The 144,179-nt window shown below is 37.7% G+C and overlaps 1 protein-coding gene across 1 annotated transcript; it reads right to left on the bottom strand.

The window, feature by feature from the left end:
* Positions 1 to 47,732: 47,732 nt before the first annotated feature.
* On the bottom strand, positions 47,733 to 138,022 carry AP4E1 (adaptor related protein complex 4 subunit epsilon 1). The gene is made up of 21 exons (XM_053595046.1): positions 137,785 to 138,022; positions 135,680 to 135,751; positions 127,892 to 128,015; positions 122,741 to 122,814; positions 121,364 to 121,485; positions 112,597 to 112,756; positions 110,551 to 110,717; positions 108,552 to 108,625; positions 98,065 to 98,187; positions 97,853 to 97,962; positions 94,212 to 94,351; positions 92,977 to 93,089; positions 92,753 to 92,871; positions 86,715 to 87,017; positions 74,768 to 74,882; positions 63,738 to 63,861; positions 58,250 to 58,508; positions 53,728 to 54,285; positions 51,924 to 52,111; positions 49,216 to 49,373; positions 47,733 to 47,977 (listed from the first exon to the last, which is right to left on the bottom strand). Exons 1-21 carry the CDS (start codon positions 137,932 to 137,934, stop codon positions 47,817 to 47,819), a joined length of 3,414 nt encoding a protein of 1,137 aa, XP_053451021.1. The 5' UTR covers positions 137,935 to 138,022; the 3' UTR covers positions 47,733 to 47,816.
* Positions 138,023 to 144,179: the final 6,157 nt, after the last annotated feature.

Genomic DNA, 144,179 nt, shown 5'->3' with positions numbered 1-144,179 from the left:
GGCTGAGTATTGCCTACAAAAATCAGGGATTGCCCGGCCCTCATGCCTCTAATCTGACAACAGGCATCTCATTTCTGGAGAGACCAACCAGCTGCTAGTTCAAGTTATCAGTCCACATCCAGTCATTCCCCCAAATTCAAGTGCCCAGGATTCAGCAGGGCACTTCTCTCCATTCTGTATGAGTGGAGGCCCTGTCCTTCATTTAGTTGGGAGGGGTAGGGAATTGAAAGTGTTACTCTCCTGCTGCTCAATACAAGAACAGGCACCTTCACTCTTGGGTCTCCTTGCCCTATGAGGGCTTTCCTGCTCCAACCCCTTGTGGATGTTCAGATCACTGAAGGGGTCCCGAAATCTTCAGCTAAGGGCATCAGTCACATGCCAGGACTCATCAGTCTAGGAAAAGCAGGGACCCACTTCTTTTAATCTCTTTAACTCTTCCTCTTTTTGCAATCACATACCCTTTCACACTTTGGCCTAATTTTCTGCCACTGTGATCAAAATCCCAAGAAAAGGAGAGAAACCTTCACGCTGTTTGTGTGTGCACACACGTGTACCTCCCAAAACCATAGCAAAACATATTTTTTCCTCTTTAAAGGTTATATCCAGTTGACAAATTTCCCTAAACTTCCTCTGAATTAACTGTGAAGAACAGGATTATTTGAAAGATTCTTGGCTAAACTTAACATGTCCAAGAACTTGAATGTGGAGAACCTGCCCATTAGCACAGATGCTTGATATCTCAGAGCGTGGAGCAGTTCCTCCAACCATCACTGGGAAGAAGGGGTAATATTTCACCTCCCATCTCTTTCCCGGCTGCCTCTTACTTACCCCCTGAGTCACAGTGGTCTCAATTGTGGACTAATCAATGCCAGGGTGGTGTATTTGGAGAGATACTCCTTCACCCAAGAGAGAATTGCAGCTTAGCCAGGCTGCTGAACTTGGCCTTTGCCGGAACCGACTTCTCTCCCATCCTCCACCCCTGGCTCTCTGCCCCCACCTTGTAACAGCTCAGGGAGAAAAGGCCCACAGGGGTGTGGGTGACCCTTACAGTTGTGGCTGGCCAACTCCTCACTTGCCTGTGAGTTCCCAGAGGAAATGCAAACAAATCAGGTCCCACCTGGCTGCTGGCCAATGAAATCTTTGAACTTCTTCAATAAAAAGTCTTTAAAACTTTGGTTCTGACCCAAATCCTTTGCTCCAACATAAAAACCGCAGTGCCTCAAGACTCTCTGTTTAGAGAAACAGTGTGTCTGTGGCATTTGAATAAGGGCGTTTATGTCAGAAGTGGTTCTTTGAGTTCTACCATGTCCTATAAGCTCACACTGTTCTTCACCTTCAGCCCTCAAACCTTCCTGACTACCTGGCAGGTGTGCCTACAGCACTTACAGTGGTTGTTTGGTGTACTTAAGTGTGTTTCTAACTCCATCTTCTTTCTTTATAAGCTCCTAATTGTGCCTTGTAAAAGGGCTCAGAGGTTGCTGAGTTTCCACTGAAATCAGGACAAGAGAGAAAAAAATCCCTCCAGCATGAGTGATGTAAAAAGGAATTGGTCACTGGTATTCACTATCCCTTGTGGTCCCATAGCTGCTATTGGAGAAAGGAACACTTATACCCTGTTGGTGGGACTGCAAATTAGTGCAACCTCTGTGGAAAACAGTATGGAGATTCCTCAAAGAAATAAATGTAGGCTTACCATTCAATCCAGAAATCCCATTGCTGGCTATCAACCCAAAGAAGAATATATCAAAAAATGCCTATATTTACTAGGTTGAAACTGACTTATCAATACCTAAGTGCAAATGTAGAAATAAATCTCAATAAAAATCAAGCTGGGAGAGTGAGGAGGAGGGGGTGGGTACCTTCAACCTATTGGGTACAGTGCACTCTGGGGGGCATACTTATAACCTCGACTCAATTTGTGCAAAAAGTATAGTATGTACCCAAAACATTTGTACCCCTTAATAGTCTGAAATAAAAAAAAAAAAACAAAAAAAAAAACCCTGGGCAGCGCCTGTGACTCAAGGAGTAGGGCGCCGGTCCCATATGCCAGAGGTGGCGGGTTCAAACCCAGCCCCAGCCGAGAACCCCCCCCCCAAAAAAAAACCCTATACCTATTTACCACCACATAATTCACAATTACAAAGATGTGGAATCAACCATGTGTGGATATAGAAAATGTGGTGTGTATACACACGCACACACCAGGAAAATAATGTCTTTTGCAGCAACTTGATGGAACTGGAGACCGTCATCCTAAGTGAATTATCTCAGGAGTAGAAAAACAACCACCACATGTCCTCTCTAATAACTGGGAGCTAAACAATGAGCACATACGGGCACCAAGAGATGTAAAGGAAACCAAGAAGGGCGTGGGTGGAAGGACACGAGGGATAAAAACTTACCTCTCTGGTACAACAAACAGTATTCCGGTGAGGGGCACACTGAAAGCCCTGACACAAGCATTATACAAGACACCCACATAACAAAAACATTTGTACCCAGTTAATATTTTGAAATTAAAGACAATTCATAAGGTCTGGTGTGATGGCTCATGCTTGTAATCCGAGCACTATGGGACACCTAGGTGGATGGATTGCCTAAGCTCAGGAGTTTGAGACCAGCCTGAGCAAAAGCAAGACCCCATCTCTAAAAATAGTTGGGCGTTGGGGTGAGCACCTGTAGTCCCAGCTACTTGAGAGGCTGAGGCAGGAGGATCACTTTAGCCCAAGAGTTTGAGGTTGCTGTGAGCTCTGACGCTACAGCACTCTACCAAGGGCAACAAAGTGAGACCATCTCAAAAAATAATAATAATAAAATAAAAAATAAAGACAATTCATAGAAAAGAATAATGAAACGTTTAAGAAACTGGTGAACTATAAGGTGTAGTTGTTTCTTTTAGACTAAATGGTATGCTTTTTTTTTTTCACTCCCTCTTCATTGCTGCTCTAAAGCAGATAACAAGGCAGGCACCTTCTCTCCAAAGCCACAGCACTTATCTTTAGAAAAGCCTCAGGAGGAAGGAGAACCTAGTTTTCCAGATCTAGGCTTTTCCCTTCATCCCATGTATTCTCCAAATCAATATTCTCACCACCTTCATTTCTGCACCTTCTAGGATATAATCTTATTGAATCTACTTAGCCTTTGAGAGGAATTCTGGAGGAAATCAGAGCAGTGGCCAGCAAACTATTAAACAAGCCCCCTTTCTAATCCGCCCTATAATACCAATTTACCTAAACAATATGGACATTCAGACAGTGGCTGACCCCTCCCTAGTGTGCCTCTTGAAGATACAGCCTTGAACCTGAAGTCTTCAACCAGAAATCTGCCTGCTCCCAACTTGTGCAGCACACCTGGAAATCAAAAACATTGAGAAAGTTCTCTTGAGAGTCTCAAGTTAACTAGAAAAGTAACCTGGGAGCAGGGGAGGGCTCCAGATTCAAGGTAAAAAGAGACAACCACAGGTCATACACGGCATATTTTTTAGAAAACTCAAGTGAGCAATAATTGTTAACCCATTTCCATAATTGCTCCCTGAATTAACACCTTTGTAAAACCCAAACTATTCATTTTTACCTGAACAACTGTTAGTGACAGTAGATGGGAACTCTGTTTCAGAATTAATTTTGTTTCATGGCACACTTCCAGAAATGTCACAGGGCATTGAGTGTTGTAAAATAATGAGGGGTTGGTTATAAATAAGTGCCAGGATACATTTATATGTACATAAATGTGCTGGGTCTAGTATCTTAGGACACCGCCAAATCTTTTATAAGGATGGCCATCATTAACTACAGATAAGAGGATCTAAAGATGGCTGCTCCTGGCTGGGCGTGGTGGCTCACGCCTGTAATCCTAACACTCTGGGGTGGTTGAAGCAGGAGAATCCCTTAAGCTCAGGAGTTTGAGACCAGCCTGAGCAACAGTGAGACCCCCATCTCTACTAAAAATACAAAAAGAAAATTAGCCAGATGTTATGGGAGGCTCCTGTAGTTCAAGCTACTCAGGAGGTAGAGGCAGGAGGACTACTCGAGCCCAGGAGTCTGAGGTTGCTGTGAGCTGGGCTGATGGTGACTCCAGGACGCTCTTGCCTGGTAGTCTGAGCAATCTCTCAGTGAGACTCTGCCTCCAAATTAAAAAAAAAAAAAAAAAAAAACAAGAATAAAGAGACAAGCTCCATTCCCTATTTAGGCATCCTTTCTTTCTAGACTGGTGACATAACATCATCTTCCCCACCACGCTAAGCCTTAGCCACCTATTAAACAATTCCATATTCTATCATAATATTTGTAGATTAAACATGATACTTGACCTCATTTTGTTCTGGTTTCATTTTTTCCTACTATTACTTTCATATATTTACATGGAAACTTCTAAAATTGGCCAGAACCATGGTGGAAAGGAAAAATTATGAGAGCTAGTGAAATAACATGTTCACAGATATTTATGATGTTGTAACTTTCTAAGGCGCTACGAAGTCAACTCCTCATGTGAAGATAATATTGCTAGTGCTGTATTTATGGCGAGTCATAAATAAATATGTTGGATGCCTATTTTGGATAACTGCTTTAGGACTTTGGAAGAATTTCTCACTGTGGGTCACCCTACTTGACATTACTCTTTCTTCTGGGGTAATTTTAAGAGGGGTCTGATCCTAGAGGCGGGTATAAGGGAGTATGGTCACTGCTGCATCCCAGGGGCAATGGTTTCCACTGTTCTCAGGTTGCAGCCTTGAGGCAGCTGGAGGTTCATAAAGTGCGGCATTTGCTTCTGCTTCTTTTCTGCCCCTCTCCTTTCTCTGCCTCCATCCTTGTTCTAGTTCACCCTACACCTGATTGCTTTGGAGCTCAAACACAACTCTCTGCCACATTTCTCCACCTGACCATCCCTGACCTCTCCCCAGCCACGAAACCCAAATTCCTCCTCTAACCTACATTTATACCCCTAGGGAATAGGACTTAGTCATTCTGTTGATCGGCAGGTCTCCTGTGGAAGTCTACTGCAGAAAAACATGTGCCAATAACTCTTCTGCTATTTTCAATCTGTGGCTTCTCTGAGCCCAGCTTGTTTCATTTTCAGCTTCCTAAATGGAAATTACTCAGAGGAAAAGCCCAACTTTATGAAAGTACAGTGCATGCTTGGTGAAGTTTTTAGAATTTCCCAGGAAAAGTTTGAAATTTTAATTGGGACTCTTTGAGGGAAGCATCATGTGGCCATACATTTCTGTGCAAAATCTGAGGACTACTGAGGAGGACACGCAGTAATCCATTAACATGCTCTAATACCTTGACACAACTGGACATTGAATAGCTAGCTGTTTTCTCGGAAAACAATGTAATGGGACTTTGATGTGCAAATTTTGATATGAAGTGGAAGATGAAGTATATAAAATATAGAAAACCCAGGTAGGCATGGCTCAATCCCATTGCTATGGGCAACATTAAGCACTTATAAATTATAACAAAAAGGAAATAGGGGAAGAGATCTGAATCAATCCAGGTTCAATGAGGAAAACAGAAAGGATTTCAAAAATTTCAAACACAGAATTTAATATAGGGAATTGATTACCAAGTTGATGAAAGAGCTAAGAAGTCTAACAGGGTACAATGATGCACCCCAGAGATTAGCAATAGCAGGAAGCTGCTATCATTCCCTTAAGGCCAGAAGGTCAGAGAGGAGAAAATGTTACTAAATATTTGCTCTCAGCAAAATGGACCTCAGCCGTTGGGAGGTCCAATTTCAATCAAAATTTGAAGTAGATTTTAGATGTTCTCACCTCCATTTCTGTGTAACCCCTTTTTCAGGACTCTCAAATTACAAAGTAAAGATTTCTCTATAGATTACCTGAAAGATTAAAGAAAGCCACTGTATCCCATGGAACCCAGTCTAGATCCCATTAGGCATCAAAGAAACATTTGAGTCCTTTTCAGGTCTTTGAATAAATGAGAAGGTGAAGAAGAATGATTATTACCAACCTTTGCCCTAGCCCTCCCTACTCCCGTGGGCTCTCTCCCCCAGGCCATTGGCAGTAGGTAGACCATATATCTTGATTTGCTAAGGACAAGCCCAACATATACGTGTTTTCCTGGAATCTCATCTTGTTTAGGACATGTTCTGGAATTTCCATTTTCTAATGAAGTCTTACTAATAACAATTGTGTTAAAATGAACTGGGCTAGGTTAGGTAGACTTCCGCTTTCTGCCACAGTTTCAGGTAGCAGTGTGTAAGACTCGTGTAGAGTGAACTGATTCTCACTTCAACACATTTGAAAGATGATTGACTATATAACTCATAATTCTTTCCACCCCTTTTATAATATAACTGACATATCTCTGTCAAAATTGGTTTGTAGGGCGTTCCCTGAAAAACTAAGTACACTCCTACACTAGAGACTGGGTTGGGTGGTTGTAGAAGGATTTGTTACCCTGGCCCACCTGTGGCACCACAGCCTTTTCAACATGCAAAGCATCTGGAACACTGATTGGAAAGGTCAGTGAGAAGTTATTTGGGTTGATGTACATAAAATATGAGGGTAGTGGAGGCAGAACACATGGAGCAAGCTTTTGGAATGCTCTTGATATTGTGGCTTAGTTATTTATTATATAATGCTAACCAATAACTATTTATTTTCTTGTTTGGCAATACTTTTATATTTTGAAGTAAATCCTTTCAAAGCAATGAGTTCAAAAATATAAACATGTTTAGGGGAAGTTAAGTACCAAATTTCTATTTCACAAGAAAGTTGATGATGGATATGCAACTTGCACAAAATGTTCTTCAGTATTTATTGTCTACCACTGTGATATTCTTGACCACATAAGCATTAGAAGCAGCAACAGCATTTTCTTCAGAAATTATTATTATTATTATTATTATTATTATTATTTTGCAGTTTTTGGCCGGGGCTGGGTTTGAATCCACCACCTCCGACATATGGCCAGCACGCTACTCCTTTGAGCCACAGGCACCGCCCAAGATTAGCAATTATTTTAAGAAGACCGCACCCAAAGGCATTGATTTATCACGTGCAGTTATAGAAGGTGTGTCGCTATATCGCTTTGCAAAGCACAACTTTTCGTTTGGATCAAATGATTCTCCTCTTAAGTGGATTTTGCTAATTTTTCTTTTGAGACAGATTCTCAAGCTGTTGCCCTGGGTAGAATGCCATGGCTTCACAACTCACAGCAACCTCAAACTCTTGGGCTTAAGCGATTCTCTTGCCTCAGCCTTCCCAAGTAGCTGGACTACAGGCACCCCCCACAACGCTGGCTATTTTTTGGCTGCAGTTGTCACTGTTGTTTGGCAGGCCCAGGCTGGATTAGAACCCACCAACTCTGGTGCATGTGGCTGGCGCCCTAGCCATAAGCTACAGGTGCTGAGCCAGATTTTGCTAATTTTTGATTCCAAAGTTCTTTCATGAATAGACAAAAAGTAAATTAATATCAGAAAAAACTGCTAGCAAGGGTTAAATGCTGCTAGTTTAATACCAGTGTTATCAGATAGTTCAAATAAAAAAATCAGTTAATTCCAATAATGCCTCAATTTTTTCATCTAATTAAAAGCTTTACAATATCCTGTCAAAAGTAAAGCATTTACAGTATTCTGAATGTTATTGTAAATTCAATTAAAAATTCCAAATTGAGGCTCAGTGCCTGTAGCTCAGCAGCTGGGACGCCATCAACATATACCAGAGCTGGCGGTTCAAACCCAGTCCGGGCCCACCAAACAACAATGACAACTACAACCAAAAAACAGCCAGGCGTTGTGGCAGGTGCCTGTAGTCTCAGCTACTTGGGAGGCTGAGGCAAGAGAATCACTTAAGCCCAAGAGTTTGAGGTTGCTGTGAGCTATGATGTCACGGCACTCTACCCAGGGTGACATAGTGAGACTCTGTCTCAAAAAAAATTCCAAATTGAAGATAGAATTAGTTATTTTTGCAATGGTAATATAAATACAAATTTATATAAATTTACAAATTTATATAAATACAAATTTGGTTGAATATAGCATTGTGTTAACACTAATGTGCTTATTAATCAAGACTTTTTTTTTTTTTTTTAAGACAGAATCTCATTTTGTCACCCTTGGTAGAGTGTCGTGGCATCACAACTCACAGCAATCTCAAACTCTTGGGCTCAAGCAATCCTCTTGACTCAGTTTTCCATTTTTAGTAGAGATGGGTGTCTCACTCTTGCTCCAGCTGGTCTCAAACTCCTGAGCTCAAGCAATACACTCACCTTGGCCTCCCTGAGTGCTAGATTTACTGGTGACCCACCTCGCCTAGCTAATCAAGACTCTTTTTTTTTTTTTAACTTTTTTTTTTATTGTTGGGGATTCATTGAGGGTACAATAAGCCAGGTTACACTGATTGCAATTGTTAGGTAAAGTCCCTCTTGCAATCATGTCTAATCAAGACTCTTTTGAGAAAAACCATGTACTTGGAATAAATTGTGGTACACACGTAACTTATAATTCAATATAATAAATTGTGATATTCTATGAATTGAAACAGCAACTGTACTTATCAACATTTACATATGCTTTATAGATATAGACTACAAAATTCTTTAATAAAGATGATGTTGAATTTTTTAAATGCTTCACTATGACAGTTCACACTTTTTCTCTTTACTATCTACCAGCAATTACATTTCAGAAATGTCTAAGCCTTTGAAGAATTACTTTTGAAATCAACTTAAGCATCCTAAGTGGCACTGAACTTTTAAAGAGCTCTAAAATTTTGGCTGCACTTTGTTCAACATCAGTTGGAAATCTTAAAACAGTCACTTACCAGTGGAGGGGAGGGTCAGGGACAGTTTGTTTCTGAATGTTCCTGACCACCACCCTGCCTTTGGTTTGTAACTGTGCAGGTCATCCTCAAAGGTAGTGCCAAAACCTTCAGCTTTTGAAGCTTTTATCAACGTGTGGTTATCAATAGACACAGAAAAAATATTTCACAAAACCCAACATTATTTCACGGTAAACATACTCAAAAAGCTCAGAATAGAAGGAAACATTCTCAATCTATGATAAAGGAACTCTATGAAAAATCCACAATTTATGGCTGAGTGTGGTGGCTCATGCCTGTAATCCCAACTCTTTGGAAGGCGAGGGCAGGAGAATTGCTTTAGGCCAGGAGTTCTAAACCACCCTGGGCAATACAGTAAGACAAAAAAAAATTTTTTTAGATATTTAACCAAAGAAGTACAAGATAATAAATCAAAGAAGACCTAAATAAATACAAAGACAACCTGTGTTGATAGATTGAGAGACTTACTACTATTAAAATGGCAATATTCCCCAAATTGACCTACAGATTCAATGGAATTTTCATCAAAATTTCAAATACCCTCCCGCCCCCCAGAAATGGAGAAGTCTATTCTAAAATTCATATGAAATTGCAAGGGACAAGAATAGCCACAGCAGTCTTGAAAAAGGAGAACAAAAGTCAGAGTACTCACACTTCCCAGTTTCAAAACTTGCTACAAAGCTATAATAGTCAAGATCATGTGATATTTGGACAGATATTAAGACTAATGGGACAGACTCAACCATAAGACTCCTAGAAGTCATCAAAAAATACAGTAATGTTTCAGGATATAAAATCAATGTCCACAAGTCAGTAGCCTTTGTATACACCAATAACAGTCAAGATGAGAAAGCTAATTAAGGACACAACTCCCTTCACCATAGTTTCAAAGAAAATGAAATACCTAGGAATATACCTAACAAAGGAGGTGAAGGACCTCTATAAAGAAAATTATGAAATCCTCAGAAAGGAAATAGCAGAGGATATTAACAAATGGAAGAACATACCATGCTCATGGATGGGAAGAATCAACATTGTTAAAATGTCTATACTTCCCAAAGCAATCTCCCTATTCAATGCCATTCCTATCAAAATACCAACATCGTACTTTCAAGATTTGGAGAAAATGATTCTGTGTTTTGTATGGAACCGGAAAAAAACCCGCATAGCTAAGGCAGTTCTTAGTAATAAAAATAAAGCTGGGGGCATCAGCATACCAGATTTTAGTCTGTACTACAAAGCCATAGTGGTCAAGACAGCATGGTACTGGCACAAAAACAGAGACATAGACACTTGGAATTGAATTGAAAATCAAGAAATGAAACTAACATCTTATAACCACCTAATCTTCGATAAACTAAAAAAGAACATACCTTGGGGGAAAGACTCCCTATTCAATAAATGGTGTTGGGAGAACTGGATGTCTACATGTAAAAGACTGAAACTGGACCCACACCTTTCACCACTCACAAAAATTGATTCAAGATGGATAAAGGACTTAAATTTAAGGCATGAAACAATAAAAATCCTCAAAGAAAGCATAGGAAAAACACTGGAGGATATTGGCCTGGGGAAAGACTTCATGAAGAAGACTGCCATGGCAATTGCAACAACAACAAAAATAAACAAATGGGAGTTCATTAAACTGAAAAGCTTCTGTACAGCTAAGGAGACAACCAAAGCAAAGAGACAACCTACACAATGGGAAAGGATATTTGCATATTTTCAATCAGACAAAAGCTTGATAACTAGGATCTATAGAGAACTCAAATTCATCCACATGAAAAAAGCCAACAATCCCATATATCAATGAGCAAGAGACAAGAATAGAACCTTCTCTAAAGATAACAGACGAATGGCTAACACATGAAAAGATGTTCAACATCTCTATATATTAGAGAAATGCAAATCAAAACAACCCTGAGATATCATCTAACCCCAGTGAGAATGGCCCACATCACAAAATCTCAAAACTGCAGATGCTGGCGTGGATGTGGAGAGAAGGGAACACTTTTACACTGCTGGTGGGACTGCAAACTAGTACAACCTTTCTGGAAGGAAGTATGGAGAAACCTCAAAGCACTCAAGCTAGACCTCCCATTTGACCCTGCAATCCCATTACTGGGCATCTACCCAGAAGGAAAAAAATCCTTTTATCATAAGGACACTTGTACTAGACTGTTTATTGCAGCTCAATTTACAATCGCCAAAATGTGGAAACAGCCTAAATGCCCACCAACCCAGGAATGGATTAACAAGCTGTGGTGTATGTATACCATGGAATACTATTCAGCTATTAAAAAAAATGGAGACTCTGCATCCTTCGTATTAACCTGGATGGAAGTGGAAGACATTATTCTTAGTAAAGCATCACAAGAATGGAGAAGCATGAATCCTATGTACTCAATTTTGATATGAGGAAAATTAATTGATGACAATTATGGTTATGGGCGGGGAGGAAAAGCAGAAAGAGAGACAGAGGGAGTAGGGTGGGGCCTTGGTGTGTGTCACACTTTATGGGGGCAAGACATGATTGCAAGGGGGACTTTACCTAACAATTGCAATCAGTGTAACCTGGCTTATTGTACCCTCAATGAATCCCCAACAATAAAAAAAATTAATTAATTAATTAAAAAAAAAAAGACTAATGGGACAGAACTGGGAGTCCATATATTTATGGTCAATTGAATTTTGGTGATGGTACCAAGACCATTCAATGGGGGAAAGAATAGTCTTTTCAAGAAATGGTGCTGGGACAACTAGACATCCACATGAATGCATCTGGCCTCTATTTCACACTATATTCAGGCATCAACACAAAATGGATCAAATACTAAATGTAAGATCTAAAACTATAAAACTCTTACAAGAAAATATAGGTGAAAATTTGCATGACCTTGGATTAGGCAACAATTTCTTACAAGCATATCAGCAAGCAAAAAAAAAAAAAATAGATTGGACTTCAACAAAATTTTAAAAGCTTTTATGCTTCAAAGGATACCATTAAGAAAGTGAAAAGAGGGATTAGAGCTGCACCAAGAGAGAAGGTTGAAGAACGCACATCAACCCTGCTGAGGCGAGCTGCATCCCCAAGGATACAAAGAAAAGGTACAAAATCCATCACCAAGCGGACGGGATTCCCCTCCCCCATGAGAATGGCTCGGAGTACCCCATAAACAAACAAGCAGAGTTCAAAAGTCCTCCCATTATATGCCACAGGAGAGACCCTCTAAAAATTGGACCTACTTCCCGTACTAGGGTGCCATGGAGCTCTCCTGCCAGGCATAAAACTGTGTCAAACTGTACATATCCTCTACCTGCAATTCTGAGCTCCCAGCACTCCCCTCCACTCTCACTCTGAGGTCTGGAGGCCTGTCCTCCAGGAGTCCAGATTCTTGGGTGATTTCTCGAGGGTTGTGGACAGGGCCTGCACAGCTGCTGGTCAGTGCTGATTCTGCAGCATGGGAGTGAGGAGAGGACGGTCGGCTTAGAGGGAACCACACTGGAGCGGTGGTGCCCTGAGATGCAGAGCAGAAGCCATTTCTGGAAACAATAGGGCTCACCCCTGGACATTTTGGAGTCACACCCCCTGTCTCTCTGGGCAACCAGAGGAGGCTGGGCATCTTCTCAGGTGGCAATCACAGGCGGAACAGATCTGGGACGGAAACACAGGCCCCGTGAGTAAAGGGTTTGCCTGAGGCATACCGGCCTGGGTTGGAGCGTGGGGACTAGAAAACGCATGCGAAGTGCTGCAGACTCCCAGGACGGGGCTGACCCAGAGGACTGCTTTACTGAGCCTAAGATGCACCTAGCCCTCAGAGGATCATCAGCCTAGACAAAGGAGGGCAGGAAGCTAGAACTGACAGCTAACCGTGCTGTGAATACTACAGCAGCAAAGACAGGGCCTGAGGGTCAGGTTCTGTGAACTCAACACAGCTTCTCTTCTGCAGGGGAATTTAGTTGGGACAGAAACAAATTCCGCAAAGTTGTTCTGTTCAGTCAGTAACATCAATCAGAGGCGGGGCTGGAACTGAGTGAACACCCCCAGCCTCCATCAAGTGCCTGAAGTTGTCAGGCCTCACCTCCCCCTGCCAGATAGAGGAAGAGAGGAGCGGCCTGACTGAGGAGACATAGATTTCCTTGTGATTCAGGCAGGTTCAAACCCCTGGAGTATCTGCTCATTGGAGGCAACTGGGTCACAGCCCTGTGGGGTTATCAGTGACAGGGTGTGACAGAGGTGCATGTGGGGAAGGAGGCATCAACCTTCCCAGACTAATCTATTTGCTGGGTGGGTCCTCCTGACCTCATGGAGCACCAGAGCAAGTCATATTCGAGTTGTCAGCAGACCCTTGCGATCTAGTTGCCAGAGACCTTTTAAACTCTTTCACCTTAGACAGGTGCTGACTGAGACAATTGATTTGGACCTTTTGAAATGAGCCAATCGCCCAAGTACTATCCAAGTGGTGCCCTGGGTGAAACAGTTACTACTCATGGTTGTCCATATTTCAGGCAAATGGTAATCAGAAAAAAGCAGGTGTTGCAATTCCATTTGCAGATACAATAGGCTTTAAACTAACAAAAGTAAGGAAGGATAAGAACGGTCACTTCATATTTGTTAAGGGTAATACTCAATATGATGAGATTTCAATTATTAATGTTTATGGACCCAATCAGAGTGTGCCTCAATTTATAAAAGAAACTCTAACAGACAGGAGCCACTTGATTTTCTCCAGCTCCATAATAGTCAGAGATTTTAACACTCCTTTGGCAGTGTTGGATAGATCCTCCAAGAAGAAGCTGAGCAAAGAAATTTTAGATTTAAATCTAACCATCCAACATTTGGAGTTGGCAGACATCTACAGAACATTTCATCCCAACAAAACTGAATACACATACTTCTCATCAGCCCACGGAACATACTCCAAAATTGATCACATCTTAGGTCACAAGTTTAACCTCAGTAAATTTAAAGGAATAGAAATTATTCCTTGCATCTCCTCAGACCACCATGGAATAAAAGTTGAACTCAGTAACAACAGGAATCTGCATATTCATACGAAAACATGGAAGTTAAATAACCTTATGCTGAATGATAGCTAGGTTATAGATGAGACTAAGAAGGAAACTGCCAAATTTTGGAACAAAATGACAATGAAGACATGAATTATCAGAACCTCTGGGATACCACAAAGGCAGTCCTTAGAGGGAAATTTATAGCACTGTAAGCCTTCCTCAAGAGAACGGAAAGAGAGGAAGTTAACAACTTAATGAGACATCTCAAGCAACTGGAAAAGGAAGAACATTCCAACCCCAAACCCAGTAGAAGAAAAGAAATAACCAAAATTAGAGCAGAATTAAATGAAAGTGAAAACAAAAGAATTATACAACAGATCAATAAATCAAAAAGTTGGTTTTTTGAAAAGGTTAATAAAATAGATAAACCTTTGGCTAATCTAACCAGGAAAAAAAGAGTAAAATCTCTAATTTCATCAATCAGAAATGACAAAGATGAAGTAACAACAGACTTCTCACAAATACAAAAAGTCCTTAATGAATATTACAAGAAACTTTATTCTCAGAAATATGAAAATCTGAAAGAAATTGACCAATACTTGGAAGCACGTCACCTTCCAAGACTTAGCCAGAATCAAGTGGAAATGTTGAACAGGCCTATATCAAGTTCTGAAATAGCATCAACCATACAAAAATCTCCCTAAAAAGAAAAGCCCAGGACCAGATGGCTTCACGTCAGAACTCTACCAAACTTTTAAAGAGGAATTAGTACCTGTATTACTCAATCTGTTCCAAAATATAGAAAAAGAAGGAAGACTACCCACCACGTTCTACGAAGCAAAAATCACCCTGATCCACAAACCAGGAAAAGACCCGACAAGAAAAGAAAATTATAGACCAATATCACTAATGAATATTGATGCAAAAATATTCAACAAGATCCTAATGAACAGAATCCAGCAACACATCAAACAAATTATACATCATGACCAAGTCGGTTTTATCCCAGGGTCTCAAGGCTGGTTCAATATACGTAAATCTATAAATATAATTCATCACATAAACAAAATAAAAAACAAAGACCATATGATTCTCTCAACTGATGCAGAAAAAGCTTTTGATAATATCCAGCATCTCTTCATGATCAGAACACTTAAGAAAATGGGTATAGAAGGGACATTTCTTACTGATAGAGGCCATCTACAGCAAACCCACAGCCAATATCGGATTGAATAGAGTTAAATTGAAATCATTTCCACTCAGATCAGGAACCAGACAAGGTTGCCCATTCTCTCCACTGCTTTTTAACATTGTAAAGGAAGTTTTAGCCACTGCAATTAGGGAAGAAAAGGAGATCAAGGGTATCCACATAGGGTCAGAAGAGATCAAACTTTCGCTCTTCACAGATGATATGATGTATATCTGGAAAACACCAGGGCTTCTACTGCAAAACTCTTAGAAGTGATCAAGGAATACAGCAGCGTCTCAGGTTACAAAATCAACACTCATAAATCAGTAGCCTTTATATATACCAACAACAGTCAAGCTGAAAAAACAGTTAAGGACTCTATTCCATTCACAGTAGTGCCAAAGATGATGAAATATTTGGGAGTTTATCTAACAAAGGACGTGAAAGATCTCTATAAAGAGAACTATGAGACTCTTAAGAAAAGAAATAGCTGAAAATGTTAACAAATGGAAAAACATACCATGCTCATGGCTGGGAAGAATCAACATTGTTAAAATGTCCATATTACCCAAAGCAATATACAATTTTAATGCAATCCCTATTAAAGCTCCACTGTCATACTTTAAAGATCTTGAAAAAACAATACTTCGTTTTATATGGAATCAGAAAAAAACTCAAATAGCCAAGACATTACTCAGAAATAAAAACAAAGCAGGAGGAATCACCCTACCGGACCTCAGACTATACTATCAATCAATAGTGATCAAAACAGCATGGTATTGGCACAAAAACAGAGAGGTAGATGTATGGAACAGATTAGAGAACCATGAGATGAACCCAGCTACTTACCATTATTTGATCTTTGACAAGCGAATTAAAAACAATCAGTGGGGGAAAGATTTCCTATTTAACAAATGGTGCTGGGTGAACTAGCTGGCAACCTGTAAGACTGAAACTCGACCCATATCTTTCACATTAACTAAGATAGACTCTCACGGGATTAAAGATTTAAACTTAAGACATGAAACTATAAAAATACTAGAAGAGAGTGTAGGGAAAACTCTTGAAGAAATCAGCCTGGGTGAATATTTTATGAGGAGGACCCCCCTGGAAATTGAAGCAGCTTCAAAAATACACTACTGGGACCTGATCAAACTAAAAAGCTTCTGCACAGCCAAGAACACACTAAGTAAAGCAAGCGAACAGCCCTCAGAATGGGAGAAGATATTTGCAGGTTATGTCTCCGACAAAGGTTTAATAGCCAGAATCCACAGAAAATTCAAATGTATAAGCAAGAAAAGAACAAGGGATCCCACTGCAGGCTGGGCAAGGGACGTGAAGAGAAACTTCTCTGAATAGGACAGGCACATGACCTACAGACATATGAAAAAATGCTCATCATCCTTAATCATCAGAGAAATGCAAATCAAAACTACTTTGAGATATCATCTAACTCCAGTAAGATTAGCCCATATCACAAAATCCCAGGACCAGAGATGTTGGTGTGGATGTGGAGAAAAGGGAACACGTCTACACTGTTGGTGGGAATGCAAATTAATATATTCCTTTTGGAAAGATGTTTGGAGAACACTTAGAGATCTAAACATAGACCTGCCATTCGATCCTATAGGTATATACCCAGAAGACCAAAAATCACATTCTAAGAAAGATATTTGTACCAGAATGTTTATTGCAGCCCAATTCATAATTGCTAAGCCATGGAAAAAGCCCAAGTGCCCATCGATCCACGAATGGGTTAATAAATTGTGTTATATGTACACCATGGAATATTATGCAGCCTTAAAGAAAGATGGAGACTTTACCTCATTCATGTTTACATGGATGGAGCTGGAACATATTCTTCTTAGTAAAGTATCTCAAGAATGGAAGATAAAGTATCCAATGTACTCAGCCCTACTATGAAACTAATGTATGGCTTTCATATGAAAGCTATAACCCAGTTATAACCTAAGAATATGGAGAAGGTGGGATGGAGGTGGGAGGATGGGAGGAGGGAAGGTGATTGGTGGGATTACACCTATGGTGCATCTTACAAGGGTACATGTGAAACTTAGTAAATGTAGAACAAAAATGTCTTAACATAATAACTAAGAAAATGCCAGGAAGGCTATGTTAACCAGTGTGATGAAAATATGTCAGATGGTCTATAAAACCAGTGTATGGTGCCCCATGATCGCATTAATGTACACAGCTGATTTAATAATAAAATAAAATGAAAAAAAAAAAGAAAATGAAAAGATAGCCCACAAAAGGAGGAAAATTTTTTTCAAATCATGTATCTAAAAAAGGTCTAGTATCTGGAATATACAAAGAACTCTTGTAACCAAACAATTTCTTTAAAACCAAATAACCCAATTAAAAAACAGGCAAAGGATGTGGTGGCACCTGTGGCTCAAAGGACTAGGGCACAAGCTCCATATGCCGATAGTGGTGGGTTCAAACCCAGCCCCTGCCAAAAACTACAAAAAAAAAAAACAGGCAAAGGATTGTATATACATTTCTTCAAAGAAGATGTGATGGGCAGCTCAGTGGGTAGGGCACCAGCCCCATATACCAAGGGTGGTGGGTTCAATCCTGGCCCCGGCCAGCTAAAACAGCAGTGGCAACTGCAACAAAAAAAATAAGCAGGTGTTGTGGCAGGCGCCTATAGTCCCAGCTACTTGGGAGGCTGAGGAAGAGAATTGCTTAAGCCCAAGAGTTGGAGGTTGCTGTGAGCTGTGATGCTACATCACTCTACCAAGGGCGACAGAGTAAGACTGTCAAAAAATAAATAAATAAATAAATAAGATGTGATATTTAACACATTAAAAATGCTCAACATCATTAAAATTAGAGAAATGCAAATCAAATTCACAATGAATGTAATAAAAATAATGCACAAGTGTTGATAAGGATGCAGAGAAATTTGGACCTTCATACATTGTTGCTGGGAATGTCAAATGGTGCAGCTGCTATGAAAAACAGCATGACAGTTCCTTAAAAATTTAAACATAAAGTTATCACTTGAACCAGTGAGTCCGCCCCTGATAAATACCGAGGAGAACTGAGTATTTACCAGGGGTGGACGCACTGTTCATGTGATAACTTTATACTCACATAAAAACTTGTACACAAACGTTTGGAGTAGCATTATTCATAAAAGCCAAAAAGTGGGGAAAACTCAAATGTCTATCCACAGAAGAATGGATAAACAAAATGTGATATATCCACACAATGGACACTATTCGGGCATAAAAGATTGTTACATGCTACAATACAGATGAACCTTGAACACATTATACTGAGTGAAAGAAGCGAGACACAAAAAGGCCATTTGATAATATTTTGTTTTCCTGAAATGTCCAAAATAGGCAAATTCTTAGAGATGGACAGAAGACTGTTGGGTACCAGTGGTTAGAGAGAGGCAAAAAATTGAGACTAACTGCCAATGGTACAGGATTTCTTTGGGGATTGATGTAAATTAGATAGTGCTCATAACTGTCCAAAATACACTATGGTCTTCAGAGAATAATATAATGAGTTCAAAGGTATTAACTATAAGCTGCAACTTCAAAGAAGACTGCAAGAAATTTTAAGAAAAAATTAGTAAGATATACATTTAAAACATATACCTTTATGTTTAACACATTCTTTAGAAAAATCATTTCTCACATGGTTTGAGGACAGAAATGGCTAAGAAATGTGGATATGTTCGAAGAAAAAAACTCTGCTTATGTTATTTTTATTTTATTTATTTTTTTTTTGTAGAGACAGAGTTTCACTTTATGGCCCTCGGTAGAGTGCCGTGGCCTCACACAGCTCACAGCAATCTCCAACTCCTGGGCTTAAGCGATTCTCTTGCCTCAGCCTCCCAAGTAACTGGGACTACGGGCGCCCGCCACAACACCCGGCTATTTTTTTTTTGGTTGCAGTTTGGCCGGGGCCTGGTTTGAACCCGCCACCCTCGGTATATGGGGCCGGCGCCCTACTCACTGAGCCACAGGCACCACCCTGCTTATGTTATTATTATTATTATTATTATTATTTATTATTTTTTTTGTAGAGAAAGAGTCTCACTTTATGGCCCTCGGTAGAGTGCCGTGGCCTCACACAGCTCACAGCAACCTCCAACTCCTGGGCTTAAGCGATTCTCTTGCCTCAGCCTCCCGAGTAGCTGGGACTACAGGCGCCTGCCACAACACCCGGCTATTTTTTTTTTTGGTTGCAGTTTGGCCGGGGCCGGGTTTGAACCCGCCACCCTTGGTATATGGGGCCGGCGCCCTACTCACTGAGCCACAGGCGCCACCCTGCTTATGTTATTTTTTAAATGATCAGATTATCATTATAAAGATGTTAAATTTTCCTTTGATATATGTGGATCTAGGGGGAGGGGTTCCCAAAACTGTGTTGAAGATAGCTTTTTATTTTATTTACATATGTTGTTGATCCACCAATATAATAAAACCAATTTGTTGATCAAAATAATAGTTCAAAAATTATATAATTGTAATTATATTTAAAGTCCTCATTCACTCCCCAAAGTGTCTTAGTTTCCACCATAAATTATATGATCGCCCCATTTAGAAATAGCCCAGACTGATCGGTAATAACTCCTTTGTACCTTGCACCCAAATATGGAAGATCCAGGCTACTGCATACCTTTACTAAGGACATAGTCTCCTTTGAACACCTTGTGAGCTTCCTGCAGTTACCTTTATTCCCCATTCCAAAGGTTTTCTACTATCCAGGAACACGTCAGGAGTAATTGCCCCAAAGCAGGACTCTCCAAGGGCAAGTCTCATTCCCCAGGACATTGCACTGTAACTGACTTATAAAAGGTGCTTAAATGATGAAAGGAAGGACACAGGGAAAGGTAGAGGGAGGAGGGAATTACCTGCACTTGACAGCACCATGCTCTTCCCTGTAGCCCCAGTCCTTGGAGGCTGTGCCTCCTTTGTTCTCCAGGATGCTCCCAGGAGAACCATGAGAAGCCCAGCATGATGACTAGTACTTGCCTCCCTCCTCTCTGACTTTCTGAGATTGGCAGCTGTATCCCTCTGAACCAGACAGTAAAGCTCCATTTCAACCCCCAAACTGGCCTCAGATCCAGTCTCAGATAGCCAGCTCTGAATGATAGGGCTCTTATCACCTGGGCCTTTACCTTAGCCCTGTGGGCAGCAGTTAGTGGTCGTCTTATTCTACATTTTGCCCTACTAGGAGCCAATCATGGCATTTTGGATAAGAAATATTATATTCAGAGGGTCTCAAGTTGTGGCTGAAATAGTTTTATTTAAAAAGATATTTCACAAATAAAATTGTGAATTTCAAACATGCTTATTTCATTAAATAGTTATACATGTACAACTGTGTGCATGTGTGTGCACGTGTGTGTGTGTGTGTCTCTATATGCTGGATTTATCTTCTTCTCAATTTATTTTTGAATTTGATGATGACTATTCTGCTAATATAACACTATTAAAAAATACCAGTGAATCATCAATGATTAACTTGTTGAAAATGGTTTCCCTCTGGCTTCACCATTACCAGCTTCAACAAAATAAAATAATCACAGCATTATTTAATTTCCTGACCCAACTACCAAATTAATCTAAAATAAAACAAGTTACTTCAATCTCTCAATTTTCTATAGACTAGCTGGACTTTTGGCAGTTAGAATGGCTTCAAATCTTACAGAAACCAAGAAAAGAAAAAGAAAACTGTAGTGCTCTCCAGTAAAAAAAGAACCCTCCCGTGACAGGCTGTGACTTGTCAATCTGCTCACAGACATTATGACACCCTTTTCTTGGCAGAGCTCCCAAAGGACCAGCTGCTTCTCAACAAAGCCAAGAGGTATGGAAGAAAGAAAGGAAAAATGAAATAAGAAAAAAGGATATTCAAGGAAGGCAATATAATCACAGTGCCAAGTCCTGATTATATATGGATGTCTATGTGGTATCACTGAAACTCTCTGAGCCTCAGTTTCCTCATCGATAAAATAGGAAAATGAGATTAAGAATAACATGCAGTAATAGTATTTAGAACAGCTTCTTATCCAGTTTCACTCAATAAATGTTTCCTTGTTGTGATGACAAACTATTTTTCCTTAGAGGCTTCTTAGACTTAATTAGAAGTAGAATGTCATAGTAGATGGTAGAAAAATTATATGAAAAGATAAGTGTGAAATATACTTGTAATCAACTATAAGCGAGAGAGATAGATGTTCTAAGCCGATTATGTACTACTTAAGAAAACTAGTAGTGGATGCCTGAAGTTCTGTGGTAGGGAGGATTCTGAAGCTGAGTTCTGAATTCAGAGGCAAGAGAGATGGCAATGTCTACCAAGATTACAGAAGAGGAAGTGATAGTGCCTGCCATTCCTGATAATCTATGAACAAAATACAAATTATAAAGTTTTATAGCTAGCTTCACAACAGAAACTCAGATAAGTAACAACGCTTCTTAATTTGAGAATCACTTCATTAAAAGCAAATTTCTTGGTGCTGCTGCCAGCACTCATGCATGCTACCCAGGATCCTGAAGACAGACTGGTGCCCTCCCTTGCTGCTGGTGCCACCTACACCTGCCACCCAGGGGCCCGAGGCCAGCCTACCCCTACTCCTTTTATCACTGGTGCCATATGTACCATCCAAGGACGCAAGGACCCACCTGCCCATTCCACTGCTGCCGCTGCCATTTCCTAAGCATGCTAACTACAGGTCCAAGGACCAGCTCTAATGGGGCCCCCACCACTTGCACTGGCACCCATCACCCAGGGGCCGAAAGACTGGCATGCTTAGCCCTCTGACACTAGCACTGGTGCTTGAAGACTAACTAACCTGGCATCCCCATCCCCAGCAAAGCATCACCACTGCCTCCACTTACAACTGCAGCCTAAGCAACTAAGGAATTCACAGACACCACAATGATTACAGCCAAAGAAATCATACAAAGACTAAACTACTGTGTTCACCAAGAATCAAAACCAAAGCATCCTATGCAGCCATCACTATAGATAGAACTACAGGAAAAGGTCTTTCCCTATAAAAGCTAATCTATAAACCTGGAAGAAGCACTGTTACACCAGATGTGCAAGTATCAATTTAAGGACATAAAAAACATGAAAAATCAAGGAAAAATGATACTTTCAAAGGAACATAATAATTCTCCAGTGACAGATTCCAATGAAATCTATGAAATGCCTTAAAAAGAATTCAAAATGATGACCTTACAGAAACCTAGGGGAGACAAAGAAAACAGATGAACAATACAAAAAAAATCACACACACACAAAATCATGATTTTAATGAGAAATTCAACAAAGAATAGAATGATTTATTCAAAGTGCCGAAAGAACAAAAACACCTGTCAGCCAAGAATACTATGTACAGCAAAGCTATTCTTCAGAAATGAAGGAGAATAAAAGTCTTTCCTAGACACAACCAAACACTGAGGGAATTCATTACCACCAGACAAGGAATGCTTAAGAAAGTCCTACATCTGGAAGTAAAAGGATGATATCTGACATCATAAAAACACACAAAAGCATAAAATTCACTGCCAGAGCAGGTGCACAAATAAGAAAGAGAAAGAAATAAAAAATTATCACTATGAAAAACAAACATAGGGCGGCACCTGTGGCTCAAGGAGTAGGGCGCCAGTCCCATATGCCGGAGGTGGCGGGTTCAAACCTAGCCCCGGCCAAAAAAAAAAGAAAGAAAAACAAACATAAAGGTAAATAATGGAAGAGGAAGAAGGAACAAAGAATATGCAAAACAACTTGAACACAATTAACAAAATGACAGGAGTAAGTCCTCAACTATCAATAACCTTGAATGTAAGTGGTTTAAAGTCCCCAATTAAAAGATACAGACTGACTGAATGGATAAAAAACAAGACCCAACTACACACTGCCTACAAGAAACTCACTTCACTTGAAAAGAAACACATAGCATGAAAGTAAAGAGATAGATAAAAATATTCCAGGCAAACCAAAACCAAAATCATTCAGGAATAGCTATACTCATATCAGACAAAATAGACCTTAAGGGGAAAAAAAAAAAAAAACATAAAAAGAGACAAAGCAGGTCATTATATTAACATATGATAAAGGGATCAATTCAGCAAAATAATATATTAATTTTAAATATATATACACCCAACACCAGAGCACCCAGATATATAAAGCAAATACTATACGTGGATACATGGGGGGGAAAAGAAAGAGAAAGAGAGAGAGAGAGAGAGAGAGATATTAATAGTTAGAAACTTCTTTTTTTGGCCGGGGCTGGGTTTGAACCCCACCACCTCCAGTATATGGGGCTGGCGCCCTACTCCTTGAGCCACAGGCACTGCCCAAATAGTTAGAAACTTCATCACCCCACTTTTAGCATTGGATGGGACATCTAGAAAGAAAACCCACAAAGTAATAAATTTAATCTATACTACAGACCACACAGACTTAACAGACATTTACAAAACTTTTCACCTTTTCGACTTTCATCAATAGATACAGAATTCACATTCTTTTCATCAGCACAAGAAACATTCTCCAGGGCAGACCATGTGTTAGGCCACAAAACAAATCTCAACACATTTTTAAAAACTGAAATCATATTAAGTATCTTCTCAGACCACAACACAATATAACTGGAAATCAAAAACAAAAGTTACTTTGAAAACTATACAAATGTTCCTGAATGGCCATGGAGGCAATGAAGAAATTCAGAAGAAAATCAAAAGTTCTAGAAACTAATGAAAATGAAAATACAAAATATAAAATCCTATGGGACATAATAAAGCTAGTCATAAGAGAGACGTTTATAGCAATTAATGCCTACATCAAAAAATAGAAAGATTTTAAATAAGCAATCTATTGATGTACCTCAAGGGACTCTAAAAGCAAGAAAAAGCCCCAAAATTAGTGGAAGGAAAGAAATGATAAACATCAGACCAAAAATAAGTAAAATTGAGACAAAAAATATAAAGGATCAATAAAACAAAAAGTTGGGGTTTTCTGCTTTTTTTTTGAGACAGAGTCCCACTTTGTCACCCTCCGTAGAGTGCAATGGCATCATAGCTCACAGCAACCTCAAACTCTTGGGCTCAAGGGATTCTCTTGCCTCAGCCTCCCAATTAGCTGGGACTACAGGCGCCCGCCACAACACCCAACTATTTTTAGAGATGGAGTTTCAGTCTTGCTCAGGGTGGTCTCAAACCCGTGAGCTCAGGCCATTCACCCGCCTCAGCCTCTCAGAGTGCTAGGATTACAGGCATGAGCCACCATACCCAGCCTTAAAAAGCTGGGCTTTTGATAAGATAAATAAAATTGATAAACCACTAGCAAGAAGACAGAAGACTCAAATAAGTAACATCAAAAATGAAAAAGGAGGCATTATAACTGATATCACAGAAATATCAATTCTTCTCAAACTATATCAAAAAATAAAGAAGGGGGAGAGGTCGACATTACCTTGATACCAAAAATAGACAAGGACATAACGACAACAAACCCCCCTACAGGACAATATCTCTAATGAACATAGATGCAAAAATCCTTAACAAAATATTAGCAAAAATCAAATTCAACAATACATCAAAAAGATAACACACCATGATCAAGTGGGATTTTCCTGCAATGCAAGAATGGTTCAACATATTCAAATCAATATATGTGATATATCAAATCAACAGAATGAAGGGCAAAAGCCAATAGATGCATCTCATCTCAATAGATACAGAAAAAGCATTTGATAAAATTCAACATCTCTTCATGTTAAAAACTCTTACCAAATTAGCCATGGAAGGAACATACCTCACCATCATGAAGGCTACAAACCCACAGCGAACGTTACCAGAGTGCATAGTCTGACCATTCTTCAACAAAATAATACAAGTCCTAGTCAGAGCACATAGGCAAGAAAAAAAGTAAAAAATTGGAAAAAAGGAAGTTACATTGTTCCTCTTTGCAGATAAGATTTTATATATAGAAAAACCTGAAGACTCCATGGACAAGCTCTTGGAATTGATAAGCAAATTCAGTAAAGTTGCAGGATACAAAAATTAACAAACAAAATCAAGTAGCATTTCTACATACTAATAATGAACCAGCCAAAAAAGAAATCAAGAAGGCAGTTCCATTTACAAACAATAAAATAAAGCCAGGTGCAGTGGCTTGCTTTTGTAATTCTTGCACTTTGGGATGCCATGACAAGAGGATTGCTTAAGGCCAGGAGTTCCAGACCAGCCTGAGTGAGAGAGAGACCCATCTCCCCAAATAAAACAGAAAAGTTAACTAGGCATAATGGTGCCCACCTGCAGTCCCAGCTACTTGGGAGGCTGATTACTTGAGCCCAGGAGTTTCAGATTACAGTGAACTATGATGACACTACACTCTAGCCTGGGCAACAGAGTGAGATCCCATCTCAAAAAGTTAAAAAATAAATTAATTACATAAATAAATATAATAAAATACCTAGGAGTAAATTAATTTTTTGTTTGTTTTTCTAGACAGAGTCTCACTATGTCACCCTCAATAGATTGCCATGATGTCATAGCAACTTCAAATTCTTGGGCTTAAGCAATTCTCTTGCCTCAGCCTCCCAAGTAGCTAAGACTGCAGGTGCCCACCACAAAACCTGGCTATTTTGTTACTGTTGTTGTCATTGTTGTTTAGCAGGCCAGGTCTGGGTTCAAACCCACCAGCCCCAGTGCATGTGGCTGGTGCCCTAACCACTGAGCTATGGGCGCCAAGCCTAGGAATAAATTTAACCAAGGAAGTGAAAAACTTCTATAACAAAAAGTACAAAAGGCTGATAAAATTAAAGAGGACACAGAAAAATAGACATCCCATGCTCATTGTCAAAAGAATTAATATCATTAAAATGACTATACAACTAAAAACAATCTAAAAATTCAAGGCAATTCGCATTAAAATACTGATTACATTGTTCACAGAAATAAAATCCTGAAGTTCGGATTGTACCCAAAGAGCCAGAGTAGTCGAAGCAATACTAAGCAAAAAAGAACAAAACTGGAGGCATCACCCAACCTGACTTCAAAATCTAACTGTATAGTAACCAAAACAGCCTGACATTGATATAGAAACAGGCCCACAGACCAAGGGAACAGAATAGAGAACCCCAAAATAAATCTACGTATTTACTGTCAACTGATCCTCAACAAAGGCACTGGGGAAAGGACGTTCTCTTCAAAAATAGTTCTGAGAAAACTGGATGTCTATATGCAGAAGAATGACACTAGACTTCTATTTCTCACTATATATAAAAAACAACTCAAAATGGATTAAAGCTTTAAATTCCAAACTCTAAAACTACTAGAAAAAACACAGGGGAAATGCTTTAGGATATTGATGTAGATAAAGATTTTATGGCCAAGACTTCAAAAGCACAGGCAACAGCAACAACAACAAAAAAACCCCAGACAAATGCAACTATATTAAACTGAAAAGCATCTAGGCAACAATGAATCATCAGCAGAATGAAGAAATAACCTATACAATCAAAGAAAATATTTGCAAACTCGTCATCTGACAATGAGAATACACAAGGAACTCAACAGCAAAATAAACAAAAACAAAGTGATTAAAAAGTAGGCACAGTAACTGAGTAGACATACATATGGCCAGTAAACACATGAAAAATGCCCAACATCACTAATAATCAGAAAAATGCAAATCAAAACTCTAATGAGATATTATCTCACCCCAGTTGGAATGGCTATTACCAAAAACACAAAATATAACAAATGCTAACAAAGATGCAGACAAAGGGAACTTCTAGACACTGTTGGTGTGAATATAAATTAATACAGACACTATGGAATACACCATGGACGTATCTTGAAAAAACTCAAAACTATCCTATCTCCAGCAATCCCCCTACTGGGCATCTACCCAAAGGAAAGGAAATCGGTATATCAAAGGTCCAATGTTTACTACAGCACCATTCTCTATAGCTAAGATACGGAATAAACCTAAGTGTCCATCAAAAGATACATGGATAAAGAAAACGTGATAAACATACACAATGAAATACTATTCGGCCATAAAAAAGAATTAAATTTTATCATTCGTATCAAAAGGAATGAACCTGTTAATATGTCATGTTAAGTGAAGTAAGTCAGGCACAGAAGGATAAATACCACATTTTCACTCATGTGTGGGAGCTGAATTTTCAGCTCAGAGAAGTAGAGTAGAATTGTGGGTACTAGAGACTGGGAAGGGTAAGGAAGACTGCAGAGTGGAAAGAGGTTGGTGAAGGGACACGAAATTATAGCTAGCTAAGAGGAATGAGTTTGGGTGTTTTGCAGCACTATAGGGTAAATGTGATTAACTCTCATTTACTATATATTTTTGAAAAGCTAAGAGGAAAGATTTTGACTTATTTTATTTAATTATTACACACTGTATACATTTAAAAATCACTATTTAGGGTGGCGCCTATGGCTCAGTGAGTAGGGCGCCAGCCCCATATGCCGAGGGTGGCGGGTTCAAACCCAGCCCCGGCCAAACTGCAACAAAAAAATAGCCAGGCGTTGTGGCGCGCGCCTGTAGTCCCAGCTACTTGGGAGGCTGAGTCAAGAGAATCACGTAAGCCCAGGAGTTGGAGGCTGCTGTGAGCTGTGTGATGCCACGGCACTCTACCAAGGGCCATAAAGTGAGACTCTGTCTCTACAAAAAAATAAATAAATAAATAAAAATCACTATTTAGACTTATTTTATTTAATTATTACACATTGTGTACATTTAAAAATCACTATTTAGCTCATGAATACATATAATTATGTGTTAACTAAAATTAAAATTAAAAAAATAAGTTGAAAAAATTATCTTCTAGAATCACAAAAGCCAATGAAAAATGTTAAACTAAAATAAACAAAAAATTATCTAACAAAGAAAAATGCCAGCTCTGATAATGTTCACGGATCATAGGGATGAATCTTTAGGGATATTCCACTTTACTGATTTACACTCTTGAAATCCAAAGAATAGGTAGGGAACTATTCTTTGGAACTAGAATACTAAACAGCAGAAGCTGACAAAAGCTTTTAACACTTCGAAGATTGATGTCCATGTCAGGAAAACATCAAGAAATAGTACCACCCCCACCCCACAAAAACCACCACCATTATGCAAACAGACAAATCAATAGTCCGAAGTCCACAGTATTCTCCCACAAAGAACATTCTCAAATACCACTCATAATTTGGGGGAAAGTTCATTTCAGACTGGTCTACCACAGCGTTCTTAGCCTTGGGCTGTTCCAGCAAAGGCCTTTGGCTCTGTGTACTCCTGGCCTGTCCAACAGTATCTATTGACACCTGTCTTCAGGAACCTCACTCTGAAGGGAAAATTTAAGAATTCTTCCTCTTCTCTATTCAGCTTTCTTAACCTAACACTTAGCTGTAACAAGGGGCTCTTCTTTTTGATGATAAAGGTACCCCCTAATTGCAGCTTTGTTACCTTTACTAACCTGGCAAAACCCAAAACATATGTATAGAAGGGTTTTCTATACATGCTTCTTCCTTCCAAATTCTGTACTGAACTTGAGCAAAGATTTTCTAGAATAGGGTAGGAATGTCTCCTCATTAGGGCACTACCTCTTATGACCAATATTAACAAGGAGTAGATTTTCCCTCCTGCTGTAAACCACCAGGAAACTGGGGAGATTATATAATTATTTTCACACATTGAAAAACATCCAGCGGAGGACTCTGATTTTCCTTAGAGAAGGTAAACAAAAACAAGGCAAGGCCTATGATGGTCCCAGTAACCTCCTAGAGGCAATTTCCAGTTCATAACACAGGGAGGAAAAAGGCTAAAACTTCGGGGAGGTCAGGGTAACTGGAATTTGGGACAGCAGTCATCCACGTTTCCACCAGCCAGAGCGCCCTCATGTACAGAGGGCATCTGGTAGAATCCTCAGGAGGGTGTTGCCTTATAGCGGATAAATTAACCCTAGACTACAGACTGCCCTGGACCTACTCTAATAAAGCTTAACCGAGGGCCTTGAAAGGATCCCACTGATTCCAAGTAACTCAATTATGTATCAGAACAAAAGCCAACACTGCATTCCAAAAAAAGCACACACACAATAAAATTCAGCACCCAACAACATGAAATTCACAATCTCTGGCACCTAGTAAAGAAAATTACCAGACATGCAAAAAAGCAAGAAAATATGACAATCACCAAGAGAAAATGTAATCAGTGGAAATAGACACAGAATGAGATGATGGAATTATCAAAGAAAGACATTAAAATAGCTATTAAAAATGCACTCCTATACTCCATATGGTTAAAGTAGTAGAAAACAAGAAAATGATGAAAAAAGAAACTGAAGATTAAAAACAAAACAAAACAAAAACACGGAATCTGTAGGGATGAAAATCGTATCTGAAATGAACACCTCATCAGATGAGCTTAATAGCAGATTAGAAAAAGGTAAATTAAATACAGAAGGAGGCAAAAAGGAACAATAGGTATCAAATTCTTCTAGAACTGGAGTGAACTTCCTTTTATAAGAAACAATTCTCTCTGACTTGCCATTAAAGTTTAAGTAAAATATAAATTAGGATTAGTAGTAAAGAATGACTAGAACAATCACTGTATATTTTTTCTAGATTTAATCTTTGTAAGATTAATCTTTGAGATCTTGGTTAAAAGTCAGACCCAAGACAGCACTTTCCAACAGAAATATAAAGCGAGTCCCATACGTAACTTTAAATTTCCTAGTGGTCATTGCAAATAAAAAGAAGTGAATGTATGGTGCCCCATGATTGCATTAATGTACACAGCTATGATTTAATTTAAAAATAATAGTAATAAAAAAATAAAATAAAGGCATGCAAAAATTTTTAATAACATTTTATTTTAATATATCCAAACTTTCAATATTATATAAAATTAATATTTTACCTTTTTGTTATTATTTGCATTTTGTCTTTGAAATGCAACACAAATGTATTTATTTTATGCTCAGACACATCTTAATTCTGACTAGCCACATTACAAGCACTCAATTACCCCACTGGGGCTAGTGGTTAATATACTGAACAGCCTGGGTCTAAGCAAGTGCATTAGTCAAAGTAGCACTAGGTAGTGTAACAAACCCAGTGGCTTGATACATCAAGACTTGGTTTTTCGGGGCAGTACCTGTGGCTCAAAGGGGTGGGGCGCTGGCCCCATATGCCGGAGGTGGCGGGTTCGAGGCCAGCCTTGGCCAAAACTGCAAAAAAAAAAAAAAGACTTGTTTTTAATTCAGTTTACCGTCCAGGGAGGTCAACAGGGAAAGGAACTCTGCTCTTTTCAGAGATTCAGGCTTCTTCCAACCAGGAGCTCCATTTTCAGGAGACTTTCACTGAATTCTCTCCATCCTGCCACCTGATGAGCAAAAGTGAGGGTATGCAAAATGTCTTAGGGGCCATGCCTAGTTTTGTGTACCACTTCCATGAATATTCCATTGAAGTATAACTGTCTGTAACTCAGTGCACAGAAAATCCAACTGCAATGGAGCTGGGAAATGTAGAAAAACATGTAGAAATAATTATCTGTTCTAACAACTGTAATGTTTAATTAAAGAAAAATAGGGAAGCTCTCCTGCAGATCAGAAATGCCAACACAGCCAATTTTTTCTTATCTTTTTACAGTATGAACAAATAGAAAGCTACTTGCCCTATACAGAAAGAATTGGCTGTGACGAATGATTCTGAGACCCAATGGATTATGCTGAAACATTTTAAATTTAAATCAGTTCTACTGACTGATGTTCTTCCATATTGCTCTAGAGAAATATAAGAATCTGTTCCCTGGCGGCGCCTGTGGCTCAGTCGGTAAGGCGCCAGCCCCATATACCGAGGGTGACGGGTTCAAACCCGGCCCCGGCCAAACTGCAACCAAAAAATAGCCGGGCGTTGTGGCGGGCGCCTGTAGTCCCAGCTACTCGGGAGGCTGAGGCAAGAGAATCGCTTAAGCCCAGGAGTTGGAGGTTGCTGTGAGCCGTGTGAGGCCACGGCACTCTACCGAGGGCCATAAAGTGAGACTCTGTCTCTACAAAAAAAAAAAAAAAAAAAAATTAAAAAAAAAAAGAATCTGTTCCCTACTTTACAACAGTGAAAAGGGTGACTTCCTTCAGCTACCAAATTTTAGAAGAAAAAGGCAAGAATATAATTTGCAACAATAAAATCAGATAAGCTCAGAGCAATTCTGAGACTCTAAATTTTAGAACTAAGGAGGATTTGAGAGATCTATTCCAGTCCTATCTCTGTCTTCACTTTACAGGGCAAAAAACTATATAGTCCAGAGAGAAAAAGATACTATATTTGCTATATATAATGCGTGCTTTTTTTGGCCAAATTTTTGATGCAAAAATAAGAATGAGCATTATACAGATAGTACTATTCCCATATCTATATGCATGTTTTTAATTCTTTTATTTATGCTTATGTATTAAAAGCCTAACTCTAGAAAGCAATAATGATATCCATATATGGCAAAATAATACCTCAGCATACAGTAATTAGTTTTGTTAAACTTACAATCACTTGCAATGAAAACAATTTTGGCAAATGAAAACTGACATGCTCCTCTTCATATACTTTAGGTAGCAATCTAGCTGATATTTTACAAAAATTATTGGAAAAAATCTCAAAACAGTTTTCATTTACTGCAAGCTATAAACTAAAAGTTATTAAATATGCTAAAGAGCATATTTAATATACTCTTTGAACTTCCACAGAGAGCATCATCACATTGTGGAGGCAATAGAAAGAAAAGCTCGTTCAGATGCCAAGTCAGAAGAAGTCAATGTGAGGGAACCTCCAGGGAGGCCAGAGGTGGAGCAGGAGGGGAATATCATTATGTTATCAATCTTTGAAATACACAACTTTGAGCTGTCTCAAATCACCAACAGAGATAAGTCCCACTCACATGTGATGTGCCATCCAACAGAACTGTAGACATCAAAGGAGCAAAGACCATGACCGTTAAAACTAGGGGAAATGAGAAAACACATTTCACTGTTGCTCTGGCCTACTGTGCAGATGGAACAAAGCCTATGATCATCTTTAAAAGAAAAACATTTCCGAAAGAAGAGACTCTCAGTGGAGTTATTGTCCACAGATGTGAAAAAGGATGGATGAATGAAGAAGGCAGGAAAATCTGGTTTAACCAAGTCTGGTCATGAAACCCTGGAGAATTATTTTTAAAAAAATAGCTTTGCTTGTTTTTATTCACTTTGTTACATAAAGTGCAAAAGCCATTGCAGCAGACCTGAAAACTCAATTTGCTGTGAAACCTGTTGGATGAACCAGCCACCTGCAACCTCTTGATGTGTCCGTAAACAAGCCCTTTAAGGCCCTAATGGAGTTAAGAATGGGTGCTGTGGATGGAGTCAGCTGCTAATGATCTAACACAGGCAGAATCAAGAAAGCATCCATTGCCCAGGTTTGTGATTGGATATTAAGATTATAGAATGGCTGTCAAGAAGGAAGTGGCTGTAAAATTGTTTAAAAAATGAGGTATCCGCAACGCTACGGTCCTAAAGGAAGACAATGAAATTTACTGGAATGAGGTAAGTGACTCTTCAGAAGACATCAGTAATATACAAATTGAAGGTGCTGATACTTCCCAATATTGACAGTGACAGAGAGCTCTTGGTCTTCTATGACATAAAATTTCTTGTACCTTATATCTGTTCTTCTGTTTTGTAATTATTTGTTGCATAACATTTCTTGTACCATAATATGTTAAAAAATGCTAAAATTCCTTTATAATACAAAAGACAAGGACCTAAAAATAAAGAAGTACAAATTTAAATTCAAACAAAAGATTGCTTTCCTAAAAGACTGGGCCAAAAATATGGGTGGGTACACATTGTATCTGGGAATGCCATTATACATGGCAAAATATGGTAACCCATCCAAAATCAGAACTAATTAGATCAGAATTGTAAGTTATAGCTACTGATTTCTAGCCCAGTGTACATCTTACTACAGCAGGTAAATGTCAACTTTTTGAGTTTATATGGAGTAATGATATCAGATAAAAGGGCAATCAGATGTACATCTCAGCTAATGCTGCAATAATGCTATGTAACGAAGAGCATGAAACATTCAGTGGCTAACAGCAGCAAGCATTTGTTCTCACATGCATGCATCTGCGGCTCAACTATAGTTTAGCTGATCTAAACTAGGCTTGGTGGGCAACTCAGCTTCAGACTTTGGGACAGCAGGTTCTGGGTCAGGCCTGATTAGTACTTGGATGGGAATATTACTAGAAGGTCCTGGAGTTCATCAGTGATATTCTCAGGTACAAAGTGGACTCCTTCTAGTTTCAATTCTTTGTTTTTATGTGTGTATGGTTTTTCTGTTTTTTGTTCTTTCTGGGATATTTCCTTGAAGTATTGTTTTTAGTATTTATTTTGGTCCCGCGCTTTGATTTTCTTTAGGAGCTTCTATAATCCATTTGTTGGACTTCTTTGCCTATCTTCAATATTTGTCACTTTCTGTTGAATCTTTATCACCTTTTTCTTCTTTTATCCCCCCCCAAAATTTTCATTTTCACCTTTCATTTCTCTTAAGGCATCATTTTTTTTTAATTTATGTTTGTTTCTTCTAGTTTATTCTTCAGTTCTGAATTCATTTAAAATTTATATTTCTTGCCCAAGTTCTGTCACTTATCATTTCTGAGTTTATACAGCTCTAGTTATGTTTTTCTTTCACATTGTGAATAACTTGCTAATTTTTTTCTTTTTTTGCAGTTTTTGGCCAGGGCTGGGTTTGAACCCGCCACCTCCGGCATATGGGGCCGGCCCCCTACTCCTTTGAGCCACAGGCACCACCCACAACTTGCTAATTTTTATTTTGCTTATTTTGAAACAGAAGGTTAAGAGTTTCAGTCTATTCTGTAGACATATCACATGAGTGTGCTCTTCTGTTGGATTACTATTCTGCTTTCCTCTCTTTATCCTTATTGTCCCTATTTTTTCTCTTTTTACCTCATAGTGATATTAATACACTGATACGAGAAACTGATAGATCATGATCACATGAAGCACTGGCATTCCAAGGTATAAATAAAGAGTTATATGTTTTCTCAAATTATAAAACAGTAATTGTCCATCTCACATTAATAAGTAACCCCATAAATATTCCTGTGTCCATTCTGTTTGGAGAAGTGCTAGCTGTAACAGTTAAGATGTAGAATTTGGATTGTTCTGGGAGAAAACAGTGAAAGCTGTATTTCTGAACTAGGCTCACTTAAGAGAATTAAAGCCCAAGTCAGTGCTTTTCAAACTGCAAATCACAGCCCATTTCTGGGTCATGAAATCAATCCAATGGGTTGAAACCGTTCTTTTTAGTTTTTAAATGGAATAGATCAGAATAGAAGGAATCAAAGTGCATAGCTCTGAGTATTGATTAAGTGTTGTTTTGTGAAATTTTCGTTTCAGTTATATTTATAATTTGTGAACTTTTTCATGATGTACAATGTATTTCTTACTGTGGATTATAGTCAAAACAGTCTGAAAATCTTTACCATTCCAAACTCTTTGACATTGATCAGGCTGAATATAATCCTGCAATGGGCCCCCACTTAACAAATTTCAAAGACCCTTAATCCTCTCCCTTACCTATGTGCCCTTTGAGTTATTTCCCATAAATGGCAGGTTTTCTGCAAGACAAAGGAGCTGAGATTCTGAAGGCCCCTGCGCAGACTTCCTATCAAGATTCACCATCCCCACAGCCTACCCCCAATGCATAGTAGCCCCTTGTTAGTTATACCAAGACATGTCCCAGGGCACTGGCCCTTCCTTTAAAAGCCCATCTTGTCCCTTAGTCAGAGAGATAAATTTTAGGCAATTTCTCCTGTTCTCCCCAGGAGACAAGACATCTGTCATATTAAAAACTCTTTTCTTCCTTGGAAATTCTCATTATCTCAATAGTTGGATCTTTGTGCAATAAGCAACTGGTCCTAGACCAAAACTCCCTTGCAATTTCAACAACAATCCCAGATGAATATGATAAAATTATCAAGTATTGAGATGGCTGAGTTGCTAAAATCATTTCAAAGGAGCCTTTAATTCAAATGAACCACTATTCTTTCTGACCACAAATTTCCAATCTTTCATCTTCCTCTCAATTCTGTTCCCAAATTATGTTATCTTCTGAACCTCAACCCTTCTGTTTTTTGTTCACATCATTTCAATCTGTGAACAAATTTAAATGTTCTAGATGCTGGAGATATATTAGTAGGTAGAGAAAACACGTGACCTCATCAACAAGATACATCTCAAGCTAAGTAATATCTCACCAACACACCTCACAGTCCCATCAACATCACACTACCTAATTTTATTCCCTCTTCTGCTCTAGTAAGTGCAACAAGGACAAATCTCAGAGACATAATGCTGATCAAAAAGAGTATATCTTAAATAATTCCATTTGTATGAAGTTCTAGCACAAACAAAACTAATCTAAGTGAAAAAAATCAAAGTAGCTGCCTAGGGGCAGGATGATAATGGAGCAAAAGGATTAACTGGGAAGGGACAAGAGGAAGTTCTTGGGGTGAAGGAAGTGTTTCACAGCTTGATAGGGGTGTGGGTTCTATGAGTGTATCCATCTGATGAAGTTAAGATTTATGTATTTCAATGTATGCAAATAAAAGAACTATAAAAAACAATCTAGTGGGGCTCAGAGCCCGCAGCTCAGTGGTTAGGGAGTCAGCCACATACACTGAGGATGGTGGGTTCAAGCCTGGCCCCGGCCTGCTAAATGACAATTCCAACCAAAAAAATAAAATAAAATAAATAGCTGGGCATGTGGCGGGTGCCTATAGTCCCAGCTACTTGGGAGGCTGAGGCAAGTCAATTGCTTAAGCCCAAGAGTTTAAGGTTGCTGTGAGCTATGACACCATAGGACTCTACTGAGGGTGACATAATGAGACTCTGCCTCAAAAAAAAAAAAAAAAAAAAAAAAAAATCTAGTGGGAGGCAGGGAGTGGGGAGGTATAGGCAAGAATGGCAGAATGCTGGTGGCTGTTGAAGTACATGGGTTTATTATTTTCAAGTTTATTTTGTATATATTTGAAACTTTTTGTGCCAAAAAACTTTACAGAATTATTTCAATTAGATTATTTCCAATTAGGCCACTTTCATTCATGGTAGCAGCTGTCATAGGACATACAACTGATGTTCAACATCCTAATCATCTTCAACAAAATTCTAAATTCATAAAAAAGCAGTATCTGAGATACTCACCATAAATGATATTTTACCTATAAAAACCTGGGTATTCCCGGATCTCAAGATACACATATTCCATGTCTACAGAGGAATACTAGTCCAATATTCTATGTCTAGAGAGGAATACTAGTTCAAATCATCTCATCTTTCCCACAATTCACAATTAACTTTCTATTTAACCCCATAAACCATTAATCAGTCAACTAACATCTGAAAAAAAATTCTAATATCTTGATATTTATCACAAGTAGAGACCAGCTTGTTTTAGTCACTGGTGTTGAGATGTGCAATTAAACAGATTTCTAAGCACTTTTCTCACACTGAAACACAATTAATCTCTGGGCTATAGTCTCTTCATTTGGCACATGTCCGGGCAGACCCCATCAGGGAAAAACTTCTGAGGTCAGCCATTTAGTGGTATTGGCAGTTTAATGTTCTGGGGAAGAAAAAGTACTCATCCACTTAGGAGACAGTTTAAAATAACTAAAGGAAATTGCTTCCCTCCTTTGGAAAAAAGCCCACAGTCTTGCTACAACTGCTTACAAAAGGAGTCATTATTTTTTCAGTATTGAAGATGCTACAAGTACAAGGTGCTTTGTCTGTACTTTCCCCACACTCAGGCCATCTTCTCTGTGTCTAGGCCACTATCTTTAAGTTCTCATGGTTCCTTGGAATTCAGCTTTTGGGTACCATCTGGTACCTTAGATCCGTGTATCTATCATAAAAAGGTTTCTTTTTTTGTTTTGGTAGTAAGAGAATGCTGACTTCACAGAATGAGTTAAGAAGTATTATTCCCTCTGCATTTATCTTCTGGAAGAGATTATAGGGAGGGGTCCAATTTCTTCTTTTGGTAGAATTCAGTTGTGAACCCATCTGGACCTAATGCTTTCTGTTTGGATATTTGACATACATGCAACAAATTTCCTTTCAAGTAAATCCTTTTTGTTGTTTTAGGCCAGAAGGTCCGCTCTTTCCCAGCTCTCCTGATGTTATTGACTTTATTAATGTACAGTTGCCCTTCCCATTACCACAGTGATCACTTGTCTAAAGAAACAGGTGATGCTGACTTAGCTGGTAAGCCTGACTTCTCATATTCATTAGTTCCCTATCTTTAACTGTCCTGATAAAAACGCCCTCTATTTACTATCCTAGAAGAAATTCTTTTAGATCATAAAACTTTAAGGACATCTACCATAATACAGAGAAGTCCTCCTCCTCCTCCAAGTAATAGTTTCTACCTGCAGAGAAACATCTCAAGTGGTGTGACATGTTCTTATGAGACGCACTCAGGCTGGTGAGGGTTTCTCCCACCTGGAAAACAGGAATAAGCTATTTTCACTGGAACCTCTTTCCACTGACAAATAGCTATAAACCAGATCAGATCACATTTCTTTACTTTTTAGACGCCACAGATTACTAATATCAATCCCTGAATATTATCTGGTCCCAGATTTTCTATTTTGAGTAGACAGGTCTCTTTAGTCATTCATTCCATAAACTGAGTGCCAATTACTGAGCATCTATTGTGTACCAGGCAAAGGCACATAAAAATATACACATGACTATGAAAAAGAGGGACCACAAGTTACCAATACCAGAAATATAAAAGAGGGATTACCACTACTGATCCAACCCATGGACACTGAAAGGATAATAGAAGAATACTCTGAGTAACTCCATGCCCACAAATTTGATAATCTAAATGAAATGAACCAATTCCTTAAAAAACACAATCTGCCACAAGAATGGAGAAGCATGAATCCTATGTACTCAATTTTAGTATGAGGACAATTAAGGACATGGTAGGGGTGGGGGGAAGGGGAGAGCAGAGAGAGAAAGAAGGAGGGAGGTGGGTGGGGCCTTGGTGTGCGCCACACCTTTTGGGGGCAAGACACAATTGCAAGAAGGACTTTGCCTAACAAATGCAATCAGTGTAACCTGGTTTATTGTACCCTCAATGAATCCCCAACAATAAAAAAATTGAAAAAAAAAAAAAAAACAATCTGCCAAAACTCCCACAAAAAGAAACTATCTGAATAGGCTTCTACTTATTAAAGAGATGAATCCAATATTACTAATTAAGCATCCAAAACAGAAAGCACAAGGCCAGATGGGTTCATAAATAAATTCTACCAAAAGAAATTATACCACCTTTCTATAATCTCCTTCAAAAGATAAACACAGAGGGAATCTTCTTAACTCATCCTATAAAGTCACCATTATCTTATTACGAAAACAAAGAAAAAACAAAACTGTTGGCTGAGTGCAATTTATGTTTATGCTTGTAATCCTAGCAATTTAGGAGGCCAAGGTGGGAGGGTTGTTTGAGGCCAGGATTATGAGACCAGCCTGGGCAAAACAGCAAGACCCCCATCTCTAAACAAAAAAAATCAGCCAGTGGTGGTGACATACACCTGTAGTCCCAGCTCCTTGGGAAACTGAAGTAGGATTGCTTGAGTCTGGGAGGTTGAGGTGACAGTGAGCTATGACTGGACCACTGTACTTCAGCCTAGGCAACACAGCGAGACACAGTCTCTAAAACAAAAACAAAAATCTATAGACCAATATTTCATGAACATCGATGTAAAAATCCTCAACAAAATATTAACAAATCATATCCAGCAATGTATAAAAAGAATTGCATATTATAACTAAGTAAAATTTATCTCAGGTATACAAGGCTGGCTCAACATTTGAAAATCAATGAATGCAATCCATCACATCAACATGCTCAAACCAGGAAAATTGCATGATCATATTGATAGATGCAGAAAAGGCTTTGATAAAATCTAATAACCATTCATGATTAAAAACTCCCAGTAAATAGCTTGGCACCTGTGGCTCAAACGGCTAAGGCGCCAGCCACATACACCTGAGCTGGCAGGTTCGAATCCAGCCCGGGCCCACCAAACAACAATGATGGCAGCAACCAAAAAATAGCCAGGCATTGTGGTGGGCGCCTATACTCCCAGCTACTTGGGAGGCGGAGGCAGGAGAATCGCTTGATCCCAGGAGTTGGAGGTTGCTGTCAGCTGTGATGGTAAGGCACTCTACCCAGGGCAACAGCTTGAGGCTCTGTCTCAAAAAAACCTCCCATTAAAGTAGGATAGAGAAGAACTTCCTCAACTTGGTAAAGAACATCTACAAAAAACCCACAGCTAGCATCATACTTAATGGTGGAAAACTAGACGCTTTCCCATTAAGATCAGGAATAAGGCAAGAATGTCTTCTCTCACCACTGCTTTTCAGCATTGTACTGGAAATCCCAACTAAGGCAGAAAAAGGAAATAAAAGGTATACCGGGAAGGAAAAAACAAAAGTGTCTTTGTTTGTAGAAAACATGATCATCTATGTAGAAAATCCAACAGAACAAAAAAAAAAAAAGAAAGAAAGAAACTCCTAGAACTAGTAAGTGAGTAGAGCAAGGCTGTAGGATACAAGGTTAATATGTACTTTCCTACGTACCAGCAATGAGTAAGAGGAATTTGAAATTAAAAGCATAATACCATTAGCACTTGAAAAATTGAAACACAGGTATAAATGTAACAAAACATGCATAAAATTTGTATGAGGAAAACTACAAAACTCTGATGAAAGAAATCAAAGAACCAAATAAATGGAGAGATAGTCCATGTTGCTATATAGGAAGATTCAATATTGTCAAGATGTCTCCTCTTTCGAAATTGATCTTTATATTTAATGCAATCAAAATCAAAATCCCAGCAATTTGTGGATATCCACAAATTGATTCTAAAGTTTATATGGAGAGGCAAAAGACCCAACATAATACTGAAGGAAAAAAAGTTAGGGAACTGACACTACCCAACCAAGACTTAACTATAAAGCTATAGTAATCAAGGTAGCATGGTCACGGTGAAATAACACAAGAAAACAGATCAGTGGAGGGGAATAAAGAGCCCAGAAATAGATCCATGTAGCGGCACCTGTATCCCCAGCTACTTGGGAGGCTGAGGCAAGAGAATCACTTAAGCCCAAGAGTTGGAGGTTGCTGACCAAGGGCGAAACAGTGAGACTCTGTCTCAAAAAAAAAAAAAAAAAAGATCCAAATAAATATAGTCAACTGATTTTGACAAAGAAAATACAATGGAGAAAATATAGTCTTTTCAACAAAGGGTACAAGAATAACTGGACATCCACATGCAAAAAACTGACTCTAGGCCAGCACAGTGGCTCCTGCCTATAATCCTAGCACTTTGGTAAGCTGAGGTGGGAGAAATGCTTTGAGACCAGGAATTCAAGACCAGCCTAGGCAACATAATGAGACCCCATCTTTAAAAAACAAAACAAAATTTTTGTAATTAGCCAGGCATAGTGGTACATACTTAAAATCCCAGCTACCTAGAAGGATCACTTGAGCCCAGGAGTTTGAGGTTGCAGTGAGTTATGATGATCCCACTGCACTCTAACCTGGGCCACACAGCAAGACTCTACCTCAAAAAAGAAAACAATCTAGACACAGACTTTATACCCTTCACAAAAATTGACTCAAAGTATCACATCTATAAAAGTAAAATGCAAAAACTCCTCATACAAGAAAATCTGTATAACCCGGGATTTGGCAATGACTTTTTAGATATTAACTCTAACTTCACAAGAAAATTCAATAAAAAATTGTGCCAAAGACCCTAACAGACACTTCACCAAAGAAGATACACTCACCTACAGATGATAAATAAGCACATGAAAAGATGCTCAACATTATGTCATTAAGGAAATGCAAAGTAAAACAGTGTACCACTATACACCTATTTATTAGAATGCCCAAAATTCAGAACACTGACACCACCAAATGCTGGCAAGGAATTAGAGTTAACAGGAACTCTCTGTCATTGCTAGTAGGAATGCGAAATGGTACAGCCACTTTGGAAGATAGTTTGGTAGTTTCTTATAAAAGTAAACATTCTTTCACTAGGGTCTAGCAATCATGTCTGTTGGTATTTGCTTGAAGGAGCTAAAGACCTATATCACACAAAAATCTGTACTTGATATTTATTTATTTTTTGTTTAGAGTTAGAGTCTCACTTTATTGAACTCTGCAGAGTACTGTGGCATCACAGCTCACAGCAACCTCCAACTCCTGGGCTTAGGTGATTCTCTTGCCTCAGCCTCCGAGTAGCTGGGACTACAGGTGCCTGCCAGAATGCCCAGCTATTTTTTTGTTGCAGTTCGGCTGGGGCCAGGTTTGAATCCACCACCTGCAGTATATAGGGCTGGCGCCCTATCCACCACCACAGGCGCCGTCCCTGTACTTGATACTTATAGGAGGTTTATTCATAATTGACAAAACTTGGAAGCAACCAAGCAGTCTTCTAGGCATGCAAAGGAATAAAAAAAAATTGTGGTACATCCAGACAATGAATTTTTCTTTTCAGTGTTAAAAAAAAATAAGCTATTAAGCCATGAAAAGGGATGGAGGAACAACCTCACAGAACTTTTTGCCAATGAGAGGTAGCTGTCTTGCTTCACATCAGTGAGGTGGTAGGGCTCTCAGATTCACAACCACTAAATTTTCTTGGGATAAAGCTTTATGATCTCATCCAAAGTATGCTGTTGGACATGATTATTATTCCATTCAAATGGACAGCAGCCTTCCTGAGAACAAGAAACTTATCCCTTGTTTTTGTTTTTTTAAGAATGCTTTTATTGCCTACATCAAGTTCTGAAATAGCATCAACCATACAAAATCTCCCTAAAAAGAAAAGCCCGGGACCAGATGGCTTCACATCAGAATTCTACCAAATCGTTAAAGAGGAACTAATACCTGTATTACTCAACCTTTTTCAAAATACAAAAAAAGAAGGAATACTACCCAACACACTCTATGAAGCACACATCACTTTGATCCCCAAACCAGGAAAAGACCCAATAGGAAAAGAAAATTATAGACCAATATCACTAATGAATATTGATGCAAAAAAATTCAGCAAGATCCTAACAAACAGAATCCAGCAACACATCAACAAATTACACACCATGACTAAGTAGGTTTTATCCCAGGGTCTCAAGGCTGGTTCAATATACGTAAATCTATAAATATAATTGAGCACATAAACAAATTAAAAAACAAAGACCATATGATTCTCTCAATTGATGCAGAAAAAGCTTTTGATAATATCCAGCATCCCTTCATGATCAGAACACTTAAGAATATTGGTATAGAAGGGACCTTTCTTAAACTGATAGATGCCATCTACAGCAAACCCACAGCCAATATCATATTGAATGGAGTTAAATTGAAATCATTTCCACTCACATCAGGAACCAGACAAGGTTGCCCATTGTCTCCACTGCTTTTTAACATTGTAATGAAAGTTTTAGCCATCGCAATTAGGGAAGAAAAGGCAATCAAGGGTATCCACATAGGGTCAGAAGAGATCAAACTTTCACTCTTTGCACATGATGATTGTATATCTTGAAAACACCAGGGATTCTTCTACAAAACTCTTAAAAGTGATCAAGGAATACAGCAGCGTCTCAGGTTACAAAATCAACATTCATAAATCAGTAGCCTCTATATATACCAACAATAGTCAAGCTGAAAAAACAGTTAAGGACTCTATTCCATTCACAGTAGTGCCAAAGATGATGAAATATTTGGGAGTTTATCTAACAAAGGATGTGAAAGATCTCTATAAAGAGAACTATGAAACTCTAAGAAAAGAAATAGCTGAAAATTTTGACAAATGGAAAAACATACCATGCTCATGGCTGGGAAGAATCAACATTGTTAAAATGTCCATACTACCCAAAGCAATATGCAATTTTAATGCAATCCCTATTAAAGCTCCATTGTCATACTTTAAAGATCTCAAAAAAATAATACATCGTTTTATATGGAATCAGAAAAAATCTCAAATAGTTAAGACATTACTCAGAAATAAAAACAAAGCAGGAGGAATCACACTACCAGACCTGAGACTGTACTATAACTCGACAGTGATCAAAACAGCACGGTACTGGCACAAAAACAGAGAAGTACATGTATGGAACAGAATAGAGAACCAAGAGATGAACCCAGCTACTTACCGTTATGTAATCTTTGACAAGCCAATTAAAAACGTTCAGTGGGGAAAAGATTCCCTATTTAACAAATGGTGCTGGGTGAACTGACTGGCAACCTGTAGAAGACTGAAACTGGACCTACACCTTTCACCATTAACAAAGATAGACTCTCACTGGATTAAAGATTTAAACTTAAGACATGAAACTATAAAAAAACTAGAAGAAAGTGCAGGGAAAACTCTTGAAGAAATCAGCCTGGGCGAATATTTTATGAGGAGGACCCCCCAGGCAATTGAAGCAGCATCAAAAACACACTACTGGGACCTGATCAAACTAAAAAGCTTCTGCACAGCCAAGAACACACTAAGTAAAGCAAGCAAACAGCCCTCAGAATGGGAGAAGATATTTGCAGGTTATGTCTCTGACAAAGGTTTAATAACCAGAATCCACAGAGAACTCAAATGTATTAGCAAGAAAAGAACAAGTGATCCCATCTCAGGGTGGGCAAGAGAAACTTCCCTGAAGAGAAACTTCCCTAAAGAAGATAGGCGCACGGGCCTACAGACATATGAAAAAATGCTCATCATCCTTAATCATCAGAGAAATGCAAATCAAAACTACTTTGAGATATCACCTAACTCCAATAAGATTAGCCCACATCACAAAATCCCAAGACCAGGGATGGTGGCGTGGATGTGGAGAAAAGGGAACACTTCTACACTGTTGGTGGGAATGCACACTAATACGTTCCTTTTGGAAAGAGGTTTGGAGAACACGTAGAGATCTAAAAATAGACCTGCCATTCAATCCTACAATTCCTCTACTAGGTATATATCCAGAAGACCAAAAATCACATGATAACAAAGATATGTGTACCAGAATGTTTATTACAGCCCAATTCATAATTGCTAAGTCATGGAAGAAGCCCAAGTGCCCAATGACCCACGAATGGATTAATAAATTGTGGTACATGTACACCATGGACTATTATGCAGCCTTCTCTTCTGTTGCTACAGGAGGTGTGGTTTAAATGTATTAAACTCCCTTTTCAACTTCACTGTTCCAAAGATGGGGCTTTAAGTCTTTAAGAACTCTTTCCACCATACATTGTAGCCAACAAGAGGCATACATCAGTGGGATTTAAATTCCATTTCTGATCTAGCTTTGTGTTTTCAGAGACAAAAATGCAGAAAGGGCCGGGACACTCAGTTTCCAACTGATAATGTGTTTCTTGCATCCTGAAGCATCTATGAAGGACACTATAGAAACAGAGCACTCCTCCAGCCTAGGATGAAAGAAGGAGATGCAGACAGGCATCCTAAGAATTAATCTACACTCTAATTTACTGTCTGGAACCCACAAAGTTCTCTGTGACCATCATACAGAAATAGCAGTATCTTTCTTTTTAACCAATTAAACCAGATTATTTGGGGGTTGTAATGAGTAAATTATTCTTTTTATCCCATTCCAATTGCTTCTGCTCTTTTTAGCTAAGGTCTACCAAATTACTGATTAAATGCATTATTTATTATTTAGCTATTTAGATAATAATGAACATATAGACCAAAAAACAATATGATCACTTGTATTTATTACATGTTTAACTGAACTTTTTCAAATTACAGAATTCAATTCCAAAATAAAGTAATAAATGCCTATTAAACTGTTATTCACTTTCATTTTTCTCTTGTAAAATTTTAACACAGCAAAAACATCTTAAAGACGCATGAATAGGTTCAGTGCACTTTCAGTGGCTCACAAACATGAGACGAAACATTTATCCATAAAAAATATAAGGCAAATAGATCAATATTTTAAAGTATCAATGACATGAAATAAAATAAAGGAAAAAATAAAATACTTCACTTTTACCACAGTAATTTTGGTAAATGATAGTAAAATATTGTTTAAAATAACGCTCCTCAGCAGAGCACATGCAGTGCTTGGTATGCTTGGCACATTAGCACTTGGTAACTGCCCAGCTTCCAGCTGCAGTTTCTCTACCAGAACTCTTACTTGGGGCCCACTTTTCAAACCCTGAGCCTGTACCTGCCTGCCTCCACTTAAGACTATTCTGGCAGGAGCCTGACCCTTACTCCTCCACCTGCTAGTAAGAATTGGCTTGCTTCCCTTATCTTTACCCAGATTCTCACTTGCTGCCATCTCCATTCTCAGTAAAGATGCCTGGCACAAAACTCAAACAGCTCAGCATCTCCCCATAGCTCTTAACCCCAGAAGTTGCCCCTTTACTGACTAAATCATGACTATAAGGTAAAGAGAATGAGTCTATCCACAGAAATCATTCTCCTCACTTTATATATAGTCACATCTCCAGCAAGTCAATAAAAGGTTGGTGATGCCTGATTTAGAACTTAAAGCATTCAATGGGTTTAGACAGAATATATACTGCTCTCGAGTTAAAATCTACTCTTTTCTATTATTATCGTTTTTAAAATCATAAAAATATAAAAATTGTAAACATTCTACTAAACATTTCAGTAGAAACCCTGTTACCCTACTTTTTATTTAGTGGGTTCAGAAAGAACAAAAGTAATGCCATGTTCCCTTTGGCAGACTCAAAATCATGCTCCCAGCCCATCTACCATTACATGTCTCCTACTATTAGATACTTCTGTATGCCAAGCATGTCTCTCATGACAACTCCTCCTGCCACTCATGAATACACCCTGTAACAAAGCAACAGAAAGCTCACTGTAATCTCCCTGCTCCACACTCAACCTGGCCTCAGTGGCCAGGCAAACACATGGAAGTAAAGACATGAAAAATTGGAGCACCTCCTGTGTTCCTGAACGTAACAGGGCAATTCCTCCCTCTTTGCCACAATCACACAGAATCAGGTAAGGGGCAACCAGTGCTGCTGACAGAGGTAGGAATAATGAGGGAGCTGATGAGGCTAGCTACTAGGGTCTACCCCACCCCCAGAGTCAGCACACGCCCTACCTCCTGACACTGGTGGGAGGCTGAGGATGAGTCTGATCTGGATTTCAAAAGGAGGACCCTTATATAGGAAATTTCAGTCACTTATTGCTCTTGTAGCAAGGTTTTACTGCATGTTTAAAATAATGAAATTAATAAGATGTTATTTCTTTAATGAATAATATAAAAATAATCAGGAAAATAATCAAGAAAAAAATACTGCTTTTGTTTTTAGGGAGGAATAATCTAGACACAAATGACTGATGACATCTATCCACTCTGGGAAACCCCCTTAGTATCTTTATCAGCTATGATTAATGAGATAACCTAAAATCAGAATTCCTGATAAACAGTGCCAATTAACCAGAGCATTAACGACAATGACTTAAAACAATATTACCTGAATAGTCTCCATAGCGAAGTATCAGAAAAAGTGAAAGAATAATTATTTTCCACAGCACCATATGGTTTTATAAAATACTATTCCAGTTAATGTACAATCTCAAGATTTTGGTCCATCAATCATCTTAGGCTTAATCTCTTCTCCTATGGGTGACAGTTCTGACAGAGGCCATCCAGGCATAATTATAACATGAAAATGATGCATCTTACTGAAGAACTTACATGATATACTTAGTCAGTCAGTGCTTCAGCCATATTCACTGAGTACTAGTGGATTCAAAGACCAGGAAAGACACTGTTTCCATTTATACTCTAATCACAAATTTTAATTTGCCAAAAGGACCTAAATGGTAACTAAGATATTTGCCATAATGAAAACAAGTCCTTTTATACCTGTTTGCATTGGGGCTATGTGCTTTTATAGGTTTTGTTTCTATATGGGTTTAATTTCTGTATGATAATGTTTTATAAGTGGCTCTGAGATTTTCAAATATGAATGCATATAGTGATTCACTTTGAATTTTAAAATAAATGCAAGTGGAAAACAGACAATTTTTTTAGCCAAATTATCTGGAATTATGCATAAAGTTATCTAGAATAAAAAAATATACCACATATTGCATCCACTTAATATCCAGCATGCTCATGGATCTCCTACAACTGTTAGTGTGTGCTATGCCAACTTAGTTCAACACTGATCTAAGCGAAACATAACTGAAAGTACTGACTTGCCTACCAAAAAACACACACTGCATTCCAAAACCAAATATGAATTAGATTTGGGATTATCAGTTTCATGTTTCCCCGCCTTTAATTCAGAAAACTGAGATGTGGCTTTACTACAAATGAGCTAGCATTTTTAGAGTAAATTTGCTATAAAATTATTTATAACAAAATAAATATTTTCAGTCCCTCTACACTAAGTGATATAGAAATCATTAGCAGTTTATAACATTAGCTTAGGTCACTTTTTTGGACACAAACATACTGTACAATCCTGAGTTAAAAGGTTAGGGGTACAGTTTCTTGGGGATCATACTTAACCAGTAATCAAAAAGAAAACACGTAAACCACAACTTATGATAATCCCCATTTTCATTAGAAGTACCATGAGTTCTTTTTACTTTGGTAAATAAGTTTATCTATGTAAACCATTGATCTTAATGGAGTAAAATTAGGCAGAGCTGCTGCTAGGATCCCTCTATCACCTTTTGACACTGATATAATAAATAGTCAGGAAGAGTAGGGCAGGAGGATCTGAACCACAAGGCCAATACATCAGCATGAACTCGGCAATGCAGTAAGCAGGGGATGGATGGGAGCAGCTGACAGGCCAACAGCCCTTCATTGCCTACAACAAAACAAAAATGAAAATGTATTTAATACAAAAAGACATTGAATGACATTTCTCCAAGATTAGACATTTCTCCAAGAAGATGTACAAATAGTCAATAAGCACATGAAAAGATACTCAACATCACCGATCAGTAAGGAAACGCAAATCAAAACCACAATAAGATAGTACTTCATACACATTAAGATGGCTAATTTCAAAAACAGTTAATGAAGATGTGAAGACATTATACCCTTATACACTGCTGGTGGAAATATAAAATGGTGCAGTTCCTATGAAAATGACTTGGCAATTCCTCAAAAAATTAAATACAGAATTACCATATAATTCAGCAATTCCACTTTTGAGTATGAACAAATGAAAGCAGGGACATACAGATATTTGCATACCCATGCTCACAGCAGCATTATCTCCCACAGCCAAAAAAGTGGAAATAACCCAAGTGTATGTTAACAGATGAATCAATAAACAAAATGTGGTATAGTCCAGTGAAATAGTATGCAGGCTTAAAAGGGAAGGAGATTCTGACACACGCTACAACATAGATCAACCCTGAAGACATTATGCTAAGAGAAATAAGGTAGACACAAAGGACAAATATTGTATGGCCCCACTTATATAGGATATATAAAGCAGTCAAATTCACAGAGACAAGAAAATGATGGTTTCTAGGGGCTGGGAAGGAAGAGGAAATGGGGAGTTAGTGTTTAATGGGTATAGAGTTTCAGGTGAGGAAGAAGAAAAAGTTCTGGAGATAGATGGTGATGATGGTTACACAATGTGAATATACTTAATGCTACTGACTATACATTTAAAAATGGGTAAAACTATGAATTTTATGTTATGTGTATTTTCCAACAAAGCATTCTTTAATATAATCCCCAAAACACATATACCGAGAGTGGCGAGCTTGAACCCGGCCCCGGCCAAACTGCAACAAAAAAATAGCTGGGCGTTGTAGCGGGCACCTGTAGTCCCATCTACTCGGGAGGATGAGGCAAGAAAATCGCCTAAGCCCGGGAGTTGAAGGTTGCTGTGAGCTGTATGACGCCACAGCACTCTACCGAGGGCGACAAAGTAAAAAGACTCTGTCTCTCAAAAAAAAAAAAAAGAAAGAAAGATAGCCACCATAGAAAATACAGCTCTAATAAATCTGACACTTGGAAGAGTTGATTTTTACTGATTATGAGAAAGCTACTATAAACACAGAATTGCCTTTTTATAACTCTACGAACCTATAATGTCAATAACACGGAGTCTTAGTTTCTGTTGCAGGGGCTGTAGGGCAGAAGGCAGAGCAGCTTGAGATTCTGACATTTTTACATTTTGCTTCACATCATTTGCAAAGGATAGCCAGAGTTTGCCAAAGTCTTCCGTTGAGATTTTTAATGGTCTGAAAATAATTTTTTTAATTAAGTTTTTGTCCAAAAGAATGAAATGATTCTAAACAAATAAATTTCAAATGAATTGTGAATATAAGACATAATTATCGTAAATCTGGGTCCCACAAAATTTATGTTTTTAAACCAAATATAATTAGAATGCTTAGAACCTCAATCAGATAAAAATACTAAAAGAAGACAATATTAAATTTTAAATGTCATTTCAATAAGTCACACAGTTCTCTGAGTATTAGTCATTCCAGTTAGGATTTTCCCAAGTAATTCAGTGAATCATTCGAAATAATATGAAACTTTCCTTTCATGTATACTTTAGATTTGGAGATAATGAAATACTCTGTATCTAAAGTTATGTAACAGTACGAATAGAAAGAAAGTTCCAGTCTAGCTACTTGGGAGGCTGAGGCAGGAGGACTGCTTGAGCCCAGAAGGTCAAGACCAGCCTAGGAAAAATAACAAAACTTTGACTCTTAAAAAAAAAAGAGAGAGAGAGAGGGAGAGAGGAAAAGAGGGAGGAAATTAATTTAACAAAAATAATTTTTTTTATGGTTGGGGATTCATTAAGGTATAAACAACCAGGTTACACTGATTGCATTTATTAGGTAAAGTCCCTCTTATAATTGTGTCCTGTCCGCAAGAGGTGTGCCACATATCAATGTGTTACACTACTATCATTTGTGCCCAATCTTTAAAGTTTTTTAAAGAGAACATGTCTATCAGTCTATCAAAGAGTACTATATTTATGTCTATAGTCATGTATAAGATAAAATCCAGCCTTCAAAAAACTTTTAGTCTGTTACTTTGAAGTTCTACCCCATGATAAACATTAGTAGGCTGAAAAAACACAATATATGTAACATGAACTGTTGTTCCATGTGTGTAAATTAAATTTGTTACATGTGTAACAAGTATTTTTTTAATAGTCTATGAAACTAAAAATCAGGTAGTTAAAACTGGGTATCTTTGGGAATGAGATTATAGAGAACTTTTATATTTTAACTATATTTTTCTATAGTATCTAAATTTTATAAATATGTACTGATTTTATAAGAAAAAAAAATTTTTAAAGATACAGAAAATTTAATTTACACACATAGAACAACAGTTTATGTTATATATATTGTGTTTCTTCATCTTACTATTGTTTATCATGAGATAGAACTTCAAAGTCACAGATTAAAATGCTTTGAAGGCTGGATTTTATCTTATACATGACTATAGAGATAAATACATTAGTCTCTGACTGACTGATAGACATGTTCTCATTAAAAAACTTAAAAGATTGAAGCTCAGTACCTGTAGCTCAGCAGCTAGGGCATCAGCCACATACACGGGAGCTGGCAGGTTTGAATCCAGCCCAGGCCCGTCAAACAACAATGACAACTACAACCCAAAAAACAAACAGACAAACAAAAAAAGCCAGGCATTGTGGCAGGTGCCTGTAGTCCCAGCTACTTGGGAGGCTTGAGGCAAGAGAATCGCTTAAGCTCAAGAGCTTGAGGTTGCTGTGAGCTGTGACATCACAGCACTCTACTGAGGGTGACAAAGTGAGACTCGGTCTCAAAAAAATAGAGTCTATAGATTAAAAAAAAAGGGTGGCACCTATGGCTCAGTGGGTAGGACGCTGGCCCCATATACTGAGGGTGGTAGGTTTGAACCCAGCCCCAGCCAAACTGCAACAAAAGATAGCCGGGCATTGTGGCGGGTGCCTATAGTCCCAGCTACTCAGGAGGATGAGGTAAGAGAATTGCCTAAGCCCAAGAGTTTGAGGTTGCTGTGAGCTATGATACCACAGCACTCTATCGAAGGCAATAAAGTGAAATTCTGTCTCAAAAAAAAAAAAACAAAAAAAAACCGAAAGATTAGGCAAAAATTATAGTAGTGTAACACGAATGATATGTGGAGGTTAAAAAATTTTACAGATATTCATTCATATTCTGCGTTCATGGTTCAGGCAGCTTTCATTTTTTTAAATGTTCAAATATAGTAAATACATTTATACAACTAAATGAGAATAGATAATTTAAGAGATTGCTTTCAATTATTTTGGTAGCGCAGTACCTAATACAGTGTTAAACACTGAATGTTTAATAAAAGCTTAATAACTAAGTCAAGTAATTTTATTAAAATTCTCTAAAGCTTAACAAACAGATTTTATGGAAGAATTAATCACATGAATGAAATACAAATGAGAGAAAATTTAAAACTTTAAAATAAAAAGCAGAGAATATTTGGCTTTAGTTTAAATAATACTTTCAGAAGTTTTTCCAGATCACCAACTAACTTCAACCTAAATCAGGTTTCATATTACAGTCTCTCACTGTAAAATTTATTTTCTCTTCATAACACAATTTATAATTTTGTGTGTATTTATGTTAAAGCTTAATGTCTCCTCCCCGGACTAGAAGTTCCCTTAAAGAAGGAACTTTCTCCAGTTTTTAACTGTTGTACTCCCTAGCACCTAGCATAGTATATATCCAGATAAGAGGCCTAAAAAATTTGCTGAATGAATAACTTGAATTAACATTCCAGAAAGTATTTACCTAATGAAATCTAATAGTGATAAGTTTATGGAAAATTCCAGCTGAATAGAATTATCTATCATACGATAATTTAAAAAACCAGAAAGATTCTCTTCTGTAAAAGATTTTTCCATCTGCACACTATATTGAAACTTTTTGGTGCTTTCTGCTTCCATTACAGGTAAACAGCATCCAGGTTGCTCAGTGATCTGTAAATAAAAGTAATAAATGTATTGAAGAAGGGATTGATACAGACTGCTACGTGAATACCAATTTTCTATTTAAGTGGTACAAAAGCATCCTAATGTAGGAAGTTAATAACAAACTATATTATGAAGATGACTGACAACTCACTTGACAAAAATTCATTCACTAGCATAGATAATTAAGAAATAATAGTATATAATTCAAAATTAAGTTAATAAATGGTATCACCTTTAAAACTTCTATACAAAAATTCTACATAATTATTTTTTAAAGAATTATTAAATTCTAGTCTAGTTGTTCTCAGTCCTGGCTGGCACCAGATTTTTAAAGCTAGGGTTTTTTTTAAATAATAAAACAAAGATATACAGTTTGTCTTCCATTCTCACTCACCACTCTTTACTTAGGCTCTGGTGATAGAGTTCAGGCAACTGGGCTGGGTTTTGTTTTGTTTTTCTATGTTCCAGAGGTGATTTTAATGCACATCTAGCATCAGGAATTTTTACCCTGATCATTCGGTACATTCTAGCTCATATAAGAGATGGGGTCAGCTTTGTGGAAGATAAATATACTGGTCAAATCTCATAGCTTCACCAAGGACATCCACACGATAATGCAATTAAACCTGTTTTCCGAAATCACAATGGAAGGGAAAGAACTAATGCTTGAGTTCTTTTCAGTATAGAAAAATCAATCAGTGAGAGAAAAAAGGAGGCAATATACAATTTATCCGTTAATATCCTTACTCCTTCATAGACCACTTTCTTAAATATTTTGAGAATTTCATTTTAGTGTTTATGACAAAAGACAGTTAAAAAGTACAGTAAAAAAGAACACAAAATACACAGTGAAAATAACATAGTAACACCATGTGCCATGAATTGTTGTAAATATTTAACAGACATTAACTAATCCTCACAGAAAACTAATATTCTCATTTTAAACATGAAGAAACTGAGGCACAAAGCAATTAAGTAACTTGACGAAGTAATGTAGCTAATGAGCTGTAGAAACAAGATTTAAAGCCAAGTAGTCTGAGATAAGAACCTACCTTCTATTGAAACTCACTTTGTATCTATGGACTTCCCGCAGAGGGAAAGGGAGAGAGGAAGAAGGAGAGGGGTGTGTATGTGTGTGTGTACACACACACACACACACATATATATATATATATGTTTTTTTTTTTAAAGAAACTGTGTCTCTCTGTCACCCAGGCTAGCTGGACTTACAGGCATGTGCCAACATGCCTGGTTTCTTTTCTTTCTTTTTTCTTTTGTAGAGATGGGGTTGTACCATGTTGCCCAGGCTGGTTTCAAACTCCTGGCCTCAAACAATCCTCCCACCTTAGCCTCAAAAAGTGCTGGAATTATACGAATGACCCCACCATGCCCAGCCCCAGTACAATCTTGATTACACTCTCCTTCTTTGTCTGTTTTGAATAATTCATCTCTATTCAAAATAATTAAAAAATTGTCATAGCTTTTACCTGTTTCTGTTAAAGAAGTAAGAAGGATGGGGAAGAAATTTATAAGCCATTCAAAGAGCCAACAGTAGGAACACTTAATAAGCATTGCTTTTTAAGGCAGAAATGATGAATGCCATCTAGGTATCATTGTCTTACCTTGAAATTTTCTGTAGGAAAAATTTCTAAGGTAGCACTTTTCAATTCCAAGCCACTCTTATTAGTGACTGACCAGATCACCAATAAGCAATCATCTTTCCATATTTTATAAGAAGACACTGATACAGTTTCATTATTACAGACTTCTGTAAGATTTGAATGCATGTATTCAGTAGTTTCTTCCAACAAAGAAGAAGCTAAAGAGACTTCCTTGGCAACTGAGGCTGCAGTAGACTGAGGAGGGTGAAAAATTTCCATGTTGTTATCATCAAACAAGGAAGGCATTGACAGGCTACAATTTGAGAGTTTCTCAGCCAAGGGTAGTTCGGTGAGTGATTCAGAATCCAAAAGTTCTGAATTGAGAGAAACTGTTTTTATTTCTTTATCTCCTCTATCCTGTAAAGTGTTCAAATAATAATGTCCTTCATTTGCCACATTTGACAAAGAACTAAAGGAAGAGCAGGATATATTATGAATACTGGTTGTTTCTCCACTTTTGGTTTCCTTGACTTTCGATTTCTTTCTGAACTTGTGAGAAGCAGTATCTGCTTTTCCCAGCTGCAAAAATAAAACAATGATAATATAAAAAGAAATCATGCTACCAGCCTTGAGTTTTAAACATTCTTCTATAATTTCAAACGAGCAATTTAACTTGCTACAGTTCTATCTATAACACATTGATTAACACACAGTCAGAGATGAATAAAACGTTAAGCCCTAAAATTCTGACAGCTACATAACTCTGAACTATTAGCTAAATCTTATTTCTCATAAAGTCACATGGAATTGGGAAAAGAAATAAGGTCAAAAAGTCAGTCAAGAACAATTCTAAAAACTTGTTGAATTTCAGAATGCTAGATTACAGAACTGAACAAATTAAAAATAGTGAGAAATCTAGTCATTTTTTGCGTTTTCAAAATTTTCCTACAGAAGCTAAGTTATTCTTGAATATAGGAATAACTCAAACTCTGTTTTAGTAATCTATAACAATTGTGATTTCATGGCGTGTGAGTTAATTAAGGAGGGAAGAAAAACTAGTTTTACCTCAAGAACCAACTAGTAGTGGCTAATTGGAACACTCAGCAGGAAAGAATTCTATAACTGGATAATGATGTTTGCCATAGACTTAGAGGAGACAGGAACAGCAAATTTGCCATCCTTGTTCTAAACCTTCTGAATAGTGGTCTGTGAGTCTACGTGAAGAGCGCTGATTCAAGTATTCCTTTGTTTCATAAAGTTCTATCTAGAATCAGCACAGGAAACTGGCACTATCCTAAGTCTACCTCTTCATCTCTCTGAGGATGTCACACGTGATCCTAGTTAACTTGAAATCTAGTTCCCTTTTCATACATTCTCTATTCTCCTCAAGCCCCAACACTGTTTTCCAACTTTTTCTTTTTCTTTTTTTTTTTGATACAGAGTCTCAAGCAGTCACCCTGGAGTAGAGTGCCGCAGCATCATAGCTCACAGCAACCTCAAACTGCTGGGCCCAAGCAATTCTCTTGCCTCAGTCTCCCAAGTAGCTGGGACTACAGGCACCTGCCACAATGCCTGGCCACTGTTGTTGTTGTTGCAGTTGTCATTGTTGTTCTAGCTGGCCCAGGCCGGGTTTGAACCCACCAGCTTTGGTGTATATGGCTGGCGCCCTTCCCACTGAGCTACGGGCACTGCCTGTTTTCCAACTCTTAACAAATAAGTTTGTCTCTCATGTCCCAATTCAGAAGTCATCAAACAAGAACATTCTTTTGACATAAAAACAAAAGGGGAAAGTGGGACTTGACTAAGATGTACATTAGACTGCTTGATATTATCTTTCAGGTCACTCATGTTCTCTTCCTTTTTATTTATTTACTTTTTTGTCTTTTCTATGTTCCATTTTGGATAGTTTCTATTATTTTATCTTCAAGTTTAACGATCTTTTCTTCTGTAGTCAATCTGCTGTCAATCAGACTGACACAACTACACAGATCAAAAGACACTGTAGTGACATTTTTGTTAAAATACTTAAAGAAAAGAAACAGGCAGCCTGGCATAGCATACCAAGAGGAAATGTCTTTTAAAAATGAAGATGACTCACACCTAGCACTCTGGGAGGCAGAGGTCAGGTAGATTGCCTGAGCTCACAGGTTCAGGATCAGCCTGAGCAAGAGCAAGACCTCATTTCTAAAATAGCCAGGTACTGTGGCAGGCGCTTCATTTTATTAAATAAAAATGAAGATGAGAGGCTAGGCATGGTGGCTCACGCCTATAATCCTAGCACTCTAGGAGGTAGAGGTGGGTGGATCACCTGAGCTCACAAGTTCGAGGCCAGCCCAATCAAGAGTAAGACTCCACCTCTACTAAAAACAGAAAAACCGAGCCAGGCGTTGTGGCAGACGTCTGTAGTCCCAGCTACTCAGGAGGCTGAAGCAAAAGGACTGCTTGAGGCCAAGAGTTTGAGGTTGCTGTGAGCTATGATGCCATAGCACTCTATCCAGGGCAACAGAGTGAGATGCTGTCTCAAAAAACAATGATAAAATTATTAGAAAATGAAAACAAAAATGAAGATGAAATGAAAAGCCAAAAAAAAAAAAAAAAACCTTGACCCCCTACAGTGAACTATGTAAAAAAAATACTCAAAATGGATCAAAGATCTAAAAGTAAAAGATAGTTAAAATGAAATACATCAACATAGCATTTATCTATGTAACTGAGACCTAAACATCAGAGAAATCACAGGGAATAGGATTGCTGCAGAAAAGCAGCCATTCAAAAAGAGGCATGATACAGAAGGAGGGTACTCAGTCAATCCCAAACCTGTCTGGCTTGCCTTTGTGTGAGGAAAAGTGGGGGCTGAGAGGATACATGCTAATTTTATGTCTTCATTAGCTTCTCCTTCTGCATGATGCCAGGTGATAGCTGGGTGAGGTGAAGTATAAGGGGTAACGCTAAAAGGATTTAACATTATAAATTTAAATAGAACAAATACTAATTACATTTCTAATTTCGAGCTCACCACACAAAATCTGATATTAATTTGCCACCCTGAATTTTCTCCTGAGGAAAAAAAATCTAAAAGCAAGCCATGCACTTGTTAAGTAGAAGGGAATGCTTCTGTACCAGCAATGAGGTTCACAAATCAGCGCTCCACAAGCCTGGATATCATCCAACTTTGGGGTGTTCTTAGCAGAGCATACCCTGGGTACCCTCTCACCCATCACAGCCTACCAGAACAACTCAAAAATCCAGGGTCAGTCATTCTGCTGCTGAACTGCAAATGTCAACTGAGACATCAAAATTAGTTAATTATTAATACGTTTAAATTAAATTTGTTTTTTCTTATTAAGAGAGAATATTAAGCCTGACAGAAATGGGATCTAGACTGGTGAGTCTAAAAAAGAAATACAGATAAAGAAAATGTAGCATGGTATACCGTCTGGTATACTACTAGTGACAGGAATTAAGGGAAAATTCCACCAAGGGAGGAGGAGGATGAAAGAACTAGGATGTCATTTTAATCACAACTTTGTACTAGTGGATTCACTAGCCCACCAAAAGGAGAGTTCCATGGTATTCCCAGATGCTCAAAAACAGTACCTGTCCTTCACCCAACTATTCATTCTTTTACTATAAAAGTAACAAATCAGGGGAGGGAGGAGGTTTGATGGAAGGAGGGTAAATCCTGGGGCCATTCCTATGATTCATATTGCAAAGGTATAGATCAAATCTATTAAGTATAGGGCAATGTCTTAACACAATTAACTAAATGAGGAGAAGGCTATATTAACTAGTTTGATGTAAGCATTCCTAATTGTATATAAAATCAGCACACTGTACCCCATAAAGGCATCAATGTATACATGATCTATGTGTTTATGACTTAAAAAAAAAAAAGATCAACATTAAAAGTTTGAAAATCATCATCATCCTAATATCTGAATATAATTATTTTTGTATAATTTATTTCAGTCATAGTTATAGATAAGGCATAAATAAAAATTTATGCTCTAAATTTTTTAAGTATGTAAATATTTTTCCTTTTATAATTCAATATTGATCATTATTAGAGCTAAATAAAAGTCTGAGAGACTATAATTTATGTCACTGTTCTCTTACAGTTAGACATCTAAATTGATTCCTAATTTTCACCATAAAAATACCATCTTGCGATGTACTTTTTCCACAGATACACTCATACTGTTTAACTAGTTAGCCACCTTCCCTTTGAGAACTGTCCCATCCACCTACAGGGCTGAGAGTACCTGTGATCATATTTATAACTTTATCTGGACCCTGACCCTTTATCCTACTTGACTGGAGTGAAGAGAACATCTAATTCAAGTAGAGCCAATTGAATTTTCTCTTTCAGGAACATAAAGATTTTTGTCACTGGTAGCTCTAGAGCTGGGAGATGACAGCAAATGAAAGGTAGGGAAGCTATTTCTCACCAGGTATATAGAGGACAGCCAGAAGCCTTTATAGAGTCTATTTTTTGTACAACCAGGGGACACAGGTTCTTAGAAGAATATAATTGATTACTTACCAAACTGATTGTATTGTCTGATCCTAGCCCAACAAACAGTGATGATGCCAGCAGCTGCTTTTCTTTCTCCTCTTTAGATTGGGTAAGGACTTGAGCTTGATCCTTTTTTGTTATAGCTTGATCTACATTCTCCATTATTATACTCTCTTGAGGAATAGGTGGAGTTTCACTTTCATCACCAGTTTTGCTTTCTTTCTTGGGAAGATAGCCCTCTTTTCCCCATAATTTCTTTATACCTTCCATCTTCAAGCTATTGGTCCTAAGGAGATTGATAATGAAATCAAGTCCATTGAAACAATAGCCAAATAGTTAACTTTCTTGGGGCATACTTAATAACCTAATAGTAAATGGTAGAAGGAAAACTTGAATGTTAATAAAGAATGCCCTATAAGTAGTTCATTTCTCCTCCATGATTTTTACTGCTAAGTATCCCTTTATAAATACTTTATTTCCCCTTTTCTTTCAGGTACCAAAAGAGTTTCTTAATAAGTTTTAAAATGAAAAAACAAAAAATTATCCAGCAAATCTCTTAGAAGAAAACTGGCTGTCTCTGCTGCAAGCAGATCCAAAAGTGGTCATAGGAACCACTACCATGACCCCTACCATTTCCCAAATACTCAAAAGTAGCACCTCTAGGGGATTCATGAATACTCACAGTAGGATTACAGTGTCTATGTACCCTCTTTAACCAACACATTTCCATCGATTATTTACAAAAAAAAAAAGAACAAGTCCCTAAATTTTACTAATAAGTGATCTAAATATTAGTTCAACAACAACAACAAAAAAGGCATGTGTGGTGGACTCTGGGCTGCCTCATCCATGAATAACTGTTGCCCAGTTGTTGGGAATGCTGTGAACTCTCAGCCCCTTCAGGGATTGCCTCAGCTGCCTCAACTTCACCCAAGAGTACATGCCTTCCAGGCACCCTACATCCAATGACTGAGGAGCTGAAGTATAAAGTCCCAGCCACCCATCTTGGTCCAACTTGAGGCCACTCTGAAGGGTCATTCTAGTTCCAGAGCCCCCCCCCCCCGGAGTCAGCAGGGGTTGTCACTGACAATGAACTGCATCTTAACTTCTTCTGCCCAAACCTGCTTCTTTCCCCTTCTTTTCACAGATGTTCAATCCAAGAGCACTCACTGTCCTATATACTAAATGCCACTGCAGTACTGTCCAGAGAACCCAAACCGCAGCAACAGGCAAAAGAGGAGAAGGGATGCAAAAGGAGCCTCAAGCTACTTTAAAGATTTTTCTCACTTCATCTGCATAACTTCCTATTACGAACATAAACTTTCTGTCATGCACTAGATATAGACAGTCTAAAAAGTGGGAAAATGCATAAGAAGGCAACATAAGGCCATTTCATACACAAAATATGCCTCTCAGTGATATGAAACATACTGTAAAAAGAATTTTTTTAAACATGAGGCAGACAGCCCTCAGAATGGGAGAAAATATTTGCAGGTTATACTTCTGATAAAGGTCTAATAACCGGAATCCACAGAGAACTCAAACGTATTAGCAAGAAAAGAACACGTGATCCCATCTCAGGGTGGGAAAGGGACTTGAAGAGAAACTTCTCTAAAGAAGACAGATGCACAATCTACAGACACATGAAAAAAAGCTCATCATCCTTAATCATCAGAGAAATGCAAATCAAAACTACTTTGATCACCTAACCCCAGTAAGAGTAGCCCACATCACAAAATCCCAAAACCAGAGATGTTGGCGTGCATGTGGAGAAAAGGGCACATTTCTACACTGCTCGTGAGAATGCACACTAATACGTTCCTTCTGGAAGGATGTTTGGAAAATACTTAGAGACCTAAAAATAGACCTGCCATTCGATCCTATAATTCCTTTACTAGGTTTATACCCAGAAGACCAAACATCACAATATAACAAAGACATCTGTACCAGAATGTTTATTGCAGCCCAATTCATAATTGCTAAGTCATGGAAGAAGCCCAAGTGCCCATCGACCCACGAATGGACTAGCAAACTGTGATACATGTATACCATGGAATATTATGCAGCCTTAAATAAAGATGGAGACTTTACCTCTTTCATGTTTACATGAATGGAGCTGGAATATATTCTTCTTAGCAAAGTATCTCAGGAATGGAAGAAAAAGTATCCAATGTACTCAGCCCTACTATGAAGCTAAATTATAGCTTTCACATGAAGGCTATAACCCAACTATAGCACAAGAATATGAGAAAAGGGCCAAGGAAGGGGAAGGGAGGGGGAAGGTTAGGGTGAAGGGAGGGTAAGGGGTGGGGCCACACCTACGGTACATCTTAGAATGGGTACAGGCGAAACTTACTAAAGGCAGAATACAAATGTCTACATACAATAACTAAGAAAATGCCATGAAGGCTACGTTGAACAGTTTGATGAAAATATTTCAGATTGTATATGAAATCAGCACATTGTACCCCTTGATTGCACTAATGTACACAGCTATGATTTAACAATTAAAAATAAATAAATAAATAAACATGAGTCATTCTTGCCTGGATTTTGACAACACTATAATACATAATTTTACATTGTATGACTCTGCATTATTTTCTAATCAGATCATTCTAACACATATGAAAATTCTGATCAAATAACCTTTAAAAAGATTAGCTCTAGAAATTCCCATTTGAGGCAGGGTGCTGACAGGTGAGAAATTCTAAATTGGACTTATTACTTTATTCTCAGCTTACCAAAAACTATAGAAGAGCAATCATTTCCCCTCTAAAGCTGATCCATGTTGCCAATTACCTCATCCTCACTTGACATAATGTGTACACTGTGGTCCTCTTTGGAAAGAAATTTTAAATTCACCCCTCATGTTCCACTTCACAATAATACAGCATATATAATTCCTTAGCAGTTTTGCTAAATGCGATTTCTCTGAGGGCAGTACACGTATACGTTCAGGATTTACAAGGCCCTATCACATCCTTCAGATTCTAAGTCAGTAGTAAGGTAACAGAAGCTATCACCTGTTGCGCAGCTAACAGTGACTGTGTAAGTTCCTCCCTGGGTTTGGAGGGTTTCTGTTTCTTTTCCTCGCCCCTTTGTTCCCTGCTTGGGGTCCTTAATTGCTGTTACCTTCACTATCATATGCCCACAAACTGTATCTGCTCCCCATGTTTGGAGCATACTAAAATTAAATATCTGGAGGGGAAAGTACCAAGGATGTTAACAAAGCAAGGAAAAAAAGGGTAAGAAAGAGAATCTCAACTTACGCCATTTCATTCAGCATGTCATGCATTCATTCTACACTCCCCACAGTCTATTTATGTCATTTTCTCACAAATACTTTTTATAACCATGTCATTAAATGACTGGCAAATATAATCATGAACATAAAATAAGGTAATTGACTTCTTCATGAATATACAGGAACTCAAAATTCAAATGTCACCCTTCAAAGTTGTCACCTTTCATCGCTTCTCGGCCTTTTAGCTAAAATCGAGTACAAAGTTGTCACCTTTGAGGTTTTATTACATTTATTCCAATAATGTTGCCATTACTTAAAATATTTTGAATTCTTTTAGCTAAAGTTACTTCACAAACAAGAAAGCCATTTTCATTACTTTACTTTTATATCAGTATGCTGACTAAAATTATTCAGACTAATCACTAAATTTTATTTGGTAAACTCGGCTTTTAGATAATGATGATAATGACAATTATTACTAATAATAGCAACTACCATTTGTCAATCAGTTACTGTATACTAGTTGTACTATGCACTTCACATACATTATCTCATTTTTTTAACTTGTTTCTAAAAATAACTTAATTATATTTCCTAAATAAAAAATCTACCTTAAAATGATAAACTACAGCTCCAAAGAAAACATGTAAATAATCACCAATTTTCAAGGTGGGTGGAAGGAAACTCTGAAAGCACTTTGAGCAAAATATACAGCTTTCTCAGGTGAGTATAGATCTTCCTAAACCTATAACTTATAATGTTTTTTTGGACTTTACAATAGTGTGAAAGCAATACACATGCAGCAGAAACCATACTTTGAAAATTTTTTTTAAGAGACAGGGTCTTGCTCTGTTGCCCAGGCTGGAGTATCCTGCCTCAATCTCCTGAGTAGCTAGGATTATAGACATGCGCCACCATGCCCAGCTAATTTTTAAATCTTTTTAGAGATGGGGTTTCATCATGTTGCCCAGGCTAGTCTTGAACACCTAGCCTCAAGCAATCCTCCTGGTTCAGCCTCCACCTCCCCAATAGCTGGGATAACATGCATGAGCCACCACACCTAGCTCATATTTTCAATTTTTATCTTTTCCCAGGCTAGTAATATATATGTGATACGATACTCTCTTGCAATGCTGGTCTAAGCACATTTAAGGTAAACTAGATTAACTATGATGTCCAGTAGATTAGGTATTAAATACATTTAAATACATAAATACAGAAATGTATTAAATACATTTCTGACAAGATATTTTCAATTTACAATGCATTTTTCAGGACATAACCCCATTGTAAGTCGAGGAGCATTTGCATACACCTTCTTCAGAAGACTCTACAGCTTCTTCAGGTGAAATCAATAACCTTATTTTATGTTCATCTCTATATCTGTTAATCTCCCAATGAGATGGTTATAAGCAGTATTTCTTAGAAGAATGAAGAATGTAAAATGATACGCTGAATACTTACCTGAGTATGTAAGTTCTGATACATTTCTTGAAATATATGTATGTGTGTATATATGTATATATAGTATATATATTTATACTTATATATACACAAATATATACATTTTTGACATATGTTTGTGTATGTATAAACATATATATATACACGTATATATACACACACATATATTTCAAGAAGTGTATCAGAACTTACATACTCAGGTAAGTATTCATCATTCATACACACACACACAAATATAAAAAACATATTACATGCATTACTACATGTCATGCTTGCATACACCTTATACTGTCTTGGAAGACAGGTAAAGTCTAAAAGTATAAGAACATGCTGCACAATACGAATACCTTGAGAGCAATAAATAGAAACAACAGAAATAGCCCATATAAAATTTAGCTTTTATACAGGTGAAACTTAATAAATGCAGAATATAAATGTCTGAACACAATAACTAAGAAAATGCCATGAAGGCTATGTTAACCAGTTCAATGAAAATATTTCAAATTGTATATAAAATCAGCACATTGTACCCCATGATTGCATTAATGTACACAGCTATGATTTAATAAAAAAAAATTAGCTTTTAGCAGCCCTGTTAAGCTATTATACTAAAACGCACTATCACAAATATGCTTCTCCCTTGGAAAATTATTTGAAGATGACTGAAAGAATAAACTTTTTGGAAGTCATCCTAAAATAAGCAAATAATGATCATGATGACACAAAGTAGAAGCAGAAGGCAAATGGCATACTAAAAGACATTTAAATACTCCCATAGTCTCAATTTTAATAAAAAGAACTTACTCTTTCAGCCCTGTTTCAGCACTATTCCCAGATATATCCGAACCAAGAGAAATGGCAGCAGGAGACTGTCTTCCCGTGAAGCCAGATGAAGAAAAGGAAAGTCCATATGGTTCAAAATTGAGAACTAGAAGTTTTAAAACAATACAGAGGTTTACATTTAAAACAAAGCAAAAAAAGCATAATTTTCAAAGCTACCATTCACTACTAAAATAATTCAAGCTTGGAATCCAGTGACAATTTTCAAACTGAAAAAACTTTGGGGATGATTTAATCTAAGTTATAATGATAAATCAGCTACTATTCAGTTAATTTTTTTCTTTTTTTGAGACAGAGTCTCACGATGTCAGCCCTTAGTAGAGTGTTGTGGCATCATAGTGCACAGCAACCTCAAATTCTTGGGCTCAAATGATCCTCTTGTCTCAGCCTCCCCAGTAGCTGAGACTACAGGTCCCCACCACAACAACCTGGCTAATTTTTACAAAGGGGTCTCACTCTTACTCAGGCTGGTCTCAAATTCCTGACCTCAAGCAATCCACCTGTCTCAGCCTCCCAGAGTGCTCGGATTATAGGCATGAGCCACCGTGCCTGGCCCCACTAAGTGAATGTTCACTGTAAGTCTTCATACCACTTGGTGATCAAAGACAAATTGTTCTTCATTTTTTTCTTTTTACTTCCCTTAGACACTAAAGAACAATTCAATTAGGAAAGATACCTGATGAACCAGGTCTCCTGGAAAGTTGCTGCTCTCATGCAAAAATGTTTAATGAGTTTCACATATACCCTTGTGTGGAATGTAAACGTCCTAGCACAATAACTAACAAAATGCCAGGAAGGCTATGTTAACCAGTGTGATGAAAATCTGTCAAACGGTCTATGAAACTAGTGTATGGTGCCCCATGATCACATTAATGTACACAGCTATGATTTAATAAAAAAATAAAAATAAATTAAAAATAAAAAAATGTTTAATGAGCTATGATTAAATAGATAACCATGTTTTGCCAAAGAAAATTCTCCTAGGCACATTGTTGCCTAGGAGATAATGAAACCCTCAATGTGAAACCTCTCTTAATAACAAATAACAAACGTATACTCAAGTTCTGAGTCCTTTAAATTTGCATAATCTAAATGAATGCAGTAAGAGCCATGAAAATTCATAGCTACTGTGATAAAGCAAATGCCACTATCCTTTCTTACTTTCCTTCTCAGTAACAGAACCCTCAATTCCTAGGTACATAACCACCCAGGAAGGAGACATTTCCAAAGTCCTCTGCCATATGACTGAGTTCTGGCCATAAAATTAGGTATACATTTTGTATGCAGCTTCTGGGAGAAGTCCTCCTGCAAGAGAAAATAATCTTTCTTCACCCCCTTCATCTTTCCTGATGGCTGGATTGCAGTATGATTGCTGGAATACAAGAAGCCATGTTGGATCATGAAGTAAATCACCAAAGATGCTAGAAAACCAAGATAGGTGGAGCCTAGATTTATATACTCAAGAATCCATCATTAACTCTAGGATACTTCTGGATTTCTTTATTGGGAAGGAGCAATAACTGTCTATGTTGTACAAGGCCCCACTTTGTTTATTTTTTGATATGTTAATTCGCTAAAACTAACCCTACCTGGCAAATTTATCTTTCTGGACCATCTAGATTATAACTAAAAGGACATTCTCAAATCACAAAAAGTATCTTAGAAAATACAAATGTTAACTTCTGTAATTATTCTCATTTTACAAAGGAGGAAATTGGCAGAAGTGTGTCAAGAACTTACTCAGATTACAAAAACAGTAAATGAAAGAGCCAAATATGCACTCAGACACTCTAACTCCAAAGCTGTATTCTGAACTATTATAGTACTGCCTTCTCCAAAGGAAATGGCCCTTAATCCAAAGAATACTAAATATTAATGTCTGTTGATTAGCTAAATCAATGGTACAGAAAGAAATCAATGTGCAAAAAGAAAAATAGTAACTAATTTATTAGTTAATCATCAGGAGAATTGAGTTCTAGACATAGATCTGGTGCTAAATAGGTATGTGAACTAGACCTTAATTTCTTCATCTGTAAGACAGGGAGATCAAACTACATCAACAGTTTCTAAATGATTATCTGATAACCAGTATCAAGCTCACTTCATTGCATCTCCTAAGGATCTTTGTATACAGATAACCAAGAGATTCACATACAGAAGGGTAAGAGCTCAAAAACCTGGCTCATTTTTTAAAAACTCTTTGTGAGTCTCATTCATAATCATGTTTGGAAACCACCTGTTTCTCTTTATGGTCCTTTTCAGTTAGAATATCCTCTTTCCAAGCTTTTCAATCATCTAGCTTAACTTAATCACAGTCTATTCTATGTTGCTACAACAGAATACCACAGATTGGGTAGTTTATAATGGACAAAAATTTATTTAACTTATAGTTCTAGATGCTGGAAAGTCCAAGAGCATGGTGTTGGAATCTAGGGAGAGCCCTCATGCTACATCATCCAATGGTAAAGGCAGAAGGGCAAGCAAGAGCAAGAGAAGGCTTTTATAACAGCCCTCTCCCATGACAATGACATTAATCCGTCCATAACCTAATCATCTCTTGTGAGGCCTCAGCTCCCAACACTATTGCACTGGGGATTAAGCTTCTAATATATGAAATTTGGGATACACATTCAAACCATATCATTCTACCCTGGCCCCTAAAATTCATGTCCTCATAATGCAAAATACATTCATTTCATCTCCAAAGTCACAAAATTCTTAACTTATTCTAGCATCAATTCAAAAGTCCAAAGTTTCATCTGAATTAGACAAGGGTTAGACTCAAAGCATGATTCTTCCCAAGGCAAATTCCTCTCCAGCTGTGAGCCTGTGAAATCAACAAGTTATTCCAAACAACTGTAGGATAGATATAAAGTAAATAATCTCATTCCAAAAGGGAGAAATAAGTAAGAAGAGAGGGATAACTGGTCCAAGTAAGTCTAAAACCCAACAGGGAAATGAACATTAAGTCCTTAAGTTCCAGAATAAAGCACCTTGACTCCATGCTCTGCCTTCTGTGGACACTGGGGCAGGAGTTGGGGCCCTAAGCTTTCAGGCAGCCTTACCCCTATATGGCTTTACCGGGCTCAGTCCACCCAGTAGCTCTCATGGGTTAAGAGCTCTCTTGTTCCTGCAGCTCTCCTAGACTGATGCTGCAAGCTGGTAGCTCTATAGTTCTCACTCCCACAGCTCCCCTAGGCATTGCCCTAATGGGAACTCTCTCTGCTCAGCTTTTCCCTAGTCTCTCTGTAGTGGTTCCACCCCTGTCATAAGTCTCTGCCTGAGACCCTAGGCTATCCGTGACATCCTTTGAAATCTAGGTGAAAGAAGCTATGTCTCCATGGCTCTTGAATTCTGTGCACCTGCAAAATTATCACCATGTGTACACCACTAAGCTTTAGGGATTATATCTTCTACAGCAGCAGGTCAAGCCACATCTGGGCCTGCTTGAGCCATGGCTGAAGCATCTGAGGAGAACTACACTGCACCAAAATGTGGATGCAGAGACCCAAAAAGCAAGCCCATGGAGGGCACACCAGGCCCATTCTCTGAAACCATTCCGTCCTCCAACAGCTCTGGACATACGATGAGAGAGACATCTTGAAGATCTCTGAAATGTCTCTAAGGTTACTCTCCCACTGTCTTAGTGATGATCTCTTCAGTACTAAACTCCTTAGCAAGCAGGCAATTCGCTACATCCTTGGTTTGCTCTCTCAAACACACTTTTTCATTTTCTATATGGCCAGGATGAAAATTTTCAGTCTTTCCATCCCACTTCTCTTTTAATTATTAATATAAATTTCATCTCTAAGTCATTTTTTACCTTCTACCTTCTACCTACCGCACTTAAAAGTAGCCACACAGCTCCTTAAATATTTTGCACAGAAATTCCTTCCCCTAGATATTCTAGGGGATATCCTTAAATTCCATCTGCCATAAAGCCCTATAGCATGGACATAATTCAGCCAAGATTTCTGCCACTTCATAACCAGGACTGCCTTTCCCACCTGTAATCTCATCAGAATGTCCTATACTACCCACATTTCTACCAACATCCCAATCATATACACTTAAATAATCTCTAAGAAGTTTCAGACTTTCCCTATAGCTCTCCTCTTCTGAGCCCTTAATACTCTATTTATGGCAATCTAGAAATGCTCCTCCAAATTCTCCCAGGCTGTACCCATTACCCAGTTCCAACACTGCTTCTACATTTTCAGGCATTTGTAGCAACAGCACCACTTCTCCATATCAATTTCTGTCTTAGTCATTTTATATTGCTATATACTATAGACTGGGTAATTTATAATGAACAGCAATGTTTTTGGTTCATGATTCTGGAGGCTGAGAAGTCCAAGAGCATGGCACCAGCCTGGTGAGGGCCTTCAGACTACATCATTCCAGGGAGATGGACAAGAGAGCATATGAGTGAGACAGGGCTTACTTAACTTTTATAGCAACAATCTCCCGTGACAATAAACGGGAGATTGTTGTGATAACAACACTAATCTTTTGGGAGGGCAGACCCTTCGTGGCTTGACCACCTCTTAAATACAATCCCAATGACAATTAAATTTCACCATGAGTTTTGGAAGGGACATTTAAACCATAGCACCTACTATCCAATACTGGCCTCTTTTTAATAACATCTGTGACAGTGAATCATCCAGCTACTATATTAATACTTCTAATAACAGTGAAAAGCTCGAGAAATATTTCCTGTGAACAAATTATAAATAGAGTTTAAGCCAAACAAAAAGCACGAAGAAGTTCAAAATTAGAAGAAAAAAGTTTGAAAGAAGAAAGAAAACAGACAAGGAAAGGGATAATATTTGAAGAGCACACATAAAATTTCAATTCTGAGATAAAAGAATTAAGATTATCACCTAAGAAAGGCCTAGAAAGGTTCAAGGTTGAGAATAAAGCTCAAATCACATTATTTTCATTCTTCAGTAAAAACTTCCCAAGATCCATATAGAAATAAATGACTAAAATGGTCAAAGATATTGATAAGTTAAGTAGATGTGTAAGAGCTCATGTGTATATGATAACAAAAGGAAAAAAAAGGTGAACAGAAAAAAACAGGAGAAGGAAGAAAGATGACTGAACTGCAACTTAATGAATATGTAGATGGTAAACCAAATGAAGAATGAAAGCAATTCATACAAAAGAGAAAACCTGAGCTAGAGGCAGAGAGAGTTCTTAAAGTTGGAAGTTACTGAAGTAATCCATGTAAGACAGAATCAACTATCCTGGGCATAGGCGACTAATTCAATTATTTAACCTCTTTGTATCCTTCATTACTTGAGGGGCTTCAATTTTATGCACACTACCTATTATACCTTGGACTGCAATTATTTTATACCTTGACCATTTGACCATATGTCTCTAATCATTCTTTGCTGGTTTTTATTATTAATAATGATTTAATTTATTTAATTATTTGATTATTATTATTTAATTTTATTCTTAGAGAGACTAACAACCTGAACTTAATATGCCTTCTAAAAACCATATGTCAGTAGATAAAAGAGTACACTGCTATCTTCCCTTTCTATTTCTGGAGTTACCCAATGTTGGGGTGGCAATATATTTGAATAATAAATCATATTTCAATAGAATAATTTACAATGACTCCTAAACGATTTTCTTGGATGGGAAGTGGTAATAAGGTATGTTCCCCAATATGCCACCTATTTTTGCCAATTGTCTGTATTTTACAATATTTTCCTGAGGTTTATTCTTAGAAACTGGACATCTTTCTACCCAAGAGAGCTAAATATCACTTATTAAAATGGCATTTAACTACTACTCTCTACAAATGATTTATTAAAAACACAAATAAGATCAGTATCATAAATGATTAATAACTCTTTCCAAAGAAAATACTTGCTTTTTCCCTAATCTTTATTTGTTGTCTTAAAGCCCCAATTCTATAATTCTATTATTTCCCTTAAGTATTTATTAAGCACTTGCTATGTCCCGACATGGCCAATTTCATTTTTTTTAACCATTTAAACTTATGAAATTTCAATCTTGCTTTAGAGAACTTTTGAAAAACAGATTTGAGAGGAGAGAGGAAGAGTTTAGTTTGAGAGCTTAATCCCATGTATAATGATGTTTCTGTGGGAAAAAATGTACTTGGCAAAGGTCTGCATAAACTTGGGGAATTCCAGGGCTATCTATTATATTTGTGTCAGCCATTTAAACTATTTTAAGAAAGAAAACAGACAGTGCCAGGAAACAGTCTCCCCAGCCTACCTCCTCTTCTCTACCCAACCCCTCACTTTAGTAATGGCTACTGATGGCTTCCAGATATTTGAAAATAAGGATAATGGCAATTGGACCAGGTATCCCTCTGTGGAACTCCAGGAGATTTTTACTCCATGTCCTGGATGTCATAAGACCTTTATATGCAGTATAATCACAGGCTGGGCAATTGTAATTCAAAACTTTACTTTTTATCTTCCAACATAGTCTATCAATATGCAAGGAGTTAGTCCAGTTGCAGTGGCTCACACCTCTAATCCTCACCCTCTAGGAGGTCGACCCTGGAGGATCCCTGGAGGTCAGGAGATCAAGATCATCCTGAGCAAGAGTAAGAACCTATCTCTACAGGTGTTGTGGCAGGCACCTGTTATCCCAGATACTTGGGAGACTAAGGCAGAAGGATCACTTGAACCCAGGAGATTGAGGTTGCTCTGAGTTATGATGATGACACTGCACTCTAGCTGGGGTGACAGAGCAAGACTTTGTCTCAAAAAATACATATACATACATATGTATATATTAAGGAGTTAACAGAATAAACTGATTATACTTGGAAAGAGAACTGAATTTTCAAAGTTACTAGGTATCATTGTGCTAAATAACATATAAAAAAGCCTTGAAAGATAGGGATCATATTGAATCTGTAGATTACTTTGGGTTGTATGGATACTTTAGAAATATGAGTCTTCCAGCACATGAACACAGGATGTCTTTCTGTTTGTGTCTTGTTTTATTTCCTTTATCAATGCTTCATAGTATTCAATATTCTTTTTGGCATGCTATTGCAAATAGGGTTGTTCTCCTTTTCAAATAGTTTGATTAATTCATAGAAATGCAACTGATTTTTGTATGTTGGTTTCGTATCCTACAACTTTACTAAATTTGTTTATTAGTTCTAAGAGGTGTTTTTATGGAGTCTTTAGGTTTTCTATATATAGGCCATATTGTCGCAAAGAGGGATAATTTTACTTTTTTCTTTCTAATTTGGATGTCTTTTCTTTTTCTTGAGGAACTTCTCTATGACTTCCAGCACTATGTTGACTAGAAATGGGAAGAATGGGCATCCTTGCCTTGTTTCTCATCTTAGAGGAAAAGATTTCATTTTTTTATCATACAAAGTTATGATGTCAGCTGTGGGCTTTTCGGTATATGACGTTTATTATATTGTAGTATTTCCTTTTATTCCTAGTTTGTTGAGAGTTTTTAAGAGGAAATGGTGTGCAATATTTTGAAGTGTTTTTTTTTTTTTGTATCTATTGACTGAGTGGTGATTTTTCTCCTTTATTCTGTTATCGTGGTATATCACATTAATTCATTTGAATATCCTTGCAACCCCAGGATAAATCCCACTTGACTGTGGTATGTGACCTTTTTACTTTGTTGCTGGATTTGGTTTCCTAGCATTTTGTTGAGGATTTCTACATCTATATTCATTAGGATATTAGTGGTGTGCTTTGTCTGGCTTCGTATCACAGTAATGCTGATCTCATAAAATGAGTATGAAGTGTTCTTTCCTCTTCAATTTTTTGAAAAGTTTGAGAAAGATTGGCATTAATTCTTTACATATTTGGTAGAATTCACCAATGAAGAACCACAAAAGACCATGAACATCTCAGTCAATGTTGAAAAAGAACAAAGATAGAAGCATCACACTTCCTTATTTCAAAGCTACAATAATAAAAACAGTATGATACTAGCATAAAGACAGACATATAGACTAATGGAACAGAACAGAAAGCCCAAACATAAACCCAAATGTATGTGGTTAACTGATTTTCAACTACAATGCCAGGAATACACAATAGGGAAAGGATAGTCTCTCTAATAAATGCTGTTGCTAACACTAAATATTCACACACAAAAGAATAAAACTGGACTTTATCTTACACCATATACAAAAATCAACTCAAAATGGATTAAAAAATTAAATGTAAGACCAAAAAATGCAAAATGCCTCAAAGTAAACAGAAGAGAAAAGCTTCTGATATTGGTTTTCACAACGATTTCATGCACATGACACCAAACGCACAGGCAACAATAACAAAAACAAACAAGTAGAATACTTCAAACTAAAAATCTTTAGCCCAGCCAAGGGAACACTCAACAGAGTAAAAAAGCAACCTATGGCAAGGGAGAAAATATCTGCAAACCACATACCTGATAGGGGTTAATCTCCAAAATATGTTATTCCTATGACTCAATAGAAAAAAGAAAACCCTAATAACTTGATTAAAAAAACAAGCTAAGAACTTAAATAAACACTTGGCCGAAGAAGACATACAAATGGCCAACAGGTTTATGAAAAAATGTTCAAAATCACAAATTATCAAGAAAATGCAAATCAACACCACAATGAGTTATCACCTCACACCTGTCAGGATGGTCATTATCCAAAAAAGACAAAACAAGTGTTGGTAAGAACATGGAGAAACTAGAACCCTTGCCCACTGTTGGTGGCAAAATGGTGAAGCCATTATGACAAATAGTATAGTTTCCAAAAAAATTAAACTAGAACTATGTATGATCTAGCAAACCCACTTCTGGATTTTTTTTTTGTTTGTTTTGAGACGGAGTCTCACTTTGTCACCCTTGGTAGAGTGCCCTGGCCTCACAGTTCATAACAACCTCAAACTCTCGGGCTCAAGCAATTTGCTTGTGTCAGCCTCCCCAGTAGGTAGGACTACAGGCACCTGCCACAATGCCCAGCTATTTTTAGAGAAAAGGTCTCACTCTGGCTCAGACTTGTCTCGAACCTGTGAGCTCAGGCAATCCACCTGCCTCGGCCTCCCAGAGTTCTAAGATTATACATATGAGCCACTGCACCTAGCCCCTCTTCTGGATATTTTTCCAAAGGAATTAAAATCAGGATCTTGAAGAGATATTAGCACCCCTATATTCACTCCAGTATTATTCACAATAGCCAAGATGTGAAAACAACCTAAGTGTCTATCTAAGGATGAATGAATTAAGAAAATGTGATGTATACATACAACAGAATACTATTCAGCCTTGAAAAAGAAGAGAACTCTATAATCTACAACAACATGAATGAACCTTGAGGATACTATGCTAAGTGAAATAACCCAATCACAGAAAAAAAAAAAAATACAGCATAATTCTACTAGTGTGAGCTATCTAAAAAGTCAAATTCATAGAATCAAAGAGTGAAATGATTCCAAGGAGATAAAAGGACAAAGAGGCAGAAAGTTACCAATTAGTGGGCATAAAGTTTCAGTTAAGGAAGACAATGAATAAGCACTAAACATCTACTGCACAACATTGTATCTTTAGTCAACAATCATGTATTTTATACTTAAAAATTTGTTAAGAAGGTAGATCTCATGTTAGGGTTCTTACTACAATAAAATAAAAAAAATTAAAAAGTCTTAAAAGAAAAATACTTCTGCAAAAAGATAACATTAAGCCTATTATTAGAGTCTTTAACTTTCTGGTCTTGTTTAGTTGTACTACTAACTAAACACAGCTAATACAGAGCCTAGAAAATAAGCACTCAATAAAATTATTAAATGATTAATAGAAAAGGGGAAAAAGACGTTTTAGCATTGAACTTTTTTTTTTGTAGAGACAGAGTCTCACTCCATCACCCTCAGTAGAGTGCCATGGCATCACACAGTTCACAGCAACCTCCAACTCCTAGGCTGAAGCGATTCTCTTGCCTCAGCCTCCTGAGCAGCTGGGACTACAGGCACCCGCCACAACACCCAGCTATTTTTTGGTTTGCAGTTCAGCCGGGGCTGGGTTTGAACCCGCCACCCTCGGTACATGGGGCCAGCGCCCTACTGACTGAGCCACAGGTGCCGCCCAGCATTGAACTTTTTAATACTGACATTCTGAACTTGTAAACAGATAATAGTTGTCTGTCTCCCTTTATTCATATACATATTTTCCATTCGCCATGAAAATAACTCAATGATTTCCCCTTTACCAAAATCATGACAGACTTCTTTCCCTGACAGGCTATATTTCTTAAGTATAAAGTTATTCTTTCCTTCTTTAGCTATTCATAACTTAAATGATATTTTGTTGAAGGAAGCATTCTAACACACTTAAGAAATACTAGATTGCGCAGAATGAAAATGAAACTCACTGGTCAATAACAACCAGAGTTGTTTTCTGAAACTTTTCCACAGATATGCTCACACTAGTATGTGTCACCCAACTAGTACAGTGACCAATATGACAATTCTACCTTCAAATTCTTTTAAAATTCCAGGATGGCTGCCATATCTCTCTTACATATGTAGCATCTATGACTTGGGAATACCCTTAAGCTAATTTTTTTTTCTGGGTCTCTGAAAAACCTAGTTAGAGTAAACAAATCACAAGTAGATTTAAAAAGATAGTAAAATGTAAATGTCTATAATTATTGATTTAATGACTATAATATCAATTGCATTTTTTAAAAGTCTCACCTGTGGCTCAGTGAGTAGGGCACCGGCCTCATATACCAAGGGTGGGGGGTTCAAACCCAGCCCCGGCCGAACTGCAACAAAAAAATAGCCAGGCATTGTGGCAGGCGCCTGTAGTCCCAGCTGCTCGGGAGGCTGAGGCAAGAGAATCGCATAAGCCCAAGAACTGGAGGTTGCTGTGAGTCCTGTGACATCATGGCACTCTACCGAGGGCGGTAAAGTGAGACTCTGTCTCTACCAAAAAAAAAAAAAAGTCTCTACAACTCTGCTTATGATAAACCTAAGAAAAACTACCTTTTTCCTGAGAAAGCTTTTCCTCCTGGCGTTGGTGGTGGGGTTTGTAAGGTGCTGCCCCTTGACTGAGTCCTTCAGCCACAAAACCATCCAGAAAAGATAAGGAAGCATCCACCTGTATTAAAATTAAACAAAATTAGGAATTAAAAAAAATTATCCTAAATAACAGATTGTACATTGATGTAAATAATTTCAGCCCATATACCCTAAACAAAAAATAAAAAACTTTTAAGTGAAAAACAGAGCTTTAATTTTAAAAATGCTATCCAATTTTCTGGATATCTATATATCTATAGATATATCTGAAATATCTACAATCAGACTGCCTGGCTAAGAATCTACCAATGTAAATCACTTGCAGTTATTTTTTTCTTTTCTTTTCTTTTCTTTTTTTTTTTTTTTTTTTTTTTGAGACAGAGCCTCAAGCTGTTGCCCTGGGTAGAGTGCAGTGGCACTGCAGCTCACAGCAACCTCCAACTCCTGGGCTTAAGAGATTCTCTTGCCTCAGCCTCCCAAGTAGCTGGGACTACAGGTGCCCACCACAACACCTGGCTATTTTTTGGTTGTAGTTGTCATTGTTATTTGGCAGGCCTGAGCTGGATTTGAACCCGCCAGCTCTGGTGTATATGGCTGGCACCTTAGCTGCTTGAGCTACAGGCGCTGAGCCATCACTTGCAGTTATCATTAATGTCACTGCATTACACATGTATTTTGGAGCATCTAATAGAGTATCCTTTAGGAGCTATGATTGACATAAAAAAGAGACAGAGTTCCTACCCTGAGAACTGTAACATACCATACATACTTTAAGATACAGTGACTGTATTGGTTTCTTGCTGATTAAAATCAAGGTGTTGGCAGGGCTGGTTTCTTCTGAATGCGCCAAAGAAGAATGTATTTCTCATCTCTCACAGTTTTTAGAGACTACCAACATTCTTTGGTTTGTACCCACATCAGTTTGTACCCACACCCTCTGCTTACAGAGTTACTTTAACTTCTCTCTGACGTTTTGCTTCACCTTTGTAATTATATAATTCCCATCTAGATAATCTAGGATAATTACCCCATCACAAAATATTTAATGTCATCAAATCTACCAAGTCCCCTTTTAATATTTAAGTTAACGCATGTGTAGTTGCCAGGGATTAAGATGTGAACATCTTTGAGAGACCATCATTCAATCTCCCACAGTACCTATTCTCTTCTACACAAAAGTAGATTTTAACAAATCTATGAAATAATTACTTAATTTCAACAGGAATAGAAAGGTACAAGAGAATGATTAAATAAAAAGATGAAGAAATGATACAAAATGAAGAAAGAGTGAGGTGGATAAAGTGAAGAAAAAGTGAGAGGAAAAACAAATTACAGATATACAAGAGGACAAAGCAGTGATGGCCTCAGAAACCAAAGATTTGCTTCTCTTGACTTAACCAAATGTATACAAACAGATCAAATAATTTAGAAGGGCAGATAATTCTCAAACATACTCAGTGGCACCTTGCCCCCTGAATTTGGGAAGGTTTAGCTTGAATAAGATTTTAAGACCTAGAACTATGCCATCATTATTATCTTTTATTGGGGGGCAAAGGGAAGTGTAGTTACTATTAAGTTTAATAATACGTACAGAACAATCATTAATCATTTCAATAAATGCCTACCAAACACTAAAGCAAAGCCTCTGCCCTTGAAGGATTACTAAAGAACTACTGAAGAGATGTTAAAAATGAATATAACCCATGAAAACCTAAGTGGAAATTACTGAGCATACTGCCCAACCTCTTCATTTTCTCAATGACATGACACTAACACATAAAAATTTAAATGAATCTGTTTGCCTTTAGAAGTTGTGCAATTTACACCAATTTAAGGAGAGGTTGGGATGAACTACAGACAGTATCAACTGAGAACTTCAGGTTAAAAAGAGTGGTGGCTGAAAGTAGGTGGGAGACGAAAAGGTAGGTGATCAGGTTTCAAAATGGTAAAGAATTCAGATAGTAAATGGACAAAATAAAAAGGAGAATCACTTTTTTCACATTCTCAAAGAAAATAGGGAAGAAATAAAATGATTTATATTAGAGAATTTCAAAGGAGGTTGGGTGTGATAGCTCACGCCTGTAATCCTAGCATTCTGGGAGGCCAAGATGGGAGGATTACTTGAGCTCAGGAATTCAAGACTAGCCTGAGCAAGAGCAAGACCCCATATCTACTAAAAATAGAAGAATTAGCTGGGCATTGTAGTATGCACCTGTAGTCCCAGCTACTCAGGGGAGGCTGGCAGGAGGATTGCTTGAACCCAGGAGTTTGGGGTTGCTATGAGCTAGGCTGACACAACAATGCAACAAAATGAGACTCCTATCTTAAAAAAAAAATTTTTTTTTCAAAGGAGGCAAAAATAATACAGCCTAATACCTGGGGGTTCCAGGATGGTGGCATGTTCAGGGAAGGCATGAAAGCTCTGTGCCCCTTCCCTCATATCTCACCTTATGCACTTCATCTGTATCCTTTGTAAAATAGTTTATAACCAACCTATAAGCTAATACAAATCAGGGGGAAAGTGTGAAATAATCCAAATGACATGTGGCATCATTCAAGAGTCTTAATAAAAGACAACTAGTGCCCAGCCCACTGCAGCCACTGCCATAACACGGGTACACACCACTTAAAGGCCTGGGGGCCAATGAACCCAGACATGGCACTACTGGCACCTGCATATACTGCCCAGGTGCCTGAGGACTGGTACACCAGGGCTGCCACTAACACCACCTGTGGCAGCAAAGCCTCACCAAAGTTTCCGCTAACCACCACAGCCTAAATCATAAAAGAACTCACAGACATCATTGACACTGATTACAGCCAAAAAAAAAATACAAAGAGTACACTACTGTGCCCATCCAGAATGAAGGCCAAAGCACCCTATTCACACCCTTTTCAATAAATAATATTGGGAAAAACATATTGTCAGATGCAAAAGAACAAAATGGGATCCCATTTCTCACCATTTATATCAATTCCAGATGGATTAAAGACTTGAATGTAAGACCTGAAACTTTAAAAATACTGGAAGACAACCTAGGGAAAACTCTTTTGGACATTGGGCCAGGCAAAGAATTCATGACTAAGATCTCAAAGGCATAAGCAATAAAAACAAAAATAGACAAATGGGATTTAATTAAACTAAAAAGCATTTGCACAGCAAAAGAAATAATCAACAAAGTGAAAAATGTGTAGAATTGAAGAAAATATTTGCAAACTATATATCCAACAGGGGACTAATATGCAGAATTTATAAGATTTACTCAAACAACTCAACAACAACAAAAAACAACCCCGTTGAAAAGTGGGCTAAGGACATGAACATATTTTTTTCAGAAGAAGACAAACAAATGGCCAACAATCCTATTAAAAAATGTTCAACAAATTAAACTACAGTGAGATATCATCTTACACCAATCAGAATGGCTACTATTAAAGACAAAAAGTAACAGATGTTGGCAGGATGCATAGAAAAGGGAACTCTTCTATGTTGGGAAATGGGAATATAAATTAGCACAACCTCTATAGAAAACAATATGGAGATTTCTCAATGACCTAAAAAGAGAACTACCATATGATCCAGCAATCCTAGTATTGGCTATCTACCCAAAGAAAAAGAAATATAGATATAAAAAAAATACTTGCACTTGTATATTTATCATAGCACTGTTCACAATAGCAAGGATACAGAATCAAATGAATGGAGGACTGGATAAAGAAAATGTGGTATATATAAACAATGGAATACTATTTGGCCATAAGAAAGAAAAATGTCTTGAGTGGCAACATGATGGAACTGGAGGCTATTATCTAAGTGATACAATTTAGACATAGAAAGACAAATACTGCCTGCTGTCCCTTATGAGTGGGAGCTAAATAATGTGTACACGTGGAAGCAGAGTGGGAAATGATACACAATGGAGACTCAAAGGGCTGGGGGGGAAGAGATGAGAGTAGATAATGGAAGGTCGCTTGGTGGGCACAATGTGTGTTACTCCAGTGATGGAAGCACTGTAAGCTCTGACTTCACCACAATATCTCAGTGTAGCAAAATAGCACTTGTATTCCACAAATATATACAAATAAAAATAGATTTAAAAAACAAAAACAAAGGCCAGGCACACTGGCTCGTGCCTGTAATCCTAGCACTCTAGGAGGCCAAGAGTAGATTGCTTGAGCTCACAAGTTCGAGACCAGCCTGACCAAAAGTGAGACCCCATCTCTACTAAAAATTGAAAAACTGAGGCAAGAGGATCACTTGAGCCCAAGAGTTGGAGGTTGCTATGAGCTATGATGCCACAGCACTCTACCCAGGGTAACCACCTGAGACTCCATCTCAAAAAGCAAAAACAAAAACAAAGTGCCTTATTCATTCAACACCACAAATGGATGTACAAGAAAAAGTTATCCCTATGAAAGCCAATTGGTTACACCAGATGTGCAGATACCAATGCAAAGACAAACATAAAATGAAAGCAAAGAAACATGACACCTCCAAAGGAACACAGTAATTCTCCAGTAACAGATCCCTATGAGAAGGAAGTATATGAAATACCTGAAAAACATTTCAAAATAATGATCTTTAAAAAATTCACAATACCAACACAAAAGAACACAAATACAAAGAAATCACAAAAGTAATTCACGGTATGAATGAGAAATTTAACAAAAAGGTAGATATGATAAAAAAGAACCAAACAGAAATACTGGGAAGAATTATACGAATGAAATTAAAAATACAACCTAGAGCTTCAACAATAGACTAGATTAAGAAGAAGAAAGACCTTATGAATTTGAAGACAGGTCTTTTGAAATAACCAAGTAAAAAGGAAAAGAAAAAAAAAAAAAGGAAAGGAATGAAGAAAGTCTATGTGACCTATGACCATAAAGCAAATGAATTCAAATTTGGGGAGTTCCAAAAGGAAAAGAAATGGGCAAAGGTACAGAAAACTTATTTAATGAAATAACAGCTACAAAATTCCAAAGTCTTACAAGAGATATAGACATCCAGACATAGGAAGTACAAAGATCACCAATACACTCAATCTGAAAAGGTCTTCGCAGAGGCTCAGTATAGTCAAACTGACAAATGTCAAAGATAAAGATAAAAGCCTAAGAACTGCAAGAGAAAAGTGGCAAATCACATAAGGGAATCCCCATCAGATTAACAGCAGATTTCTCAGCAGAAACTTCACAGACTAGGAAAGAATGGGATGATTAATCAAAGTGATAAAAGGGGGGAAAGGCCACAAGGCAAGAATACTATAGCCATTAAAACTATCTTTCAGAAATAAAAAAGAAATAAACTTCTTCCCAAACAAAAAACTGAAGGAATTCATCACCACTAGACCACTCTACAAGAAATGCTGAAAGAAGTCCTACAACTAAAAGCGGAAAGGTGTTATCAACCAACATGTAAAACACATGAAAGTATAAAACTCACTAGCAGAGAGATATAAGAGAAAAACAAATAAATCAAACATTATCACAAGAAAATACCAAACTGTAAACAATGAAAGGAAGAAAAAACATAGGATATATAAAACAATAAAAAAAATTAACAAAATGATAAGAGAAGCATGAATGTAAACAGGTTAAAAGTGACAGACTGGCCGGCCGGCGCCTGTGGCTCAAAGGATTAGGACGCCAGCCCCATATACCAGAGGTGGTGGGTTCAAACCCAGCCCTGGCCAAAAAAAAAAAAAAAAAAGTGACAGACTGAGGGGTGGTACCCATAGGTCAGTGGGTAGGGTGCCGGCCACATATACTGAGGCTGGCGGGTTCGAACCCAGCCTGGGCCAGCTAAAACAACAATGACAACCGCAACAAAAAAATGGCTGGGTGTTGTGGCAGACACCTGTAGTCCCAGCTACTTGGGAGGCTGAGGCAACAGAATTGCCTAAGCCCAAGAGTTTGAGGTTGCTGTGAGCTGTGATGCCACAGCACTCTACTACCCAGGGCCACAGCTTGAGATTCTGTCTCCAAAAAAATTTAAAAAAGTGACAGACTGAGTGAATGGATTAAAAACCAAAATTCAACCACATGCTTTCTATAAGAAACTCATTTCACCTATAAAGATACACACAGACTGAGAGTAAGGCATAGATAAAAATATTACATGCAGATTAAAACCAAAAGCTAAGTAGCTAATTTTATTTCAGACACAATGGACTTTAAGGCAAAACATAAATAAAATGAGACAAAGACCATCACTATACGATGATAAAAGGATCAATTCAGAAGGAGGAGGATATAGCAATTGTAAGTATTAATATATACCTAATACCAGAGCATCCAGATACATACAGCATATATTCTAGAACTAAAGAGAGAGAGGACAAAAGAGAGAGAGAAAGACAGAGTGAGACTCCAATATAATAATAGTTGGGGACTTCAATTTTGATGCCCCACTTTCAGCATTAGACAGATCATGTAGACAGAAAATCAACAAACATCAGACTCAACCTGTACTATAGACCAAACGGACCTAACAGATATTTACAGAATATTTCTTTCAACAGCTTCTTATCTGTACATGGAACATTCTCCAGTATAGATCACATGTCAGGCCACAAAACAAGTTTCAACAAATTATTAAAAATTGGGCTGGGCTCAGAGGCTTACATCTATAGTCCCAGTACTTTGGAAAGCCAAGGTGGGAGGATCACTTGAGGCCAGAAGTTTCAGACTAGCCTGGACAATACAGTAAGACTGTTATACAAAAAAAAAAAAAAAAAAAGTCAGCACCTATGACTCAAAGGAGTAGGGCACCGGCCCCACATACCAGAGGTGGCAGGTTCAAACCCAGCCCCAGGCAAAAAAAATTTTTTTTCATTAGCCAGGCATGATAGTACACGCTATCATCCTACCTACTCAGGAATATGAGGCAGAAAGACTGTCTGAGCCCAGGAATGTGAGGCTGCAATGAGGTAAGATTGTGCGACTGTGCTCCAACCTAAGTGACAGACTGAGATCCTGTCTCCTAAAAATGAAAAAAAAAATTTTTTAATCAAAATCATATTAAGTATCTTCTCAGATCACAGTGGAATAAAACTAGAAATTAATAACAAGAGGTACTTTGGAAACTGTATAAACACATGAAAAATTGACAACATGCTCCTGAATAACCACTGAGTCAATGAAGAAATTAAGAAAGAAATCATACCAAAACTTACAAGATGTGGTAAAAGCAGCACTAAGTGTAAAGTTTATAGCAATCAACACTTAAATCAAAAAAGTAAAAATCTTTCAAATAAACAACCTAACAAGCACCTAAAGGTTGAAAAACAAGAACAAACCAAATTCAAAATTAGTAGAAGGAAAGACATAAAAAGGATCAGATCAGAACTAAATAAAGGAATATTATGCAGCCTTAAAGAAAGATGGAGACTTTACCTCTTTCGTGTTTCATGGATGGAGCTGGAACATATTCTTCTTAGTAAAGTATCTCAAGAATGGAAGAAAAAGTATCCAATGTACTCAGCCCTACTATGAAACTAATTTATGGCTTTCATATGAAAGCTATAACCCAGTTATAACCTAAGAATATGGGGAAGGGGGAGACAGAGGGGAGGGAGGGGGAGGATGGACAGAGGGAGGGTGATTGGTGGGATTACACCTACGGTGCATCTTACAAGGGTACATGTGAAACTTAGTAAATGTAGAATATAAATGTCTTAACACAATAACTAAGAAAATGCCAGGAAGGCTATGTTAACCAGTGAGATGAAAATATGTCAAATGGTCTATAAAACCAGTGTATGGTGCCCCATGATCGCATTAATGTACACAGCTATGATTTAATAATAAAATTAAATTAAATTAAATTAAATTAATTTTACTGTAACATGGTCTGGCCAATGTATCATCTTGACTCCTGAGAAAAGTGGCCCTTAAATAGATCCTTAAATTATTATACCATCTTACAACTGGAGTGCTTTTGTCAAAGATCAGAGAAATGGAGTGAAATCCCAAATGTAATAAGCCTTTATGCCTTTACACAATAAAGATGCTGATGCCAAGAAAAAAATGAAAATATAAAAAAATAAAAACACATGAAAAAATGTTCATCATCTCTATATATTAGAGAAATGCAAATCAAAACAACCCTGAGATATCATCTAACCCCAGTGAGAATGGCCCACATCACAAAATCTCAAAACTGCAGATGCTGGCGTGGATGTGGAGAGAAGGGAACACTTTTACACTGCTGGTGGGACTGCAAACTAGTATAACCTTTCTGGAAGGAAGTATGGAGAAACCTCAAAGCACTCAAGCTAGACCTCCCATTTGATCCTGCAATCCCATTACTGGGCATCTACCCAGAAGGAAAGAAATCCTTTTATCATAAGGACACTTGTACTAGACCGTTTATTGCAGCTCAATTTACAATCGCCAAAATGTGGAAACAGCCTAAATGCCCACCAACCCAGGAATGAATTAACAAGCTGTGGTATATGTATACCATGGAATACTATTCAGCTATTAAAAAAAATGGAGACTCTACATCCTTCGTATTAACCTGGATGGAAGTGGAAGACATTATTCTTAGTAAAGCATCACAAGAATGGAGAAGCACGAATCCTATTAACTCAATTTTGATATGAGGACAATTAATGACAATTAAGGTTATGAGGGGGGGGAAAGCAGAAAGAGGGACGGAGGGAGGAGAGTGGGGCCTTGGTATGTGTCACACTTTATGGGGGCAAGACATGATTGCAAGAGGGACTTTACCTAACAATTGCAATCAGTGTAACCTGGCTTATTGTACCCTCAATGAATCCCCGACAATAAAAAAATAAATAAATAAAAACAAAAAGTTGGTTTTCTGGAGAGATAAACAAATATTGGTAAACTACTAGCTGGACTAATTAAGAAAAAAAAAAAAGACAGAGAAAACCCAAATAAATAAAACCAGATAACAAAAAGAGAGACATTACAACTGATACCACAGAAATACACATACTGGTGATCATTAGAGACTATTACAAATAACTGTATGCTAACAAATTGAAAAACTAGAGTATCTGGATAATTTCTGGATACACACTACCAAGAATGAACAGGAAGAAATAAAAAACCCGAACAAACAACAATTAAAAAGATCAAGCCGGGCGGCGCCTGTGGCTCAGTGAGTAGGGCGCCAGCCCCATATGCCGAAGGTGGCGGGTTCAAACCCAGCCCCGGCCAAACTGCAACAACAAAAAAAATAGCCGGGCGTTGTGGCGGGCGCCTGTAGTCCCAGCTGCTCGGGAGTCTGAGGCAAGAGAATCGCGTAAGCCCAAAAGTTAGAGGTTGCTGTGAGCCGTGTGACTCCACGGCACTCTACCCGAGGGCGGTACAGTGAGACTCTGTCTCTACAAAAAAAAAAAAAAAAAGATCAAGCCATAGGGCAGTGCCTGTGGCTCAAAGGAGTAGGGTGCCGGCCCCATATGCCGGAGGTGGCAGGTTCAAACACAGCCCCGGCCAAAAACTACAAAAAAAAAAAAATCAAGCCATAATAAAAAAAAATCTCCCATCAAAGAAAATCCCAGGACCTGATGGCTTCACTGCTAAATTCTACCAAACTATACCTTCATTTTTACACAGCACTATTCACAATAGCCAGGATATGGAATCAATGTGAGTGTCAATTAATGGACAAATGGATAAAGAAAATGTGGCATACATACACACACACACACACACACACAAAAAAAAATGGAATATCATTCAGCCATAAAAAAATGAAATTCTGCTATTTGTGGCAACATGGATAGAACTGGTAGTCATTATGTCAAGTAAAAGCAACAAGCTTAGAAAGACAAATATTGCATGTTCTATGCGGGAGCTAAAAAACGTTATGAGATAGAGAATAGAATGGTTATCCATTCTGGTTGTGGGAGGAGGGACAGGGTGAAGCGAGGTTGGAGATGGAAGGAATAAATTTCAGTGTTTGATAGCACAGTGACTATAGTTAATAATCTAATGTATATTTCAAAATAGCTAGAAGATCCATAATGTTCCCAACATAAAGAAATGATAAATGTTTGAGGTAGTAAGTATCCTAAATACCCTAATTTGATCATTACACATTGTATGCATATCTCAAATATCATATGTACCCCATAAACATATATAATTATTATGTATCAACTTTTAAGTCAATAAAAATAAATAAATTCCTGAATTGTTAAATATTAAAAGAGATTATCACAGGATATAAATTATCTTCTTTGCAGTTCTTCAAAGAAAAACTCTTCTATTCCTATTTAGAATCAGTACTGAATAGTAGCTCTTAAATTCTGTCATACTAATGTGAGAAAAATTCCAATTTTCACTGTAAGTGGTACAGACATTATATTTTGATACATTCCTCAAATACAAGAATTACTCTATGTTTAAAAACAAAACAACATACACCAAACAAGAACATACACTGGAGAAAAGAATCTCTATTCAATAAATGGTGTTGGGAGAACTGGATAACCACATGCAAAAGACTGAAACTGGACCTGTACCTCTCACCACTTACAAACATTGATTCAAGATGGATAAAAGTTTTAAATATAAGGCATGAAACAATAAAAATTCTTGAAGAAAGTGTGGGGAAAACACTTAAAGATATAGGCCTAAGGAAAAATTTTATGAAGACTTCTATTGGCAATTGCAACACAAAAATAAACAAATGGGTCTTAATTAAACTGAAAAGCTTCTGTATAGCTAAGGAAACAACAAAGTAAACAGACAACCTTCAGAATGGGAAAAGAAACTTGCATATTATGAATAGGACAAAAGCTTGATCTCTAGGATTTACGGAGAACTCCAATTAATCAACAAAAAAAGACCCAACAATCCCACATATCACTGGGCAAAGAACCTTCTCTAAAGAAGACAGACGAATGGCTAACAAACATATGAAAAAAATGCATCATCCCTCATCATTAGAGAAATACAAATCAAAACTACCCTGAGCTATCAAACCCAGTCAGAATGGTCCACATCACAAAGTCTCAAAGCTGCAGATGCTGGCATGGACTTGGAGAGAAGGGAACACTTTTACACCGCTATTGGGACTGCAAACCAATACAAACTTTTTGGAAGAAAATAAGGAGAATCCTCAAAGAACTCCCATTTGATTCTGCAATTCCTTTACTAGGCATTTACCCAGAAGAAAAATATACTTTTATCATAAGAACATTTGCACTAGACTGTTTATAGCAGCTCAATTTACAATTGCCAAAATGTGGAAACACCTAAATGCCCACCAACCCAGGAATGGATTAACAAGCTGTGGCATATATATACCACGGAATACTATTCAGCTATTTAAAAAGATGGAGATTTTACATCTTTTTTTATTAACCTGGATGGAGGTGGAACACATTTTACTTAGTAAAGCATCACAAGAATGGAGACGCAAGAATCCAGTGTACTCAATTCTATTATGAAGGCAGTAAATGAGCTAATACAAGGGATGGGGTAGGCGAATAAGGGAGAAGAGAGAGGAAGAGGGGGTCATAGTGTATGGCACACCTCTTGGGGGCAGGACAATTATAAGAGAGACTTTATCTAACAAATGCAATAAGTGTAACCTAATTCTTTGTACCCTCAATGAATGACAATTTTTTTTTGGGGGGGGGACAGAGTCTTACTCTATCACCCTCGGTAGAGTGCCATGGTGTCACAGCTCACAGCAACCTCCAACTCCTGGGTTTAGGTGATTCTCCTGCATTAGCCTCCCGAGTAGCTGGGACTATAGGCACCCGCCACAACGCCCAGCTATTTTTTTGTTGCAGTTTGGCCAGGGCAAGGTTCAAACCCACCGGCCGGCGCCCTGCCCACTGAGCCACAGGTGCTGCTCCACAAACAATTAAAAAATAATAATAATAAACAACACAACATTTAAAAAGCTGAAACACAGAAGTCTTACCACCATGTCTTCACAACTCCTATCAACTGGAAGCAAGTTCTTCGTAAATTCCATATTTTCATGCAAATGTTTTAATTCAAATGCATGCTGTCTCATACAAGTATCCAAAGATATGGTAAATTCCTGGATTACCCTCTCCACTATATTAGAAGAGTGTGCTTGGGGTGTCAGCTTGGTCATAGCAGCAATTAACCAGGCTTTCGTTTCTGAAGAAATGGAGTCATTCACAAGTAACTTGTAGAGCTTGGTTATAACTTCCTCTGGGGTTTCCTTATCTAAGAGGTAGGAATACTCCCCTAACACCTATGAGTAAAACAAAGAGATGTTTATACAAAAATATCAAGTTATACAATAAACTATACTCAGAAACTTAAACAAAGTGCCTACTGCTCAAGTGAATTTAATCTAGATTAAATATGCATGTGCATGGTAAAGAAATTATTAAAGATACAATGAAGATACAATGGCATATTTTAGGTTCAAAATGATACCAACAGATGAAACTCAATACAAAAAGCTTTCCCTCATTATGGAATTAGCAATACACAATGTAAAGCAACATACCTTTATGAATTAGCTTTCTTCTGAACTTCAGGAGTTGGGGAGTTGGCTGTCACACTATTAGGCTTTTTTTTTTTTTTTTAAGAGACAAGGTCTCACTCTGTGGCCTAAGCTATAGTACAGTGGCCTGAACATAGCTCACATAACCTCAAACTCCCACATTCAAATGATCCTCCCCCCTCATCCTCCCAGGTAACTTGGACTACATGCATGCACCATCACGTCCAGCTAATTTTTCAATTTTTTGTGGAGACAGGGTCTTACTACATTGCCCAGGCCAGTCTCCAAATCCTGGCCTCTAGTGATCCTCTCACTTTGGCCTCCCAAAGTGCTAGGATTATAGATGTGAGCCACCACACCTGATGAGCACTTTCATAGTATGTCATTATTTTCCAATATGCATTTAAATGATGGTTCTCACAAGCTACTATATATAAGAGATACTTGAGGTGTTTCATTAAAATACAGATTTTGCCTAGGCATGGTGGCTCACACCTGCAATCCTAGCACTTTGGGAGGCCAACGTGGGAGGACTGCTTCAAGCTAGGAGTTTTGAGACCAGTCTGAGCAACTGGTCAAGACTATCCAAAAACAGAAAAATTAGCTATATGTGGTTGTGCACATCTGGAGTCCAGCTGCACAGGAGGCTGAGGCAGGAGGATCGCTTGAGTTTGCACTGAAACTATACTCTATACTATACTCTATACTCTAACCCAGGCAATGGAGTGAGACCCTGTCTATAAATAAATAAATAAATAAATATTGATTTCCAGGCTTATCTCCAAATATTCTTGTGGATGTATTATGTCTGGTCCCCAAGGATATACAATTTGAATAAGCATTACCTGATTCTGATGTAGATGGTCCACAGAACAGACTTTGAGGAACACTAATCGCTTACATATCCTTTTTTAATATCTAGCTTAGGTGACTTATAACCCTATTGGCTAAAGAATCATTAATAAACTGGTAATTCAGGAAAATTGAAATCTTTCCAAAATGGTATTTATGGAATCTTTCCATGCCTTTGGTGTAGTATTGGTACCGGCAAGAAAAGAAGGAGGTGAAGTAACAGAGAAGGAAAAATTTATAGCTATTGATAAGAGAGAGAGAAGAGGAAAAAGAAATAGGACCAAATGAGTTCAATCCTTAAATAATAATTTTTAGAGTAGTTTAATAAAAGATAGATGGTACCTCCAGAAGAGCAGGTAATGAAAATTTCAATTTTAAAATCTATGGTTAATGGACTTTTCCTTCTGGGAAGATGGAGTAGACTTATTTAGCCCTATTCTTCCTATTAAGTATCCATAAAAACCCTTGGCATTATGCTGATCATAGCTCACATAACCTCAAACTCCTGCATTCAAATGATCCTCCCCCCTCATCCTCCCAGGTAACTTGGACTACATCCATGTTATACAGAAAAAATACATAAAAAGACTTTGAAAGGAAAAGAAGGCAGACCCTTAAAGATCTTGGGACCTAAGGAAAAAAACCGTGGATTATCTGTTGTCTCATATACCCCCAGACTGGATATGGGAGAGCCAGCAACCTGGAAACACCAATGAGCACAGAAAATGATCCCCGAGAAAATAAAAAAATATATATTGAACTACTGAATGAAAATTCAGTGGATCAGCAAGAATGCAAAATGCAACATCACCATTGCTGGTAGAATTTAAATGACATTTATAGAACCATTCAATGACAGCAAAATACATATTCTTTTCAAGCACCCACAAAACATATACCAAGATAGACCATATCTTGAATCATAATATAAACCTCAATAAATTTTAAAGAACTTAAATCATATACAGTTTTTCTTTAAGAAAATTGAATTTGCCAGCCTAAGCAAGAGCGAGACCCCAACTCTACTAAATACAGAAAAATTACCAAGGCATTGTGGTGAGAAGCTGAGGCAGGAGGACTGCGTAAACCAAGGAATTTGAGCAATTTTACACAATCTCTTCTAGAAAATAAAAGAAAGTATACTCCCAATCATTTTATGAAGTGAGTATAACATTTGATACCAAATTAAAATTTGAGTACCAAAAAATGAAAACTACAGACCAGTATCTCTCATGAACACAGATACAAAAATTCTTAACATGGTCTCAAGAGGCTCCTTGAACTATCATGTTAGTTTTCAGTAAGATTACAGGACATAAAACCAAAATACAAAAATCTATTGTATTTGTACATACAATCAGCCCTCTGTATCTACAGGGGATTTGTTTGAGGACTTCCTGTAGACACCTGAAAAGACATGGAGCACCAAACTAGATAGCTGTCAATCAGAACATATTTCTGTTCATATTTTCCACTTACAAATTTAATGCCTTTTCCACCTTAAACAAGCACTTATCACACACTGTGACTGTAATTTTTGCTGTCTGAGGTTCAGCAGCAAATCCAATAGGAATTTCTTTTTCTTTCTTCACTATTTCAGTTAGAAGATCCCTTCTTACTATAGATCTTAACATATGATTTTTTTCTATCCCATTTAAACTGAGAACTTTTACTTTTCCACTTAAATAAAGCATTTTATGGCTCCTCTTTGGCATAACCAAATTGCCAACATCACAACTCTTGTACTTTTGGGCCATTATTAAATACAGGTTACTTGAACACAAGCTGTGACACTGCTATAGTAGATCAGTTAATCTAGATGGCTATTAGGCAACTAATGAGTAGAAATCATATACAGCTGGGTATCCAGCTGTATATGATTCATGTCTCAAATGAGACAGAGCAGAATGAAGTGGAGTGGCTCAAGATTTCACCATTCTATTCAGAATGACTTGCAATTTAAAATTTATGAATTGTTAGGCTGGGCGCGGCGGCTCACGCCTGTAATCCTAGCACTCTGGGAGGCCGAGGTGGCTAGATTGCCTGAGCTCACAGGTTTCAGACCAGCCTGAACAAGAACGAGACTCCAACTCTAAAAGGCCAGGTGTTATGGCAGCCCAGCTACTTAGGAAGCTGAGGCAAGAGAATTGCCTAAATCCAAGAGTTTGAGGTTGCTGTGAGCTATGACACCACAGCAAGCTATGACACCAAAGCACTCTAATGACGGCAGCAAAGTGAGACTCTGTCTCAAACAAAATAAAACTGGGTGGCGCCTGTAGCTCAAAGGAGTGGGGCGCCAGCCCCATATACTGGAGGTGGTGGGGTTTAAACCTGGTCCTGGCAAAAAAAAAAAAAAAAAAACGTATGAATTGTTGATTTCTGAACTTTTCCACTTAATATTTCAGACTGTGGTTGGCTACAAGTAACTGAAAACTGAGAAAGCAAAACTTCGCAGAAGTAGGGACTACTGCACAGAATTTGTATGCTGTAGATAGGAATACAAAAGACCATCTAAATAAATGGAATGACATGCCACATTCATAGACAGAAAAAACTATTGGTTCCTAAACAAATAACCAATTCAGGAAGGATTAGCAGTGCTAAAGCCATTAGTGAAAGATAGCTGAGGAAACAAGATTCCTCACAGAAAAGACACAGCCTCACAGAATCACCTCATAGATTAGTTATGTGAATAAATTACAAAGGAGAACTCTGGAAGTCATAGTCTCAACCCAAACATACAAACTTACAATCATCAATAAGTGGACAAACTGACGGTGCATGCATCCTGATATAATGCCACAGGAAGAACACAACATTGCCTACATAATATTCTTGCTAAAAATGTTTAACCTGAACAGAAATAACCAGACAAATCTAGAATGTAGACCTTTTTATAAGTCAACAGTATTTTTCAAAAAAATCAATGTCATGAAACCAAAAAGAAACTGGAGGTCACTGTAAATTAAAAGAAGTTAAACAAGACATAACTAAATGAAATTTGTGAACCTTAACCAATTCCAGGATTGGGAAGAAGAGAAAAAAGACATTTGGGGGGGACAAATGGACAAGTCTGAGTGTGGACTATATACAAGATAATATTAATGAATGAATGTTACATTTCTTAGGTGTGACAATGGTTTATGGTTATTTAGAACAATGTCATTCATAGGAGATTCATTGCATTGACAAGTGATGTATCAGAATGTCTGCAATTCCAATTCTAAATGGCTTAGTAAAACAAACTGTAGACCTGCATATACATTTAGATGCAGATATAGTAAAGCAAATGTTGTTAAATATATTAATAGAGAAGCTAAATGAAAACTATAGGGATACTAAGCAAGGTGCAGTAGTTCTTGCCTATACTCCTAGCACTTTGAGAAACTGAGGCGGAAGGATCACTTGAGGCCAAGAGCTCAAGACAAGCCTGGGAAACACAGCAAGAGATCATCTCTACAAAATATAAAATAAAAAAAATTAGCTGGGCATGGTGCTACGTGCCTGTAATCCCAGCTACTTTAGAGGCTATGGTGGGAGAATTGCGTAAGCCCAGGAGGAGTTTGAGGTTATAGCGAGCTTTGAATGTGCCAGTGCACCCCAGCCTGAGCAACAGGGCAAAACTATTTGAATAAACAAACAAAACCAAACAGATAACTAAGGAAAAAAAGACAAGTGTGGGGATATTTATCATATCAGCTTATCAACTTTCCTATAGGTGAGGGGAAAACAATTGTAAACAAAATCTGGGAAAAATTTAAGTTTAAATTAACATTAATGTTTGGCAATACTATAAAATATTAAAATGTGTGCATCCTATGACCCAAATATTGCACTTCTCTAAATCTCCCCTAAAGAAACACTCAGCATATAAGAAAGAATACACAAAGGTGATGTATGCAATTACATGTTTCATAAAATTGTGACCTTTATCTTCCAAAGAACTGATCTCCCTTACTGGCTATGCTGAAGCAAACAGCAAGGACAGGAGGGCCACATGGCAAGAAACTGAAGGCAAAGCTAAGGAAAGCTTACAGTTGATAGTATGAAAGGGACACCCTCAGTCACAAAAATTTGACCACAAAACAATGCATTCTCTTACGTGTGATTTCTTCAACAACCACACCTGAGCTTGGAAGTAGATCCCTTCCCTGTCATGCTTCAGACGAGACAGCAGCTCTAGCCCCACACCTTGATTACAACACCCTGAGACTCTAAGTGGGGACCCAACTAAGGCATTCCTGGAATCCTAACCCACAGAAACCAGGAGACAACAAATATATGTTTTTTTAAGCCATCTAAGTTTGTGGTAACTATGCAGCATAAGAAAACTAATACAGCACAGAAAAATGAGTATTCAAACACAGACTTACATAAAAAAAAAAAACACAAGAAACATATTGTACATGCAGAGATAAACACATTTCAAAAACCAGACAAGTGATATCACAAAGTAAAAAAATGGACAAGTAAACAGTTAACTGATAGAAGGTAGCCACTGGAAAAGAAAATTGAAAGCTTGAAGGAGTTAGTGGATCAGAACTGATTTCTGAAGAAAACACATTAACATTTAGTTTTCATAAAAACAATATTATAAAATTTATCATTTAATGTGTTTTGCTTACCCAACTCATAACTTGAAGAAATCTCTGTGGATAGAACACATTTTCCACATCCAGTAAAGTGAGGTAAGACTGAACTGCATAGAGTCTTAATTGTTGATTTTCTGTTTCATCATCAAAACCTACAAAGACATTTATATACCATTCAACCAAATTCTCCTAGGACTCTGCAATTAAAACATTTAATTTAAAAATCTTCACTTTGCAGAATGTAATAGTTTACCAACCTTCTGCTAGCAGTCTCAGAAAGTTACTGGGAATATCAGGATGCATTACATCTCCTCCCACTGAAAACACAGCATTCATTGTCTGAATAAACCACGCATTATCAGGAGCATATGTGTCCACAGTGTTAAGAACAAGTGCACTTCCAAATGCCATGTATTAAAATTGTCCATCTGTAGCAACCTTTGCAAAAATAACCCAAATTCATCCTAGTGTGGCATTTTTATCTTTAATCTCTGCCATAATTGTTCTATTCCCCAATTTTATGTAAAATAGATGCTCAGTAAAAGTTTGTTTAGAAAACTTAATAAACTGAGTTTATGTTACTTTAGCATCAGGCTTGCACATAGTAGGCATCTGATAAATAAGTGTGAAACAACTGAAAGAAATAAACCAGCTAAGGACAAACAATGGAAAATCATATACACTTCAAATATTGTGGTGTATCTACTTGAACAAGCTATTCAAGCTCTTTTCTAATCTGCTCATCATCAGTTCTAAAATTCTGTCATTCTGCTGACCAGAACTGTAGCCCTGTCTAGGAGAAAACTATACTTAAGTAATTTCCAATTTGATTAACATTATTCACTTATTCTTTCTTAGTATTAAACAAACTTTTTTTTTTTTTTTTTTGTGGTTTTTGGCCAAGGCTGGGTTTGAACCCACCACCTCCAGCATATGGGACTGGCGCCCTATCCCTTTGAGCTACAGGCGCCGCCCTAAACAAACATTTTTAAAAGAATGGAATATCCTTATGACCTGTAAAGTTCCCCTCTTTTAAAAAACAAATGAGAATAAAAGTACTTACTGAAGCTCCCAACTACTTTATTGGTACAATTTCTAGCATAGACAATAGCATATGTAAAGGATAAGCTTTAGTATCCTGACCACCTCCCCTACACACACACAAAACACAAGCCCTCCAAAAAACAAGAACCTATATTTTCAAAAGAAACCAGGTAAAAGTGAAATCAAAGATCAGGAGGGACTAAAGAGAACCATGTAGAGGCCCTTATACTTTGTATCTTCTTGTTCAAAATATTGACTACCTGAACAAAAGAAACCAGGAAAAAAGCCATCCCCTAGAAAGTCTACATAAATTTCTATTTTTGATGAGAAAAATAGAAATTAGTGCTGGGTCTCTTGATCTCAACTTTCAAGACCATGTATATACCAATCATTTTAAAATCACTATGTAACTAAGTATTTTAAGACTCTGGGTCCAGACAAAGGATATTTCTCAGCCAACTCAGCTATTTTACCAACCAAATTGACGATGATATATTCTTCTTTGGTCTGATGTAAATATTCAAGCATTTTCTGGACAATAACTGTTATGTTCTGTGCATTAGTAATTCTGTAAAGAAGTTCCAGAGTCTATTTAAAAAAATTAAAAACAGTATTATAAACCTATGCAAAATACCAATAAATGTAACACATAAGATTCATTATACAGTGAATTCTTCTATTTTTATGTACATCTACTAGACAGTCAGCTAATAGGTGATTTAGAAGTGCAATTTTAACTAAAAGTAAAACTCAGAAAGGCAAAATTATTGTCAAAAAATGAATAATGATCAATTCTGAAGTCCAAAAGCTTTCTTTAGAGACAGATAATTACCATCTAACATTTCTACATGACAGAACATGTAAGGAGTAAAGAGTTAAAGGTTTACAATATATTTTCTAAAAAACATAAGAGCTCTTAAGTGTACATTACTTGCACCTATGGGGGTGTGTGTATGTACACACGTGTGTGCCTATGTAGAAATCCAATCTTGCAAACTGTTTCTCATACTACCCAAACAATAGAAATTAGCACTCAAGCAGGTTTGGCAATTGAAATCAAATGGCCTCTCATAGACAGACAAAAGTTAGTGGCCCAAGCACTTGAAAGTCTAGCAAAGCTATGCTCAAAATCTCAGGCATATTCAAGAACTGCTTTATAGCTACTTTCCAAGTATTGACAAATATACCTCTTGCTCCCTCAAGGTACAAGTACAAGAGAAAGCCACAATTTGGCTGGCTTTCCAAGGTCCTAGATTAAGGTTCCAAAAATATAACTCCTTGAAATCAATAAGAGTTCAAAGGCAATACTAAGAAAGCAACATTCATTGGAGTTTTAAGATCAGCAATATTAGCTACAAGAGAATTTTCACATATCCTTTTTGTCAAACTTGCTCAAAATATCTTTAGGACTCTTTCTAATTTTTTAACTCTTATACAGTCAAGACTTCAAGTACAAAGAATAACATAGATTTAAAAAAGAAAAATAAAGCTATTTTAGGGGGCTAGGCACTGTGGCTCACGCCTGTAATCCTAGCACTCTGGGAGGCCAAGGCGGATGGATTGCCTGAGCTCACGAGTTCAAGACCAGCCTGAGCCACAACCAGACCTCGTCTCTAAAAATAGCCAGGTGTCGTGGCAGGTGCCTATAGTCCCAACTACTTGGGAGGCTGAAGCAAGAAAATCACTGGGGCCCAAGAGTTTGAGGATGCTGTAAGCTATGACACCATGGCACTCTACCAAGAGCGACAAAGTAAGATTCTGTCTCAAAAAAAAAAAAAGAAAAGCTATTTTATTTAATGTTTGACTCTATTACTACAAAGGTCTCACTTACCAACAGCTTTTAATTTATGCAGCTGCTTCAGACATGCTCCCCGTGTACTCCAAACTATATATTATATATTTTTAGATAATATACTCAAAATTTATTTCCTACTCTAAGACTTCAAAATTTGGCATTTTAGGACTGAATGGGTGGGGGAGGTTATGGCATTAGAAACTATATCACTCTATTGCTAGAGCTCTTTTCCATTCAGCGTTGGTAGCTCCTTCTTGCCTTTCCTCCCCTAGTATGACAGAGTGGTAATAAAACTGAAGAAAAAGGAATCCCACCACAATCAACAGGTCACCCCACACCCAAGTACCAAAGTTTTTGCTATATCATTACTAATACCAGTTAGAAGTGACAATAGCATCGAGGAGACAGTACTTCAGTGCCTTCTTAGGCACCACTGAAGCTTCTTAGGCACCACCTTCTCAGCACCTTCCCCAAAGAATTCAAACGACTTTTTTCACTGTAGGTAATAGACCAAACAGATCAAACTTGATAATTATAAAAGTTGCCTTTTTCCCCTTGACTCTCATTTTTAAGTGAGAACCCAATAATTAAATATGGTAGTCTCCCCCTTATCCCTGCTTCACTTTCTAGTTTCTCTGATGGTCATCAACCACAATTCAAAAATATTAAATGGAAAATCCCACAAATCAACAATTCATAAGTTTTTTTGTTTTTTGTTTTTTTTTTTGCAGTTTTTGGCCAGGGCTGGGTTTGAACCCGCCACCTCTGGCATATGGGGCCGGCGCCCTACTCCTTTGAGCCACAGGTGCCGCCCAAAAAAGCCTTTTTGTTTTCTCTTTTTTTATTTTTTGCAGTTTTTGGCTGGGGCTGGGTTTGAACCCACCACCTCTGGCATATGGGGCCAGCCCCTACTCCTTTGAGCCACAGGTGCCGCCCAATTCATAAGTTTTAAATTATGCACCATTCTGAGTATCATGGTGGAATCTCGTGCCACTGCACTCCATCCACGTAAGACGTGAATCGTCTCTTTGTCTAGCATATCCACGCTGTACATGCTATCCATCCATTTGTCACTTAGTAACAATGTCTTGATTATTATATGAGAACATAGTATATTTAAGGTTCAATAAAACCTAACATACATTGGTATATATAAGGTTCAGTACTATCCGTAGTATAGGGTATCCACTGGAGAATATTAGAATGTATCCTGTGGATAAGGGGGACTAAAGTATAGCAAAAAGAAAACTATATCTAAGTCATCCTTGTTCAACTTAGTAGTCAATCACCCAAAGGAAATACATGTGCCATATGTGTTAAAGTAGAAGGGGAATTGGGAATTTATAATCAGAAATAAAATTTTTCACTCTTAACTAGGTTCTGCATACTATTTTCAGCAAAGATACAGAGTGATTTCTTAAATAAGAACAGAAATATTTATATAGACATCCAAGTACACACTGAAGCGATTTTACAAAAAGAACAAGTTGAAAACAAATGAAGTGTATTATTACACCTTTCCTTCCAAGTTCAAATCATTTTATGGATATCTTTACTGATTTGTTCTTTTTACTTTTTAGAGACAGAGTCTCACTCTGCTGCCCAGCCTCGAGTGCCATGTCATCAGTAGCTCACAGCAACATCAAACTCCTGTGTTCAAGTGATCCTCCTGCCTCAGTCTCCCAAACAGGGTCCCAGCCATAACACCCAAATAATTTTTTTGTATTTTTAGTAGGGACGGGGTCTTGCTCTTGTTCAGGCTGTTCTTGACTCCTGAGCTCAAGAGATCCGCCTGCCTCAGCCTCCCAGAGTGCAAGGATTACAGTCATGAGCCACCACGCCCAGCTCTCACTGATTGTTTTAACACTCCTATTTAATAAGAAATTCATTAATTCATTTTATAGATGTTAAGAGAATAATGAAAAAATATTAATTACCATAAATTACATCTTAAATTGTATAATAACAGGAGTACAACTTGAATTGTACTAACAGGAAACGTGGGACTAAACTTCAGGTTCCCTATTGGTACAATGCTTAGACCAAAAAGATATCAATGAACCCACATAGATAACTGGACCTAACCATTACAACTCATTTTAAAACATACTGTGGACACTGACATAGTACTTTTTAGAAAAATTACTTGAACTTTAATAAAAAGAAGTAAATGCATTCAAAAGTTAAAATACACACACACACACACACACACACACACAGCCTGCCACTTTAACCTCTCTCCAGAACACCAACAAATAGTTTAAAATTTTCAACTAGTCGGAATACCAGTTTACCTCTCTTTTAATAATAGGATCAGGATGATCTAAACATTCAATTATTGTCATCTGATGTTGAAGAGCCAGAGTAGGATCTTGTTGAATAACATAGGTAAGAGCCTTCAGTCCTATAAATAAAGATTACATTATACAAAGTAAATTGAAACACATACCCAACAAATTTCAAAAGCTTTCTTTGTAATTTCTGTCAAAAGAACTAATTATCTTACCTAAATATTTGAGATTTATTTTAGGTGACAGAACAAATTTTCCAATGCACTTCGCAGCCTTCTCAAGTAATTCTGATTTAGGATAAATAGAATAGATTGTGTGCACACATTCAAACAAAATAGCTAGAAAAAGAAAAAGAAAAATGACAGGTATTATGCTCAAGCATAATAAAAGAACACATTTGTGTAGAATTTGTAGAACAAGATAAACTAATTGGAAAGTTAATTTTAGTCAAAAATCTTATTTATGAAAATTTTTCAAAGAAACAAACTCTGTTTTTAGGCCTACACTGTTACTAGGATTAAGTTACCAGAGTACGATTTAAAGAGAATTATTTTTACTGATGAATAATAATGATACATTCATTCATACACGGTATTTACTGAACACCTCCTGTGCCAGGCATGAGTTTAGCACCACAAATACAGCAGTAAACAACACAGACAAAAAGCCCTGCCCTCAGGAGCTCGTATCTAATGGAACACAAAAATAATATATTCATTGTTCTATATAAATAGATATGTCCAACACTCCTTGAATGCTTTAAAATGGTTTACTCTCAAGTAGCTTCTATCACTTATACACAGTAATGGTATAAGTAGTTTATTTCAACATAATCATTTCATGATGATATAGCATTTATTTCAAAGCTAAGGTCACTTACTCAAAACTTTTTTTTTTTTTTTTGAGACAGAATCTCACTGTGTTGCCCTGGGTAGGGTGCTGTGGCATCATAGTTCACAGCAACCTCAAACTCTTGGGCTAAAGCAATCCTCTTGCCTCAGCCTCCTGAGTAGCTGAGCCTACAGGCATACACCACAATGCCCAGCTAATTTTCTAGTTTTAGTAGAGATGAGGTTTCACTCTTGCTCGGTATGATCTCAAACTCCTGACCTCAAGAAATGCACCTGCCTCAGCCTCCCAGAGTGCTAGGATTATAGCATGAGCCACCTCACCTAGCCCTACTCAAAAATCGTTAAGCTATTTCTTTAAAGTTAACCTCAAAATACACAGAACAATCTATTAAACAACTTGATAGTTGTCCAAATTTGACTTTGTGATACAGCCCAAAGTCTGATAACTATGATAGATGATCAAAGTGGACACTACATTTTTTTCTCAAAATCTTTTAAAAAGCATGAGTGAATGAGTTGGAGCTTTGCCATACTAAAGAAAAATCACTGACATACCATGAAGTCTTAAATGCCCTACAGTATCATGGTATCAGGAGTGAGACAAAGTGAAGGTACAAAATCAGCACTTAAATGTACTACAGGCTGAAGTACATCAAGTGTCCTTGACAGAATCATTCCTCTTTTTCCAAAAGCTTAAAACATAACAACCAGACACATTATTTATGTACAAGATAACATCCTGAATATTCAACTAGCTATGTTTTACACTATGTTGCTTATCAATTAATGCACACAAAGTTTTATAAACCTATTCCAAGAGGGGGAAAGATGGAAGGAGAAGAGAGAAGAAATCAGAAATATTAATTTTTCTTTAAGAATGGAATTAACTTTAATTAAAGGAAAAACTACAGAGTTAGTTGAACCTAAAGATACTTTGTATATTCAGTATATTGTGCTGTGTAAAAAAGTTGGCTTTCTGATTCATGAAATGAACAAACTAACAAAGAGGGCCTTTGTCAACAAATCAACTAAGGCAGGAATGGACAAACTACTAACAAATCTAGCCGCCTACTTTTGCAAAGTTGTGAACTAAGAATGCTTTTTGCATTTTTAAAAGAATGTAAAAGAGAAAGCCAACAAAAAACAAAGAAGAATACACAGCAGAAATCTATGTGACCTACAAAACCTAAAAATACTGTATTTTTTTTTTTGTAGAGACAGAGTCTCACTTTATGGCCCTCGGTAGAGTGCCGTGGCTTCACAGAGCTCACAGCAACCTCCAACTCCTGGGCTTAAGCGATTCTCTTGCCTCAGCCTCCCAAGTAGCTGGGACTACAGGCGCCCGCCACAACGCCCAGCTATTTTTTGGTTGCAGTTTGGCCGGGGCTGGGTTTGAACCCGTCACCCTCGTTATATGGGGCCGGCGCCTTACCGACTGAACCACAGGCGCCACCTATCTGGCTGCCTTTTTGGAAAAAGTTTGCTGAACCCCAAACTATCATGTCAGTCTCAAGTAAGATTAAAAATGATGGTACTCCATTTTCCATCATAACTGACATATTTTCTTTATGGTTTCCTGTCATTTAGAATTCTCCTGCTATTTGATTTTTTTACTAATAAAAGCTTGGCATTACCCATCCAAAATTTACACTTTGATGTTTAAATTCTGAGACACTAGTATCGAATACTTTTACATTCATAAGACTTCTGAGACAGTAGTATGGGAAAAATTAATAGTTCAAAAATTGCACTTATATTAGTTTCTTTAGGCATAATCAAACTGAAAATGAATTTAATGGATTTTTAAAATTATTTTTCTCACATAGGGCTAAGTCCCTTTATTCTCCAACTCTATAAAAATTTGAGTATAAGTCCATAATTGAAAGAGCAGCCATTCTGCTATCTCCTCTCTGCAGTGGTTAAGTAAAAGTGCATTTGAGAATTTCTAAACTTAAAAGCACAACATGGGTGGAAACAGCCTAAATGCCCACCAACCCAGGAATGGATTAACAAGCCTGGTATACGTATACCATGGAATACTATTCAGCCATTAAAAAAGATGGAGACTTTACATGTTTTGTACTAACCTGGATGGAGGTGGAACACATTCTTCTTAGTAAAGTTTCACAAGAATGGAGAAGCAAGAATCCAATGTACTCAATCCTAATATGAAGGGAGTAGATAAGCTAATACAAGGGGGTAGAAGGGGAATGAAAGAGCCGGGAGAAGGAAGGAGAGAAGGGTTGGGGGGGTCATGGAGTATGGCACACCTCTTAGGGGCAGGACCCAATTATAAAAGGGACTTTATCTAACAAATGCAATCAGTATAACCTGATTCTTTGTACCCTCAATGAATCCCAAACAATAAATAACATAAACGAACACAACATGGAACTCTGGTTACCCTTCATTAGCAACCCAGGTCCTAAGCAAAATACCACCAATTAATATTATTAAATTAAAAATAGATAATGTTCTAATATTCATGACACTATAGTTTTATCATAGATATTTTGGGTTGGACTATGTACAAACAAAATTTGAAGTTCTGGCAGGAGGTACAAGAAGATGGTGAATCAGGAAGATAGTCAGGCCAAGCTCTCTGACAGCAACTAAGAAATAAGAGTTAATAGAGCAGCATTTGGACAGGAGATTCTGCCTGCAGCTGTGGCTTGGGGTGCGCTGGAAGGCAGTGGGGTGTTGGTTGCTGAACGTGAATTAGAGCAGCAGGCTCCACGCTAGGCAAGTCTTGCATGGGCCACACGTGGAAGGCCCTACGCGGCAGCTGCCACGGGGAGCTGCAGAGGTTGGGACTCGAGGAAGCCTTTTGCAGCTTTGGTTCTCAGGGAAGTGTGTTGATTGCCTGGAAAACTGGGCAAATCCAAACAGTATATAGCACCCAGATTTGAGGACTTGCCACCAGTCTGGCAGCGGTAGAGACAGCCCTTCTGGCAGCAAGGGATCAGCCCATTTTGGCAAGGTCATGAGAAGGTTCTGAGGCCAGGCCCCATACAGGAACATAGCGATTTTAGTTCCGCCTGCAAGGATCAGTCCTCCAGTCATGATAGGCTCAGGGACTCCAGCACCACAGGAGAACTGTTATCTGGGAGTATGGTGAAACCTGCCTCTGAAGGATTCAGGAGAGATTGGAGTTCCCAACACTGCAGAACCAGAATTCTGAGGAAATAACCAGGTGATCACTGTGGACAATTAAGTTGGGACTCTGGTCTATGCATCGGGTTCTAGAGAGAGGTTATCAAAAGTGCTGTCTGTCCCCTAAACCTACTTCACCACCTGATGTCTTGGCAATATACTGCAACACAAATATATTCCTACTAAAGTCAGACCCTCCCGCCATATATATATATTCTTTTATGTATATATGTAATTAGTTTGTTATTTATTTTTTCTTTTTTCTTATTGCTGTTAGTATTTTCTCCTTTTTTAGTTGTTCTTTTGTTTATTTGTTCCTGGGGTTGCTTATTTTTGGTTAGAGCTTTTTTGATATTTTGTATTGATGTGTTCTGTTTCTTGCTCATTTGTATGGCTGGTTCCTTTCTTAACAGAGCTCCTGTCTTTTCTGGTATTTTCAGTATTTTAGCCTCATTTATTCTCTCTCCTTATTTCCCTTCAGTACATTCTCTGTTTGGACGGAGACTCTTCTACCTTTCTCATCTTGCCCATAATAAAAGCCTCTGCAATAGCTAACATTTCCTCTCTCTTTCTCTTGTTTTTCTCCTTTCATTCTTTACTCCACTTCTCTCTCTCCTCTAATAGATAAAATGGTATTTTTAATTTCCTTTATCCATTCTTAATTTTATTTTTTTTCCTGAGAGGTGAGGGAACACAGCTGTGGCCTGGTAGGTAGGCCACAGCAGTGATCAGGCTCAAGGGGGCTAAGAGACCTTTCTACCTCGGGCCCTAGAAAGATAGTATTAGCAAGACTACACTGCAGTATTTTTTCTATTTCGTTTTCATTCTTACTTAATTTTTCCTGAGTAGAAAATAGGTGGGTGTTGGGGCAGAGACCTGTAGTTCAAGCTATTTGGGAGGCTGAGGCAAGAGAATCATTAAGCCCAAGAGTTTGAGGTTGCTGTGAGCTGTGACACCAGGGTACTCTACCGAGGGCGACATAGTGAAATCTGCCTCAAAAAAAAAATACAAAAACTTATTTTTCCTTACTGTTTTTTCTTTTTGCTCTGTTCCTTCCCTTCCTAGTTTTGGCAGAGGAAGAATCTGGCTCTGCTCAGGCTGGTAAGGATCACCTGATTTCAAGGGAACTTCCTAGTCCAGCCCCCTCAAAACCCTTGAGTTACAAGCGTGACCTTAGCACTGTCCTAATCAATGTCATTTCTTCCATTACTCTCGGCCTCTCTTACTGACCTCCTTCTCTCTTGTTCTCCAAGGTTTGGTTTCTTTTTTCTTCTTTCTTTTTCTGTTATTCTTCCTTCAATTTTTTTCTTCTCTTCTTTTTCTTTTCTCTTATTCTTTCCTTCTTTTTTACTCTTTCTTTCTTTTCCCCCTGTTTCTCCCTGCCTGCTTCTTACCTTTCTCCCCATTTTGGCCTCACACCAAGAAGGTCTCTTCGTCACATGAACTCTGAGAAAAGGTAATATGAAGCAAAGGAGGAACTGAGAAGAGTATAGAAAAGTTATGAGTTGGTTTAAAGAAATAAAGGAGACAATTAGGGAATATAAAGAAGCAGTAGAAAGTATCAAATATAGATTAGATCATGGAGAAGAAAGAACATCAGAGTTAGAGGATAAAGTCTTTGAGTTAACACAGGTAGTTAGAGTCAGAAAAGAGACAGAAAGCAGAACAGGCACTTAGAGAACTACGAGACGCCATGAAGCATTCAAACATGGATAATAGGAATCCCTGAAGGGGAAGAAGATTGTCCCAAAGGTATGGAAGCCCTACTGGAGACTATCATAAATGAAAACTTCCCAAGTTTTACTAAAGACCCTGACACACTCCTTTCAGATAGGTATAGAACCCCAGGTCACCACAACTCTAACAGAGCCTCTCCAAGACACATTGTAATGAACCTGTCCAAAGTCAAGATGAAGGAGAAAATTCTGCAAGCAGCTAGGAATAAGCACCAATTGACCTACAAGGGCACAGCTATTCGGATGACAGCAGACTTTTCAACTGAAACTTTCCAAGCCAGAAGAGCATGGTCATCCACCTTCAACATCCTTAAAAAAAATAATTTTCAGCCCAGAATCCTGTATCCTACTAAACTTTGCTTCAAAATTGACAGAGAAATCAAATCTTTTGCAGATATACAAGCACTGAGGAAATTCATCACAAGACCAGCTCTACAGGAAATACTGAACACCACAATGAACCATCACCAAAGTAAACACCTAAAAGCCAAAGACCAGAGGTTAGCTTCCACAGTGGCACAAAGGATAAATCTACACAACAAACTATCTCATAATAAGATGAATAGAATTCCACTACACTTATCAACACTCTCAATAAATGTCCATAGATTGAATTTCCCACTGAAGAGGCACAAGCTGGCCAACTGGATTAAAAAAACACAAGCCATCCATATGCAATCTCTAGGAGACACACCTAGCCCTGAAGGACAGATGAAGACTCGGGGTTAAGGGATGGAAAGCAGTGTTTCAAGCAAATGGAAATCAGAAGAAAAAAGGGGTTGCGATCTTATTCTCAGATGCAAGCGATTCAAAGCAATTTTAGTTAAGAAAAGACAAAGGTAGACACTTCATACTGGTCAAAGGAACAATATAACAAGACGACATCTCAATTTTAAACATTTATGCACCTGACTTAAATGCTCCCAGATATCTGAAACAGACCCTCAATAAATCCCCAACAATAAAAAAAAAAAAAGTGAAGTTCTGACACCTATTGTTCAGGCTAACCTTTACCTTCACTTTAAGTTAAGTATCTACTGACACTATAGAAATGAGGGGGTGGCTATCACCCAGTGGGAGTGGAAGCCCAGGTTAGGTTCTCCACTCTGCCTCCTTTGACAGCTGAGGAGGGAGGGGCTCCTGATTATTGCACTGTGAGTATCTGCTGATACTACCCTGCCTGGGAGAGGATACCTTGTTATTGCTCCCACTGTGGTCTGCAGTGACACTGTGAAGGGCATGGTCTTGTTATCACTCATCAGTGGTGAACGTTATGACTCTCCACCAGGCTTCTTCTAACACTACCCCAGCAAATTAGTGAAAAGTATCTCATTACTCTGTGCTTAAAGATAGATATGAAATCCACACTTCCACACCACTTCCACTGACATGTACAGGAAGGGGGGCCTGCCTTATCACGTGACAGGGATAAAATTCTGGCTCCCCTCACAGGCCTCTTTGCCACCACCCTAGCCGGGAGTCAGGGGAACAGTTGCAGCACCTCATTATAGCTGGTGAGGATAGATATCCTGGTTCTCCACTGAGCCTTCGCTAGCTGTGGATCTGCAGTTTCTTCTGTATGGTGCTTGGATGGAACAGGGGTTATTATCTAAAAGTTCTCTGTCTTGCTAGTTTACCCTTTTCTTATTAATCTTATGGTAAAAGAGAGCAGGCTTTTCTTGGGGAGTTTCTATCCGTGCCTGCTGGTATTTTCAGATTGCTGGCTCTCCAGTACCCCACCTGGGGTAAAGGAGGCAAAATGAAAACGCAGAATACTCAGCAATATGTCTGTCATTCCTTGTATCCCAAAGTCCCTAAGCAGCCTGACTTCTTTTCTCCACTTTCCTGAGTCTTATGTTTCTTACATTATAATAACCAGAGTTTTTAGGTAAAGTTCATGGGAAAAACAGAAAAAAGTACTTCTATCTACTCTTGATGGTTTTGTCCCTCATACTCCATTTTATATAATTCCTCCTATTCATCAGTTTACAAAACATGCCATTCTCATTTTATCAGTACCCTGCCCCCTAAATCTTCCAGACGTCCAGATTTATACAGTATAAAGTCCAAATCCATTTGGCAGCCATGAGAAGTCCTCCACAATATGGCCTTTCCACTGCTTGCCACCATTCAGACTGGCGAGATACTGTTCTCTGAAACCGTTTTAAATTTCCCCACTTGTTCACCTTCTCTCATGTTCCTTCCTGCCTAACAGCTCCTGCAACTGCCTTTCTGCCTACCTAACTTCTACTTACCTTTCAGGGTCATATCACATTAATAAATCCTTATTTACTGATGCTCGCAGGCCCAAGACAACCTCTACCACCTTTGAACTCCTGTAACACTTAGTCCCTGAACCACCCCTTTGGATTTTGCCTTATACTGGTGTTATGCTTTCATGAATAACTTATCTTTTCCATTATATTATAAACTCCTTATATCTTATACTTCTTAATATCCTCTATACCATTTTATACGATGTCTGGCACATAGCAGATACTCAATAAATGTTAATGTATGCCTTGATTTAACACTGAGGTAAGTTATAATAGTGGAATTTTCATAAATATATGATTTAATAAGTATTAAGGCTGAAACCCACTTAGATATAATAAGTTTCTCTTCCTTTAATTCAAATAAAGCACACTGCTCACTGTTTAATATGGTGCCAGCTACTGGGATATGCTGGTTAATAAGAGAGACACAGTCCCTGCCCTTATGGAGCTTATAATTAAAAATTCACATTCTTAAGTAATAAAATATTTATATTATGACTACTAGAGAATACTCTGCCACTGGTATAATCAATATAAACTATAAACTGTACCAATACAAATATGGGGGGAAAGCAAAACAATGAGAAGCTAAATAATGCAAACAAAACAACAGAAATGGTTAAGGTTTTTGTGGCAAGGTGAAACACTGGACCAACAGCCTGCAAAGAAACAGCTGTTGGTGTTGGTTTAAGCAATCTTGATAAAGGAAGAGTCCTAGTGAAGAACATTAAATAATATTTCCTCAGGTATGCAGTATTTTCCAAATCAAAAGGAACAGGTAATAGTGATTATCTCCAGGAAGGGGAACTGGGCATTTAAAGGTGATAATGGTGGAAGGGAGACTTACTGTTCATTGTATACCCTGTGTACCTTTTGAATTTTGAACCATGTACATATATTACCTATTCAAAATATAAAAAAATTAAAGCTGAAATGTCAATTATTAAAAAAAAAATCTTTCTGTAAGAAAAAAACAGATTCTTAACTGATTTTTAAACAGAATTTCTTGAGAGTCTTTCAAATCCTTCTCCTGGACGCTGATTATATCACAAACAAAACATTTTAACCTGCTTTAACTGTCTGGAAAAATGCTGACATTTTTCTGTATATTCTGATAGCTCCTAGCCAAACTAACTGGCTAATCTTCATCTATGGCACCTTACTCTCACGGCATAGCAGGGACCTCAATAATATCAACTGTTCATTACACTGTACACGCATAAGTACAGGGCCTGTGTCTACCTTATTCTTCCTTGGAGGAATACATTATATCAATCAACACTTTCCTCAATCTGTACCTAGTTTAAAACAAAATCAAGGGCTGGTTCAGTAGTAGTGGGTCACCAGAGCTTATTAACATTAGCATCACTAAAGCTGGTATTCAAACCCCCCACCTCCCCAAATTTGACTGACTTATAAAAAATAAGTAAAGATAAATAAAAAATAAAACAAAATCAAGTTTTTGTTTCATAGGCACTCAACAAATACTGGTTGAATGAATAAATAAAGTACCTTTATTTGCCTTAGTTACCCTTTACACAAGCAAATCATTAATCTATCCTTTACGTTAACCATCTCAAATCACTACCACATGTGTTACTTTTCCAGTACGAGTCCTTATTCCTACTGTATTTTTGTTAGGCACATTCTATTTTAGTTAACTTAGTTCACTTTCTGTCCTCTTGTCTACCCTACACTTCTACAACCACTGTTCTTAAACATCCACAGTTTAACACTGAAACAAGCACTGCTCTTCACCTCTACTTCCTGATATTTTACCAGATTAAGAAATGACTTCCCATTCAAGTTCTCTTTCTCAATGCCTCCTATACCACTTTCCGCAAAGCACAAAAAATTCAAACTGTTTTACTTCCATCTTTTCAATAGCTCCAAAAATTTCAATTTTCTCACTGAGCTTTCTCAGATGGATTTAAAAAAAAAAAAATCCTAACAGTTCCTCCCTCTGGCTATTAAAAATGGGAGTGTTTTTGGTTACTTTCTCAGTTCTCTACCCTCCTCCCCAACTTACTCTTATCTCCATTAATTTTAAAAAATTGTACATAATGCTTTATTGTCTCCTTACAAAATAACATTCGTATTCTATATATTCCTATCTATATCCTATTCATCTTTCAGATGTCTTCTTAAATATCACTTTCTCAGAAACACTTCCCTTGCTCTCCTCCCCACCTCAGACTAGCTGCTGTTCTCTCCGCAGGACCCTATAACTCTATTTTGTAAAATTAATGCTTGTCCATTTCCATTCATCCAGTCTGTAAGCTTCATAAGACTATTCAATTCACAGCTATATTCTAAATACACAGGGCCTAACAAATAAAGAAATTTAATAAATGTTTTATGTCTAGTTGACTGATTGAACAACTGTCCTCAAATACTATAAAGTTTTACCAAATATAGAACAAATCTATTAAGATTTGTTCACAATCAGATACTTGATAAATGTTTTCAATAAAAAGACAATTATAATAAATTTAGGTCAACATTTAGAACATGCCATAATTATAAATTATTGTTATCCATTAGTTATTAAACACTTAACATTGAAAAAATAACCCAACAAATTACCTTAAAATTAGTGTATAAAACTGTATCAGATTTTACATATTTAGCTGCAATGCTAAAAATACCATTAGCCATTAAAGTAGCATTTACATATATTACCTACCATATGTGACATTGTGACTTAACTCGGCTCTTCGTAAGGATTCATCAAGAACATCATACATTAATTCACTTGTCCTGTTTAAAAGATATTTTATTTGCAGTGGAATTACAGTATTCTAACCCAATAAAAACATAGTTTTTCAAACTTCTCTCTCTTTAAAACTGAGGATCTACATAAGAGAAGTGAAATAAATTCATTTTACGGTGAAGTTTGCAAATTTCACTTTTAAAGATTTCATTTGACCTGAACTTTCTGCCTTATCAAAGTTGACTAGTTATCCAATGAGATATACAAAAGTCAATGAACTCTTTCCTCACTCTGCTTTATAAATCAAGTCTTTATTGGTTGCCCTTACTATGTTTTATAATTTACTTTGCAACAAAATATTTCTGTTTTTAGTTACTATAGTAATACCTCATATATCAAGAGTATTCCAGACAGTACATTATCTGTATTTTAACCAGAGAGTTTTTTTTAAGTATTCAAATACTAGTGTTTCCCTGAGAAGGTTCTTCAGTAAGAAAATTTTAACTTACATTTATGTTAAATATAAAGAAATACATTGGTGAAAGTAACAAGTTAGTACTACTTATGTCTTTATGGTCACTAATTAAAATAACCACTTTGAGGGAGATACTATTAAAAAAATGTTTAACATGTGCAGTGCTTACAGAATCCTTGCACTCTGCCTCCAAACCTATCAGAGAAAAATTCTAAGAGGCCAATATGAAAAACTATGGCTTCTCAGTTGGTATTCTGTATACTTTACAAATTCAAAAAGCACAAATGGAAAAACAACCAGCAACATAGGACATAAACAGTGGTCTTGCATAGAAACAGTGCTATAAAACAAACAAAAATATTAATATACTTTGGAATTGCATAAAGTAGTTATTAAATGTTCGACATCTCTTTCAGGAAAGTTCTCCTTTTTTTCAAATATACAGCCAGAAAATTCAATTTTAAATGCATATACTTCAATGTATACAGTTATGACTCAATAAAAAAAATAAAATAAAATAAAAAATAAATAAATGCATATACTTTCATTCTACCTTCACTGAAGTATAAATATACAAATAATAATATACACGTGCAGACGTCTGCATATACATACAAAGAGAAAGAGGATGAGGGAGAGGGGGAGAAGGACAGAAAGAGGGAGAGAGAGAAGAGAGGAGGAGAAGAGAGAGACTAAGAAAGCAAACAAACAAACTGATGAATCTAGGTACAGGATATAAGAAAACTTGAACTATTCTTGGAACTTTGAAAGCTTGTAAGTTTGAAAAAGTATGGCAAAATAATAAGTTTCAAAAGTACATATTTATATAGCTGAAAAGACACCCATAAAAAAGTTTAAAGTTGCTAACTAAAAGAATAATTCAGATTAATGGATTTAGCCAGTTAAGCACTCATATCCAAATATGACCAGGGCTAGCAAACTAGAGCCTTCAGGCCTAATCTGGCCAGATGTCTGTATTTATATGATATCAAGCTAAGTGTTTACATTTTTAAAACAGTTGAAAAAAATTAAAAGAATATGATTTCATGGAGATTATGTGAAAATCAAGTTTTAATACCCACATAAAGTTTTTTTGGAACACAGCCCTGCTCATTCATATATATGCTATCTGTGGCCACTTTTGGCTGTAGCAGCAAAGCTCAATAGATACAACAGACAACATGTGGCCCACAGATACCTGTTATATGGCCCTTCGTAAAAAAAATTTCCCAGCCCCTGAACAATTAAGAAGGCTTCACAAAGGGGATGGTGCTTCAGAGGTATCTTTCACAATGGGTAGAATTTAAATAAGCAGAGTGCCAGGATTGTCCCAGTAATTCTGAAAGAATTTATGTACTTCTAGAGTGATTCATTAATCACTTTTAAGCCAAGTAAGCATTGGAAAAATCTGGCTTATCATGAAACCTCTAGGTGACCAAAGCCTAAGCCTATCATATGGTATGGGGATATTAAGGAAACTTACTTAGAATTGTTTACCTTTGATCATCTTTTCCTAGAAGTCCTAGTATTCTCAAGAGCTGAATCTGTAACCATGGGGCTGGCACACTGTGATAATTGAAATCTAATGGAAGCTTTCCTCCAACTACTTGCTTCAAAATAGTTACAAAACTGCCAGTCAAGTCTTTATATCCAGATGAATTCTCCTAAATCCCAAAAGAAAAACAATCAACTTTCTGTTAATAATACCTTATCAAATATAAAACAGACTTGGTTGAAATGACTAACTTAAGGCATGCTCACTTAAAAGTTTATGTTCACATTTAATGAAACAGCACTCTCATATTTATCATTTCTTCCATCATGAAACTCCTCTGGCTAACCTACTTAAAGTTAAATCATCCCCAGAGAAGCTTCTACCACTCCCTAATTTATTATAATTACATCTTAGAATTCATTTTTTTTTTTTTTTGAGACAGTCTCTCACTATGTCGCCCTCGGTTGAGTGCTATGCCATCACTGCTCACAGCGACTTCAAATTCTTGGGCTTATGTCATTCTCTTGCCTCAGCCTCCCAAATAGCTGGGACTACAGGTGCCCACCACAATACCCACCTATTTTTGGTTGCAGTTGTCATTGTTGTTTTAGCAGGCCCAGGCCAGGCTCAAACCCGCCAGCCTCGGTATATGTGGCTGGCACCCTACTCACTGAGCTATAGGCACCGAGCCCATCTTAGAATTCTTAATAGCCAATAATCAGCAATTAAAGCAAAAAGTGAAAAAAACTGGAATAGTGAAAAAGGGCAGTAAAAGCTCTACACTGGATGAAAATCAAGGCCTATTTTGCAATCTCTGAACTCTGTTTCCAAAAGACTTTTCATATAAAATGAATTAAATATTTTACAAGTAGAAGAGCATAGCCAAGACTACTTAACCATTCAAAGCTCCCCAAATCAATAAGCCTGCCAAATAAAAATTAATTAGCCAAATAATATTGAAAAATATTTGTTTGTGAATGAGTGTGCTATGATTATCTACCTGACTAATCCCTTTGCCTGGGGAAATTAAATACATGCTCCTTAAAGTAGCAGTTCTCAACCTGTGAATCGTGACCCCTTTGGGGGTCAAACGACCCTTTCACAGGGGTCGCCTAAGACCATCCTGCATATCAGATATTTATATTACAATTCATAACAGTAGCAAAATTACAGTTACAAAGTAGCAACGGAAATAATTTTATGGTTGGGGGTTACCACAACATGAGGAACTGTGTTAAAATGTTGCGCCATTAGGAAGGTTGAGAACCACTGCCTTAAACAGTGAACATCAGATTCTTCATTGTAGTTTTCATTATGTATCAAGGGTACATTTTTAGAAGGGAAGTAATAGATCTTTCAAATTTTACTCAATGTTAGAGGGAAAATGAGATTTATTATCAAATATGTATTTATATTTTAGAACACAGTGCATAAAAGAGAAGACAAGCTTCAGTTTTATAACTTTAAATGAGTTCAGTAGCATATTTCATTTTGTTATAGTATGTGCTCATGAAATCTCTCACAAATATTTTAGGCCATATACTACTAAAATTGAATTCGTATAAATCCATCATTATCAATTAGGAAAATATTTTACCATACCATTCAACCCTTCTTCCCCATCTGACACAGTATCAATGTATGGAGTCAACACCTGCGGTCTACACCTTGCACAACCCCCACAGGCTCTCGTCATTGCTATAAGCTGTTATACATCCCATAAAGGTGGGTAAAAGAATTATTGCTTGAAAAACCACAAATCTGTACATTTAAACCATTTTCCATAGCTATCATTTTTTCTACACTTCTGTGGTAACATAAAAAAAATTAGGTGTTTTTTTAAAAATTAATTCAGTAATGTACCTACAACTCGTGCTATCAACAACTTGTAAAAATTTCTACCAAAAAATCAATAATAAAAGCATAAAATATTACGGAAGCATTTTAGAAATTAAATTAAAAGAAATATTACTAAGATATTTCTTTTAATTCCATAATTATATTTTTCCAAAGGTAATACTCATTACTTGCTGACATTTCCAACTTACCTTAATCATCCTAAGGTATATGTGCAAGGAAGCAGCCATGACCCCAACATCTCTGTCACAAAGTGCTCTCCGAAACTTAATATGGATATGCTGTACTTGATTAGGAGCAATGAGATAGAACTTGTACAATGCCAGAACAGCTTTTCTTCGTACGATCTCCCTAAAGACAAAAAATGAAATCTAAACCAGACAATCTGAATTGTCATACATTTCCTTTGAAAAGATTAGATGATTTCAAAATAATACCTATTACCTTAATCTAAAAACAGAAACTAATACATTTATTAATTTCTTTATATACCATACCATAAAAAGTGGGCAATCTAGGAGGTAACTTTAACTGCCCAACTTACCCATGTGGGTCACTTTGAAAGTTTTGAGACAGACTGTTATGGTCCATTATTTCACTTCCAATAAACATAGTCAACAGCCTTGTCTGTGATTTACTTGTGTAAGTTCAACTTGCTCAGCTTATCAGTGTTACTGGGACGGATTTATTTGTTTCCATCTCCATAACTCCAGAAACAGAGTTTCAAAAAGTCTAGCCAAGATCTTGCTATTAGACTATGAGAATGAAAAATATTGAAAAGGGTCCTTTCAGTTCTCAGAAGGATTTCACACAAAGGGTGAGTATGGTTACCACAGAGCGGTGATAAGGAAAAACTATGTAAAAATATTCTGTTGCTATAATCAGATCAACCTAAAAATACCTGTGAAAAGCTAATAATTTATTTCTAATAATTAATTCTCTGTAGCCATGCTTTGTTCTAACCACAAATTTGACATGCAAAACATAAAAAGGCTGAAAGACCTATAAATACTCTATAATATATGCTATCATTTTAGCTGAAAGATTCATGGTCAAAGATTTCTTAAAGAATACAAGCTATAAGACAACTTTTTACAATCTTAGAACATTAAAAATAGTGTCTTCAAGAAGCATATGAAACAAATATTGTAACAAAAAATCTCAATCAACAATGTACATATAACTAAAATGCTTTAATCACAAAGGAAAAAGATTATGAAGTTAAGAGGGCTGGTCAAAAATAAAATTCTGGGGAGGTGGAGCAAGATGGCAGCCGAGTAACAGCTTCCTTGCATCTGGGCACCGTGAGTCTGGGGATATAGGACTCCAGGCATCTCTGGCTGGTGGCATCTGCCTATCATCACCCCTGAGAGGATACAGGGAGTCAGCGAGAGACTTCTGGACCCCAAGAGGAGGACTAAAACAGTGGAAAACCGGCAAGTGGTTGCGTGTGTTCAATCCGTCTAAACCCGCCTGCAACTGTAAGTTCAGTAGCAGCGAGACTGCAAACCAGAAAGGCCTTACCTGTGAACTGTTTTGGTGTCTTTGGACTTGGCACTCAGCTGAACTGCCTTGGGGAGAGCCTGAGCGGGAGTGCAGAGAACTTTGGCCTTTGTCTAGGGCCCCAGCTGAGCCAGACGGAGCTAATGGCTCTGGGTCACAGGCAGACATTGTGAACGATCTGCCCCGGCAAGCTCCGCCCTCAGGGTCGCAGAGCTGGAACTGTGTGGGACCTGGTAACCCAGCGACCAAGTAGGCTAAGGGTGCGGTCTGAGCCGCCTTGCAGCCCTAACCCTCTGGGGCAGAGGGAGACCAGTTTTGACATACAGGGTAAGTGGATAGCCACTTCAGCAGTAATTCCAGCGACAAGCACTTCCCTGAGAAAGCTTCTGCTCAGTAAGTGAACAAGTTCAAAGTGCCTTTTAAGTGGGCTGAAGAGAGATTTAGGGTGTCTACCTGCTGGGGTTTGAGAAACTAGCAGCCTCCAGTTGTACCAGAACTGTGATTAACATCTCATACCCCAGAAGACCACGTGTTGCCCAGACAATATTCAATAACATATACATACTGCTTTGTTTTTGGTTTTTTTTTTTTTTTTGTTTATTTTGATGTTGTGGATTGTTGTTTTGTTTTTTAAGTTCAACCTTTTCCATACAGATCCTTTTTCTTTCTCAATTTTTCTAGTTTAATTATAATTTCCCATTGCTGCCTATTTCAATAATTAGAACTTCATTTTTCTTAGGGTTTCTACCGCTATTATTTGGTTTTTCCAGCCAATTTTATCCTGTAAAGTTTTCTGTTTGCTTGTTTTGGTTTGATTTATAGCATTTTTGTCTTTCCTCTCTATTTGGTGGAGGTGGGGTACTGTGTCTGATCAGGTTAGCAAAGAGCTGCTGACCTCAAGGGAACTACCCAACTGGGCACCCCCAGAAGGTGGGGTTTTTTTAAGGTTGTATCAAAGTACCCTACTGTACACCTATATTGCTATGTCTCCCTCTTTCTGTGCCTGTCTTCTTTTTGTCAATATTTCTTTTACCCACCCCCTCTCCTTTCTCTATTTTTCTTTTTTTTTCCTTATCACTCGGTCCTCCTTTCTTTCATCCCTTTTTTGCTCTTAAACCTTCTCACCCTTCTGGTCCTGTAACCCTTAGTGCACAGGCACGAGAACTTAAAGAGCAAGAGGAAGTGAAAGGAAAATTAGGGCAAGGAAACAGATAAAAGAAATCACCCAGGAGGAAGAATCAGCAGAAAACTCCAGGCAACATGAAGAACCAGTCCAGAACAACCCCACCAAGGGACCATGAGGTAGCTACTGCAGAGGATTCCACCTATACAGAAATGTTAGGAATGACAGAAAGGGAATTTAGAATACACATGTTGAAAACAATGAAAGAAATGATGGAAACAATGAAGGAAACTGCTAATAAAGTGGAAAATAACCAAAAGGAAATCCAAAAACAGAATCAAATCAGATATGAACGATATGAAGAATATAAAAAGGATATAGCAGAGCTAAAGGAAATGAAACAGTCAATCAGGGAACTTAAAGATGCAATGGAAAGTATCAGCAACAGGTTAGACCATGCAGAAGAAAGAATTTCAGAGGTAGAAGACAAAGTTTTTGAGATAACTCAGATAGTAAAAGAGGCAGAAAAGAAGAGAGAGAAAGCAGAACGTTCACTGTCAGAATTATGGGACTTTATGAAGCGTTCCAACATACGAGTTATAGGAATTCCAGAAGGGGAAGAAGAATGCCCCAGAGGAATGGAAGCCATACTAGAGAATATTATAAAAGAAAATTTCCCAAATATCACCAAAGATTCTGACACACTGCTTTCAGAGGGCTATCGGACCCCAGGTCGCCTCAACTCTAACCGAGCTTCTCCAAGACACATTGTGATGAACCTGTCCAAAGTCAAGACAAAAGAAAAGATTCTGCAAGCTGCCAGGAGTAAACGCCAGTTGACCTACAGGGGCAAATCCATCAGATTGACCACAGACTTCTCTAATGAAACTTTCCAAGCAAGAAGACAACGGTCATCTACCTTTAATCTACTTAAACAGAACAATTTCCAGCCCAGAATTCTGTACCCTGCTAAGCTAAGCTTCAAAATTGACGGAGAAATCAAATCATTTACGGATATACAAACATTGAGGAAATTCACCACAACAAGACCAGCTCTACAGGAAATACTTCAACCTGTTCTGCACACTGACCACCACAATGGATCAGCAGCAAAGTAAAAATTCAGAAATTAAAGGACAGAACCAAACCTCCACACTGACGCAAAAGATAAAACTAAGCAATGGACACTCACAAAATAAGATGAATAGAATACTACCACACTTATCAATTATCTCAATAAATGTTAATGGCTTGAATTCCCCACTGAAGAGACATAGATTGGTTGACTGGATTAAAAAACACAAGCCATCCATTTGCTGTCTGCAAGAAACACACCTGGCTTCAAAAGACAAATTAAAGCTCCGAGCCAAGGGTTGGAAGACAATTTTTCAGGCAAATGGAATTCAGAAGAAAAGAGGAGTTGCAATCTTATTTTCAGATACATGTGGATTTAAAGCAACTAAAGTCAAAAAAGACAAAGATGGTCACTTTATATTGGTCAAGGGAAAAATACAACAAGAAGACATTTCAATTCTAAATATCTATGCACCCAATTTAAATGCTCCCAGATTCTTGAAACAGACCTTACTCAGTCTGAGCAATATGATATCTGATAATACCATAATAACAGGAGACCTTAACACTCCTCTTACAGAGCTGGACAGATCCTCTAAACAGAAATTAAACAAGGATATAAGAGACTTAAATGAGACCCTAGAACAACTGTGCTTGATAGACGCATATAGAACACTCCATCCCAAAGATAAAGAATATACATTCTTCTCATCACCCCATGGAACATTCTCCAAAATTGATCATATCCTGGGACACAAAACAAATATCAACAGAATCAAAAGAATTGAAATTTTACCTTGTATCTTCTCAGACCATAAGGCACTAAAGGTGGAACTCAACTCTAACAAAAATGCTCGACCCCACCCAAAGGCATGGAAACTAAACAATCTTCTGTTGAATAACAGATGGGTGAAGGAAGAAATAAAACAGGAAATCATTAACTTCCTTGAGCATAACAACAATGAAGACACAAGCTACCAAAACCTGTGGGATACTGCAAAAGCAGTTTTGAGAGGAAAATTCATCGCTTTAGATGCCTACATTCGAAAAAGAGAAAGAGAGCACATCAACAATCTCACAAGAGATCTTACGGAATTGGAAAAAGAAGAACAATCTAAGCCTAGACTCAGTAGAAGAAAAGAAATATCCAAAATCAAATCAGAGATCAATGAAATTGAAAACAAAAGAATCATTCAGAAAATTAATGAAACAAGGAGTTGGTTTTTTGAAAAAATAAAATAGATAAACCATTGGCCAGACTAACGAGAAATAGAAAAGTAAAATCTCTAGTAACCTCAATCAGAAATGATAAAGGGGAAATAACAACTGATCCCACAGAGATACAAGACATCATCTCTGAATACTACCAGAAACTCTATGCCCAGAAATTTGACAATGTGAAAGAAATGGATCAATATTTGGAATCACACCCTCTCCCTAGACTCAGCCAGGAAGAAATAGAGCTCCTGAACAGACCAATTTCAAGCACTGAGATCAAAGAAACAATAAAAAATCTTCCAACCAAAAAATGCCCTGGTCCAGATGGCTTCACTCCAGAATTGTATCAAACCTTCAAGGAAGAGCTTATTCCTGTATTGCAGAAATTATTCCAAAAAATTGAGGAAGAAGGAATCTTCCCCAACACATTCTATGAAGCAAACATCACCCTGATACCAAAACCAGGAAAAGACCCAAACAAAAAGGAGAATTTCAGACCAATCTCACTCATGAACATAGACGCAAAAATTCTCAACAAAATCCTAGCCAATAGATTACAGCTTATCATCAAAAAAGTCATTCATCATGATCAAGTAGGCTTCATCCCAGGGATGCAAGGCTGGTTTAACATACGCAAGTCCATAAACGTTATCCACCATATTAACAGAGGCAAAAATAAAGATCACATGATCCTCTCAATAGATGCAGAAAAAGCATTTGATAAAATCCAGCATCCTTTTCTAATTAGAACACTGAAGAGTATAGGCATAAGTGGCACATTTCTAAAACTGATTGAAGCTATCTATGACAAACCCACAGCCAATATTTTACTGAATGGAGTAAAACTGAAAGCTTTTCCTCTTAGAACTGGAACCAGACAAGGTTGTCCTCTGCCACCTTTACTATTCAACGTAGTGCTGGAAGTTCTAGCCAATACAATTAGGCAAGACAAGGAAATAAAGGGAATCCAAATGGGAGCAGAGGAGGTCAAACTCTCCCTCTTTGCTGACGACATGATCTTACACTTAGAGAATCCCAAAGACTCAACCACATGACTCCTAGAAGTCATCAAAAAATACAGTAATGTTTCAGGATATAAAATCAATGTCCACAAGTCAGTAGCCTTTGTGTACACCAATAACAGTCAAGATGAGAAGCTAATTAAGGACACAACTCCCTTCACCATAGTCTCAAAGAAAATGAAATACCTAGGAATATACCTAACGAAGGAGGTGAAGGACCTCTATAAAGAAAACTATGAACTCCTCAGAAAGGAAATAGCAGAGGATATTAACAAATGGAAGAACATACCATGCTCATGGATGGGAAGAATCAACATTGTTAAAATGTCTATACTTCCCAAAGCAATCTACCTATTCAATGCCATTCCTATCAAAATACCAACATCGTACTTTCAAGATTTGGAAAAAATGATTCTGCGTTTTGTATGGAACCGGAAAATACCCCGTATAGCTAAGGCAGTTCTCTGTAACAAAAATAAAGCTGGGGGCATCAGCATACCAGATTTTAGTCTGTACTACAAAGCCATAGTGCTCAAGACAGCATGGTACTGGCACAAAAACAGAGACATAGACACTTGGAATCGAATGGAAAACCAAGAAATGAAACTAACATTTTACAACCACCTAATCTTTGATAAACCAAACAAGAACATACCTTGGGGGAAAGACTCCCTATTCAATAAATGGTGTTGGGAGAACTGGATGTCTACATGTAAAAGACTGAAACTGGACCCACACCTTTCCCCACTCACAAAAATTGATTCAAGATGGATAAAGGACTTAAACTTAAGGCACGAAACAATAAAAATCCTCAAAGAAAGCATAGGAAAAACACTGGAAGATATTGGCCTGGGGAAAGACTTCATGAAGAAGACTGCCATGGCAATTGCAACAACAACAAAAATAAACAAATGGGACTTCATTAAACTGAAAAGCTTCTGTACAGCTAAGGAGACAATAACCAAAGCAAAGAGACAACCTACACAATGGGAAAGGATATTTGCATATTTTCAATCAGACAAAAGCTTGATAAATAGGATCTATAGAGAACTCAAATTAATCCACATGAAAAAAGCCAACAATCCCTTATATCAATGGGCAAGAGACATGAATAGAACTTTCTCTAAAGACGACAGACGAATGGCTAACAAACACATGAAAAAATGTTCATCGTCTCTATATATTAGAGAAATGCAAATCAAAACAACCCTGAGATATCATCTAACCCCAGTGAGAATGGCCCACATCACGAAATCTCAAAACTGCAGATGCTGGCGTGGATGTGGAGAGAAGGGAACACTTTTACACTGCTGGTGGGACTGCAAACTAGTACAACCTTTCTGGAAGGAAGTATGGAGAAACCTCAAAGCACTCAAGCTAGACCTCCCATTGGATCCTGCAATCCCATTACTGGGCATCTACCCAGAAGGAAAGAAATCCTTTTATCATAAGGACATTTGTACTAGACTGTTTATTGCAGCTCAATTTACAATCGCCAAAATGCGGAAACAGCCTAAATGCCCACCAACCCAGGAATGGATTAACAAGCTGTGGTATATGTATACCATGGAATACTATTCAGCCATTAAAAAAAATGGAGACTTTACATCCTTCGTATTAACCTGGATGGACGTGGAAGACATTATTCTTAGTAAAGCATCACAAGAATGGAGAAGCATGAATCCTATGTACTCAATTTTGATATGAGGACAATTAATGACAAGTATGGTTATGGGGGGGAAACAGAAGGAGGGAAGGAGGGAGGTGGGTGGGGCCTTGGTGTGTGTCACACTTTATGGGGGCAAGACATGATTGCAAGAGGGACTTTACCTAACAATTGCAATCAGTGTAACCTGGCTTATTGTACCCTCAATGAATCCCCAACAATAAAAAAAAAAAAAAAGGTGGTGGAAAAAAAAATAAATAAATAAATAAATAAAATAATTCTAAGTACAGTGAACAAGTAAGTCAAGCTAATAAGATAATTAAGGAATCTTACAAGAGAAGTTTGGCAAAATATCACAAATTAAAGTTTATTTGGATATATTGTGCTGTAAAAGAGAATTTGAACATTGTGGTTTTGATATAAAAAGCATTTTCCTAATACACTGAAGCTTTGAACCATTTCTGTATGTTTTCCATTATTTCACTTTATCCTCAAAACAACTTTCTGAAAACTGAAGAGCTTCAACCAACCCTGTATGGCACCAGTGCTCATTAGTGGTGGAACTGGGAAGAAATCCAAAGAGTCCTGATACTAAGCCCCACTGTTTCTTAGTTTAACTTCATAAAGTTATCTAACATTTTTTCTAAACTCACATTAAAAATAAGGATTTTTGTATAATATCTGACAGTCAAAGAATATTCTCTATCCTGGTAACACTAAATTAAAGATAAAATAAATTTTCTAGTATAAATCTCTGTTTTGCAAAATATTGTATAAGGCTGAGCATAGTGGCTATAATCCTAGCACTTTGGGACACCCAGGTGGGTGGATCGCCTGAGCTCAGGGAGTTTAAGATCAGCCAGAGCAAGAGCAAGACTGCATCTCTAAAAATAGCCATGCATTCTGGGGGTGCCTAGAGTCCCACCTACTTGGGAGGCTGAGGCAAGAGGATCATGTGAGCCCAAGAATTGAGGTTGCTGTGAGCTATGACACCATAGCACTCTCCCCAGGGAGGCAAAGTGAGACAATGTATGTAAATAAATACATTATATAGACATGTATCCTGAAAGAATTTACTGGGTGGCGCCTGTGGCTCTAAGTGAGTAGGGCCCCGGCCCCATATACCAAGGGTGGCAGGTTCAAACCCACCCCGGCCAAACTGCAACAAAAAAATAGCCAGGTGTTGTGGTGGGCGCCTGTAGTCCCAGCTACTCAGGAGGCTGAAGCAAGAGAATCACCTAAGCCCAAGAGCTGGAGGTTGCTGTGAGCTGTAACACCACGGCACTCTACCAAGGGTGGCAAAGTGAGACTCTGTCTCTAAGAAAAAAAAAAGAGAGAGAGAATTTACTTACTTAGAATGTTGAAGTTTATCTTCTATTAATGGAAGAACAGCTGGAATCATTTCTCGAGGGAAAATCTGGCTGACGACAGTAAGCGCCATACATACTTCTACTAGGTTAGTGCTGTGCAAGTCCTGGGGTAATTATTAAGAATAGAAAACATTCAGGGTAAATTCTGAAACTCGGGGTGGTAAAGTCAACACTTAAGCCATTTTATAGGACTATCTCTATTTATATTTGTTTCATTTGCCTTAGTAGAGTCAACAGATAAATACTGCCAAAAAGTAACTGAACCAAAAGGAATCTATTACTTCTATTCTGATACCGGATATTGCCAAAAAAGTGACTGAACCAAAAGGAATCTATATTTCTGTTCTGATACCAGTCAAAATAGTTTCCTGTATTTTAGCTTTAAAACTTTTCCAAATCAGGGCAGTGCCTGTGGCTCAGTGTGTAGGGCGGTAGTCCCATATATGGAGAGTGGCAGGTTCAAACCCAGCCCCGGCCAAACTGCAACAACAAGAAAATAGCCAGGCGCTATGGCAGGCGCCTGTAGTCCCAGCTACTCGGGAGGCTGAGGCAAGAGAATCACCTAAGCCCAGGAGTTGGAGGTTGCTGTGAGCTATGTGATGCCACAGCACTCTAACGAGGGCAAAAAAGTGAGACTCTTGTCTCTTAAAAAAAAAAAACTTTTCCAAATCAGTAACAAAATGATTTTATGCATTTTTCTTGTTAATCAGTAATATGAGTGGATGTTTCAAAGGAAGTAATTCTGAAATATATACAATAAAATGCATATATTAATATATACTTACATATGCATGTCTTTAAATCTTTCTAATAGAACATAAAAATGTTTTTAAGTTTGCAAAGAATTTAGTAAACTTAGTAACCTTAATACAGTGTATGAATTAAAGTTCAGAAAACACTCTACACACATACTGTTACATATCAGAAAACTGACACAAGACAAACAGAAAAAAGTTCAGCAATTCAATTATATCTCATTATCAATACTGATTAGAAGTTTAACAGGAAAAATACCGTGAGTGAATAATTAGTTTGTACTTATATCCCTTTAATACAGATCCTAGAGAAAAAGACAGCAACATGGAAAGTAAATCCAAGCGCCTGCAGATCTGGATTATAATTCTGTCTTAAAGTGAAGTAATAACAACAGCAGCAGCAGCAGTAACTACTTAGCATAGCACTTCATATTACCCTCAAAACTCTTTATCCCCATTTTACAGATGGAGAAACTGAACTAAAAGATCTTTCTGTAAGTTCAGTTTCTTCTAAAATTATTTAATTCAATATGATTAAGGAGAAATATCAGATACCAGCTAGAGTAATTCAAGACTTCGTATTAAACAGCATACAATACAGTACCTTTACAACTGTATTCACAAGGAGAAGCAACAATTCATGACTTTCATGTAGAAATAAAGAAACAGCCAAATAACCTATAAAAAGTGAGGGGAAAAGTCGCATTACCACCTACCAAAAATAAACCTTTCCCAAGAAGTTAAAGCAATTCTGTAATATACTCTAAGCTTTAAGTGTCAAAGATACAAATTACAAGTAAAAATAAAAACAAATTGCAAAACATGAAATTCAAAAACTGCAGCAAGGAAGATTTCAGGTGTTTCTATCCTGAAATCTTTTAGAATTATATATTTCACAGGACATACCTGAAATGAGGTGTATGTATACCAACTTAAAGTCCTATAAATGACATTAAGAGATGTCTCTTATCTTCTGTCCAAATCTCTACATTATCAATCAAAACATCCTCTCTCTTACAACTGAACATAATTATTCAAAAATAATAGTTATTATAGTTAATAGTGAATTACTGGCTATTTGTATTGAGTTAGCTACCTAACACCAACTCATATGACGTAAGTCACCTATTAAGTACATATATTGGCCAGGCATCATGGCTCACACCTAAAATCTCAGTGCTTTGGGATACCAAAGAGGGAGAACTGCTTAAAGCCAAGAGCTTGAGACAAGCCTGAGCAACACAACAAAATCTGGTCTCTTAAAAAAAAAAAAAATGTAGCCAGGTATGGAAGCACACACATTTTAGGACTGAAGAAATATACTTATATCATGATGAACGCCATGTACATGGAATCTAGGTGTTCCATGCCATTTTCTGTGTCATCCCTCATATTGATAATAACTGAAACTTATTAGACCATTACTACGGCTCAAGTACCTTATTTTTTCTGGGTTTTTTTTTGGGGGGGGGTTGGGGGGGTTGTTTGTTTGTTTGGGGTTTGAGAATCTCATTCTGTTGCCCAGGCTAGAATGCCATGGCCTCAGCCTCACTTACAGCAACCTCAAACTCTGGGTTCAAGCAATCCTCCTGCCTCAGCCTCCGGAGTAGCTAAGACTACAGGTACCTGGCCGGGCGTGGTGGCTCACGCCTGTAGTCCCAGCACTGTGGGAGACCGAGGCGGGTGGATTGCCTGAGCTCAGAGGTTCAAAACCCATATGAGCAGCAGTCAGCCAGAGTAAGACCCCGTCTCTACCAACATCAAAAACAGCCAGCAGTAGAGGAACTTTACCTAACAATTGCAATCAGTGTAACTGGCTTATTGTACCCTCAATGAATCCCCAACAATAAAAAAAAAAAAAAAAAAAAAAAAAAAAACAGCCAGCACTGCAGGAGAAAGAAGAAAATCAACAAAAAAGGAGTACTTAGAACAAAGAAGAATGAACAAGCACACTGTTAAAAATAAAAAAAAAAAAAGACTACAGGTACCTACCACAAAACACAGCTAATTTTTCTATTTTAATAGAAACAGGGTCTCACTTTTGCTCAGGCTGATCTCAAACTCCTGAGCTCAAAAGATCTTCCCACTTTGGCCTCCCAAAGTGCTAAGATCACAGGCATTAGCCACCGCACCCAGCATTTTCCAACAATGTTCGCTATTCATACAACAATAAGAGAAAGCACAATTTTACTTGTACAAAAGACTGTGCCATACGTACGGGGGGGAGTCTGTGTGTGTGTATATATATATCTGTGTGTGAATGTGTGTATGTTCGTGTGTGTGTGTATAAAATAAGCCATTCTTCATCAAATAAAGCACCAAAGCTGGCCTTCAATCTCAGGAAAGTGGCTGAGACAATAGTACCAGAGTGAAGACATACAGAAAGTTTAAATTGTTTCTTAAATTTAGAAAATGATTCCCACTCAATGACACACATTAAGAATATCTGATGCCTACAGATACATCTTTCTTGTTGGCAAGAAAATAATTTTCCTGAGGAAGATTCTCAATAAAAATGACTCTGAGGTCTCCTTTAAAATAAGCTTCCATAACTATGAAACAAAACATTTGCAAGGTTATTAACTGCAACATTATTTAAGAGAACAAAAAGCAAAAACAAAAACAATCTGCATGTCCACCAACAGGGATCTGATTGAAAAACCATGATACATCTATCTAGTAAAAATTATACAACTGTATAAAGTATAAACACATCAAGACAATGAGTAGAATAATCTATACGGCATGCTATCTTTGGGTAAAACATAGCATATATAATATGCCGCTTTTTGTGTAAGATACACTGAGTGTATGCACATACTTTGCTTACTTTTCCAAAAACAAACAATGGCAAGATTAATGAGAAACTAATGAAGATAAGGAGCAAAGTGGGTAGTGGGACTAGACATGAAAGTGAAATATAATGCCTTATATATTTTAAAAATAAAATTAAATTGAAAATGAAAAAAATTACATGTAAGTATAAAAAGCCTAATGTAACAACAACTATAAAAGAATTATAGCGCCAACTATTCACATTTATTTACTATCTATTCTTTTCAAAATTACCTGCCTATGCTCACACGGAAGACAGCCAACTAATAAGGAAGTCAAGAAAGGCCAGGCACGGTGGCTCACACCTATAATCCTAGCACTCTGGGATGCTGAGGTGGGTGGATTGCTTGAGCTTATAGGTTCAAGACCAGTCTGAGCCAGAGCAAGATCTTGTCTCTAAAAGTAGCTGGGCATTGTGGCGGGCACCTATAGTCTCAGCCACTTGGGAAGCTGAGGCAAGAGAATTGCTTAAGCCCAAGAGTTTGAAGTTTCTGTGAGCTGTGATGCCACGGCACTCTACCAAGGGTGACAAAGTGAAGACTGTCTCTAAAAAAAAAAAAAAAAAAAAGAGCAGGACTAAGGCCCATCTTCATGCCAAAGGAAGCTAACACAAATATGGCAGACCCAAAGCTAAGTCTAACTAAAATCGAGCCATGCAATATTTAAACACTTCTAAGATGGTTTCATTTCAGAATGCTCATATGAAATCTAATCAGCATATTCTCTTCCTCAAAGTCTAAAACCAGGAAAACAAAGTTTTCCATGATTGCTCTCATGCCTGACTATATGAGTACAACACATGGTTCATGCCTTCATGGAAGCTAACTACAACGTTATATAATAACTACTAATTCCCATGTTTGTCTCTGCCCTCTCCTCGGCCATTGCAGACATCTTCAAAATGCAAGCAGTACAACTGATCCATCTGTATGCTTGACCACAGCACCTGGCATACAGTGGGCACCTGGGCACCCACCATATCTCTTCATGAATGCTGATAAATTTACAGACAATACCTACACCTTTCTGCTCATAATCTTTCCTACTCAAGCCAAAATTTCTCTATTGAGTATTAATTTATTTGTATCCATCTTCCAGAGTCTTAAACAAAACAGGTAACGGTAAGCGTTGTCAATGTCTTCTCAACCACTGTGGTCTAATACAGAAGAGGAATAAAAGCAAATGATTCAAAATCAAAAGAAAACATTAGAAAGCAAAGAAACAGTGAAAGAGGAAAAATGGGAACGTAAAGGAAGTAAGAAGATAACATGGGAAAAAGGCAAAGAAATAGCAGGATTCTCTCTGGAATCTACCATCACTGTCGCCTCTGATAGCTAAATTTTGGACATTTCCAAATGTATTCACATCTAGCGTACTTCTTATAAATGAAAAGGATGAAGTAGGTTTTCGCTTCTCTCAAAATGTTCAAAGATGTTTGAAAGTTCCCTTTTGATCTTCTTAGAAAACAAAAGACAAAGAAAACACTATAATAAATATGTAACCTTTCAAAAGCTAAAAAAGCAACATCATTAGACAGACTGTAGACATATGAAAACTCTGATAAGGTTTGGGGTAACAAGGAAAACAGTGATACGACTAAAGGGCTTTGAGGAAGAGAAATAAAATAATAGTAAAATAAAATCCCATTTTTTTATTTATAAGGGAAATCAAAATTTTAGGACAAGCAAATGACTAACAAAAACTACTTTAATAACTCAAAAACATTTTCTGTCTTTAGGGACCTTAGACGGGTAGAGAATCTGTGACCTCAAGGCTTTATGTGGCCCTCCAGATCCCCAAGCATAGCCCCTCAATCAAATCCAAACTTTGCAGAACAAATCCCTTTTTAAAAGGATTTGTTCTGTAAAATTTTGATTCAGTCCAAAGGCTGCATTCAAGAATCCAGAAAGCCACCCAAAAGTGCAGGTTCCCCCTTCCACAAGGAAACACATGACTAGGAGCAACCTAAGTGAGCACAGAAGTTAAAACCTGATTGGAATATGGAAAGGGAGAAACAGGATGTTAGAGGACATTCTACTTTGAGGAAACAAAGTAACAAATCTGGAAGATAGAAGAGTATTTTGGTAGGAGTGGAATGATACCTGCATATAGTCTTAGAATCTTTACCAAGACATCTCCCACCTCCACTCCATCATCTGATGACACAGGTCAGTATTAGTTGTAAAGAATGCTAGTCTTTAATAACATGACAGTATCAACTCATCTGAATAAAGAACATGTTCCACCCTCTGCTATTCTAAAATATTTCTTTCTTGGGATTCTGACATAAAGCTGAACCTTTAAAAATAAAAGATTTAAGTCCTTGAAAGAATTTTTTCTAATCCTAATAGTCTGACTACAGAGATAAATTTTTAAAAACATACCTCTAATCAGGCAGCGCTTGTGGCTCAAAGGGGTAGGGCGCCGCCCCATATGCCAGAGGTAGTGGGTTCAAACCCAGCCCCGGCCAAAAACCTCAAAAAAAAAAAGATACCTCTAATCCTGATAGCTAATATCTGTGAAACTTGTTTTTAATTCTATAATGAACCATTTCTGACGATTAAACTGATACAGTTAGACTTCCTAAAATCAATTTTATTGAGGTATGATTTATATACAAGAAAAGTCTCCCATTTTAAGTGTACAGTTCAATGAATTATGACAAATATATACAGACATCTAACCACTATCACAGGGCCAAGCAATTTTTAATCTTCTCCACAATTCCAAAATGCTATGAAGCAGAAAACCTTATTTCATTTATAAGCTTTGAGGTTTCTGAAGTGCTACCTTTTGAAGTTTTAGAAATTATAATGCAATGTTGTAAAAACATATTGTATAACTGCCATCATTTGTTTTATATAGTAATTGGAAATTTAAGGACAACACTAAAGTATGAAAGTCTTAAATCCATACATACCTACTCTTTTTTCCAAGAGGTTTCCTTGTTGGGCCAACTTGATTGCATGTATGTAGCCAAAGGAAGCATCATATCCAAGCATTTCACAATATATAAGTCTCACCATACATTCCTTCATCATTTTCTGAAAAGCAAAATATCCAGTAAATATATAAATAAAATGCTTTGATTTTTTAATTATGTTCTAATCATTTAACAATCTTTTAATTCTGGCACTGAAGAGATAATGCATATTTTACTCAATATCAGACTATAAAAAGGTTCTCACAAGTTGGCAATTTCTATAACAAAAATATTTTTCACATTTAAAAATCAAATTGCACCTGGACTTGCTTCAGAATTATTATGCTACATATAATATGGAATGGTTTGTTTTATAGGTACTTTTCTTTCTTTTTCTTTTTTTTTTTTTTGACAGAGTCTCACTCTGCTGCCCAGGCTACAATGCCATAGCATCAGCTAAGCTCACGACAACCTCAAACTTCTGGGTTCAAACAATCTTCCTGCCTCAGTCTCCCAAATAGCTGGAACTACATGATGCTTAGCTAATTTTTCTCCTCTTTTTTTTTTTTCAGTAGTGACAAGGTCTCACTCTTGCTCAGGCTGGTCTCAAACTCCTAAGTTCAAGCGATCCTCTCACCTCAGCCTCCCAGAGTGCTAGATTTATAGGCATAAGCCACAACACCCAACCTATAGATACTTTTTTAAATAACTCTTATCATTATTATGAACTAGGGAGCATGAATGATATTTAAGGCTGGGAGCAGTGGCTCATGCCTGTAATCCTAGTACTTTGGTAGGCTGAGGCAGGTGGACTGGCTGAGCTCAGGAGTTCTAGACCAGCCTAAGCAAGAGCAAGACCCCATCTCTACTAAAAATAGAAAAAGTAGCTGGGCATTGTGGCAGGCAGCTACTTGGGAGACTGAGGCAGGAGAATCTCTTGAACCCAGGAGTTTGAGGTTGCTATGAGCTATGATGCCATGGCACTCTAGTCAGGGACAGCAGAGTGAGACTTTGTCTCAAAAAAAAGGATATTTATAGCAAATTTTAATCGAAAATAAAGATATAAATAAATGTGTTTCAAAATAAAGAAAAACAGGGACTCAACAAATGCAAACATCATAGCCTAATTATACCCTCACATTAATCTGAAATTAAAAAAAAAAAAAAAATTGGCTGGGAACGGTGGCTCACACCTGTAATCCTAGCACTCTGGGAGACAGAGGTAACTGGATAGCTTGAGCTCACGAGTTCAAGACCAGCATGAGCAAAAGCAAGAACCCATCTTTACTAAAAATAAAAAAATAAAAAAAACTGAGGCAAGAGGATCACTTGACCCCCAAAATTGGAAGTTGCTGTGAGCTATGACACCACGGCACTCTACCCAGGGCAACAGCTTGAGACTCTATCTCAAAAAATAATAAAATAAAGGCTATTTTAATATTTAAATACTAATTAGAGTTAGCATATTATAGGATTATTAAATCACAAAATGCTTAAGAAATAGTAAAATAAAATATTTCACAGTAAGGATAATAATGTTTAATATTTCATGTGTGTGTATAAATATGAGGAGTTTAAAGAGAAAGCATGAAAAAATCTTAAGGGAATGAAATTTAATTCAGGTCACTTGTGCTTAAAGCAATAAAAGTTAATTCATTAACACATTAAATAAGATTACCAAATATTGAGAAAACAAACTTAAAAGATACTGAAAAACTTCTACATTAATCAGAAGTGAATGTGTTAATGTAAGCTAGATTTGTTTCAATGCTAGATTGTAACATCTTATTTCAGAGTTTTTCAAAGTCATTATGGACTTAAAATAAAATTATACTGTATACATTATCATTCTCTCATTTTTAGAGGAAAAAATGCATTCTCCAATGCAAGAATTATCTCTACAATTTCTCTAATAATTGGTCATCCATGTCCATGTAGAAACTGTAGTTGGAGAGTTGAACAGCCATAATTATTATAAAATCTTCCTTCCAAACTCTGGAAGGAGAACTCCTAATTTCTACCTATTTATCTTAGTTCTGTCAACTTCTAGAGTTATGCTTTGTAGCAAGAAAAACTATATATGGTGATGCCAATTATATAAAATAGAAATCTGATAAAGTAAAAAAAGAAAAACCATTTCTGTTTAATGTTTCTATGATTTTATACATTAGACACACATACATCTATATCAGCGGTTCTCAACCTATGGGTCATGACCCCTTTGTAACAATGAAAATACATCACGGCATTGGGAAGGTTGAGAACCACTGATATATATATGAACATAATACACATATATAGATATTACCAGATTGTGTTTTGAGTTTTATGTGTCCATGTATTATTATTACAACCACAAAAAAATTTACATACTCTCAGACTTTGCAAGTATTATTTATGTTCATGTTCACGTACTCAGGCAAAATAATCATCCTTGTATTTTTACTGGAGCAGAGGGAAAACATTCCCACAGTGGCATATGCAAAGAAGACACTCACTGAATATTTGCTGAACAAATGCTGTTTAGAAAAAAAAGTCACTTAGGTCACTTCATACTAGTCAAGGGAACAACATAACAAGTGGACATTTCAATTCTAAATATTTATACAACCAACCTAAATGCTCCTGGATTTATGAAACAGACACTAAACGATCTCAGCAATATGATATCCTATAACACTACAATAGCTGGGGACTTTATAACACCCCTCTAACAGAACTGGACAGATCCTCTAAACATAAAACTAAACAAAGATACAAGGGACTTAAATGCAACGCTAGAACAAATGGCCTTAATAGACATTTACAGAACCCACCATCCCAAAGCTAAAGAATATACATTCTTCTCCTCAGCCCATGTAACATACTACTAATAGATCACATATTTGGACACAAATCAAAACTCAATAAAATTAAAATAATTGGCTCAGTGCCTGTAGCTCAGTGGCTAGAGCACCCCCCACATCCACCAGAGCTGGCATGTTCAAATCCAGCCCAGGCCTGCCAAACAACGACAACTACAACAAAAAAATAGCTGGGTATTGGGGCAGGCACCTATAGTCCTAGGTACTTGGGAGGGGGAGGCAAAAGAATCACTTAAGCCCAAGAGTTTGAGGTTGCTGTGAGCTATGATACCACAGCACTCTACTGAGGATGACATAGTGAGACTTTGTCTCAAAGAAAAAAAAATTAAAAGAATTAGAAATTATACCTTGTATCTTCTCAGAACACAAGGCAATAAAGGTGGGACTCAACTCCAACAAAAATTTTCAACCCCACACAAAGGAATGGAAATTAAACAACCTTATGCTGAATGACAGTTGGGTCAAGGACAAGGTAAAAGAAGAAATTATTAAACACTTTGAACATAAAAACAATGAAGCTACAAGCTACCAAAACCTGTGGGTTCCTACAAAAGCAGTTCTAAGAGGGAAATTTATCACATTAGATGCCTACATCCAAAAAACAGAAAGATCAATAAGCTAATGAATTATCATAAGGAAATGGAAAAGGAAGAGCAATCCAATTCCAAACCTAGCAGAAGAAAATAACCAAAATTCAATCAAAAATAAATGAAAATGAAAACAAAAGAATCATTCAGAAAATTAACGAAACAAAAACTTGGTTCTTCTAAAGATAAATAAAATTAATAAACCTTTGGCTAGATTAACTAGAAACAGAAGAGTAAAATTAACTAGGAACAGAGAAGTAAAATAACCTCAATCAGAAATGAAAAACGGGAAATAACAGCTACCAGGGAGATACAAGAATTTATCTCTGGCTACTACAAGAAACTCTATCCCCAGAAATTTGACAATGTGGAGGAAATGAACCAACACCTGGAATCACAACCTCTCCCTAGACTTAACCAAGAAGAAATAGATCTCTTGAACAAACCAATATCAAGCACTGAGATTGAAAAAACAATAAAAAATCTTCCCTAAAAAAAAAGCCCTGGGCCACATGGCTTCACTCCAGAATTCTATCAAACCTTCAAAAATGAGCTTGTACTTATACTGCAGAACATATTCCAAAACACTGAGGAGGAAGAAACCTTCCCCAACATGTTCTATGAAGCAAACATCACCCTGATACCAAAACCAGGAAAAGACCCAACTAAAAAGAAGAGCTTTTCACAGACCAATTTCACTAATGAATATTGATACAAAATCTCAGCCAATAAAAAAGTATACATCATGATAAAGTAGGCTTCATCCCAGGGATGAAAGGGTGGTTTAACATATGCAAATCCATAAACGTAATTCACCATATCAATAGAAGTAAAAACAAAGACCATATGATCCTCTCAATAAATGCATAAAAAGCATTTGATAAAATTTAGCATCCTTTTCTAACAAGAACACTTAAGAATATAGGCATAGGTGACACATTTCTTAAACTGACTGAAGCCTTCTATGACAAATCCACAGCTAATATCATACTGAATGGAGTAAAACTGAAAGCTTTTCAACTTAGAACTAGAACCAGACAAGGTTGTCCTCTGTCACTACTACTATTCAACATAGTTTTGGAAGTTCTAACCAATGCAATTGGGCAAAACAAAGATATAAAGGGCATCCAAATGGGGGAAGATGTCAAACTCTGGCTCTTTTCCGATGATATGATTTTATATTTAGAGAACCCCAAAGACTCAACCACAAGACTCCTAAGTGATCAAGAATTACAATAACATCTCAGGGTATAAAATCAATATCCACAAATCAGTAGCCTTTGTATATGCTAATAATAGCCAAGATGAGAAGCTAATCAAAGACACAAGTCCATTCACAGTAGCTTCAAAAAAAATGAAATACCTAAGAATATACCTAACAAAAGAGGTGAAGAACCTCTATAAAGAGAATTATGAAACTCTAAGAAAAGAAATAACAGAAGACATTAACAAATGTAAGAACATACCATGCTCTTGGCTGGGAAGAACCAACATTGTTAAAATGTCTACACTACCCCAAGCAATCTACAGATTCGATGCAATCCCCAATAAAATACTGACATCACACTTTGAAAAACCGAAGAAATAGTTCTTTGTTGTGTACCAAGCCAGAAAAAGCCAATGTAGCCAAGGCAATTTCCAGTAATAAAAACAAAGCCCAAGTGTGACGCCTGTGGCTCAAGGAGTAGAGTGCCGGTCCCATATGCCGGAGGTGGTGGGTTCAAACCCAGCCCTGGCCAAAACCACAAAAAATAAATAAATAAATAAAGCCCGAGGCATCACCCTACCAGACCTCAAGTTATATTACAAGTACACAGTGATCAAAACAGCACGGTATTGGCACAAAAATAGAGATATTGACACATGGAACCAAATAGAAAACCAAGAGATAAAACCAGTCTCTTATAGCCATCTGATCTTTGATAAACCAAACAAAAGCATACAATGGGGAAAAGAATCCCTACTCAATAAATGGTGCTGGGAGAACCAGATAACCACATGTAAAAGACTTAAACTGAACTTGCACCTTTCACCACTTACCAAAATTGACTCTAGATGGGTAAAAAGATTTAAATCTAAGATATGAAACAATAAAAATCCTAGAAGAAAGTGTGGGAAAAACTCTTGAGGATGTTGGCTTGGGGAAAGATTTTATGAAAAAGACTTCAGCAGCAATCGCAACAACAAAAATAAACAAATGGGACTTAATTAAACTGAAAAGCTTATGCACAGCTAAGGACACAACAATTAAAGCAAATAGATTACCTTCATAATGGGAAAAGATATTTGTATGTTACAAATCTGACAAAGGATTGATAACTAAAATCTATAGAGAACTCAAATTAATCAACAGAAAAAGGACAAACAATCCCATCTATCACTGGACAAGAGACATGAAAAGAAATTTCTTTGAGGAAGACAGACGAATGGCTAACAAACATATGAAAAAATATTCATCACCCTGGGCGGTGCCTGTGGCTCAGTGGGTAGGGCGCTGGCCCCATATACCAAGGGTGGCGGGTTCAAGCCCCAGCCAAACTGCAACAAAAAAACAGCCAGGCGTTGTGGCGGGTGCCTGTAGTCCCAGCTACTCAGGAGGCTGAGGCAAGAGAATCACCTAAGCCCAGGAGATGGAAGTTGCTGTCAGATGCTGGCATGGATATGGAGAGAGGGGAACACTTTTACACTGTTGGTGGAACTGCAAACTAATACAGCCTCTTTGGAAAGAAGTATGGAGAATCCTCAGAGAACTCAAGTTAGACCTCTCATTTGATCCTGCAATCCCCATTACTAGGCATCTATCTAGAAGAAAGAAATTATTCTATCATAATTACATTTGCACTAGATTGTTTATTGCAGCTCAATTTATAATCACCAAGATGTGGAAACAACCTAAATGCCTATCAACCCAAGAATGGATTAACAAGCTGTGGTATATGCATACCAGGGAATACTACTCAGCCATAAAAAAGACGGAGACTACATCTTTTGTATTAACCTGGATGCAGTTGAAATATATTCCCTCAGTAAAGTATCATAAGAATAGAAAACTAAATATCTCATTTACTCAATACTAATACGAAACTAGTAGATGATCTAATACATGCCAACATAAGAGAAAAACTCAATTAAATTCAAGTTGGGAGGAATGAGAAGGAAGAAGAGGGGAGAGGGGAGGTGGAGAGGGGTTTGGTGTGCTCCCACTTAATGGATACAATATAAGGGTACATGGCACACATTTGGGGTACAGAACACAACTACAAGAAGTACTCTACCTAACAAATACAAATACTATAACCTTGTTGTTTGTACCCTCATAATAACTTGGGAAAAAATCTCATTTAAAAAAAGTCTTGGGCGGCACTCATAGCTCAGTGGGTAGGGCACCAGCCACATACACCAAGGCTGGCGTGTTCAAACCGAACCAGGGCCAGCTAAACAACAATGAGAACTGCAACAACAACAACAAAAAAAAATTGACTTGGCACCTGTAGCTCAAGTGGCTAAGGCACCAACCGCATACACCAGAGCTGGCGGGTTCGAATCCAGCCCAGGGCTGCCAAACAACAATGACAGCTACAACCAAAAAACATTCAGGCATTGTGGTGGGTGCCTGTAGTCCCAGCTACTTGGGAGGCCAAGGCAAGAGAATCGCTTAAGCCCATGAGTTGGAGGTTGCTGTGAGCTGTGATGCCACAGCACTCTACCCAGGGTGACCGCTTAAGGCTCTGTCCTCTGTCTCAAAAAAAAAAAAAAAAAAAAAATAGCTGGGCATTGTGGTGGGTGCCTGTAGTCCCAGCTACTTGAGAGGCAGAGGCAAGAGGCAAGAGGCTTAAGCCCATGAGTTTAAGGTTGATGTGAGCTGTGATGTCATGGTACTCTACTGAGGGCGACATAGTGAGACTCTGTCTCAAAAAAATAATACTAATAATAAAAATGAAATAAAATAAGAGTCCTAATCAAACTATGTTGGGATAGCCCCACAGTGGTCTGCCTATAGACATCATTATTAAATAGTTACTGAATAGATACTGTTAGAAAAATCAAATTACATGGAACCAAGTTTTAATACAACTGGGTCTTAATTAAGCTGTTGTGCAATATACTCACTTTCATAGCAAGAAAACGTTATGTAATCACTACATTGGCTCCAATTTGACTTAATCAGGCAAGTCTTGTTCTGGTGCAACCAGTCAATAATAAAAAGCTAAAGTTAATATTTGGCTTTCAACCATCAATAATTCATTTGACGATGATAAATTAAATGTTGGCAACTGATCAGATGAACCATATTTCAAATCCAAAATATGTTGGCACTGACTATATGTACTTACCAGTGTTGTAGTAGGAGCAGAAACAGTTGCTTTTAGATTACTCAGTTCCTGCTGGATTAATTTCTCTTCTTCCTGCAAAGTGAAGATATTTAAGTGCTTGAACAACTGACCCACCTGGGCAACATAATAAGATCCTGCCTCTACAAAAATTTTTTAAAAAGTTTTTAAATTAGCCATCCATGGTGGTGTGAGCCTATAGTTCCAGCTATTCAGAAGGCTGAGACAAGAGGATTACTTGAGCCCAAAAGTTTGAGGCTGCAGTGAGCAGTGATTGATTGTACCACTGCACTTCAGCCTGCATACATACATACACAAAAACTTTCAACGCAAAAGAAACATTAAAGGAGAGATAAATATTAAGTGCTTAAGATGTGGCTAAAGGCATTTCTCTAACTAACCCCCCAGAATCATCCCTGGGGAGAATAAATACTTCCAGGCTAACACACCATTTCTCCTTTCATTAGTCAGTTACTATACCCTTAATGGTAGAATGGCAGAAAATGATTCTTAAACATTAAAGGGGGAGACAGAGCAGACAGAAATGCTCCATATACTGGCCCAGGATAAGAGTTTCACATCTTCTTACAAATAAAAAGTCTTCATGGAATTGAGAAATAGGGTAAGAAAGCAGAAACAGAAATAAGTCTTTTTCTTTAAACTGTATTCTTCATCACTATCCCTTCCTCCTTCCCCACATTCTGTCCCTCACTTTCTTTCTATCTCATACACTTCTGTGGTCACTTCCATGTCCACCCACTGTATTGCACCTCCTTAAGCACTCAAAACTTGGCCCCGTTTTTGGCTAACATAAAGCTATCTTTAAGTTTCACACTGAACTAGGAGGTGCTCGTTAGGTGAAGTACTGCCATATTTGGATGCTTATCTACCATTTCAGGCCAACTAAATTTTTTTTAATTTTATTCAGCATCTCATAAAAATTCAGCAGAGCACAAAACTTTATGACAAATAATATGAAGTCCACAAATAATCATTCTGGAATGTGAAACAGATCTCTCCAGTATAACATCACCTATTTCAGCTTAAAAATTTTTTTTTCAGTCTTCTAAGTACTTTTTCTTCCATCTTTTCTTCTCTCTTGACACAGGGCATTGCAGCCATGCTTTTAAAATACATTTTGTTTGTTGTAGAGATGGGATCTCCTTATCACCAAGGCTGGAATGCAGTGGTAATATCATAGCTCACTGCAACCTCTTAATTGTGGGGCTTAGGAGATTCTCCTGCCTCCGCCTAGCCCAGTAGCTTGGAACAGGTGCAAGCCACTAGGCCCAATTCACAGTCATGCGTATTTTACTTGCCTTAAGCCCAAAATGGATGACCAGTTCCTTGGGAAAAAGGAATGTTTTACTCTATTTTTTTCAGTGTCTAACATATAACTACTCCATTAGTATCTGTTGAACAAATTATGACAACAACCCATGCTCTTTTTAAGATACAAACTCCTTGAAGCTTTAAATCAGTATGCTACACAACTCATGAGACGACCAAAAGTCTGTGGGAACTTAACTTCTATTGTAACTGCTAATTTTCAAAGCCGATCTGAGGCAGAGACTTACTCAGCAAATTTTACTTTTTCTTTGCTCAACCCGTGGGCCTAACCCCGGAACTTCAAACGTCCCAAAGACGGCTCAGAAGGCAGAATCTGTTCAGGTATCTAACATCTAGCAGTTGAAGGGACTCCAAGAGAGAAGAAAACTGATTGAGAAATAAGTTTATAGACAGTAATTGATGCCTGACACCTCCATCGCACTGGGGATTTTCACACGCTAGACATCTCACCTAATCCTAAAAACAAACAATGAAATATGTACATTTCCATTTCAATGTTGTGACGGTCTCTGTAAGGTCACAGGTTAACGACATCTGCCCCAGAACAGTATGAGCCCGACTGTGGAAAGTCGGCCTCCCAGCTGTCAGTCCGGGAAGGGAAGTGAAGCTTCCAGACAACTGGAAGGAGGGACACACCTACAGACAGCTCCTGAGCCCAGCCCGAGAGCCGGCCCCGGAGTCTCGCCGCCAGGCCAGGACCTCGCGGCGCGGGGGCCTCCCCTGGGCGTCCCCGACCTCCCGGCCCGGCAGCCACCTACGTGCTTGGAGGTGAGCGCGGTGATGCCTCGGACCAGGCCGCCCAGCCGCGAGGAGAAGGAAGCCTTGGCGGCCGCGGGCCCCCCACCGGGCTGGTTCTGCAGAAAAAGCCCCGGCAACGCCGTCAGCGTCTTCTCCACTATGTCGCTCATCGCCGTCGCCACCGCCCGCGCTCCAGTAGCCGCCCGGCTTCATGCCAGGCGGCTTCCCTGCCGGCCTCCGTAGGCACTTCCTGCTTTTTGAACAAGAAATCTTTATTCGCTCCCCCGCGTGAACAAGCTCAGTGCTATTCCCAACAGAAACCGCTGGAGGGCGCAAGAGTCCGCGAGGAAAAAGCCGCTCGCCCGAGCTTGAGCGCAAAAAGCTGTCCTCCGGAGTAGACGTAGGCACGTCTGACGCTCCCGCTTTTGAGAGCAGCCCCGGAACCCGCGCAACTGCGAGACCTCCCGAGGAAGGCGTTAGGGGTCCGTCTCTCTTAACGTTTTGTCCCACGGGGTCTCTCTTTTTTCTTAGCCTCTTCCGCGCTGCCCGAGAGCGCCTGGGAGGTGCGTCTCCCGGGCGCGCCTTTTTAGGGCGGTCCCCGGCGATTCCCGGCGCTCTCGAGGCTCTGGAGGACAGTGGGGCCGGCCTGGAGATTCGTGGTGCGCTGGAGCTGAGAGCGCACCGGGGACAAAGGGACGTGCGGCCACCGGTGCCGACTCCGGCTCTGCAGGTCGCGGTCTCCCTGTGCCACCCCCTCTCGGTTCTAGTCTTTTGTAGCGCAGACTACACTTGCCACGACGTAAATATTTGTCTTCGTAATAGCGAAACCATCTTATAGCTGTTCCCCCAGCTTCTACCTACAAGACGGTCTAATGCAGTGATTCTCACACTGTCATCTGGTGGCCTCTGAGCGTCCTTGAGACGCTTCCGGGGAGTCCACGGAGCCAAAACAATATTCCTAATAGCCGTTTTCACTCGGATCTCTCTGGAACGTACAGAGGCGGTTTCAAGAACCTAGATGAGGGTGGTTGGTTGGTGAAATGTACGTATAGTTGAGTATTCTTGTGTTTTCTAGAATTTTTCAGAGATTATCTCCGTTTGTCCTCAATATCCCTAATGTGACCTTACAAGCTATCTTCAAGTTAAACCTGCTCTAATCTTGGTAGCCTCATCATCGTCCAATAAATGGGTTTTGTCGAAATCTCAAAAGTTGTACTTGGGCAGGAACGTAGGAAAATGGTCCACTTTGTTGCCTTGTCCTGCAAGAGTATTTTTAATTTATTGAAATTTTTTATCTAAAACTGATACGCTCTTAGAATTTAATATATTTATCCTAAAATATAATTGTTTATACTTATTTTTTAATTTTAGAATCTTCCACTGGCTGAATAAAGGAGAGAGAGGAAGATCTGCTTTCTAACCTTCCCACGTCTGATGGGATATCAGTATCAGAGAATTCGCTGGCTCAGGGAAAAGGAGAAATCTGGGTGAAACTGAATAATTTCTTATTTTCATCTTACTCAGCAACATTTTTGAATCCTATCATGGATTGAACTGATGTCAGATAAAATAAGGCATCATTTTAAAACCAGTTACTCAGAATTAAAAAAAAAAAAAGGAATTGAGTATTTTAAACATAGACATGATGCACTTTACACATATTTACATACATGTTTCTATTTTGTGTTTTTTTAGAATTGTATAGTTAACTTTTTTTTTTTATTGTTGGGGATTCATTGAGGGTACAATAAGCCAGGTTACACTGATTGCAATTGTTAGGTAAAGCCCCTCTTGCAATCATGTCTTGCAATCATGTCTTGCCCCCATAAAGTGTGACACACACCAAGGCCCACCCCCCTCCCTTGTGTTGTTTTTTAAAAAGATGAAGTCTTGCTATATTGCCCAGACCAGAGTGCAGTGGCTATTCACAGGATCTCAACTACTCATCAACACAGGATTTTTGACCATGATGCACTTCGTAAGAGCCCAAGTGTTTCTGTTACCAGTTTTCAAAATAAAAATGAAAAGCTCACTGGAGCACCTTGCAAGTTAAATGATTGTATTGTATTGGCTGGAGAAGGGCATACAAAATCTGAAAGACTAATAAAGCCTATACATCACCAAATGACTACCTGCTATATAAAAAATTAGGAAAAGAAATCACGAAAAAGTGCTACTTTTCAAAAATGCAGTAACTCACCAAGTGAGAAATTTAGTGATAAAGACTCAGTTAATATCTCATCTGTGAAGTTATAATTCCTTTAAAATGGGCATAATTGTAGATGTAATTTGATTTGTTGCTTTGTATCCATCCAGTGTCAGCACCACCTGATTCTTAAAATCTTTTATATAAATCTTGGCAACAAACATGTTGTGGTGAAAATAAGGTGTTGAACAACTTTTTTGAATTTCATAGTTTTTCCTGGAACAGTGCACTCACATTGTTTTAAAAAGCCATTTTTACTTAATATCTTCAATGATACAGTAAGAATTCTTAGTTTTATTTCTCAGTCCTTGAACACATTTCTTTCTTTTTTTTTTTTTTGAGACAGAGTCTCACTTTGTCACTCTTGAGAGTGCTATGGCATCATAGCTCACAGCAGCCTCAAACTCTTGGGCTCAAGCATCCTCTTTCCTCAGTTTTTCATTGTTAGTAGAGATGGAGGTCTCACTCCTGTTCAGGCAGTTCTCGAACTCCTAAGCTCAAACAACCCACCTGCCTCAGCCTCCCAGAGTGCTAGGATTTCAGGCATAAACCACCACAACAGGCTTTGAGTACACTTCTTATAAAAAAGGTATTTTTTGTGACAAAACAGCAAGTACTCATAAAGTGTAAACTTATAAAGTGTGATGTAAATACAACCGAGGTTAGATGGTCTCTCAAGGAAAAACACTTATGTGATTGACTTGAAAGCTAAACTAGCCGTTTCTTTTCAGGAGGCACCATTTTTAGTTTAAAGAATGGTTAACAAACATTGTTTTCTTAAAAATGAGTCTGTCACTTGTAGGGAAAGAAAAACATCTTTTCCTTCTACCCTTCTAAATTCGCAGGTGGGGACCTTACAAGAAAAAAAGATTAACGAGAGAAGATCGAGTTTATTATATATGGCCCGTGTAATATAAGACGGTACTGGAAATGAGTAACTCAACTTAGAACTCTGGCTTGTGTAGTAGCATCTTTAACAAATAATAAATATAGAGAAATGACAGGGCAAAGGAAAACAGTTTTAGGCTTCCAGCAGGGAAGGATAAATACACTGAAGAAAACTAATGGAGTAAGGTTTGCTTGCAGATTCCTCTTCCACAGAACCACAGAGGCAGCCATTAACCACCTCCCCCATCTCTCTCTTTCCACCAGCCTCCTCATTTGAGCCTCTAAATTATTGAACTACTTGTGCTTTTCCTCCAGACTCCTTATTTTCTTCTCCCATCCTGCTTAACCTTAGCCTGAGGCTTAACCTCCTAGAGAAATCCTTTCCATATTAAGGAGTCATAGTAAACACTAGCATTAAAGAGTCAGTAAATTGCTTCAGAGTCATATTCATACCTATAGAACTTAAAGGCCTCCTGGTTCTATGAGGATTGTCGGTGAAGACTGTGCTGTAGAAACAAGAGGAAGGGAAGACCAATGAGAGGCAATGGCTTATCCCAGTCACAGCCACAGGAACTTTGACTACCATGCATACCTGCCTTCTTCCCTCTCTTTCCTAGTATCTCTGGGACTAGCTAGGGAAGGACCATGGTTGTCCAGACACCTAGACCTCCCATAGTTGACCACCTCCCTACCTTGACCACCTCTTTAAGTTGACCTAATTTTCATAAACCAGACATGCACCACATGTATATATCAGTACAGTAGGCCTAGTTCCTTATGTTGACCACCTCTGTATACTGACCAGTTTAAGTCCTTTGGGTGGTCAACTTACAGAGGGTCTACTATATTAATTTTCTGCTATTTCAGGCATTGTGCCATACTAAAGATACTAAATAGACCCAGACTGCTCCTTCCTTGAGTTTATAGTCAAGTAGAGAAGACAGGTACTAAATATATGTCCTAGCTCTTATCAGCTTCCAGGGACAAAACCTGTAAATAGGTTTATTGACTCACTGCAATGAGGGTGACCATTTACCAGAGGAACTTAGGTGGATCTGACCAGATAGAGGAAAAGATAAAGCTGCCACAGAACTGTGGGGAAGAGTAGAGTATAGGTGAAATTTAAATAAAGCAGTGTTTTGACAAGATCAAAGCAAGAGTTGTATATAAATGAGTCAATATCAGATCTGGACTGCAGAGGGGACCCCAATTTTATAATGTTTTTGAAGGCAAGTGTGAAACGAAGTTTATTAAGAAAGAGAAAGATCTTTCTTTTTTCAGTTTTATAATTTTAAATATTAGAATCAGAGGCTTTCCACAAGCATAAGAAAGTTGATTCATATTGTAAAAAGTAGAATATAAAATATTTATGGTATCTTTGCAATTATATAGATTAACTTGTACATTCAAAAAACTGCAAGGGAAATAGATGCTTTTCTAGGGAACTGAAACTTCAGTGTTTTAAAAATTTTTACTTAAGTGTTATATTTTTTATTTTTATAGTTTTAAAAATTGATCTTTTTATTTTCCATTGTTCTTAGCCCAGTATCTTGCATGTAGTAGTGACTTCATATTTATTGGAATGAATTTAAAACTGTATTTTAATGCTTATAAATTCAGTTAGCATTTTAAAACATGCATATCATCATTCTAGGTTCTTTGTTACTAAAGAAACCAGAAATTCAAGTTTAGAATAAATAATGCATTAGAAATGCATCTGAAAATGATCATGTTTATAACACCATGCAATTTAGAGGGGGAGAGGAAAGTTATCCTATATAATGTTGACCTATTTCCTGCACTTGAGTAAAAAACCGAAAGAATAAACATGAATAACAGCTCTAATTCAGACAGAAAAAAATGTATATGCTTTCTTTGGCAATGCATCAGTCTGCATCTCTGGGGGCCTTCAGAATTTTGAAAGCCCTTTCCATAATGTTCCCAATAATGGCAATAATCAGTGAAGCATATTAAAAAGTGCCTACTGATGACCATCTCCACCGTAACCACTCTGTTTGTTCCAAAATCTAAGCAATTTGTTTGTCCCAGCATTTCCCAAACTGTGTTTAAATTGTTAATAAATAATCATTTAAAAGGTATCTTGTGGCTAAATTGATTGGAAAATTCTGTGTATCTGTATTCTACCCACAACCCTGCTCTTAGGGATGTGCAGTGCATCTTGGCATATTTATTCTTTATCAAAGATTTGATAGGGTCATGGATATGCTGAGATGAATCCTGTGATAACGAACCCTATTTAACTTTAACATTTTCTAAACTTTTTAAAATACAAAACAAATTTTTTACCAAACAATAATCTAGTATCTCATAGAAAACTGCTTGGAAAACAATTTTTACAACATGAAGAAGGATTTCAAGTCAGGACTTCTCCTATGACAGAGTAAGATGATCAACACATCTCTGGAGAACAAGTGTAATATAAAGCAGAATGATCAAAAACACTCATTTATGTGCTATAGAAATCAAGGCATACAACTCTACTCATGAAAAAGGTACTACACATCAGACAAGAATATAGGGAGGCTAGGTGCAGTGGCTCACACCTGTAATCTCCCACACTTTGGGAGGCTGAGGCAGGAGGATTGCTTAAGCCTAGGAGTTTAAGATAAGCCTGGGCAATGTAGCAAGACCCTATTTCTACAAAATAAAAATTAAAAATTAGTCAGACATGGGGGCATGCACCTGTAGGCTTAGCTACTCAGAGGCTGGGGAAAGAGAATAGCTTGAGCCCAGGAGTTGGAGGTTGCAGTGAAATGTGATCAGACCATTGCACCACAGCCTGGGCAACAAAGCAAGACCTTGCCTCTAAAAAGTAACAACAGCAACAAAGAATAGAGGAAGTCTGTGGCATTCTTTCTCGGTGCTCCTCTCTAATCCTCGTCAAAGTTGGTTGGTCCTGTAATTCTACCAGGGCAGGTAAAACCATGAAAACCAACAGCTTCACTGTTGGAGGGAACTCACTTAATTTGGAGACAAAGGTGAAAAATCCAGTAGCATCTGCTAACCTGAGGCTTCAGACTTGGTTGTGTTAAGCAATAAATCAGGGGCTAGCCAGGAAATTAAGAGAGATTAGGAAATGACACAGTCTGGGCAACATAGCAAAACCTCATCTCTTAAAAAAAAAAAAAATTAGCCAGGCATAGTGGCATGAAGCTGTATTCCCAGCTAGTCAGGAGGCTGAGGCAAGAGCATCACTTGAGCCCAGGAACTCAAGGCACCATTGCACTCCAGCCTGGATGAGAGAGAAAGACCCTGTCTCTTAGAGGGGAAAAAGAAAAGGAAGTCTTTATGTTCTTCATC

This window comes from Nycticebus coucang, chromosome 6 (genome assembly GCF_027406575.1).
Source record: "Nycticebus coucang isolate mNycCou1 chromosome 6, mNycCou1.pri, whole genome shotgun sequence".
Taxonomy (NCBI): domain Eukaryota; kingdom Metazoa; phylum Chordata; class Mammalia; order Primates; family Lorisidae; genus Nycticebus; species Nycticebus coucang.
This window is presented reverse-complemented; position numbering and strand designations above follow the sequence as displayed.

What these genes read in the sequence shown, in the direction of transcription:
- AP4E1 (XM_053595046.1), bottom strand. Translation starts at nt 137,934, where the DNA reads ATGAGCGACATAGTGGAGAAGACGCTGACGGCGTTGCCGGGGCTTTTT. An exon ending in GCTGAAACAGGGCTGAAAGA is followed by an intron (nt 58,509 to 63,737) that starts GTAAGTTCTTTT and finishes CAATCTCCTTAG; the next exon opens with GACCAATAGCTTGAAGATGG. An exon ending in CAGACAATACAATCAGTTTG is followed by an intron (nt 54,286 to 58,249) that starts GTAAGTAATCAA and finishes TTATTTTTGCAG; the next exon opens with CTGGGAAAAGCAGATACTGC.